This window comes from Chiloscyllium punctatum, chromosome 34 (assembly GCF_047496795.1).
Source record: "Chiloscyllium punctatum isolate Juve2018m chromosome 34, sChiPun1.3, whole genome shotgun sequence".
Classification (NCBI taxonomy): Eukaryota; Metazoa; Chordata; class Chondrichthyes; order Orectolobiformes; family Hemiscylliidae; genus Chiloscyllium; species Chiloscyllium punctatum.
The window spans coordinates 67,663,437-67,801,750 of NC_092772.1; the positions used below are offsets into that span (position 1 = coordinate 67,663,437).

A 138,314-nucleotide genomic window follows, 5' to 3' on the forward strand; every position below is an offset into this window, starting at 1 on the left:
ATCAGTCCTATCATGTGACACCCAGGAATGTATACGATACTCCAATTGAGGTCGAATGTGTTTGATGCAAATTCAACATCACCTCCTTACTCTTGCACTATCAATATTTATTCAGACAGGTACACTGTATGCTTTGCCTAGGTTTAATGTCCTACAAACTTCATTGATCTTTGCACATCCTCTGCTCCTGCATTCCTGCCTATTTTATATTGTCTTTTAATGTTCTTGTTGGAAATTTGCATTGTCTCATATTTCAATCTGCCAAACTTCATCAATCACCTCTCTACTCTTTCTAAGAAGTTGGCGATGTAAGTTTAGAGCTATATAATGTTTGCCTCACAGTTTACAATTTCTTGAAGTGCTGCGTCAACTGTAAACTTTGAATGGGTCCCTGCACATCAGATGTACATAGTTCATACATATCAAAATGAATGAGGTCTCCAAAACTGAATCCTGCAGAATTTCACTGAAAATCTTTCTCCAGCCTGAATTAAAAATCCAGTGACCATTCCTCTCGATTTCCAACCCATCAGTCAATTTTGTTTCCAAATTGTTACAGTCCCTTTTATTCCATGAATGAATGGATGAATGAATGATTTAATGTCACACATATCGAGGGAAAAAACCGTGAAACACGTTTGTTGCCTGTGCCACAAAGATATTTCTCATCAATTTTGAACCTCTCTAGTGACAGAGTTTCCTCCTCTGTCACCATGGCCTGGGTGGGTTCGGCCACTTTGGTAAAGACAGAGATGACGTATTCCTCTCACACTCAGCCATTCCCCTTCTTCTCAGTAAAAATCCTCTTTCAAGTGTTGAATCAGCCTTACTCCAACTTTTTGCATGCTCCCTTAGAGGTGGGACAACTTTATGTTGGCTCTCCGTTTCCTCATAAATCCCTCCGCTCTACCATCTCTACCCTTAACCTTCAGCATTTCTCCTGGTTCACAATTCTGTTCGCTATCTGACAGCTATTCAATTGCTCTCCTTTATCTTAACCTTTTGCTCCATTGTCATCGAGGGAGCATTGGGTATGTTTATCCTGTCTTTCCAATGTGACAAAATATTCCTCGACTGGTTCCAAACCATTGAATGGAGCCCATTCTTCATTTTTTTCTTTTTCTGACCAACTTGGTGTTCTGGCCATACTTTCCCAGATACATTCTTACCCCAGTGAAGGCAGCTCCCAGTCGATTGATTTTTCTTAAACATAGTCAATGCACAGCATTCTCTACCATCATCCTGAGCATTACAATAAAATGATCATCGTGCCTGAAAATGATCCCACCTGATACTGGATCCACTTTCCCCACCACTTTTCCAAGGTTCAACAGTACATGGTCCCTTGGGGTTGGTACATAATCCTGCAGTAAGCTCCCCTCCATGCAATCTGTCACTACCCAGACGTGGTCAGTATCCCAGCCTGTGTTTGGATAATGCAAGCTTCTCAACACTATCACGTTGCCATCTCTGTGTCCTTTTCACTAGTTGGCAGCCCACAGACGGTCTCTCACAGCATAACCTGATAGGTTTTTTTTACTAAAGCTCCAGCCAAATTCATTCTGGACTTGATGGCATCAATTTAATCTCAGACTCATTAACTAACACTATCCTGAACCAATACTTCTACACTTCATCCTTTGCTTTCCTGTATATCATTTTTGAATACGTTATACTTTGGGCTCCATACATCAGGAAGGATACATTGGACCTGGGCAGGTCCAGAGGAAATTGACAAGAAAAATCCAAGGAATGAAAGGCTTAACAGATGAGGAATGTTCGAGGACTCTGGGACTATACATGATGGAGTTTAGAAGGACAAGGGGAGATCTGATTGAAACTTACAGAAACTGAGTGGCTTGGACAGAGTGGACGATGGGAAGATGTTTCCATTGACAGGAGAGATGAGTCACCAAGGGCACAGCCTTCGAGTAAAGGGAAAACCTTTTATATCGGAGATAAGGGGAAACTTCTTCAGCCAGAGAGTGGGGAATCTATGGAAGTTATTGTCACAGAAGGCTGTGGATGCAAGGTCATCGTTTTAAATCTACTCAAAGATAGAAATGTTCTTGATTGCCATGAGATCAAAGGGGGAAAGTAGGAAAACGAGCTTAAAAAACTGATCAGTCAAATGTGAATGGTGGAGCAGACTTAATGAACACAGCGACATTCTTGATACCACGATCTTGGAATTACATTGACAGTCACAGAAACACTGATATCTTATTCAATTTCCTGACTGCTCTGTGACTATTGCCCCTCCTTCCTTCTCCCTCCCGTCCTGTACAGTCTGGCTGCTTGAGGTGCCACAGATATGGCTCTGACTGCATTCCTCCAAGAAGCCCGCATCTTCATCAGTTTCCAAACTGGGAAACTGAATGGGGAGGGAGCCTCCTGTATTCCCTTACCGTATCTCTTGACTGATCACCCATTCCCTTCCTTCTTACATGCCGTTATGACACAGTGTAATCCCCTCCCTTTAAGTGTTATCCACGTAACTCTCAGCGTCATAGATGTCTCACAGAATCTCCAGTCATTAACTGAGCTGCAGGACCCAGTGTTCATCTCGAACACCAGCTGGGGCTACGACTTCCCAATGTAACAGAAAACGTTTCCATTTTGACCAACCTGCACTACCACAATATAAGCTGAAACGTGTTTAGTTTTACTCAATGAATTACGTTGGATAAAGTTAACATCAGAGGCATACATTTCACATGCATTCCCTTATCGGTCTGTAGCTGACTGAGGTTATTTATTATACTGATTCAGACTTTCAATTATTACTGATATTTCAGCCTTCAGCCCTAATTCCATGAAAGAAAATGCCATTTTGCAGCAAGTTACAGCAAGTGACGGTTTATTATCAGCAAATGAACTTTCAATTTCTTCTGTGAAGACCTCACAGGGTCACCATCTCTGTGCCTCCCAGGGACATATAATCCACCAGTTCCCACTCCATTCTGCTCCCTCAGAGTGTCACCGTCTCTGTGACTCCCAGTATGACTAGGCCTCGATCCTCAGTGCTGATTTATTTCCTCACACTTTGGTGCCTCTAACTCCCAGGTGTGAGTGAGCCTCAAGCTCCTGCTCAAAATTTCTCCATCACACGGTCACTCCCTCTGTGACTCGGTGCTGATTTTCAGCCTCCTGCTCTGCTGTTTCTCCAACTCCAAGTCCCAGTCGGCCTCAATCCTCACTGATGATTTATATTCTCCCGCTCTGTGCTGCTCGCTCTCAGGTCCTCTCCCTTTGTGACTCCCAGGTAATTGTACTCCTCAAGCCTGAGCTGAGATTTATAATATCCCATTCCGCACTGCTCCCGCACAGGATTGCCGTTGTGCCTGGAAGACAGTGAAAAAGAGGAGGATTAGAAGGGTCAGAGAATGTTACAGTAATTGAGCGAGCTGTAGGGGATGGAACAGGCTATCTGGAGAAGTAGGCAGATGTGCAGTGCCTAAAGCAGGTTACTGGAAGATACAGGGAGATTTGCAGGAACTGAATAAGGCAAAGGAAATAGAGAATTGGTGGTTCGTTTTTGACGGAGCTTTGTCGAGTCTAAAGGGCTTTTTGTGAACTGCTTAGAGAGATAGAAAGACTTCAACGAATGCAAATTGACATCCAGGAAGCATTGTAAGGTACTGGACACTGCTGGATGTTACAGAGTTAGAAGACTTATAATAACTGGGGGGGATATAGATCATTGGAGCATTGGTGGTATTCAAGGACCCTCAGGATATGAGGAGGTGCAGAGAACGGGAGCATTCCGAAATGGTGGGATTGTAGGGGCTGGACGAGGTGAGGTGGATAAGGAGGGTGAGAAGTGTGAATTAAACACATCCAGCCACGGTAATTCATAGAGATTTAAGGAGGCGAACCTGTGTTGTAATTTGTAACAGTGATATAGAGGGATAAAGATACTGAGAATTTACAAATTTAAAAATAAAGAGTTGAATGGTGATCAGAAGTTTAAACAGGAAAAAAAACAATTTTCAAAGATCAACAGCGCAGACGGGAATGGAGGAGGTGAGATATTGTGAGGAACTATAAGAGCTGAACGTAGAGGAGTATGCCACCTATAAAGGGAGAGCTGCATTGTCTGTACACTTTTACAGTGGCACATGTGGGATATGTTACAGACATGAGGAGTGTTGGAGCGCCTGCTGGAGGGTACACAGATAACAACAGTTCCAACGGCTGGAGCAGTCACTCAAGAAGGCAGCTCATCACCACCTTCTCAGGGACAACTCCAAATCAATAAGAAAATGCTGACTCAGCCAACAATGCACATGTCTATGAATGAAGGAAGGAAGGAAGGAATTTGTAGAAAAATCAACAAGCAGCACTGAGGTCACTCAAGAAGGCTCTTTCAGCAGCCCTTCACAAACCCGGAACCACTATTCCCTGGAAGGACAGGAGCTACATGTGCACGGGAACACCGGAATTTCCAAGGTGCCCTCCAAGTCACGTTCCATCCTCCCAGCAATGTGTCTGTCCCTACACCCAAAGGACTGCAATGGGTCAGGAAGACGGTTGACCACCACCTTCTCGAGGGAATTACAGATGGGAAGGTAATGATGGCCGAGCAAGTGATGACCACGGTACATCATTGAATTTTAAAGAAGGGAAACTCACAGACTATTCATGTTCTCTTTGCTTCCTCCATACAACCCACATTCCCAGCTAATTTTGTGTCACCAACAAATGTGGAAAATTAGATTTTGTCCGACCATCAAATATATCAAATCCATTTGAAATTAGTTGTACGTCAAGCAGTAATCCATTTTCTTCCACTTAGTTTTCTGTCTGTTAAAAATTCCCAATCCATGCCAGCACATTCCCTCCAATCCCACATGTGCCAATTTTGCTTATCCACCGCTTCAGTGGGACCTTGTTAAAAGGTTTCTGAAGATCCCAATAAACAATTCCTAGGTTTTATCTACTCTGCTGTCTACAGCCAGACAGGTAAACAAAGCCAGCAGTGTTTATGGAATGACATCTTGCTTTCAGAACAACATGCTGGCACTGTCAGAGGACAGAGAGCGGATATAAAGGAGTCAGCCAGTGACAAGTGGATTTCCACAGGGGGCAGCGTTGGGACCACACTGAACGTGTTGTACATTAACAGTCTGGAAAAGGATGTGAGGGGGTGCGGGAAACAGATTTCCCAGAAAAATCCCAGGGATGAAATTGTTGTCACATGAGGAGCAGTTGGAGATTCTGCGTCTACATTCGATGAAGTTTAGGCAGCGGTGGCAGAATCTGATTCAAACGTACAGAATACTGAGAGACCTGGATAGTGTGGACGTGGGGAAGATGGTTCCATGATTCGGAGACTCGGGCCCAAAGAGAGAGCTTCAGAGTGAAGGGACGCCCCTTTAGAATGGAGATGTGGAGCAATTTATTCAGCAAGAGGGTGATAATCTGGGGAACTCACTGCCTACGGGGGGCTATGGATCAGAAGGAATTCAGTGTATTAACTCAGAGATAGATAGGTTCTCCTCAGGGGTGTTGTGCTGTAAAAGAACAGCATCGCAGGCAGCATCCGAGGAGCAGGAGAATCGACATTTCTGGCAAATGTCCTTCATCAGGAAAGGACTGATGAAGGGCTTTTGCCCGAAACGTTGATTCTCTTGCTCCTTGGATGCTGCCTAACCTGCTGTCCTTTTCCAGCACCACACTCTGAACTCTAACCTCCAACATCTGCTGCCCTTACTTTCGCTTGATAGATATGTTCTTAATGAGTAAGGGGATGAAGGGTTACAGGGACTAGGTAAGAGAAGCACTTCCACCATCATCGAATAGTGGAATAGACTCGATGGTCCAAGTGGCCTCCTTCTATATCTGATCACAGAAACCCGACAGTGCGGACAATGTTCCATGGCCACCTCTCCTAACCTGCACATCTTTGGACTGTGGGAGGAAACAGGAATACCTGGAGGAAACTCACACAGACACAGGGAGATCTCCATACTGCCAATCGCCTGAGGCTGGAATCGAAGCCTGATTCCTGTTGCTGTGAGGCAGCAGTGCTAACCACTGAGCCACCGCGCTGCCTCCGTCCCATCGGGATGGGCTTAGGGGACGTGCTTATTCATCTGCTTTTGAATTGTGCAGTTATCATTTCTGCCATATCATTTACCATACTTTCCAACACTTTCCTGATTATTACCGTCACCTCTTGGTTTCAGATAGACTGCAGAAAGCTACATCACAAAGTAACTTGGAAATTCTTATGTATAAATCTCAGAGCAGTGGTTTACAGGGTCAGCAGGTCATAGAAAGGGCAAATGGAATGTTGGGGTTGACTCCAAAGGGAATGTAGAATAACAATAGGGAAGGCTTGTAATAACTATAGAGGGTTCCAGTCAGCTCATAATGAAAATACAGTGAACAGGTTTGGTTCCCTATCTGGAGGGAAATGTTCTTGCATTGGAGACAGCCCAGAGAAGGTACAACATACTGTCCCTCAAAATGGAAGGATATTGATGAGAAAAGGTGGCGAAGGTTGAATTTGAACTCATGACAATTTAGAAAATTAGGCAAATCTACTGATACATCGAAGATTCTTTGGTCTTCTGACAGGATCTGTACTGAGACATTGCTTCCCTGAGAAAGGATCTGTAACCGGAGATAAAGGCGAATGTCAGCACTTGGGAAGCTTACAGAGAAAAGCAGGGTTGTAGAGACTGGAGGATGTTACAGAGTTGGGATGGTTTGAGGTCACTGTTGGTGGTTAGAGATCAGACAGGTTGTCAGGATGAAAAATGTCACAGAGAGGTAAAGGGCTATCAGTCCTGAAGGAGTTATGGAGGGTGGTATTTGGAGCCGTAGGGAGGGTTGTAGCACCTCGGCAATACACTGATAAGGATGTTCGTTGGCTGTGCAAGCGTTTACTGAGTTAGAAAGGTTTGAAGGCATTGGATCAGTTCAGAGCCAGGGAAAATTGTAAGGATTGGAGGAGCCACAGATACTAAGGGTTATAAGGCTGCAGGAGTTCAGAGAGCTAGTGAGGGCTGTGAAAACAGGTTTGCAGCATTCCCATCGTTTACACACACATGTGGAATGCTGTTATGGAGGAGGTTACAGAAATCGAGAGGGTTATAGATGTTGGAAGATATTACAAAGACAGTTACAAAGCTGTAGTATTTGAGGAGGTTACAGGGGCAGGATGCATTGAGGGATTGGAAGCGGCTTCAGGTATTAAACATGCTGCAAGGGATCAATAACCTTCCATCGATCAGGGGGATTGGAAGGTCTGGAGAAAAAGAACGAGAATTGCAGGGATTGAAGAATATCACAGAGGTAGGGAGTAACATATGAGCGAGATGAGTTATAACATGAGATGAGCTGTAGGTAATTGAGTCAGGGAAGATACAGGAAGATCTGAAGGGACTATGGGTGATCAAAAGGGCAGTGAGGCTTCTTAGTGTCAGTTTGGGGTAGATTACGCAGGGAGTATTTTATGGAATGGTGCTATTTCCAGAGACCAAGAGATTTGTATAGAATTGAGGCACTAACAGAGGTACGGAAGGCTGCAGTGAATGATATCAGATGCTGAGGTTCTGCAGGTTACATCAGTGGGAAGGCTGGAGAGTGTGGCAGAGCTTACAGACACAGGAACAGCAATAAGGCCTGGAGACACTTACACAGATAGAGAGCATTGCACAAACTGGAGGAGGCTCCTACTGTAGGGAAGATTGTAGGGGAGGGTGATGTTCACACAGACGGGGGAGTAAGAACATGAGAAGGTCATGGAGATGACTGGATGGATGGAGATACTGGAGGAGCGTACATTGACATATATATATCACAAAGAGTTACAGATACAGGGAGATCTTTGGGACAGAAATACGGAACGCAAAGGGAGAGTTGCCAAGTCAGACAAAGAGAGAGTGTTTGAGGTGCTGGAGGAAGAGGAGGAGCAAACAGAGATGTGGATTGTTGCTGTGGCTGAAGAAGTACTCTGAGTACAGAGAGACTTTCAGGGCCTGGAGCAGGTTATTGAGACAATGGTCTCCACAGTCTGTGAAGACTGGAGTAGCCCTGAGAGATGGGGAGTGATATAACTGCTGGAGCAGTTACACACTAGGCCTGACAGATGGGGAGTGATATAGCGGCTGGAACAGGTGACAGATGTAAAGAGGGCTCTGGAGGTTGGTATAGATTGCAGAGACATGGTGGGACTGATGAACGTCAGATGTTCATACCGACAGGGAGGTCTGTAGGTGAATGAGAAGGTAACAGAGACAGTGAAGGTTTCAGTGTTAGAAGTGGATTCAGTATGTGGGATAATGTCACAGAGACAGGCGCCGCCGTAGTGATTGGAGGAATACACAAACGATGGGATGCGATAGGATATGAAGTTACAGAGATCAGGAGCGTTCCAGCGACTAACGGAAGCTACAAAGATAGGTGGGGTTATCGGGCTGCAGGAGGAATCAGACTGGGAGGGGTGGAGAGGCTGGAAGAGGTTGGACAGATAGGGAGTATTCCATGGTCTGAGAAAATTCCCGTGATTGGTGATTGTGTAGTTTACACAGATAGTGGCGATAGTGGGGACTGACAGAGATACAGAGCCAGGGAGTGCTACACAGAAACACAGGAAAGAGGGGCAGTTGTAGGCCATTCTGCCCCACCAGGAGAAAGTGAGCTCTGCAGATGCTGGCAATCAGAATCAAGAGTGTGTTGCTGCCTGACCCACTGTGCTCTTCCAGCAGCCAAAGATCAGAAAGATAGACGTTTTGGGCCAGAGCCCTTCATCAGGAATGAGTAGTAAGGAAAGGATGGTGTACAGAGATAGGGAGGAACTGGAAGAGTTAACTGGACACCAAGATGAAATGTTCCATCAACTACAACCCTCTGTTTTCTTTCAGTAAGCCAATTACTGATCAAAACTGCTATAACTTCCACAATCCCATTCCTCCGCATTTTGTATAATAACCTACTGTGGGGAACCTTATCGAACGCCTTGCAGAAATCCATTCCCACCACCTCAACTGGTTTACTCTCATCTACCTGTTTGGTCACTTTGTCAAAAAAGTCAATAAGATTCGTTAGGTACAACCTGCCCTTCACAAAACCGTGCTGACTGTCCCTGATCAGCTTATTCTTTTCTAGATGGTTACAAATCCTAACTCTTTTAACCTTTTCCAACACTTTACCAACAACTCAACTGAGACTCAATGGTCTGTAATTACCAGGGTTGACTCTACTACCCTTTTTGAACAAGGGGACCACATTTGCTATCCTCCAGTCCTCAGGCACTATTCCTGTAGACAATGACGATTTGAAGATCAGTGCTAAAGCGGGCAATCTCTTCCCTTGCTTCCTAGAGGATCCTAGGATAGATCCCATCGGCCCAGGGGACCTGCCTATTTTCACACTCTGCAGTACTTCTAATACCTCTTCGTTGTGAATCGCAATCTCTTCTGGTCTAGATACAAGTATCTCTGCATCTTCCTCGCCAACATTTTCATTTTCTGCAGTGAACACTGTCGAAAAATATTTATTTAGTGCTTCCCCTATCTCCTCTGACTCCATAAACAACTTCCCACTATTATCCTTGATTGGCTCTAATTTAATTCTCATCATTCTTTTATTCCTGACATATCTATGGAAAGCTGTAGATGTTAACCCTGATCCTATCTGCCAACAACTTCTCATGTCTCCTCCTGGCTCTTCTGAGCTCTCTTTTTAGGTCTTTCCTGACCTCCTTGTAACCCTCAAGTGCCCTAAATGAGTTTTCACATTTTGTCCTAACATAAGCCTTCTTCTTCTTCTTGACCAGGGATTCCACTTCCTTAGTAAACCACAGCTCCCGCACTCTATATCTTCCTCCCTGCCTGACAGGTACATACTTATCTAGGACACACTGGAGCTTTTCCTTGAATAAGATCCACATTTTTAATGTGGCCATCCCCTGCAGTTTCCTTCCCCATTCTACGCTTCCTAAATCTTTCCTAATTGCATCAAAATTTCCCTTCCCCCAGCTGTAACACTTGCTCGGTGGAGAACACCTATCACTTTCCATTACTAATGTAAACCTGTCAGAATTGTGATCGCTATCTCCAAAGTGCTCATTACTTCCAAATCTAACACCTGGCCAGGCTCGTTACCTAAAGTGGCTTGGTCCCTTGTAGGCATGTCTACATACTGTGTCAGGGAGCCCTCCTGCACACACTGGACAAAAACGGACCCATCTATTGTACTCATACTGTAGTGATCCTAGTCAATATTTGGATAGTTGAAGTCCCTCATGACAACTACCCTGCCTCTCTCACTCCTATCAAGAATCATCTTTTCCATCCTACATCTCTAGGACTATTCGGAGGCCTATAGAAAGCTCCCAGCATGATGACATCTCCTTTCCAGTTTCTAACCTCAGCCCATACCACCTCGTTAACGAGTCCCCAAACATCCTTTCTACAACTGTAATATTGTCCCTGATCAACAATGCCACACCTCCCCCTCTTTTACCATCTTCTCTGTTCTTACTGAAACATCTGAATCCCGCAACGTGCAACAGCCATTCCTGTCCCTGTTCTATCCATTTCTCTGTAATGGGCACAGGTACCAACTCACGCTGCCAGTTCACTCGCTTTATTTCAGATGCTCCTCGCGTTGAAGTACACACACTTCAATCCAGGTTCTCGCTTGCGAGTGTCAGATACTTGATTTTGGAACTCCCTATCTCATCCTCTTCTGTACCTGTCCGACAATTTTGGTTCCTATCCCCCTGCTGTATTAGTTTAAAACCACCTGAAAAGCTTTAGCGAATTCCCCACCCAGGATATTGGTACCCCTCTGGTTTAGATGAAGACCATCCTGCTTGTAGAGGTCCCACCTACCCCAGAAAGAGCTCCAATTATCCAAAAACCTGAAACCCTCCCTCCTGCACCATCCCTGTAGCCACATTCTATATCTTTCATGTCCTCCTCACAGTAAACACTGATGTAAAATACTTGTTTAATATCTCCCCCGTCTCCTGCAACTCCACGTGCAGGCTGTCTTGCTGATCTTCAAGGGGCCCTATTCTCTCCCTAGTTACCATTTTGTCCTTTATTTTCTTATAAAAATCCTTTGGATTCTCCTTAACAACATTTGTCCAAACTATCTCGTGCCCCCTTTTCGCCCTCCTAATTTCCCACTTTAGTACACTCCTATTGCCTTTACACTCTTCTCAGCATTCACACTCTCTCCTGAGATATGGTTTCTGCTTTTTCTTCTCTGAAACCTCAATTTCTCTCCATATCCAGTATTCTGTACACCTATCGGCCTTTCCTTTCACTGTACACCATCTCTGGACTGCCGTTTTCATTTTTAAAGGCTTCCCAATTTCCAGTGATAAAGGTTTCATTCTCTCAAAATGGAAACTCCCCAAGTCCTGCATCATGTGAAACTGCCGCTTGAAAATAATGACAAAATAAAGAACTTTCCAAAGGAAGGCATCGATGAGGTGAGCTCTGCTCCGTAACGTAGATCTGGAGGTTACCACATGCACGGAGAGTGCTTTCTACCTGAACAGCACCAGGTCAATGTCAGGCACACAGACAGAACGGGCAAATAGATTCACATCTGAACTCACATCTCCCAGTCTGGGAACCTGAAGCTGTGCACAGCCATTCTGGAGAGTTGTGCAGATATCAGGAGTATTGCCGTGGCAAATAGAGGTTTCAGTAATTTTGAGGGAACATACTAATAAAGGAGGTTACAGAGGTAAGGAGGATTGTCGGGACTTGAAGAAGTTTCCCAGTTTACGAGTGTTGGAGGGATTGGAACAAGTTACCAAGATAGGGAGTGTTTAAGATTGAAGGATTCCGCAGAAAACCCTTACAGGGAGAAAGGCAAGATTCTTGACAGTTTGGAGGAACAGAAGAATCTTGGGGTCCACGTCCATTGATCCCGCAAAGCTAATACTCAAGTTGTTAGCCTTATTCAGAAGGCGTAAGGTGTTTTGGCTTTCATTAGCAGGGGGATTGACTTTAAAAGCTACGACGTTATGCTGCAGCTTTATCGAGCCCTGGTTAGACAACACTTGGTATATTGTGTTTAATTCTTGTTGCCTCATTATCAGAAAGATGTAGAAGCTTTAGAGAGGGTGCAGAGGAGATTTATCAGGATACTGCCTGGACTGGAGGGGAGATCTTATGAAGAAAGTTTGAGGGAGTTAGGGCTTTTCTCATTGGAATAAAAAAGGATGAGAGGCGAACAAGATGATGAAAGGCTTAGATAGAGAGGATAACCAGATACTTTTCCCATTGCAAAAATGGAAATGACAAGGTGGCATAAATTGAAGTTGATCGGAGGAAAATTTATAGGACATGTCAGAGGTGGGTTCTTTACACGTCGTGTAGCGGGTGCGTGGAATGCACTGCCAACAGTGGTAGCAGAGTCCCATACATTAGGGACATTTAAGCAATTCTTAGACAGGCAAATGGATGATAGTAAAATGTAGGGTCTGTAGGATAAAAGGTCATCACAACATTGAGGCCGAAGGGCCTGGGCTGTGCTGTACTGTACTGTTCTACGTTCTAAATAGGGAGCGTTACAATGGCACAAAGAGGTTTCAGAAAGCTGGAGAGGATGGGATCTGAATGAAGAGACACAAATAGGAAAGGTTGCTAGGATTGTCGAGGGTGACAGCAATGATCTGATCTGGAACAGACGACCCAGACTGGGAGGGGTGTGAGGACGGGAGGTAGTTTCACAGGGAGGGAGGACAATAGAGCCACAGGAGGTTACAGAGCTATAGGACCTGCAGGAATTCATGGAGATGAGGAGGTTGGGAGGAATGAAGCAGTTTACAGGTACAAGGATGTTGGCAGGATGGGATGGTTTACACAAACAGGAGTGTTTTAGGTGAATGGAGCATATTGTGGAAATCAAGACGGTTTTATAGATTAGAAGAGCACGCAGATATATGAAGGGCAGTCGTGACTAAAGGTGTTTATAGTTATAGAAATTCTAAGATTCTGCAGGTTATTTAGATAAAGAGGGTGTGGAGTCGGACATTTTTACCAGGAGATAGGGCAGCCATTTTGGTTGGAGACAGTTTCACAGATAAGGGAGCATTAGTAACCTCCTGCAGTTTAGTCAAAGTGGGAAGATTTGTAGGGGAACGTGGCATTTACATAGTTAAGTGTGTAAGAGCTGGAGAAGGTTATGGAGATGAGTAGATTGATGGAGAGACTGGAGGAGCTTGCATTGACAGGGTGGGAGATAGCCACGGGAGGATGTTACACAGATAGTGAGTCTTTATAGAACTGGATCAGGAGAGTAACAGGCATTGGAGTGAGTTCGACAGATCCTGACTGCAGCAAGGGACCTGAGAGGATTGCAGGGTCTCCACAGATTGATCATGTCTTTTGGACTGGAAAAAGATATGGATCGACTAAACCCAATGTTTGCTGTTTTCTTTTTCCTGAACAGAGCCTCAATAACCCTCAGCAGACAGGGAGCCCTAACCCTGCCAGCTTTTCCCTTCACCCTAACAGGGATATACTGACCCTGGATTCTTGAGATCACACTTTTAAAATCCTCCCGTTTGCCAGTCATTCCTTTTCCTTCAAACAGACTCACCCAATCGATGGTAATTATGATGTGGTGGAGCCGGTGTTGGACTGGGGTGGACAATGTTAAAAATCACACAACACCAGCTGACAGTGCAGCAGGTTTAGTTAGAGACACTAGGTTTCAGAGCACTGCTTCATCAGGTGGTTGTGGAGCACAGTCGTACGGCACAGAATTTATAACAACAGGATAGCAGTGTCATGGAATGTAATATCAAACACATTTAGTTTCTGCCTTTCACCTTTTAGGATGATCACCTGCGCTTCGAAAGCTGCTGCTTTGAAATAAACCTATTGGACTATAACCTGGTGTTCTGTGATTTTTAATTCACCCAATCCTGCCTAATGGCCCCAAACCCGGCTCTGCTCCAGGTTCATCTGTGGACCTGTCTGATCATTTTCCTTAACTATGTTAAAACAAAGACAGTTGTGGTCACTGGACCCAAAGTGCTCTCTGACTGACACTTCAGTCACTTTCCACACCTTGTTTTCCGAAGGGAGGTCCAGTGTTGCACCCGCCTGAGTTGAGTTAGGCCTTCTTTGAGTTACATCTTGGTTTAGGAAAATTTCTTGGACACATTTGACAAATTGCACTCTGTACGGGCCTTTTACTCTGTGGGTGGCCTAGGGGAAGTTAACATCTCCAACTAATACTACATTATTATTTCTCTAGGTACCTGCAATCTCTCTACACATCTGCTCCTCTAGTATCCACTGGCTCTTTGGGAATCTAGAACACTGTCCCAACAGAGTCCATCCCCCTTTTGTTACTAACTTCTAACCATATGACCTCATTTGATGATCCTTTAAGAATATCCCTTCGAAGCACTGTTGTCCTGCCCTCCCTTATCAAAAGTGCAACTCTCCCATCTCACGCACTCTGTCAGACCTGTAACTTCTGTATCCTGGAACACTGAGCAGCCAGTCCTGCCCTTCTCTCAGCCATGTTTCTGTTATGGCTATAATATCCCAGTCCCCAGAGCCAATCCATTCTCTGAGATCGTCTACCTTACCAGTCAGGCCTTGTGCGTTGAAATAAATGCACGTTAAACCAGTAGTAGTCTTTTCCCTCCCTTGACTGTGCCCCAGGATATCCAGAATAGGAAACTTGTTCTCGGTGGCTGACATATTTCTGCCCTGACTGGCCGATGGTTCCTCTCTTACTCAGAGTCCCTGCCAACCTAGTTTAAACCCTCCCCAGGTAACACTAACAAATCTCCCTCGCAGTGATCTTGGTGCCCCTCTGGTTTAAGTCAAACCTGTTCCCCCTTGTACAGGTCACCTCTAACCCATAAGAGATCTCAAAGATCCAAATATTACCCCATCCCCCAGCTCCTCAGCCACACATCTATCTGGCCTATCTTTCTATTTCAATCCTCAACGGGGCAGGTGGCACTGGGAATAATCTGTCGATCACTTCCCTTGATGTCATCCTTTTAAACCTCTTACCTAACTCCTAATGCTTATTTCACAGGACCCCATACCTTTGTCTACCTCTGTCATGTGGAGTGATGTGCACAATGACCAATGGCTACTAACCCTCCCCTTCAGAATGTTCAGTAACGATTCAGAGACATCCTTGACCCTGGTATCCGGGAGGCAGCACACCATCCTGGGGTCTCTTCTGCAGCCACACAGTCTCCTGTCTGTCCCCCTCAGAACTGAGTCTCCTATCAGTATCACTATCAATAGAGAGGATCTGGCAAAACATAGACTGGGAGGACTATCTGCAGTTGGGTCCGTATTAGGGAAGTGGGAGTATGTTAATGTGATACAGAGAAAAATCAGGGCCAGTGTGTTCCTGACAAGGGAGTAGTAAAGGCAAAAAGTCCAGCGAATACTGATAAAGCGATATCACGAGATTGATAAAGAAAATACAGTGTAATAAAACCAGGTGAAGACATCCAAAAGTGTAGGGAGTGCAAGGGGGTCCTTAGAGATGAGGGACAAACAATGGCCATAAATATCCATCAAATACTATTAAGGAAAAGTCATAAGGTGCTTTATCAGTATAGTTAGAATAAGAGGATTACTGAGGAAAGAGCAAGGCCTATGAGAAACCAAATAGAGTATCTGTGCATGGAGCCAGAGGAAGTAGATGAGGTTTTCAATGAATACTTCCCATCTGTATTCACACAGGAGAAATACATCGTATCTGGGGATTTCAGTTGGGATGGTGAGGCTCTAGAACATGCTAAGATCAATAAGGAGGAGGTATTAAATGTTTTCACAGGCATAAAGGTGGGGAAATCCGCAGTACCCAATAAAACATATCCTAGGCTGCTATGGGAGGTAAGGGAGGAGATTTCCGGGGCCCTGGTGCATATATTTAATACTTTGCTGGCCACAGGTGAAGTGCCGAATGACTGGAGGATCGCTAATGTGGTTCCTTTGTTCAAGAAGGGCAGCAGGGATAGGCCAGGTAATTACAGAGCAGATAGTCTGACAGCAATGGGAGGGAAATTATTGGAAACAATTCTGTGGATGAATCAACACTTGCAAAGGTAAGGATCAACTCGGGTAGAGGAAGATACTGTCTGAGAAATTCAGTGGAGGTTTTTGAAATGGTGTCTAAAAATATTGATGAGGGCAGTGAAGATGATTTGGTTTATATGGAGTTGGGTAAGGCCTTTGACAAGGTCCCACATGGAAGGCTGGTCCAGAAGGAAAGAGACCATGGGATCTAAGGCAAGTTGGTAAATTGTATCCACAATTGGCGGATGGATTTGTTCGTGTTTGAAATTCTTTCACCAGCAGGTATACCACAGGGATCGGTGCAGGAGCCATTCCTGGTTATTATGTACATTAACAACTCGGATGCGAAAGCAGAAGAAATCATTAGTAGGTTTTGCAGATGACATGAAAGGAAAGGGTATTGTCCATAGTGAGGGGGATGGTCTCCGTCTACAGTCCGATGTCAATCATATGATAATCTGAGCAGAGTTTAGTAGTGATCGAAGTGAGGTGTGGGAGGAATGATAAGCAAAGGACAGACATAATGAACGGTAGGTCCTTGCTGAGTTCTGAGGAGCACAGCGACCTTGGTGAACCTGTCCATGGATCCCTGGAGGTATCAGCACAGGGAGACAGAGTGGGGAATGGACCTGACCTGGGGGCGAGATGGGGACCAACACCCTGGTGGGGCAAATTGCTGTCGCGGTTTGAGAGGATATAAACTAGTCTAGCAGAGTGTTGGACCTTAAACTGTCAGAAAGTTTGAGTTTGGTACACAAGTTAAAGAGAGCAATTTCAACAGAAAAGGCAGGCAAGAACATATCAGGGAATGGGGGAAAACCTAATGATTAAACTGCATTTATTTCAATGCAAGGGGCCTGACAGCTAAGGAAGATGAACTCAGGGCATGGATGGGAACATGGCACTGGGAGATTATCGTTATTACAGAAACACAGCTGAGGGAGGGGCAGGACGAGCTAATCATCGTTTCAAGGTAGAGAGACCACAGGAAGCATCGAAGGGATCGCGAGAAAGGAAGGACGCGTGGTGGTGGGATTTGATTGCATGAAACATCACAGCAATACTTGGAGAGGAAATTCCTGTGGGATCGCCCACTGTGTTAGTGGAACTGTGAAATAAGAATGGGTCATCACTATGATACGAGTGTACTGACCCTGAATAATCAGTGGCAGACTGAGCAACAAATATGTCGGGAGATCTCACATATCAATCATAATAATGGTACGGGGTTTTTAAACTTTCCAAATCTAGATTGGCATTGCCACGATTCAATGTTAGGAGGGGAGAAATTTGGTAATTGCATTCCAGAAAACTCCCAAACAGTACGTAAGTGGCCCAACTAGAGAAAGGTGCAAAGCCTGACCTCCCTTGGGAAACAAGGTAGGGAAAGGGACTGTGATGTTAGTGGAAAGCATTTTGCCAAAGTGACCACAATTCTATTAGTTTGAAAACAGCGATGGAAAAGGACAGGCCTGGTCTACAAGTTCAAGTTATAAAATGGGGCCAGCCAAATCTTGATCGTATCAGCCAGGAACTTTCAAAAGGTGATTGGGGAGTCTATTTGCAGGGAAAGGGAAATCTGGCAAGTGAGAATATTTTAAAAGGGAGATAAATTGATCGATCAGTGCCCAACATGTTCCTGTATGTGTGCAGGTTAATGCTGACAGCATTCAGAAACACTGGCTGTCTATTGAGGGTCTGGTCAAGGAAAAGGGGGCACATGTCAGGTATAGCCAGCTGGATCAAGGGAATCCCTGAGGAGCAGAGGGGCTGTAGGAATACACTTCAGGTGGAACTCAGGAATGCAGAAAGGAGACAAGAAATAGCTTTGGCAGATAAGGATAAGGAGAATCCAGAAGTAATTGTATAATTACATTAAGAGCAAAAGAGTAACTCTGGACAAAATATGGGCCCTTAAAGATCAATGAAGCTATCGATGTGTGGAACTGCAGGATATTGCTAAGACCTTAAACACATTTTGCACTCCAGAACTTATTGTAAACAAAGACTGGGCAACTCAGGGACCAAGAGTAATATCTCAGCCCACATCTGGAGTACACCGCAATTCCAGTCTCCCTGATCTAGGAAAAATGTTGTGAAACTTGAAAGTGCTCAGAAAAGATTCACAAGCTGTTGCCAGGATTGTTGCTGAATAAGCTGGGGTTATTTTTCTTGGAGCTTCAGAGACTGAGAGGTGACCGTACAGAGGTTTATATAAATGTGAGGTGCGTGGATTGGGTAAACATTCAAGGTCTTTTCCCGGGGGTTTGGGAGTCCAAAACTAAAGGACATAGGTTTAAGGTTAGAGGGGAAAGGTTTAAAAGGGACCAAAGGGACAGCTTTTTCATGCACAAGGTGATGCTGGTATGGAACGAGCTGAGGGAGAAAGTAACAGAGACTGATGCTAATGACAACGTTTGAAAGGTATCTGGATGGGTATATGAATAGTCAGAGTTTAGCGGTATATGGGTCAAATGCTGGTAAATGGGATGAATTTGTTTAGATCTTCTGGTCAGCCTAGACGAGTTGGGGTCTGAAGGGTCTGTTTCCATGCTGTACTTCTCTAGGACTTGAAAAGAGTGCACATTATATAAAAGGTGGTGCTGGAGGTTTAAAACACAAAGATATGGAAGGCCCAAGGACCTGATAAAGTGTACCACATGACATTGTGGGATGCTAGGGAAGAAATTGTGGAGCCCGGAGCAAAGTTACCATTGACAGCCATGTGTGATGGGCTGGAAGGCTGGAGGGTGGAATCGTGGACAGTGAAGGAGGTTTGTTAAGATTACAAAGGGATCTTGATGATATGGGTCAATGGGCTGAAAAACTGTAGATGGAATTTCATCTAAATAAATGCGAGGTAGTCCACTTGGTAAACCATACAAGGGTAGAGCTTTTACAATTAATGTTCGGGCCTCGGTTAGTGTTTTAGAGCAGAGGGATCTCCGGGTTCAGGTACATAATTCTTGAAGTTTGCATCACAGGATGGATAAGACAGGGCTTGGCATGCTTGACTATTGCTCAGTCCATTGAGTGGAGGATTTGGGACGTCATGTTGAGATTGTAAGGACATTGAGATTGTGAGGCCTCTTCTGGCATTACTCGGTCCAGTTCTGGTCGCCGCAGTTATAGGGAGGATATTATTAAGCTGCAGGATGTTCAGAATAGATTTACCAGGATATTGCTGGGTATGGAAGGCTTGAGTTTAGAAAAATGGCTGGACAGGCTGAGTCTTTTTTCAATGGAGCCTGGAGAATGAGAGATGAACTTATGGATGTTTATGGAAAAAGATTAGAGATATAAATAGAGTTAATGGCAGTTGCCTTTTCCCCAGGATGGGGGAGTCTCAAGAGGAGGGGACACATTCTTAAGGTTAGAGGAGAGAGATATGTTCAAAACAAAGGGATATAAGTGACGAATTGTTAAACAGAGGGTGGCTCAAGTGTGGAATGAACTTCCTGAGGAAGCGTTGGATGTTGGTACTGTTACAACGTTTAAAAGACATTTGGATAAGTACATGAATAGGAAAGGTTTGGAGGGATATAGGCCAGCAACAGGCAGCTGGGACGAGTTTACTTTGAGATTATGGTTTGTTTCAACTGAAGAGTCAGTTTCCACACTGTACGACTATGAAAGGAATATAGTTTTGTTCCATTATTTAAGAAAGGCTGTGATAGAAAACCATGGAACTAAAGACCAATTAGCCCAATGTCAGTGGTGGGTAAGTTGTGGAAGTGATTCTGCCAGACAGGAGTCACATGCATTTAAAAAGGCAAGGATTTAGGAAAGGTAGTCAAGCACAGCTTTGTGCAGACAAAGGCAGGTCTCACTAACTTGATTGTTTTACTTGAAGTGGTGACCATACATTGCCTATACTTCTGTAAGCAGGGCCTTTTACAGGGTTTAGCATGATATACTGGTTTGTAAGGTTAGATCACGTGACCACAGAGAGCTCACCAACTGGATACAAAGTTGGCTTGACAGTAGGAGACAGAGCGTGGTGGGAGAGGGTTGTTGGTCAGACTGGAGGCCTGTGACCAGCAGTGTGGTATAAGGATTGGAGCTCGGTCCACTGATGTGCATCATCCACATAAACGATTTGGTTGAGATATAGGAGTCATTGTTCCTAAGTTTGTAGATGATCAAATTAATTTTATAGAGGGCAGTGAATACGGTTACCAAAGGGGATCTTGACCAACTGGACAAGTAGACCAAGGAATGAAAGATAGAGTTTAAAATCAGGTTTTGGATCTTGTTAAGACAAACCAGGGAGAATGATCACGGTTAATGGTACAGCCCTGGGCAGTGTTGTCGAACAGAGAGAGTCCAAGGAGTGCAGTTACATTATTCCTTGGAAGTGGTATCACAGGTAGATAGGGTGGGGAATGCGGAATTTGTCACACTTACCTTTATGATCAGAGCATTGAGTACATACGTTGGAGATAAATGTAACATTGTCCTCAATATTTCCCTTGGGCAGAGGAGGCTACGGGTTGATCTTATAAAAGGTTTATGAAACCATGCGCTCCATAAGGAAGGTGAATAGCCAATGGTAGGTGAGTCCAAAACTAGAGGCATAAATGTGAGGTGAGAGAGCAAAGAGGGAGCTGAGGGGCAACATTATCCACAGAGGAAGGTGCATAGATGGAAAGGAATGCCAGGGCCACATGGGAAAAACAAGAACAATTACAACTTGGAAAAGACATTTGGGCAGGAACATGGAGAGGAGAAGGTTTGAAGGGATATGGGCCAGACGCAGGCAAATAAGTCTCTTCAGTTTGGGAAACCTGGTCATCATGGAATAGTCGGACCGATGGTTCTGTTTTCGTGCTGTATGAATCTGTGTCAAGTTACTGGAAGAGGAGACTATCCAGGTAAGGCATGTTGTAGACACTGAAGCAACTTACAGCGATAGGGATGGTAGTCTGGAATGCAGTACATTTCAAATATGGGGAGGGACTATAGGGAAGGGAGGAGGTTACAAGGATAGGAACTAATGTAGGAATTACAAATTATTGAAGAGACTGGTCCATCAGATATGCCATAGATACAGTGTTGGAGAGGGAACACAGAACAGAAAGATCTCAGGTAGCATTCCCACCGTCTTGTGGAAGGCCTGCTTTCCCCTCTGATGTACGGATGCTCACTAAGACAGCACAGGCCTGGATTGATAACTCTGAATTCCCGATGCTGTCTCAGTACAAAGTAAGTTAAAGTAGGGGCGGTGATTGTGCCTGAGATGTGTCTGTACTGTGCTCCCCCTCCAGAACTGTAACTATGTCATGACTTGTTGGCCAATGTTTGGAGCCCTCTCATTGCTCCCTGCTCTGTGCTCTGTGAGTGATCTTACCTCAGTTCAGGATTTATTGAAGGCTCCAGGTCTCCCTACCCTTTGTCACTCTGGCTGACCAACCATCGTCAATGAGACACCCAGCAGCTGGGAACTCTATTGAGTCAGGAACTTCCTGAGTACCTACAGGAGAGAGACAGAATGGAAAATTAGACTGATGCAGTGAGGGTTACATATGGAGAATGGCCTTGAGTCACACAGAGATCTAATAATTCTGAAGGCAGAGTGTCTCAGAAACTGACAAAAGAGCGATCAAAATATTGAAGGTGTTAAAGGGAGAGCAAGGGTTCTCCCGCAAGAGGAGTGTTGGAGGAAGCGGAAACATTGTTGGGCTTTCATGAGATGATAAGGGAGAGTTGAACGTACTGGATGTGCTGACAGATACATGAAGTGTGATAAGGGACTCAACGACAATAAAAAGCCGATATGGATTGTTGTGGCAGGAGGAGTTCACAGAGTGAGGGAGGGCAATATGTGCTGGAGTTGGTTCAAGAGATATGTAGGGTTATGGGACAGGGAAAGAATTACAAATACAGAGCAAGTTGTGGGACTCAAACCAGTTTATAGAGATAGAAAGTGTCAATGGGTTTTGACCAGATATTAACAGGGCAGGAGGGGATACAGGAGGTTCGATATTGACAGAAACTGGAGGAACAGGAGGATATTTGGGCCGAAAAGCAGTTACAGACATAAGAAATACTTTAGGGACTGGAGAAAGATACAGTGATAAGCAAGGGTTCTTCTGCTTGAGCACGAGGTGCCAACGCATACACACAGAACTGAACACTCATACCACCACACACACACACAAACATTCACAATCTGCAGGATAACGATCAACTCCACACTGGCGTCACTTGTCATGTAGGGAGGGAAATATGTCCTTTTATTGATGCATGCATGGGATGTGGATGTCACTGGCTGAACCAGCTTTCATTACCCACTGCTAATTGCAAGAGGGCAGCTCAGAGTCAGCCATGTTGCTGTGGGTTTGGAAACACATCTCAGCCAAACTGTGTTAGAATGTCAGATGTCCTTCCCTTCAAGGTATAAGAGGACCAGATGAGATTTTCCTGATGATCAACAATGCTTTTATGGTCATCATTAAATGCTAATAAATTGTCTCACCAATATCCTGTGCAGCCACAATATAGTCTCCCAACTCCTTCTCCTAAGGTCTGACTAATGAAGGTAAATGGAGCCAAATACATTCTTCCCCACCCTGTCTACCTGTGACACCACTTTCAAGCAACTGTGTTCCTGCATTCATCTATCTCTCTTTGAAAATACTACTCAGAGCTGCACCATTAGCTGTTTATGTCCTACTCTTATTCCCCTTTCTAAAATGCAACTCCTCGCATTTAACTAAACTAAACTCCATCTGCTGATCCTCAGCCCACTGACCGATCTGATCAACATCCCAAGGTAATCAGAGACAACCTTCTTCACTGACCACTGTGGCACCAATTTTAGTGTCACCCATAAATTTACTAACTATGCCTCCTATATTCTTCTCAAAATAGTTTGTATGAATGAAGAAAAACAGTCGATCCAGCGCCGATTGTTGCCACGCACTTCTGGTCACAGGCCTCCATTCAGAACATCAAATCCCTACCACCACCCTCTGTCTCCTACCATAAAGCCAATTTTGTATCCATCAGTGCAGCTGTCCTTGGATCCCACCTTACTAACCAGTCGATCATGCAGAATCTTGTCAAAGACGTTGTTATAGACAACATCTACCACTCTTCCTCCTGCCCACTTCCTCAAAAACTCAGTCAGGTTTGTGGGATTTCATTTCTCACACATAAACCCATTCTGACTATCCTTAATCCACCATTGTTTTTCCATATGCATGAAGATCTTTGAATCTATTCCAACAATTTTCACACCACTGATGTCTGTCTCAATGGTCTGTAGTTTTCTGGCGTTTCGTTGGAGCCGTGAACTGATGGAACCTCATTAGCCATTCTCCAGTCTTCCAGCATTTCACCATGGCTGTCGATGATACAAATATCTCTGCAAAGGGCCCTGCAACCTCTTCCCAGCTTCTCACAGAATCCGAAAAGCCACAAGGCATTTTATGACAATAGTCAGATTAAGAGGATCCCCAACTAAGCAGTGGGGCCTGTTAGAAACCAAACGGACAATCTGTGCATGGAGTCAGAGGAAGTAGGTGAGGTCATCAATGAATATTTCCCATCTGTATTCACTCAGGAGAAAGACATTGTAGCCGGGGATTTCAATTGGGATGCTGAGATGTTAGAACATGTTAAGATCAATAAGGAGGAGGTATTAAATGATTTCACAGGCATAAAGGTGGTGAAATCCCCAGTACCCAATGAAATGTATCCCAGGCTACTATGGGAGGTAAGAGAGGAGATTGCTGGATTCCTGGTGGAAGTACTTAATACTGAAAATGTGTTGTTGGAAAAGCGCAGCAGGTCAGGCAGCATCCAAGGAACAGGAGAATCGACGTTTCGGGCATGACCCCTTCTTCAGGAATCCTGAAATTAGGGTGATGGAAACACATGCAGAATGGTAATAATTGCCATACTGACCTGGAAAATCCCAGTCTACATCCCTGGCCTGTGCTGCTGTGTCTCTCTGGAGTGGGGAATTCTGTTACCTCACGATCTGGAGTAAATGCAAGAGAGTGAGAGACACTGACAGAGGCAGCAATTAGACCCTGACAGTGAGGGATACCACATGGAGAGAGACAGTGTGATATCAGCAGAGTGCAGGAAGGTATCAGATCAAACCATTGTCTGGAAAGAAGGGGTTATGATTCATGGTGCTGCTGGTGTCAGTGCTCAGGGATGGGAAACGTGTGAGAAGGCAAAGTGATGGCCTGGTGGTATTATCGCTGTGCTATTTATCCAGAAACTCTGGCAATGTTCAAAACCCACCATTGTAAATAGGTGAATGCATGAGTACTGTGGGAACTGGAGAAGGTTACAGTGATATCATGTGCTGTTGAGTCTGGAGGGAGGTTCACAGATGGGGAGGTTGGTAAGGACTGATGAATGATAATGACAGGGTGGGCTGTAGGTTCTGGACAAGATGATAGAGATAAGGATTTATGGACTTTTTTGAGCACAGAGATCATAACTGTTAGCTTCAAAGATATTATGGAAAATAGATAAGGATTTTGCAGAAGCTAAGTATCTAAATATGGGGAGGCTATTTATCATTAGATTATCACTATCACTCGACGTTATCATTATCATTAGACTGGTAAGCCTAGACTGCAAGGAACTACACTTGTTGGAGTCTCTATTTGGAACATGGGAGATATAGAATGTGATGCATTGAGAATTCAGAGCCAATGTGTTTTGCGAGGAGTGAACATCTAAGGCAGGACATCTAGCAAATTCGGATCAAGCGATATTGTGAGTTTGATAAAGAAAATACAGTGAAATAAAAAGAGACAAAGAGCTTCAAAAGTATACAGCGTGCAGGAGGGGTGGGCGTGGGGGTGCTTAAAAATGAACAGCCAAACAATGGTCACAAAATATCCTTAGTAGGTAATGCTAAGGAAAACCACAAGATAGTTATTAAGTACAGTTAGAGTAAGAGGATTCCCAACTAAGCAGTGGAGCCAGTTAGAAACCAAAGGGATGATCAGTGCATGGAGCCAGAGGAAGAAGGTGAGATCTCCAATGAATACTTCCCATCTGTATTCACACAGGAGAAAGGCATTGTACCCGGGGATGGTGAGGTTCAGGAACATATTAAGGTCAATAAGGAGGAGGCGTTAAGTGTTTTCACTGGCAAAAAGGTGGAGAAGTTCCCAGTAACAATAAAATATATCCCAGACTGCTATGGGAGGTAAGGGAGGAGATTGCTAGGGCCCTGCTGGATACATTTAATGACCCCACCCCCCATCACCAAACCATCATCTCCCAGACCATACAGAACCTCATCACTTCAGGAGATCTCCCACCCACAGCTTCCAACCTCAGTCCGGGAACCCCGCACTGCCCGGTTCTACCTCCTTCCTAAGATCCACAAGCCTGACCACCCTGGACGACCCATTGTCTCAGCATGCTCCTGCCCCACTGAACTCATCTCTACATACCTCGACACTTTCCTATCCCCTCTCGTCCAGGATCTCGCCACATACATTCGAGACACCACTCACGCTCTCCATCTACTCCAAGACTTCCTTTTCCCCGGTCCCCAACGCCTCATCTTCACCATGGATATCCAATCCCTCTACACCTCCATCTGCCATCACCAGGGCCTCAAAGCCCTCTGTTTCTTCCTCTCCCGACGTCCCCAACAGTACCCTTCCACCGACACTCTCATTCGTTTGGCCGAACTGGTCCTCAACCTTAACAATTTCTCCTTTGAATCCTCCCACTTCCTCCAGACCAAAGGGGTAGCCATGGGCACACGTATGGGCCCCAGCTATGCCTGTCTCATTGTTGGCTATGTAGAACAGTTGATCTTCCGTAATTACACCGGCACCACTCCCCACCTCTTCCTCCGCTACGTTGATGACTGCATTGGCGCCACCTCGTGCTCCCGCGAGGAGGTTGAGCAATTCATCAACTTCACCAACACAACCCTAACCTTAAATTTACCTGGACCATCTCTGATATCTCCCTCCCCTTCCTGGACCTCTCCATCTCCATTAATGACGACCGACTTGCCACCGATATTTTTTTACAAACCTACCGACTCCCACAGCTACCTGGATTACACCTCTTCCCATCCTACCTCCTGCAAAAATGCCATCCCGTATTCCCAATTCCTCCGCCTCCGCCGTTACTGCTCCCAGGAGGACCAGTTCCACCACAGAACACACCAGATGGCCTCCTTCTTTACAGAGAGATCAGAAATTCCCTTCCCACGTGGTTAAAGATGCCCTCCAATGCATCTCGTCCACATCCCCCACCTCCACCCTCAGACCCCACCCCTCCAACCATAACAAGGACAGAACGCCCCTAGTACTCACCTTCCACCCTACCAACCTTCACATAAACCAAATCATCCGCCGACATTTCTGCCACCTCCAAAAAGACCCCACCACCCGGGATATATTTCCCTCCCCACTCTTTTCCGCCTTCCGCAAAGACCGTTCCCTCCTTGACTACCTGGTCAGGTCCACACCCCCCTACGACCCACCCTCCCATCCTGGCACTTTCCCCTGCCACTGCAGGAACTGTAAAACCTGCACCCACACCTCCTCCCTCACCTCTATCCAAGGCCCTAAAGGAGCCTTCCACATCCAAAGTTTTAGCTGCACATCCACCAATATCATTTATTGTATCCGTTGCTCCCAATGCAGTCTCCTCTACATTGGGGAGACTGGAAGCCACCTGGCAGAGCGTTTTAGGGAACATCTCCGGGACACCCGCACCAATCAACCCGACCGCCCCGTGGCCCAACATTTCAACTCTCCCTCCCACTCTGCCGAGGACATGGAGATCCTGGGCCTCCTTCACCGCCGCTCCCTCACCATCAGTTGCCTGGAGGAAGAACGCCTCATCTTCCACCTCGGAACACTTCAACCTCAGGGCATCAATGTGCACTTCAACAGTTTCCTCATTTCCCCTTCCCCCACCTCATCCCAATTCCAAACTTCCAGCTCAGCACTGACTCCATGACTTGTCCTACCTGCCTATCTTCTTTTCCACCTATCCACTCCACCCACCCCTCCGACCTATCACCTTCATCTCCTCCCCCACTCACCTGTTGTACTCTATGCTACTTTCTCCCCACCCCCACCCACCTCTCACTTATCTCCCTACCATTCAGGCTCTCTGCATGTATTCCGGATGAAGGGCTTTTGCCCGAAGTGTCAATTTTCGTACTCCTCGGATTCTACCTGAACTGCTGTGCTTTTCCAGCACTACTCTCGTCTAGAATCTGGTTTCCAGCATCTGCAGTCATTGTTCTTATCTGGATATATTTAATGCTTTGCTGGCCACAGGTGAAGTACTGAATGACTGGAGGACAGGTAATGTGGTTCCTTTGCTCAACAGCAGCAGGAATAGGCCAGGTAATTACAGAGCATATAGTCTGACAGCAGGGGGAGGGAAATTATTGGAAACAATTCTGAGGGACACGATGAATCAACATTCGAAAGGCCAGGAAAACATTAGGGATTGTCTGTATGTAAGTAATCCAATCTTAATTCAAAGTGGAAACAGGCCCTTCGGCCCAACAAGTCTACACCAACCCGCCAAAGCATAACCCACCCAGGCCCATTCCCCTACAGTTACCCCTTCACCTAACACTACGGGCAATTTAGCACAGCCAATTCACCTAACCTGCACATTTTCGGATTGTGGGAGGAAACCGGAGCACCCGGAGAAAACCCACGCAGACATGGGCAGAATGTGCAAACTCCACACAGAGAGTCGCCTGAAGACTGGTAGAGGGCTGTCCTCTGGTATTGATGAGGGCAGTGCAGATTATGTGGTTTACATGGAGTTCGTTAAGGTCTTTTACAAGATCCCACATGGAAGGCAGGTCCAAAAGGAAAGAGAACATGAGATCCAAGGCAAGTTGGTAAATTGGATCCACAATTGGTGGAGGGTTGTTTTTGTGATTGGAAGCCTTTGCCCAGCGGATGTACCACAGGGATCTGTGCAGGAATCATTGCTGGTTATTATGTACATTAATATCTCTGATGTGAAAGCAGAAGGAATCATTAGTAGGTTTGCAGATGACATGAAAGGTGAGGGTGTTGTTCACAGTGAAGGGGATGTTCTCAGGCTACAGTCTGATATCGATCAGATGATAATCTGAGCAGAGTAATGGCAGATGGAATTTACTTCTGATCACTGTGAGGTAATGCACTGTGTGAAGTCTAAGAAGCGAACGATATACATCATGAATGATAGGTCCCCCTGGAGTACTGTGGAACCTTGGTGGACAAGTCCCTGGATGTCTGAAGGTTTCAGCACAGGCAGACAGGGTGGGGAAGGCACCTGAACTGGGAGTGGGAGGGGGACGCACATCCTGGTGGGGAGAGTTGCTGGAGTTGCTCAAGAGGATTAAAACTCGTCTGGCAGGGGTGTGGGACATCAAACAGTCATAAGGCCAGAACGAAATTTGAGGCTGGTGCAGATGTTAAAGAGAGAAATATAAATAGACAAAGCAAGCAAGAATACAGCAGACAATGAGGGAAAATTGATTAATTAAACTGCAGTTATTTCAATGCAATGGGCAGGACAGATAAGGCAGATGAACCCAGAGCATGGATGGGAACATGGGACTGGGATACCATAGATATTACAGAAACACAGCTGATGGAGGGCCAGGACTGGCAGCTCAATGTTCAAGGGGACAGAAGCGACAGAAGGGATAGAACAGGAGGCAAAACAGGAGGAGAGCTGGTGGGTTTGATTGGGGGGAAACATCCCAGCAGTACCTAGAGAGAGGATTCATGTAGGATCGCCCAGTTAAACGATATTAGTGGTACTGAGAAATAAAAATTGGTCATCAGTTTTCTACGATGGTACTACAGCAATAGGCAATGGGAGATGAAGGAGCAAATATGTCAGGAGATCTCAGCTATCTGTTAGATTAATAAGGTTGTAACAGTAGGGGATTTTAACCTTTCCTAACCTGGACTGGGATTGCGACTGTGTTAAGCATTTGGATGGAAGGAATTTGTTAAGTGTGTTCCTGAAACTCCCAGTCATTATGTAAATGGCCCAACTGGAGAATGGGGCTAAACCCGACCTCCCCTTGGGAAACAAGGTCGGGAACGGGACTGGGGTGTTAGTGGGGGAGCACTTTGGAAAGTTACCACAATTGTATTAGTTTGAAAATAGCGATGGAAAAGGACAGGCCTGGTCCACAAGTTAAAGTCATTCAATGGAGCAAGATAGTATTAGACAGGAATTTTTAAAGTAGATCTGGGGAGGCTATTTGCAGATAAAGGGAAGTCTGGCAAGTAGGAATATCTTAAAACCGAGATAAAAGGAGCGTTCAGCGCCAGTGTGTTCCTGTTAGTGTGCAGCTCAATGCTGACTGAATTAGGAAACACTGGCTGAGTTTCAAGGCTGTGGTCAAGAAAAAGGAGTCACATGTCAGATATAACTGGCTGACTCAAGTGAATCCCTTCGGGAGCATCGGGGCTGTAGAAGTACACTTAGGATGGAAATCAGGAATGTAAAAAGGGGACATGAGATAGCTTTGGCAGAGAAAGTCAAGGAGAATCCAAAGAGACTCTACAAGTGTATTAAGAGCAAAAGAAGAGCTCGGGACAAACCCGGTCTCCTTAATGATCAATGAAGGCAACGATGTGTGAAACTACAAGATTCGAAACAAATATTTCACTTTGGAGCTTACTCTTGATAAAGACTGGGATGCTAAACAGTGTTTGGCCTGACCACTATTGGAATACTGTGTGCAATTCTGGTCTCAATGCAACAGGAAGGCTGTTGTGGAACATGAAAGGGTTCAGAAAAAAATGAACAAGGATGTTGCCAGGGTTGGAAGATTTGTGCTGCAGGGAAATGCTGAATAGGCTGGAGCTGTTTTCACTTGAACATGGGAGACTGAGGAGTTACCTGATAAAAGGTGTTTAAAATCATGATGGTCATCGATAGAGTAAATAGACAAGGTCTTTTCCCCAGGCTGGGGGATTCCCAAATGACAGGGCATAGCTTTATAGTGCGAGGGAAACGTTTTAAAGGGACCTAAAAGACAACTGGTTCCTGCAGAGTGTATGGAATAAGCTGCCAGAGGAAATAGTGGAGGGTGATAGAAATACATTTAGAAGGCATGTGGATGGGTGTATGAATAGCAAAGATTTAGAGGGATATTGGCAAAATTGTGGCAAATGTGACTAGATACGTCATGCAGGAGTTGGTCTGAAGGACCTGTTTCTGTGCTGTACATCTCTATGACTCAATGTCTTGAAATGAGTCCACATTATAGAAAAGGAGGTGCTGGAGGTTTTAAAACACAAAGGTAGATAAATCCTCAGGACCTGATCAAATGGATCTCAGGACACCGTGGGAAGCTGGTGAGGAAATTGTAGGGCCCCTAGCAGAGATATTTGTACCATAGAGAGCTGCATGTGATAGGCTGTTAGACTGGAGGGTGGCATTGTGGACAGTGAAGAAGATTTTCTGAGATTACAAAGGGATCCTGATGAAATGTGTGAATGGCTGAAAAACTGTAGATGGAGTTCAACCTGAATAAATGTGAGGTAATGCATTTGGTACAACAAACACGGGCAGGGCTTATACAATTAACGTTATAGGACAGAGGGACCTCAGATTCCAGGTACATAATTCTTTGAACTGTGCAACTTGAAGAGACAGGATGGTTAAAAAAAAAAATGCTTGCCACATTTGCTTTCATTGCTCAGTCCTTTGAATATAGGAGTGGGGAAGTCACATTGAGATTATACAGGCCATTGGTGAGTCCTCTTCTGGAATACGGTGTCCAGTTCTGGTCGCCCAGTTATAGGAAGGATATTATTGAGCTAGAGATGGCTCAGAGGAGATTGACTGGTATGTGGCTGGCTATGGAAGGTTTCAGTTATAAAGATAGGCTGGATAGGTTGGTATGTTTTTATTGAAACTTGAATGTTGACAGGTGACCTTATAGAAGTTTATAAAATAATGAGGGAGATAAATAGAGTTAATGGGAGTTGTCTTTTCCCATGGACAGGGGAGTTTCAAGAAAAGGCGCTACATTTTTAAATTAAGAGGAGAGACATTTAAAAAAAAAGAGACATGAGGGGCACATTGTCACACAGAAGGTGGTTGTGTGTCGAATAAACATCCCAAGGAAGGGGTGAATATGGGGACAATTACAATGTTTAAAAGACATTCGGATTAGTACAGGAATAGGAAAGGTTTGAAGGGACATGATCCAGGAACACGCAGGTGGGATGAGATCCGTTTTAAAGTATGGTTAGCGTTAACCGAACAGTGCGGTATGACTCTGACTATGATTATAATGTTGTGTCATTAATTAAGAAAGGCTGCAAAAGAAATCCAGGAAACTACAGACTGATGAGCCAGACATCAGGGTGGGTCAGTTGTTGAAGGTCATTCTGAGAGGTAGGACTTACATGCATTTGGAAAAATAAGGCCTGATTACGGACAGTCAGCATGGCTTTGTGCGTGGGAAAACATGTCCCACAAACTTGACTGGAGTTTGTTCAAGATGTGACCAAAAAGATAGATGAAGGCAGAGCAACAGACATTGTTTCTGGCTTCTGCAAACCCTTGTTCAGGGTGTACCATGATCCATTGGTTAGTAAGGGTAGATCGCAAGGGATCAGGGGGAGCTCACCAACTGGATACACAATGGGATGGCAGGGGGAGACAGAGGGTGGGGGGAGAGGGTTGTGCTGTAAGGATTGGTGCTGGGACCATTGTTGTGCACCACTTACATAAACAATCTGAGTTAAAATATAGGAGTCCCTGTTAGTATGTTTATGGATACCAAGATTAGTGGAAGAGTGGGCAGGGAATATAGTTATCGAAGGGGATGGTAATCAACTGGGCCAGTGGGCCAAGGAATGAAAGATGGAGTTTAATTCAGGTGTTGGATTTAGTTCAGACAAACCAGGGAGGACGAATACAGTTAATGGTCGGGCCCTGGGCAGCATTGTTGAACAGAGAGAGACCAAGGGGTGCAGTTACATTGTTCCTTGGAATGGCATCACAGGGGGACAGGGTGGGGAAAGCAGCATTTGGCACACTTGTCTTCATTGGTCAGAGCACTGAGTACATGAGTTGGAGATATTTGTAACGTTGTCCTCAATATTTCTCCTGGGCAGCGGAGGCCATGGAGTGACCTTATAAAGGTTTATGAAACCATGTAGGGTCTAAGTAAGGTGAATAGCCAAGGGTAGGTGAGTCTAAACCTAGAGGCATAAACGTGAGGTGAGAGAGCAAGGATTTAAAGAGGGAGCTAAGGGGCAACATTATCCACAGAGGATGGTGCATAGACAGAATGGACTGCCAGAGGAAATGGTGAAAACAAGTACAATTACAACATGGAAAAGACACTCGGGCAGGTACATGGAGAGGAGAAGGTTTGAAGGGATATGGGCCAAACACGACTCATTCCATTTAGGAAACCTCAGCCGAACAGTCGTGCCACACAGAAACAGACCCTATGTCTCCAGGTATTGGAGGAGGAGACTATTGAGACAAGGCATGTTGGAGAGACTGAAGCAAGTTACAGCGATACGGATGGTCATCTGGACTGGAGGTTTCAAATATGTGAAATAATTGGTGAGAGGGGAGGAGATGACAGAGATAGGAACTGTTATAGGAGTTAGAATGATTGAAGACACTGGTCCTCAATACAAGCCATTGATACAGTGTTGGAGAGGGAATAGGGAACAGAAAGATCCCAGGCAGCATTACCACTCTCTCGTGGGAGGCCTGCTTTCCCCTCAGTTGTTCTGATGCTCCCTAAGAAAGCACAGGCCTGGACTGATAACTGGGAACTCCCGATGCTGTCTCATTACAACAAAATGTGCAGCAAGCGTGGTGATTGAGCCTGGGGTGTGTCTGTACTGTGCTCCCCCTCCAGCACTTTCTCTATGTCATGTCTTGTTAGCTGATGTTTGGATCCCCCTTATTACTTTCTGCTCGGTGCACTGGAATGATCTTACCTGGCAGCAGGATTTATTGAAGACTCCCGACCTCCCTGACTTTGTCTTTCTGGCTGACCAACCATTGTCCCAACCAGCAGTTGGCAAGTCTATTGAGTCAGGAACTCCATGAGTACCTGTAGAAGACACAGAAATAGGCAGAATGGGAAATTAGACTAATGCTTTGAGGGTTACACATATAGAATGGCACTGAGCCCACAGAGATCTGGAAAATCCCAGTCTCCATTCCTGACCTGTGCTCCCTCATCTCTCTGGAGTGGAGAATTCTGTTGGCTCATGATCTGGAGTAGCTTCAAGAGTGAGAGACGCTGACAGAGGCAGCAATTAGACCCACACAGTGAGGGATACCACATGGAGAGGTACTGAGTCACATCACCAGAATGCCGGGTCAAACAATTGTGCAGGAAGAAAGGGTTTTGATTCATGTTGCACTGGGATATACAAACTGTAAGCAGGTGAAGTGATGGCCTAGAGGCATTATTGTGTGACAATTTATCCAGAAACTCAGCAAGTGTTCTCTGGACATAGGTTCAAATCCCACCATTGCAAATGATTGAATGTGAAGTAAATGCTTCAAAAACAATGTAATTAAAAACCTGTAAGTGAGTATTAAACAATTGCTGATGTTAAGTAAAATCCATCGGGTGCATTTCTGTCTTTAGTGAAGTAATCTAAGGTGGGACTGGGATATCACAGGTATTACAGAAACAACAGCTGAGGGAGGGACAGGACAGGCAGCTCAATGTTCCAGGGGACAGATGCTGCAGGAAGGACAGAAGGGGAGCTGAGAGAGGAGGAGAGCTGCTGGTTCTGGTTGGGTGAAACATCCCAGCAGGACTGAGAGAGGATATTCCTGCAGGATCGCCCAGTGAAGCTGTGTTCGTGGAATTAATCAATAACAATGGAGCTTCCCTTTCCTCTGATTGTTCTACAGACCCCCAGAGCCCCGCCCTCCTGCACCTTGACCTTCTCAAGATGGCGGCGCGGAGCACCGCGCTCCCTCTTCCCTCAAACAAATGGCGGCCGTGACTCTGGGCCCCTTCCCTGATCAGAGACCGCCACCTCCTTACCCGGGCCTGGAGGGTCTTTTTCGAGTTATTTTTAACCTGTATCCGGGACTTGTGAATTCTCTCCGCTCCGTTCTCCCTCACACCGGCTCTAGGCGCCGCTCTCTGAATCCGATCGCAGCCGCTGCCGGAGAAAGCAGCTCCATGTCTCTCTCTCTGTGACCTGATCAATGTGACACTGCGCATGCTCCACATAGAAACCAAACTGCGCGTGCATCTGAGATTATCGGTGATTATAGAGAATATTCATAACTACATAGGATCATGGGTAAAATATGAGTCATTAACAATTGCTCTGTGGAGTTACAGTCATTGAGCTCATTAGTATGTAAATAGATTGTTTGCTCCAACTTAACCATACTGGCCAGGTATGTAAATTACCAATCGTTCTGGGAGTTTGAAAATAAGTTTCTTACTCGAGTTGTGTAAACCGACCTGTGAATTATTCACGCCGACCTATGAATTATTCTCAGCTCGTCCCCCTACACTAGTGCAAAATCACCCATGTTTATCTAAGGATTGTTTAAATCTCCCTAATGTACGTTATCAGATTTACATCTCAACTATTTCTTAAAAATCTCACATTGATTCATGGGAGAGGCTTAATGCTCAGTGAGAATGATCAATCCTGAAGCGTTCACTCTCCGAGAATGCTTTGGCCCCGCTCCTCACTCTGGTTAGACGACCGGCCGCTACTCGGTCCTCCTGTTCCGCCCCTTCCTCCCAATTGCGGAGTTGATTCAGGCGCGACTCAGCAGGCGAAGAGGGACAAGGGAAGTTAGAGTCGATGCCTTGTGATGTGGTGAAAATATCCCGAATCTTGGATCGAGAGACCTGAGTTCATTTCACAGCTTGTGCAGGTGTGTGTAATAACGACTTTATTAAGAAAAAACAAGGGAAGGCAGGAACAGTGTAAAAACAATAGAACATGCAAACAATGTGGTGGGGCTCTTAATGCTCTGGTGATTATAGCCTTTACCATGTGTTTCAGGGCCCCAGTGCATCCCAGTACAGACTGTGCCACTCCTCTTTGTGCACAGTCAGATACCAAAGTGATGTGGTGGGGTACAGATTCTGGATTAGTGGTGCTCGAAGAGCACAGCAGTTCAGGCACCATCCGAGGAGCAGTAAAATCGACGTTTCAGGCACAAGCCCTTCATCAGGAATAAAGGCAGAGAGTCTGAAGTGTGGAGAGATAAGCTAGAGGATGGTGGGGTTCGGGAGAACGTAGCATAGAGTACAATAGGTGAGTGGAGGAGGGGATGAAGGTGATAGGTCGGGAGCAGTCGGAGGATGGAGCGGATAGGTGGAAAAAAAGATAGGCAGGTAGGACAAGTCAGAACAAGTCACTGGGACAGTGCTGAGCTGGAAGTTTGAAACTGGGATGAGGTGGGGGAAGGGGAAATGAGGAAGCTGTTGAAAGTTGCCCTCGGGTTGAAGTGTTGCGAGGCGGAAGATGAGGCGTTCTTCCTCCAGGCATCTGGTGGTGAGGGAGCAGCAGTGAAGGAGGCCAGGACCTCCATGTCCTCGGCAGAGTGGGAGGGAGAGTTGAAATGTTGGGCCACAGGGCAGTGGGGTTGATTGGTGTAGGTGTCCCGGAGATGTTCCCTAAAGCGCTCTGCTCGGAGATGTCCAGTCTCCTCAATGTAGAGGAGACCGCATTGGGAGCAACGGATACAATAAATGATATTACTGGATGTGCAGGTAAAACTTTGATGGAATTGGAAGGCTCCTTTAGGGCCTTGTATAGAGGTGAGGGAAGTGGTGTGGTCGCAGGTTTTACAATTCCTGTGGTGGCAGGGGAAGGTGCCAGAATGGGAGGGTGGGTTGTGGGGGGGCGTGGACCTGACCAGGTAGTCATGGAGGGAACGGTCTTTGTGGAAGTCAGAAATGGGTGGGGAGGGAAGTATATCCCTGGTGGTGGAGTCTGTTTGGAGGTGGCAGAAATGTCGGCGGATGATTTGGTTTATGCGAAGGTTAGTGGGGTGGAAGGTGAGCACCAGGGGCGTTCTGTCCTTGTTACATTTGGAGGGGTGGGGTCTGAGTGCGGAGGTGCGGGTTGTGGACAAGATGCATTGGAGGGCATCTTTAATCACGTGGGAAAGGAAATTGTGGTGTCTAAAGAAGGAGGCCACCTGGTGTGTTCTGTGGTGGAACTGTTCCTCCTGGGAGCAGATATGGCAGAGGCGGAGGAATTGGGAATACGGGATGGCATTTTTGCAAGAGGTAGGGTGGGAAGAGGTGTAATCCAGGGAGCTGTGGGAGTCGGTGGGTTTGTAAAAAATATCAGTGTCAAGTCGATTATCACTAATGGAGATGGAGAGGTCTAGGAAGGGGAGGGTGGTGTCAGAGATGGTCCAGGTAAATTTAAGGTCAAGGTGGAACGTGTTGGTGAAGTTGATGAATTGCTCAACCTCCTCGTGGGAGCATGAGGTGGCACCAATGCGGTCATCAATGTAGTGGAGGAAGAGGTGGGGAGTGGTGCTGGTGTAATTTACAGAAGAACAACTGTTCTACGTAGCCAACAAAGAGACAGGCATAGCTGGGGACAATACGTGTTCCCATGGCTACCCCTTTGGTCTGGAAGAAGTGGGAGGATTCAAAGGAGAAATTGTTAAGGGTGAGGACCAGTTCGGCCAAAGGAATGAGAGTGTCGGTGGGGACGTCAGGAGAGGAAAAAACAGAGGGCTTGGAGGCCCTGGTCATGGCGGATGGAGGTGTAGAGGGATTGAATATCCATGGTGAAGATGAGGCGTTAGGGGCCGGGAAACTGAAGTCTTGGAGGAGATGGAGGGCGTTGGTGGTGTCTCTAACGTATGTGGGGAGTTCCTGGACTGGGGGGATAGGACAGTGTTGATGTAGGTAGAGATGAGTTCAGTGGGGCAGGAGCATGTTGACACAATGGGTCGGCCAGGGTGGTCAGGCTTGTGGAACTTGGGAAGGAGGTGGAACCCGGCAGTGCAGGGTTCCCGGACTATGAGGTTGGAAGCTGTGGGTGGGAGATCTCCTGAGGTGATAAGGTTCTGTATGGTCTGGGAGATTATGGTTTGGTGATGGGGGCTGGGGTCATGGTCGAGGGGGCAGGAGGAAGAGGTGTCCTCGAGTTGACGTTTGGCTTCAGCGGTGTAGAGGTCAGTGCGCCAGACTACCACTGCGCCCCCTTTATCTGCTGGCGAAATGGTGAGGTTGGGATTGGAGCAGAAGGATTGGAGGGCTGCATGTTGTGAGGGTGAGAGGTTGGAGTGGAGGAGGGAGGTAGACAGGTTGAGGCGGTTAATGTCCCGGCGGCGGTTGGAAATGAAGAGGTCGAGGGCAGGTAATAGGCCAGCACGGGGTGTCCAGGTGGATGCAGTGTGTTGGACGTGGGTGAAGGGGTCCTCGGAAGGTGGGCAAGAGTCCTGATTGTAAAAGTAAGCTCGGAGGCGGAGGCGACGGAAGAATTGTTCGATGTCACGTCGTGTATTAAATGTATTGATGCGTGGATGGACGGGGATGAAGGTGAGGCCTTTGCTGAGGACTGATCATTCGTCCTCAGTGAGTGGGAGGTCTGGAGGGATGGTGAAAACTCAGCAGGGCTGGGAGCTGGGATCTGGTGTGGGGGTGGAGCTGGGAGTGGGGGCGGAGCCTGTAACTGGAGTGGGAGGAATGGAGTCATGAGCAGGGTTCCACCCCCATTCCCCCCACGCTGACGTCATCACCCTAGGAAAAAGACTTCCATTGTCTACCTTTCTAATCCTCTGATCATCTTGTATGTCTCTATCAAATCCCCTCTCACCTTATTCTTGCCAATGAGAAGAGTTTCAAGTCTCTCAGCCTTTCCTCACAAGACCTTCTCTGCAGACCAGGCAATGTTCTGGTAAATCTCCTCTGCACCTTTTCCAATGTTCCCAGATCTTTCCGGAAATATGGGCACCAGGACTGAACACAATATTCCAAGTGTGGCTGCACCAGCGTTTTGTATAGTTGCAGTATGGTATTTCAACTTCGGAACTCAATCCCTCCATGAATGAAACCTAACACACCGTTTGCCTTCTTAACAGCACTATCAACCTGGGTGGCAACTTTCAGGGATTTATGTACATGGACTCAAAGATCCCTCTGCACACCACACTACCAAGAATTTTTCCATTGACCCAGTATTCAGCCTTCCTGTTATTCTTCTCAAAGTGCATCACCTCACATTTAGTTGCATTGAACTCTATTTGCCACCTCTCAGCCCAATTCTGCAGTTTATCCAAGTCCCTTTGCAAGCTGTAACCTTCTTCCACACTGTCCACTACGACACTGACTTTAGTATCGTCTGCAAATTTCCTAATCCATTCACCTATACCTGCAGTGGTCCCAAAACAGATCCTGGTGGCACATGACTGGTAACTGGACTCATCACGTTCGCCTCATACACGAAAGGTCCCCAGTTTGAAACTGGGGAGAAACTGCTTTGCTCTTCAACTGCAGCCTTTTACATGGACAAGAATGGAGCTTTCTTGCTTGCTTTCCCATCTGCAAATCTGCCTTAGAATTTGCTTGAACAAATCTGCTCTCGTAGTGAGGCTTTTTTCTATGCCTCTGCATTTTCTCCAACAGCCTACCATGTGGAACCTTATCAAAGGCTTTACTTTTGTCCATGTGTACCACGTCAAATGCCCTACCCTTATCTACAAGCTTGGTGACCGTCTCAAAAAACTCAGAGGTTTGTGAGACATGACCTGCCCTTGACAAAACCAAGTTGACTATCTGAAATCAAATTGATGTTTGCCAGATGACTTTAAATCTTATCTCTTATAATCCTTTCCTAAACCTTTCCTACAACAGAAGTAAGGCTCACTGGTCTATAATTACCTGGATCATCTCTACCGCCCTTCTTCAACAAGGACACAACATTTGCAATCTTCCAGTGCTCTGGTACCAAATCTGCAGACAATGATAACTCAAATATCCAAGCCAAAGGCTATGCTACCTTCTCCCTAGCTTCCCAGAGAATCCTCTGATAAATCCCATCCAGCCCAGTGGACTTGTCTATTTTCACTCCTTCCAGCATTGATAATACCTGTTCATAACTAACCTTGATAATTTCTAGTCTAATATCTCATACTTCATTCTCCTCCTCCACAATATTCTCCTTTTCCTGAGTGAAAACCGATGAGAAATATTCATTTAGCATCTCTCCGATCTCCACAGGGTCAACACTCATCTTCCCATTCTGTCTGTGATTGGCCCTATTCCTACCCTAATTATCTTTTTATTCCTCACATACCTATAGAAAGCTTTAGGGTTCTCCTTTATTCTATGTGTTAAAGACTGGTCATGTCCTCTCTTTACTCTTTTTAACTCTCTCTTTAAATCCTTCTCAGCTGATCTGTAATTCTCCATCGCCTCATCTGAACCATCTTGCCTCATCAACACCTTAGCCTCCTTCTTCTTCGTAACAAGAGATGCAGTTTTGGCAGTAAACCAAGGTTCCTTTACCTTATCACTTCCTCCTGCCTGACAGGGACATACCTATCAAGGACACGCAATATCTGTTCCTTAAACCAGCTCCACGTTTCCATTGTCTGAATCCCCTGCATTTTGCTACCCCATTCTGCGCATCTAATTCTTGCCTAATAGCATTATAATTGCCCTTGCCCCATCAATAACTCTTGAACTGTGGCATGTACTTATTCCTTTCCCTTGCTAATCTAAACTTAACTGAATTATGGTCACATTCCAAAGTGCTCACCTACGACTCAATCAAACACCTAGACTGGTTCATTACCAAGGACCAGATCCAATGTGGCCTCCCCTCTTGTCGGCCCTTCAACATACTGTGTCAGGAAACCCTCCTATGCGATTCATCCAACGTATTAGAGTTATAGCATTTCCAGTCAATTTTGGGGAAGTTAAAGTCCCCCATAATGACCACCCTGTTACTTTCACTCCTATCCAGAATAATTTTGCTAATCCTCTCTTCCACCTCCCTGGAACTCTGCAGAGGCCTATTTAAAAAAAAAACTCCAAGCAGTGTGACCTCTCCTCTTCTGTTTCTAACCTCAGCCCACACTACCTCAGGAGACTAGCCCTCATCAAAAGTTCTCTCAGCCACCGTTATACTCTTCTTGACTAACATGACATGCATGGGCCCATTGCAGTGCTTCAAACTCCATGAGGCAGCCATACTCTCTGACAGACAGACTCAGTCTGGAACCTCCTCTATCCTTAAGACCTTATGCACTGCCTGTGCCCCTCCATTTCCCCTTTGCACGTTCCCTTTCCAACCCATCCCACCTGCATCACTCCACGAATGGTGCTGTCAAGGGCAGAAGTCTGTGGAATACCCTCCCTAACCTTCTCTATTCTCCTTTAAGATGTATTTTAAAATCATTCTCTTTAATCAATGTTTTGATCATCCATGAAGCACCTTAGGAGATTTGCCATTGTAAAAGATTCCATGCAATACAAGTAGTTGTTGTTATTGCTGTACATTAGGAGAAACAGGAATGATGCATTCAAAATTCTAACAAGAAAGTCACTGACAGGTGTAGTGTGCAGGCCACCAAATAATAACATTACATTGGGATGGGCAATAAACAAAGAAATAACTATTGCCTGTAAAAATGGTAGAGCTATTATCATAGGTGATTTTAATCTACATGTAGATTGATCGAACCAGCTCAGTCAGCGTAGCCTTGCGTTTATTAAGTGTATCCATGATAGTTTTCTTGAACAGTATGAAATGGAACTGACAAGGGAGCAATCTATCCAGCATCTGGCCCTGTGCAATGAGACAGGAATAATTAATGACCTCAGAGTTAGGGATCCTCTTGAAAGAAGTGATCACTGTATGGTTGAATTTAGAATACATGTGGAGAGTGTGAAGATGAAATCTAATACCTGGGTCCTGTGCTTCAACACAGGGAACTACAATAGAATAAGGGAGAACCTGAATAAAGTAGACTGGAAACAAAGATTTTATGGTGGGACAGTTGATGAGCAGTGGAAGATTTTCAAAGGCACTTTACGAACAGTATTTACGAACGCAAGGGACCGTATTGTTGAAGAGGAGAGTGTGAAATGGACTGTTAAGCTAAAAGAGATACCTGTTAGGAAGGAAGATGTGTTGGACATTTTGAACAACTTGAGGATAGACAAGTCCCCCTGGCCTGACGGGATATATCCTAGGATTATGTGGGAAGCAAGAGAGGAAATTGCAGTACCGTTGGCAATGATCTCGTCTTCACTGTCAACGGGGATGGTACCAGGGGACTGGAGAGTAGCAAATGTTGTGCCCCTGTTCAAAAAAAGGGAATAGGGATAACCCCGGGAATTACAGGCTAGTTAGTCTTACTTCTGTGGTAGGCAAAGTCATGGAAAGGGTACTGAGGGATAGGATTTATGAGGATCTGGAAAGACACTGCTTGATTAGGGACAGCCAGCACAGATTTGTGAAGAGTAGGTCTTGCCTTACAAGTCTTATTGAATTCTTCGAGGAGGTAACCAAGCATGTGGATGAGGGTAGAGCAGTGGGTGTAGTGTACATGGATTTTAGTAAGGCATTTGATAAGGTTCCCCATGGTAGGCTTATGCGGAAAGTCAGGAGGCATGGGATAGAGGGAAATTTGGCCAATTGGATAGAAAACTGGCTAACCGGTCGAAGTCAGAGAGTGGTGGTAGATGGTAAATATTCAGCCTGGAGCCCAGTTACAAGTGGAGTTCTGCAGGGATCAGTTCTGGGTCCTCTGATGTTTGTAATTTTTATTAATGACTTGGATGAGGGAGTCGAAGGGTGGGTCAGTAAATTTGCAGATGATACGAAGATACGTGGAGTTGTGGACAGTGAGGAGGGAATTTGTCATTTGCAAAGGGACTTAGATATGATGCAGAGCTGGGCTGAGGAGTGGCAGATGGAGTTCAACCCTGCCAAGTGTGAAGTTGTCCATTTTGGAAGAACAAATAAGAATGCGGAATACAGAGTTAATGGTAGGGTTCTTAGTCAGGTGGAGGAACAGAGGGACCTTGGGGTCTATGTACATAGATCTTTGAAGGTTGCCACTCAGGTGGATAGAGTTTGTAAGAAGGCCTATGGAGTATTATCGTTCATTAGCAGAGGGATTGAATTCAAGAGTCGTGAAGTGATGTTGCAGCTGTACAGGACTTTGTTTAGGCCACATTTGGAGTACTGTCTGCAGTTCTGGTCGCCTCACTTTAGGAAAGATGTGGAAGCTTTGGAGAGGGTGCAGAGAAGATTTACCAGGATGTTGCCTGGAATGGAGAGTAGGTCGTACGAGGATAGGTTGAGAGTTCTCGGCCTTTTCTCGTTGGAACGGCGAAGGATGAGGGGTGACTTGATAGAGGTTTATAAGATGATCAGAGGAATAGATAGAGTAGACAGTCAGAAACTCTTTCCCTGGGTACAACAGAGTGTTACAAGGGGACATAAATTTAAGGTGAAGGGTGGAAGGTATAGGGGAGATGTCAGGGGTGGGTTCTTTACCCAGAGAGTGGTGGGGGCATGGAATGCGCTGCCCGTGGGAGTGGTAGAGTCAGATTCATTGGCTACCTTTAAGCGGCATTTGGATAGGTACATGGATGGGTGCTTAATCTAGGATAGAAGTTCGGCACAACATCGTGGGCCGAAAGGCCTGTTCTGTGCTGTATTATTCTATTGTTCTATTGTTCTATCTATTGTAAGTGCTCAGCAATGGTACATTCCAGTGAAAAGGAAGGACTGTAAGAAAAGGCATACTCTGCGATAGGTATCTAAGGAAAGCGATCAAATTGAAAGAGAAGGCATGCAAAATGGCCAAAAACAGCCTGAAACTAGAACTGGGAAAAATTTAAATATCAACAGAAAGCCACAGAAGAGCTATAAAGAAACGTAAGTTAGAACATGAGAAAAATAAACTAGCACAGACTATAAAGACAGATAGCAAAATTTTATATTGAATGAGAAAAGAGTGGCTAAAGTAAATGTTGGTCCTTTGGAAAATGAGAAGTAACATTTCATTATGGGATATCACAGTGGAGGAAACCAATATCTTGCCAATGATTAGCAAAGAGACAAAGATAGGTGAGGATTTGGAAACCATCATTATTACGGAACAGCTAGTGTTGGAGTTAATTGAGCTAATGATAGAAAAGTCTTCTGACCCTGATGGAATGCATCCCAGGGTACTAAAGGAGATGCCAGGAGAAATAGCAAATACACTGGCAGTAATTTTCCAAAATTCACTGGACTCTGTGGCAGTCCCAGCAGATTGGAAAGCAGCAAAAGTGATGCCGCGTTTTTAAAAAGGAGGTGGGCAAAAGGTGGAGAATTATACACAAGTTAGCTTATTCTCTGTAGTGGGAAAGATGCTTGGGTCTATTATCAAGGAAGAAATAGCAAGGAATCTCAATTGAAATTGTCCCATTGGACAGACAGAGCATGGGTTCATGTAGGGCAGGTCTTGCTTCACAAATCTTTTGGAATTCTATGAAGACATTTCGAGCAAGGTGGACAACGGGGACCCAGTGGATGCGGTGGACAATGGGGACCCAGTGGATGCGGTGTTCCCGGATTTCCAAAAGGCCTTCAACAAAGTGCTGTGCAAGAGGCTGTTGCATAATATAAAGGTGCATGGCGTTAGGAGTAGAGTATTAGCATGGATAGAAGATTGGTTGACGAACAGGAACCAAAGTGTGGGGATAAATGAGTACTCTTCTGGCTGGCAATCAGTGACTAATAGTGTGCCTCAGGGATCAGTGTTGGGACTGCGATTATTTAGAATTGATACAGATGATTTGGAGTTGGGGACCACATGTAGGGTGTCAAAGTTTGCATATTAGACTAAGATGAGTAGCAGAACAAAGTGTGCGGAGGACTGTGAAACTTTGCAGAGGAACATAGAGACATTGAGTGAGTGGGCAATGGTCTGGCATTTGGAATAGAATATTCATAAATGTAAATTCCTACTGTTTGGTTGAAGTAACATTAAAAAAGAGATTATTACTTGAATTTTAAAAAGTTGCATCATTTGCTATGCAGGGGCACCTGAGTATCCTTGTGCATGAAGGTTGGTCACCAGGTACAACAATCAACTCAGAAAGCAAATGGAATTTTGGCCTTCATTGCTGAAGGGATTGTGTTTAAAAGCAGAGGTTATGTTCCAGCTGTATTTGGGTGCTGGTGAGGCCACACCTGGAGTACTGCATGCAGTTTCTGTCTCCTTACTTGCTCAAGGATTTACCGGCACGAGAGGAGGTTAACTAGGTTGATTCCAGAGTTGAGAGGGTTGGCTTAACAGAGACTGAGTAGATTGGGATTATATTCATTGGAAATCAGAAGAATGGGAAACATATAAAATAATGAATGGAATGGATAGTACAGAAGTAGAGAGAATGATTCCACTGGCAGATGAAGCCAGGACAAGAGAGCATCACTGCAAGATTAGAGGCAGCAAATTTAGGACTGAATTGAGAAGGAACTTCTTGACCTCGATGGAATTCATTGCCCAGGGAAGTCGTTGATGCTAGTTCAGTAAACATTTTTAAAGCTAAGGTAACTTATTTTAAAAGAAATAAGTAATTAATTAATGGACACGGTGAGAACGTTGGTAAATGGTTCTGCGTCCACAAAATGATCAGCCATGATCTTAATGAATGGCAGAGCACGCTCAAAGGGCAGGACGGCCTTCTCCTGTTCCTAGATCTTTTGTTGTTATATTTTGCATTCCTCCCACACTCTTGACTTTTAGGTGCTGGTGTTTGATTAGGATGGACAAAATTAAAATTCACAGAACACCAGGTTATAGTCCAACAGGTTTATTTGGAAGCACTCGCTTTGCAGCTTCTTCATCAGGTGGTTGTGTGATTTTTAACTTTGTGTCTCACTCTTGTAACTGATAAACAGCAACAAAAGCCATGAAGCAGTGCGCATTCTCCAGGCAACAATGGGCCCCTGGTAGTTGATGTCAGCTGAAGACCAATGGAAAGGCAGGGGCACAGCTGGAGGACCTGGTGGGGCATTTGGTCCTCCGACCAATCAGAGTAAATGAGGGACGGGACTAGACTATACCACGTGATCATCCTCACAGTGGGCGTGGATGTGTGGGACGTGTGGATGGAGAGCTGTTGGTAAGGAAAGAAATAAACAGCAGGAAGTGGGAGGGAAATGGTGTTGGTATGGGCTGAGAGGTTTTACAAACATTTGGTGCACATCGGAAAATACAAATTTGAAACTTACAGTCCTGTTTTTGCAGTAAACTGGAAAATAACCTCATCGTGTGATCGCTGCCATCTTTATTCGGGGCAAAGATTCACTGGACATGTGCGCGGCCGCCAGCTTTGTCAAGGGCAAAGTTCAGAGGTGTGTATGTGCAGCCCTCCCTGGTAGAGAGTCATAGGGCAGGATTTACACAGTCCACATTCAAACCCAGAGAAATGGATGTTTTTTTTCAGGATTTGTTTCTTCATCCATTTAACTGATTTGGATGTGAATAGAGCCGGTACGGTTTGTAAGTTTGCAGATGACACCAAAATTGGAGGGATTGTGGACAGTGATAAAGGTTGTCTCAGAATACAATGGGATATTGATCAGATGGGCCAATGGGCTGCGGAGTGGCAGAGAGGGTTTAATTTAGATAAATGTGAGGTGCTGCACTTTAGAAAAGCAAATCAGAGCAGGACTCACACTGAATTGTAAGGTCTTGGAGAGTCTTGCTGAACAAAGAGACCTTGGAGTGCATGTTCATAGTTCCTTGAAAGTAGAGTCACAGGTAGATAGGATAGTGAAGAAATTGTTTGGGATTCTTCCCTTCGTTGGTCAGAGCATTGAGTAAAGGAGCTGTACAGGACATTGGTTCGGCCACTTTGGGATATTGTGTGCAATTCTGGTTTCCATCTTATCAGAAAGAGGCACTGAAACATGGAAGGTTTGAGAATTAATTTTTAAGGATGTTGCCAGGGTTGGAGGCTTTGAGTTGCAGGGAGAGGCCTGGGGCCATTTTCCCTGGAGTGTCATAGGCTGAGGTGTGATGTTCAAGAGGTTTATAAAATCGTGAGGGGCATGGATAGCATAAATAGACAAGGGTTGGTGAAGCCCAGAACTAGAGGATTTAGGTTTAGGGTGAGAGGGGAAAATTCAAAAGGAGTAAAGGGCAACCAAAATTGTAACATTTAAAAGGCATTTGAATAGGAAGGGTTCAGAGGGATGCTGGCAAATGGGAATAGTTTAGGTTAGAATATGTGGTTTGCATAGATGTGTTGGACCGAAGTCTGTTTTTGTGCTAGACATCTCTGACTGTGGGATCATAAAAGTGAACACTGCTCTGATTCATCTCTGGGCTCCTTGATGTCCACTTGTTCGTTATCCAGCTTCCTCAGTCTCACATGAGTGTATTTTTGCCATGTTTAGTATTTTACTACTACGTTCACAGACCTTTTTGTAAATGGATTATCCACTGCTGCCCAACTCCTGACCGGATGCTGTTCTATTATCAAATCCTTATTTTTTCCACAATATCTTTGACAGTCAAGAATTCTTTTTTCCAATAAGTGAGTGGATTTTCCTTCCATTTCTGCCAGTCACATTCTGCACCATTTTCATTCCCTATAATTCAAATTGCACTTCCTGAAACATCATGTGTATTTCTCCTTCCACAGATACCAGTGATCATTGGCAAAGCCCTGTTGCTTGTGGAGAGGGTGATGTTTGACTTCCTTGTACAGCTGCAGTTTGAATGGTGAAGATGCTCCCACAACGTGGTTGGGTAAGAGACATTACAGAATATTCACTCAGCGATAGTGAAAAGTAGAAGATATCTGTACAAATCAACATGTTTTAATTTCACAAAAATATTGAGAACTTTTGACATAAGGCCACAGCTGGAGAATATTATGTCCAGTGACCAAAACCATTGCCAAATAAGCAATTTTTCAGGAATGCCTGAAAGGAAGAAAGCAGATCTTAGAGGGTGGGAATTCCAGACCATGTTACCTTGGAATCTATAGAAACAGTCACACAGCTGAACTCAAAAATAAACACATCATTGGGAGTCTAAACTAAAATGAGTTATTGAGATATGAAAGGGTGTGTGGTGCAGGGAGATAGGAATGATTATAACCAGGAATTAAATCAAGGGTGTGAAAGTAAATTGTTGTCGCTTATAAATGGGAGCCTTTTGATGGATCAGCAAGTTCTGGTACAAGTGAGCACTTGGGCGGTAAAGTTTTCAATATTCTGGAGATTATAGGGAGGGAGATTGTGGGATCCTGGCCAGGAGTGAGAATGAAATCTAGAGTTAACAAAATGAATGAATGAGAGTTTCAGGAAATGAGCTGAGACTGTGGTGAGGTCAGGTGATATCACTGAAGTCGAAATAGTGGTCTTGGAGTGGGACTGGGCTGTCACCCTCACCTCACCTCTGGAATTCAGCTGTTTGTCAGTTTGTGAATCAAGTCTGTAACAAGATCAGGAATTGAGTGGCCCTGGCAGAACCCAAACTGGGTGTCACAGAAGGTTATTGCTGAGCAGCTGTGTGACAGCACTGTTGATGACACCTTCCATCACTTCACTGCTGAGCGAGTGTCGACTGATGGAGGGAAATTGGCTGGGTTGGCTCTGTCCTGCGTTTTTGTGTTGAACATCCCTGGGAAATGTTCCACAATGTCAGTAGGTGCCAGTGCTGGACTTGTCTTGGTGGGCAGCAATCTCTGGAGCACAACCATCAGTATTATTGCCACAATGCTGGCAGGGCCGACAGCCTTTACACTACTTCTCCATTTCTTGATCTGATTTGAAATTAGTTTTCAACCAAGTTGATTCACGTCTGTGATGTCAGGGACCAATGTAGAAGGCTCATCCACTTGGCATTGCTGGCTGAAGATTGCTGCAAATGCTGTTGTCTTGTCTGTTGCATGGATGTGTGAGACTCCTCCATCAGTAAGAGTGGGGATATCTGTGATGCTTCCTGCAGTGAGTTGTTTAATTGTCCATCACCATTCCTGACTAGGTGTGGCAGAACTGCAGAGCTCCGATCTGATCCATTGGTTGTTGGATCACATAGTTCTATTTGGTGTTGCTTGCACTGTTTGGCATGCAGGTTGGGTAGCTTCACCAGGTTGGCACCACATGTTTAGGTATGCCTGGTATTGCTCCTGGCATGCCCTGCGGAACTCTCCATTGAACTAGGGTTGATTTCCCTGGCTTGATGTTAATGGTTAAGTGGGGGATATCAGGCCATGAGATTTCAGATTGGGCTGGAGTACAGTTCTGCTGCTGTTGTTGGCCCACAGTGAAACAGAAGTTGCAGGGTCAAGAGGGCTGATTATGTGGTTGTATTTTCCAGTGCATTGGTAGATGTAATGTGGTCCATCCAGTTGCATTCCTTTGTTGAGACTGTGCAGTGATTAATACAATGAGTGATTTGATGGGCCACTGTCAGGAATGCAACTTTTAAAAAAAGGTTTTGCGATTTACATATGAAAGAAATGAAACTATCATGGTTTTCGAACAGATGAAAGACTCAACAGACAATCAAGGTATTTTTTAATGGATAATTTCAGTTACATCACACTAAAGTTTTGCGATAAATTCTGTGCCTTAGAATTGTGCCCTCCACAATCACCTGATGAAGGAGCGGTGCTCCGAAAGCTAGTGTGCTTCCAATTAAACCTGTTGGACTATAACCTGGTGTTGTGTGATTATTAACTGAGAATATGACCGCACTACTAACAGGGCTGCATGTAAACAGGCTCAGTCCAGTTAATCAATACATTCGGAAGGATTTCCTCCAAGTTTGATGACGGGATATTCGTCAAAACCGTCAACTTCAACCTGCAATGTTGTTATTAACAAAAACTTCAGGCTGATACAAAACTCCCCACCCCACTGCAATGTGGTAACTTGGCCTGGCCCAGGAATTGGAACTGGGACATTTGTGGACTGTGATCTCAAAGGAAGCGAGCAAACACAATTCTGACAGATTAGACCTCAAAGATGAGTACCAAGTTTGAGACAAGGCCAGTGGTATGCCGCCTTGCACTTAGCTTAGTTGCATTTCTTATTTACAGTCATGTTTTGCAAGGTATAAAGAACTATATGTTTTTTTTCCATGGTTGGGGAGTTTTATCCTCATTGATCACAGTTGCTGCCTCTCGCCCCCCAAGTCAAATCATAGGATCGATAACAAAACAATAAACTTAAACTGCAGGTGCTGGAGATCTGATCCCCAGAAACAAAGTGCTGGAGAATCTCGGCAGTTCTGAGGGCATCGGTGAAGAGAAAAATAATGTTACATTTCAATTTCAGTGACTCTTCATCTGAACGGACAAATGGTCATGTGACTTGGAGCTGACAATGTTTTATTCCCCTCAGAGATGCTGCTAGACCTGTGGTTCTCCATCACTGTGCTTTCTATAGTGAACTTTATTTACAAAACAGATCAGAAAAATACTAATCTCCAAAAGTGAAAGGTTCATTGCAAACATGAGCATAGTTTCCACACTTGAGTTACACAAGCACGCCTCAATTTTTAAAAAACAAGATTAAACTCAAAATAATATTCCATCTCAAAATTAGCCAAGTTACACCAGTAATAAAGCTCCTCCACCCAATGAGACACTTCAGCACAACATCCTGCAGTGTTGCACACAGCCACCTTTACCAAAGAATGATCACATGTCACAAAATTGAAGGCTAAGAGCATGTCTCTTTAAAGGAGCTGAAGTCAAACTCTCAATTTTTGGAAAGATTTTTATTAAACCTGATTGAACATTTAAATCTCCAGAGCATAATCTTTGCTTTTTTAAACAAGGTGTGTGGGAAACATCCCACATCTTGCTAAAGGTTCAGTTCGGTCTGATACATGGAGCCAAAGGTCAAGCAAACATCACACTTTCCATTCACTTCTACGAAGGTCTGACATCACATTTCTTCAGGATATAAAGTATTTTATAAATTGTTTGTAAAATCATTTGTCACATTAAAGAACTGGACAATAAATGTCATTGTATGCAATCAGAGTGAAGCATGTGACAGCAGATTTATCTTTGGAAGGCAGTGTGTGTGCTTTCTAAATTCTGGGAGCACTTTAGGAGACTGCTCCCAGATGGTGACAGTGAGCATATCTGGAATGCACTGTTTAGATCTGGGAATCCATGGGAGACAATCTGTGGTTTCACTAATACTTGGCTTGTGTTGTTGGTGTACAGTAAGCAATTCATAAAGTTACTTCTGTATTGTTGTTGACTACCCAAATGGTATTGAAATCTGCCAGGTTGCCTTCAATAGTGTAAATGCATATATCCATCTTAAACCCTTTCTACTGATTATCAGTTTATTTTACTTTATCAGCACTTGAAATACCGACTTGTTTTTTCTCTAAACGTTGGTTAAAGAAATCACAAGTTCATTCATCCATGTTAATTTTGTAATCTTTCACAAAGAAACAAGTGAGAACAACATATACCTGAGTGCAAAACAAAATACTGCAGCTGCGTGATATCTGGCAACACTCTAAAGGTGAGGCACTGATACTGCACAGGTTTGTCAGCATGGTTTCAATTACTGACAATAATTTGGTAATGTCTTAGTCTTCACATAGTTAAGGTAAATGTGAGATATCTGAATTTCATGAATTGGTTCCTATTGCACTTTGATCAACAAAAATTATTCTTGGTTTAATCTTCTCAAAGGAGAAAGTGACGACCAAAGAAGCTGGACATCAGAGTCGAAAAGTGTCATGCTGGAAAAGCACAGCAAGTCAGGCAGCATCCGAGAAGCAAGAGAGTTGATGTTTTGGGCATAAGCCCTTCATCAGGAATCACAGGCTTCAGAAAAATAACTGGCATAGACTTATGCCAATACAAATGTAGAAGGGTCAGACCATGTTACTATCAGATTAGAGACTAATTTCAGATTTGGTACCATTCAGTGCAACATTTCTGTGTGATATTTACATATGTACCTAAAAGAGAAGTTGTCTAAAATTACAAGCTCTAGAATGATTATATAATTACACCTGGAAATAAAGCTGGTGAACAAGAATGGCAAAGTGAAGTCCCATCAGTATCACCTTGGGCAGTGTCAAGTAAGAATTTGACAACAGAGTTGCCACTTTGGTGTAACCTGCAGTCTGGCCAAATTGCAGCAAAAATCTGTTCAATTTTATCTGCAAACTATTGATTGCAAAATCCTCCTTGCACAATAATGAGGCAGCATTTTGGGATGTCATTTTTGAAATATATTATTTTCAAATTTACTGACAATTAAGAGTGATCACTTGGTGCTGTCTGCATAACACAGTATGAAAAGGAACTAACAAAAAAAAATTATAACCCAAATTCAGTCACTAATTCATTGATATTGCATGGGTCCGGCATAAGTAGTCAATTTTTAAAAAGAAATACAAATACGTTTAGTAACTATATTGGAGTACAGTCAAGTTTCTTACTGAACAGTGACAGGATTGGACAGAGTCCGCATGGACTTAAGAGGGGAATCATACTTAGCAAATCTACTGTAAGAATCTACAAAGTCGAATATTAAAGTAAGAAATTGCAGGATATTTAGAAAAGCTTATCATTAAACATGGTAGACTGGGTTTTGTGAAAGAGAAACTATATTTGACAAATTTATGATAGTTCATTGAGGAGATAACAAGCAGGGCTGATAAAGGGCAATCCAATGATGTTCTGTATTTGGATATTAAAAATGCAAATGATAAGGTTCTACATACAAGTTAATTGCACAATTTAGGAGCTCATTGTATCGGCGTAATGTGTTAGCATGGATTGAGGATTAGGTAACCACACTGGCTGTTGCTGAGTCCTCACTTGCAGTGCTGTATACAATGATAGCTCCCATATTTAATAAAGGATAAACCAACATTGGAGACCATTCAAAAAAGATTTACTTAGCTGCTTTGACCTATCAAGAATAGATAAGCAGGGGTGATCTTATAGAAACAAGATTCTGAGGAGTTTGGCAGGGTAGATGTTGACGAGATCTTCTAGCACCATTGAAGTCTCAAACCAGGGGACATTATATAAGGGAACATTCATTTTAAAAAACATAAAGAATTTTTTCTCTCAGTGAATGGCTAGAATTTTCTCGCCCAAACAATTGTGAAAGTTAAATGTGGGAGGGGAATGTTTGGGTTACTCTTCGTAGGGTTGTTCTGGCTTGTTGGCTGAAGGGCCTGTTTCTACACAGTAGGGAATCTGTGATTCTATCTCAAATTATTTCAAAAGAGGGCAGATAGATTTTTGAAATATTGAGCAGGTGAGGGCTATGCGGATCAAGCAAAGAGGGGTTGAGGTCTGGGTTGGCCCAGACATGATCTGATAGAATGGGGGAACAAGCTGAAGGGAATGAATGCCCTACTCCTGCTCCGATTCCTTGAGGCTCCACTTCATGCTTTTTTTGTTTCCAAAGAAGAGTGTGATACAATGTGCTAAAGATCTCAGATGTTGTGAAAACGGGGTGTTTATGTACTGGTTCAGATGGCGTTGATTCATCAATCATAGCCATACAGTCATGAGTAGGAAGGCAAATCCCTCCATGAATCAAGGAAATCTACTGCAGAGCTCACACAAAGGGAATTCTTCCCCTCAGTAAACTCTCCCATCACATTACCCAACATATCAGCTAAAGCAGGACACACTGTGCATGCTTTCGTCAACAAAGGCGACCCCGGGTGATTGATGTCAGCACCGGACCAATGAAAGGACGGTGGGCGGAGCTGGATGACCTAGCCGGCGTGTTGGTCCTCCAACCAATCAAAGTGAATGAAGGGCGGAGCTAAACAACCATGTGATCACCCTCGCGCACGGCGCAGAGTTGCTGTTATGAATGCTCGGGAAGTTATGGAGAGAAAGGATCCGGTAAGGAAAGAAATAAACAGGGAAACGGGAGAAAAACTGTGTTGCTATGAGCGGAGAGGTTTTGCAAACAAATTTTGCACGTCGGAAAACACAAATTTGAACGTCCCAGTCCCGTGTTTGCAGTAAATAGAGAGTTGCCTCAGCGCGGCTGAAGGCCTGAGTGAGCGCCGCCATCTTTATTCGGGACAACGATTCACTGGACACGTGCGGAGCCGCCATCTTTGTAGGGGGCAAGGTGCAGTCAGGCGCATGTGCAGCCTTTCTCTGGTATAGAGTCACTGGGATCATAGCAGCCAATACTGCTCTGATTCACCTCTGGGCTCCCTCATAACCACTTTGTCAAGATCCAGCTCCCTCAGTCTCGAAAGTAATTTATAGACAAAGGGTTTTTCACTGCTGCCCAGCCCCTGACCATGTACTGCTCTATTATCAGATTACTTTTTTCTTGAATATTTTTGACAGTCAAGAATTCTTTTTTCCAACAAGCAAGTGTATTTTCCTTCCATTTCTGACGATCAAATTCTGCACCATTTTCATTCCCTGTAATCCATTTTGCACTCCCTGAAACATCAACTGTGTTTCTCCTTCCACAGAAACCAGTGATTAATGCCAAAGCCCTGTTGCCTGTGAAGAGGGTGATGTTTGACTTTCTTGTACAGCTGCAGTTTGTGTGGTGAAGGTGCTCCCACAATGTGGTTGGATAAGAGACATTAAGAGTATTCATTCAGCAACAGTGATGATTTGAAAATAATGTCCAAATCAACAACATTTTTAAAATTTTTATTATCATGCTTATAATTTCACAAAAATACGATTGAGAACTTTAGACCTCAGGCCAGAGAGGGAGATATTAGGTCAGGTGACCAAAAGCATTGCCAAAAAGCAGGTTTTGAGGGATGTCTTAAAGGTGGAAAGCAGACCTGTGAGGTTTTGGCTGCAAATTTCAGACCATGCTGCTTCAGCAACTGTAGAAACAGCCACACAGGTGAAGTAATGAATTTACAAATGGTTGGGAGTCTCGAAGAAAATAGGTTGTCGAGGTCTCAAAGTGTGTGTGGTGCAGGGAGCTCGGGATTATTACAGCCAGAAATTAAATCAAGTGTGAGAATTTTAAATTGAGGGATATTGGCCAGATGCTGGCAGGTGAGACTTGATTGGGTTGGGGTATCTGGTCGGCGTGGACGGGTTGGACCGAAGGGTCTGTTTCCTTGCTGTACATCTCTATGGCTGTATGCTGTTGATTCTAATTAGGAGCCTTTTGATGAATCAACAAGCAGAGATTTCGACTTTCTTGAGATTACAGGGAGGTTGAATGTGGGAAGCTGGCCCTGAGTGTGTTTGGAAAATGAAGTCTGGAGATAACACATGATGGATGAGAGTTTCAGTATATGAGCTGAGATGAGGGTGGAATCAGCTAGAATTAGTGATCTTGGAGTGGGACTGAGTTGTCACACTCACCTCACCTCTGGGATTCAGCTGGTTGTCAGGTTGTGAATCAGGGCGGTAACACAATCGGGAGCTGAGTGGCCCTGGTGGAGACTAAAATGAGTGTCACTCAGCTGGCTGTTGCTGAGCAGCTGCTGCTTGGTAGCCCTGTTGATGACATTTTCCATCACGTTACTGCTGATCGAGTGTGGACTGATAAGAGGGAAATTGGCTGGGTTGGATTGCCCTGTGTTTTTGTGTTGAACATTCCTGGGCAATGTTCCACATTGTCGGTAGATGCCAGTGCTGGAGCGGTACTTGGCTCGGTGGGTGGCAAGTTCTGGAGCACAAGCCATCAGTATTATTGCCAGAATATTGGCAGGGCCCATAGCCTTTGCACTAATTAACCATTTCTTGATGTTATTCAAACTCAATCGAACTGCTTTAAAACTCACATCTGTGATGTTAGAAACCACTGGAGAAGGCTGAGATGGATCATCCCATATTGCACTTCTGGCTGCAGATTGCTGCAAATGCTGTTGTCTTATCTGGTGCATGGGTGTGAGGCTCCTCCATCAGTAAGGGTGGGGATATCTGTGATACTTCCTCCAGTGAGTTGTTTAATTGTCCATCACCGTTCACAACTGGTTGTGGCAGAACTGCAGAGCGCCGATCTGTTCCATTGGATGTTGGATCACTTAACTCTGTTGCTTGCTGCTGATGCTGTTTGAAATGCAGGTAATTCAGTTTGACAGCTTCACCAGGTTGGCACTTTGTTTTTAAGTCTGCCTGGTTGCTGCTCATGGCATGCCCTCCTTTCCTGTCCATTGTGATGGGTGAGAGCAGGATTTACAAACCCATGAGGTTACAGATCGTGCTGGAGTACAGTTCTGCTGCTGTTGATGTCCCACAGTGTCTCATAGATACCCAGTTTGAGAGCTTACATCTCTTCGAAGTCTGTCCCCTTTCGAACGGTGATAGTGCCACTCAACACAGTGGAGGTTTTTCTCAACTTTATGGCAAGACTTTGTCTTCAAAAGGAATGTGTGATGGTTGGTCTTCCTGATACTGTCATGGCTAGATGTATCTGCAGCTGGTCAATTCATAACAATGAGATCAAGTATGTTTTTCCCTCTTGTTGGTTCCCTCACCACCCGCTGCAGACTCAGCTGAGCAGCTATACCCTTTAGGACCTGGCCAGCTCAGTCAGTAATTCTATTGCAGAGCTCGTCTCGATTGTGGACATTGAAATCCTGTACCCAGAGTACATTTGACACCATTTTATTGCCTCAGTGCCTCCTCCAAATGTTATTCAACATGAAGGAGGAGTGATTCATCAGCCAAGAGAGGGCGGGACGTGGTAATCAGCAGGAGCCATGAGACATCCTGGACTCCGGAGCCAATGCTGTGTACTCGCAGGGCAAATCCTCCCTATCTGTACACCACTGTGCCACCACCTCTGCCTGGTCTGTCATGCCGGTGGGACAGGACATATCCAGAGATTTCAGGAGAAAGTGAAGACTGCAGATGCTGGAGATCAGAGTCAAGAGTCTGGTGCTGGAAAAGCACTGCAGGTCAGGCTGATGAAGGGCTTAGGCTTGAAACGTCGATTCTCCTGCTCCTTGGATGCTGCCTGACCTGTTGTGCTTTTCCAGCCCCACAGTCTCGATATCTAGGGATGGTGATGGTGGTGTCTGGTCATTGTTTGTAAGGGATGATTCCGTGAGTATGACTATGTCAGGCTGTTCCTTGACTAGTCTGTGAGACAGCTCTCCACGTTTTGGCACCAAAAACCATATGTTAGTGAGGAGGACGTTGCACCATCGAGAGGGCTGATTCTGTGGTTGTAATTTCTGGTGCCTTGTTAGTTGCCAACTGGTCCATCCAGTTTCATTCATTTGTTGAGACTTTGCAGTGATTAATACAGTGAGTAGCTGGCTGGGCCACTGTCAGGTTGGCAGGATTTTTTTCGCCATTGACAATGGTTTCATGGAGATCAGGAGGTTCCTAATACGTTGTATTTTTCTTGAATTCAGATTCCACCATCTGCCAAGATGGGATTCGAACCAGGACTTCAGTCGTTTGTTTTAATATTCTGGATAAAAGCTAAATACATCAGGTTTGTTCACTCATTTTAAATATCACTAACCCTGGTTTTGTTTCTTTGTAAAACACTGTCCATCATCCTGTCTCCTCCATCCTCCCCTCCAACAATGAGTGAGGAGCACATGGAGTTTCTCTGTCACTAAGACTGAGATAATCCGATCTGCTGTTTCCCTCCCTCCCACTAGCCCACTGAGCCCAACTGCCTCACGTGGTGTTCCTGGTTTTTGTCCTAAACCTACATCTTTCTCCAGTCTCTTGTCAAGCCTTATCAGAGCTCACCTTGACCCTTTACCCTAATCTCGCTAAACTCACATTCCAACTCTCTTTCCTCTGCTGCCGCCTCATCACCCCCCCTCGCCAATTTATAGATATTGTTCCTTGTTCTGTCTGTTGGTCTTTTTTGGTTATGTCCTTCTCTCCCATTCTGTGAAAAACTAATATTTGACCTTACCATTGTTGGAAAATCCTGCTCCATCTCCATTCTCCCTTTCCTTTCTGAGTTCCTTGCATTTGGTGTCCCTCAACGATCTATCTTTGGTCTCTCCTGTATCTCACGTACATAGTGCCGGGAGGTGATATCATCCAAAACCACTGTGTTAGGTTTGACATGTACACTGACGATGCCCAGCTCTCCCTCCCCATCATCCCTCTCCATTTCTCCACTGTTACTCAGTTATCAAATTGCTTACCACATTCCCACTACTCGATTAGCTGCAATTTCCTCCAATGAAACATTGTCATGGTTAAACCCATTGCCTTACCTTTACCTTTCTGCTGAGCCCCTCCCTCCCACTGGGAACTCTCTGAGGCAGAACCACACTCTTCACAATATTGCTCTTATATCTGACCCCAAGGTGACCTTCTGATCAGACATCCACACAATCAGAACAGCAGGAATTCCAATCTCTTAAACGTTGCTTTTCTCCACCTCACCCCAGCTCCATTGCTCCTGAAACCCCTTACCCGTCTGTGTCACCTTAAACTTGAATCCAAAACAGAACCCTTGATTCTGTGACTCAGAATCTGGTTTCAGACTCCCCTCTCAGTATTTACCCTCAGACACATCCTCTCAGTATTTATCCTGTCAAACCCCTAAAGAATCCCATTTGTCTCAATGAGATCACCTCTCTTTCTCCAAAATCCATTGAGTACAGTCCCAACCTTTTCAGCCTTTATTTAACAGATAATCCCTCCAAACCAGGGATCATCTCATTGAATCTTCCCTGAATTGCCTCCAATAAAGTGACACATTTCCTTATCTAAAGGGACCAAAACTGCTCTCATTCCTGCAGATATGGTGGTCTCACCAGCACTTCCACACGTTACTCTCAGGTATATACTCCAAACTCTAAGACTGAAAACTTTTGAAACAAAACATTCGATTCCCCTTCCTGATTCCCTGTTGTAACTGTGTGGTAGCTTTCTGTGTTTCCTGAACAATTACCCCTGGTCCCTTTGTGGTGCAGCTTTCTACATTTTCCACCATTTAAATTGTACTTTGTTCTTTTATTATCTCCTCCAAAATGAGCAACTTCCCATTTTCCCAAGTTAAACCCCATCTAGCAACTTGTTGCCCCCTTCTCCTGTGCATCTCTCTCTTTTCATAATCCTCTTAGACCTTTACAGTTGTGCATTTTCTAGGAGATATCCCCCCTTCCCATTCTTTCAAACATTTACTGGGAGCACTGGGCAGTGGGAAGCAGGCAGAGTTGCTATCTTTTTAGTGATACACTTTGGAGTGATTGAGAGGATCTTCCTACCCATTGGTCAGGATGGAGACAATTTGCCCATCGTTAGGCTTAGCCTTTCACACCCATGTCTTATTGATGAGGCAGAGCGGCAGCATAGAATGAAAGAAAAGAAAGTAATTCTTGTTCCCCATATCTCACTGACGCTTGGATAATTTTCTCCAATGTGTCCAAGAACTGCTGTGTTCAGTCACATGAGATCTCAAGTTGGAATCTCCTAGAAACCCACAGATTTCCCCCTGAGTTGACTGCTGATGTCCTCAAGGGTAATATGTACAGTACTCCTGGGCCACGAAGAGGGGATGGTGTGAGTTTCTAACCTGAACTGATAGTGACAGATTTTATAAACTTGTATTACAGAATATTACAGGTGGATATTCAGATGGTGATCTCAGTAAATATTCTGCTAAACTCTGATTGAATTACTCAGTATATCAGGATCTGGATATTCGCATTGTGTGTGTGAGTATTGTGTTCCAGATCAATCCCATTTGCTGCTTAAAAATTCTCCTTTGAATCATCGCCTTCTCTCAAAAGGATCCCCAAACCTTCAATGTGTCATGTAATCCTTTTATGATGACCTGGTGAATGAAAGGTTTATTATTCGAATGTGTAATTTTTGTATAAGGATGCCTCAGAGAGGGAGCAGAATATTCGTAAAGGGGAGAATAACCATTTTGAGGGAAGGCTGTAGTTTATTGGTATCAATGACATAGGAATAGAAGAGTTCACATTATTGGATCATTGGAATCTCTTGTGGGGTAGAATTGACCTACATCAGAAGGATGGATTGTACTGGCACTGGAAGGGAACAGTTGCTAGTGCTATTCAGGAGGCATTAAACCAGTGAAGGAATGTGGGTAAACCCAGAGAGAGAGTGAGGGAAGAGCTCAGTCTGACGTTGGTACAGTTCAGATGTCAAACAGTCAAGGCAGACAAGGGCAAGGCACAGAATGAGCAGTTACTCTGCATTTATTTCAATACAGGAGGCAGAGGAGCTCAGTGTATGGTTTTGAACATCGCACTGGGATATTATAGCAATTACAGAGGCATAACTTAATGATGGATAGGACCAGCAGCTTAATGTTCCAGTGTATAGATGCTATAGCAAAGATAGAAAGGGGGCAACAGAGCAGGGGGGGAGGTATTTTTGATTAGGGATAGCATTACAACTGAGCTTCAAGAGGGTATTCCTGGGAGTACATCCAGGCAGGTTATACAGGTGGAACTGAGAAATAAGAAAGGGATGATCTCCTTATTGGGATGGTACTATTGACCCCCCCCCCACTTCCCCAATAGTCAGCAGGGAATTGAGAAGCAAATTTACTAAGAGATCACTTATCTGTAAGAATAGTATGGTTGTATACAAGACTTGACCTTCTTTGTTATTCATTCACAGGATGAGGGTGTCACTGGCTGGGCCCAAAGGGCAGTAAAGAGTCAACTACATTGCTGTGGGTCTGGAGTCACATGTAGGCCAGACCAGGTAAGGATGGCAGATTCCTTCCCTGAAGAATATTAGCGAATCTGATGAGTTTTTTTCGCAATAATCAACAATGGATTCATGCTCTTTAATAGATTCTTAATTCCACATTTTTATTGAATTCACATTCCACTGTCTGCCGTAACGGGATCCAAATCCTGGCCCCCAGAATGTTATCTGGGTGTCTGGGTTATCCATCTAGTGATAATCTCACTTGGCCATTTGGCAGGGTGAGTGACTGAGGTATCCGTGGGGCAGCACATCAGCACCAAAGATCCCATGGTCTCTGTGGAAGATAGAAAGGGTTGGGGAGGGAGATATATCCCTGGTGGTGGGGTCTGACTGTAGGTAGCGGACATAGCAGAGGTTAATGGAGATTAGTGGGTGGCAGGTGAGGACCGGGGGATTATATTCTTATTGTGGTTGGAGGGGTGGGGGGAAGGAGGAGGTACAGGAAGTGGAGGATATGCGTTGGAGTGCATTGTTGATCAAGTGGGAGGGAAATGCGGTCCTTGAAAGAGGAAACCTTTCTGGGATGTCCTGAAGTGGAATTGCTTCTCCTGGGAGCAGATATGGCAGAGGCGGAGGAATTGGGAGTACAGTATCACGTTTTTACAGGAATATACTCGAGGGTAATCAGGAGAGCAAAAAGGGGACTTGAAATATCTCTAGGAAATAGTTTAAGGAGAATCCAAAGAGATTCTACAAATACATTAAGGAAAAAATAATAACCAGACAGAGAATAGGACCCCTTAAAGATCAACAAGGCCATCTATGGAACAACAGGAGGTGGGAGAAATACTATGCTCTTCTATTCTAGAGAGTTTGGAGAAATAAATCGCGATAACTTGAAAAGTGTCTATATTACAGAGGAGGAAGTACTGGATGTCTTAAACAGTAGCAAGGTGGATAAATCCCTGGGACCTGATCAGGTGTATCCCAGAAATTTGTGGAAAGCTAGGAAGGTGATGGCAGTGCCCCTCCCTCAGGTATTCATATCATTGTTTGTGACAGGTGAGGTGCTGGATGACATGTGCCATTATTTAAAAAAAAGGTGGTAAGGAAAGGCCAGGGAACAAGAGAACAGTCAACCTAACGTCAGTGGTAGGTAAGTTGTTGGAAGGGATTCTGAGGGACAGGATTTACATGTATTTGGAAAGACGAGGATTGATTAGGGCTAGTCAACATGGCTTTGTGTGTGGGAAATTCTCTCTCTCTAACTTGATTGAGTTTTTTTGAAGATGTGACAAAGATGATTGATGAAGCCAGACTGTGGACGTTGTCTATATGGACCCTGAACGATGTTCCACAAAGCAGACTGGTTAGCAAGGTTAGATAACATGAAATGTTGGGAGAACTAGCCATTTGGATACAAAACTGCCTTGAAGGTAGGAGGCAGAGGGTGGTGATGGAGGGTTGCTTTGCGAACTGGAGGCCTGTGAGCAGCATTGTCCTGCAGGAATGGATATGGATCCTTAAATAAATGACTTGGATGTTCATATATGAGATATGGTCAGTGGGTTTACAGAAGACACCAAAATTGGAGGTTTAGTGGACAATGAAGAAGGTTAGTTCAGAATGCAACAGAATCTTAACCAGATGGGCCATTGGAGCGAGGAATGGCAGACTGGGTTCAATTTAGACAAATGTAAGCTGTTGGATTTTGGAAAGGCAAATCAGAGCAGGACTTGTACACTTAATGGTACATTCCTTGGGAATGTTGCTGAACATAGAGACTATGGAGTGCAGGTTCATTGTTCCTTGAAAGTAGAGTCACAGGTAGGCAGACGAGTGAAGGTGGTGTTTGGTATGCTTATATTTATTGGTCAATGCATTGAGTACAGAAGCTGGGACGTCAAATTGTGGTTGGACAGGACATTGATTAAGCCATTTCAGGAATTATGTTTTAAGTTTGAAATTCCCTGTTCTGGAAAGGACGTTGTGAATCTTGAAAGAGTTCAGACAAGATTTACAAAGACTTTGCTCGGGTTGGAGGATTTGGGCTACAGGGAGAGGCTGAATAGGCCAGGGGTAATTTCCCTGGAGAGTCAAAGACTGAGAGGTGACTTCATGGAGATTTATAAAATCATGAAGGGCATGGATAAGGTGAACAGCCAGGGTCTTTTCCCCCCAGTTATGTGGGTTCAAAACAAGATCACATAGGCTTACGTTGAGAGGGCAAAGATTTAAAATGGATCTAAGGGGCCAAGTTTTCAAGCTGTGTGTGGTGTATGTGTGGAATGAGCTGCCAGATGAAGTAGTGGAGGCTGATACAATTACAACATTTGAAAGGCATCTGATTGGGTACGTGAATAGGAAGAGTTTCCAATGATATGGACCAATAGCTGGCAAATGGGGCTCCATTTGTTGAGGATTCCTCATTGTCATGGACAAATTGGACCAAAGGTCTGTTTCTGTGCTGTACATCTCTATGACACTAATAAATGAAAATAAGATGTGTTCCTCTTTTGTGGAGAGCTAGCAGAAGCACAGATAATTGTCCTTGGAGCTGAGAAGGTTAAGCAGTGATTTTGACCAGGTGTAAATTTGTTTCTAGGATATCTAATCTGCAGAGTGAGGGGAATTGTTAACAATGTCACAATTTTAGTAACTATTTTCAGGTAATTGGCAAATAATGTGAATATGTGAACATTATTTTATTCAGTAAGTTCTGAGTATCTGGAACAGTCTGAATGGCAGCTGGACACAGACTCAGCAGTTATTCATAAACAGATTTGGAATTTTACTTTTTAAGGGAAGATTTGGGGGTCTATGGGCAAATGGGAAGGGAATTGGGACAGATTTGCAGCATCTCCAGAGGGAGAGGGTACATCCCAAATGGGCTGAATAGCCCCCAGGCCCTGTGCTCTGTGATACTGCCCCATTGACTGTGAATGATGAAGCTCATCCCAGGGCAGAGAGCGGGAGGATCCCACCACTCACCTCACAATGGGCCCCGATGATTGATGTCAGCGCAGGCCAATAGGGGGCAGAGGGCAGTACTGGAGGACCAAGTCGTACCAGTTTGTCCTCCAACCAATCTGAGTGAATGAGGGCATCCTCAAGGCTGGAACTAAAGAAAGGCACATATCACAGAGATCTGAGAAACTGGAGGACATGAGATAGGGAGCGTTCTGTGGCTGGAGAGGAATTATATAAATAAGGAAGAGTTGTGAGGCTGGATGAAGTGACAGTGATCGGGAGAGTTGAGGATGGAGGAATTTAGAGTTAGTGAAGATTAGAGTCCTAATGTTATACAGCAAGGAAACAGGCCCTGTGGTCCAACCAGTCCATGCCGACCATAATTCCAAACTGAACTAATTGTACCTGCCTCCGCTTGGTCCACATCCATCCAAATATTTCCTAGTTATGTACTTATCTGAATGTCTTTTAAATATTGTAATTGTATTCACAGCTACCACTTCCTCTGGAAGTTCATTTCACACGTATAAATTTTTTAAAAAACCCTAATGTCTTTTCTCAAATCTTTCTAATTTCTTCTCAAAACGAATGCACCCGAGTTTTGAATCCCCCTCTCCCCCAGCTATTCACCTTATCTACACTCTTTCTGATTTTGTAAACCTCTAATAAGGTCACCCCTCAACTCGTGCACGCCAGTGAAAAAAATTCCCAGCCTATCCAGCCTCTCCTTAGAACACAATCCCTCCATTCATGGCAACATCCTGGTAAATCTCTTCTGAACCTGCTCCAATTTAATAATATCCTTCCTATAACAGCACAACCAGAACTGGACAGAGTATTCCAGAAGAGGCCTCCCCAACGTGCTGTAAATCCTCAACGCAACGTCCCAACTCCTGGACTCAAAGGTCTGAACAATGAAGGTAGGTGTGCTAAGCAAAGCACATTCTTCACCACCCTGTCTACATGTAACACAAACTTCAAAGACGTGAAGCTCTCAGTCTCTTTGTTCCCATATCACTACTCAAGGCCCTACTTTTATGGAGTATAAGTCCTACCCTCGTTTGTTTTGTCAGGATGTTATATTTTGCATTTATTCCAATCCAAAAAATTTTCGAATATAATTAAAAGGGAAATCAGGAGGGAAAAAAGGGCCGTGAGATAGCTTTGGCGCATAGGGTTAAGGATAATCCAAAGGGCTTTTGTAAATACATGAGGAACAAAAGGCTAACTAGGGAGAAAATAGAGACCCTCAAAGATCAGCAAGGCAGCCATTGTGTGGAGCTGCAGGCGATGGGCGAGATAGGAAACAAGTATTTTGCATCAGTGTTTACTGTGAAGAAGTACATGGGAGATATAGAATGTGGGGAAATAAATGGTGACATCTTGAAAAAAGTCCATATTACAGAGGAGGAGGAGGTGCTCAATGAGTGGCTAAGGAGCTGGTGCAGGGGAAAAGGATTCACGTTTTTTGGATCGTTGTGATCTCCTGGAGTAGAGTTGACCTTCATAAGAAGGATGGATTGTACCTGAATTGGAAGGTGTCTAATATCTAGGCAGGGAGACTTGCTGGTGATACTCGGGAGGCATTAAACCAGTGAGGGAGTGGGTGTAAACCCAAGAAGGTAGTGAGGAAAGAGATATGTCTGTGGCTGGTACAGTTCAGAAGTCAAATAGTCAAGGCAGGCAAGGGCAAGGCACAGAATGAAGTCGGACTGAGCAGTTGCACTGCATTTACTTCAATAGAAGAGGCCTGACAGGGAAGGCAGATGAGCTCAGGGTGTGGTTTTGAACATGGCACTGGGATATTATAGCAATTACAGAGGCATCACTCAGGGATGGATAGGACTGGCAGCTTAATGTTCCAGGGTATAGATGCTATAGGAAGAATAGAAAGGGGGAGAAGGAAGGAGGGGGAGTGGCATTTTTGATTCGAGACAGCATTATGTTTTTGCTTAGGGAGGATATTCCTGGGAGTACGCCCAGTGAAGGTATTTAGGTGGAACTGGGAAATAAGAAAGGGATGATCACCTTATTGGGGTTTTCTGCATGGATCTCGTCTGGGTCCTCTGGTTTCCTCCCACAGTCCAAAGATGTGTAGGGTAGGTTGGATTATCCAGGCTGAATTGCCCACAGTGTTGTGGGATGTGCACGTTGGGGGGATTATGCAGGCTGAATTACCCATAATGTTCAGGGATGTGTAGGTTGGGTGGTGCTGGGAAATGCAATGTTATAGGGGGAAGTTTGGAGGCTCTCAGGGTCAGTAGTAATATGATGGGCTGAATGACCTGAAAACACAGTTTGGAATTCTGATATTTCTACTAGTTTTAAAATAGTTACAGAAAATAATACACCAGATCTAAACGTTAAGGTTCTGAATTGGACAAAGGCCAATTTTGATGGCACAAGGCAAGAACTTTCATCTGGCCCCTCAAGCCTGCTCTACCATTCAATAAGATCAGGGCTGATCTTTTCATGGCCTCAGCTCCACATTCCTGCTCTCTCACTATAACCCTTAATTCCTTTCCTGTTCACAAATCTACATTTTCCCTTAAAGGCATTCAAGTTGATAACGTCAAATGCTGCACTCGGTAGGGAATTCCACAGATGCACAACCCTTTAGCTGAAGAAGCTCCTCCTGAACTCAGTCCTAAACCTGCTCCCCCTTATTTTGAGGTTATGCTCTAGTTTGACCCGCCCCCAGAGGAAATAGCCTCCCTGCTCCAAGCTTATCCACTCCCTTCATAATTTTATTTTTTCCTCTCCAACCTCCCATTCTTCTAAATTACAATGACTATCAAACCAGTTTTCTCAATCTCTCCACATATACCAATCCTCTCAACTCCCAACTCAAACTAGTGAACCTCTTCTGTACTCCCTCCAGTGCCAGTACATCCTTGCTAATGTAAGGGGACCAAACCTGTACACAGTACTCCAGGTGTGGCCTCCCCAGCACCCTGTACAGCTACAGCAGAACCATCCCTCTAGCAATGAAGGACAATATTCCCTTCACTGTCTTATTTAACTGCTGTACCTGCAAACCAACTTCCTATGATTCATGTACAAGGACACCCAGCTCCCTCTGCACAGCAGCCTGCTGCATGTTTTCACCATTTCATCATCAGTTAGCTGTTAGTCCGACCAAAATGGATGACCTCACATATCCCAACATTGTCATCCATCTGCCAGACCCTTACCTACTCACTTAACCTATCTGTATCCCTGTGCAGACTGACAGTGGCCTCTGCAGACATTGCTCTACCTCATCTTTGTATCAAATATGAACTCTGACACCGTACACTTGGTCCTCAACTCCAAAACATTTGTGTAAATTGCAAACAGTTGTAGTGCCAACACTAATCCAAACACCCATTTATCCCCATTCTTTATTTTTTGTTGGTTAACCGATCCTGTATCAATGATAATACATTACCCATAATGCTGTGCATCTTTACCTTATACAGCAGCCTTTTGTGTGGCAACTTATCGAATACCTTCTGGAAATCCAGATACACCACATCCACCAAGTCCACTTTGTCCAATGCGCTCATTGTATCCTCAAATAATACCAGTAAATCCTTAAACGTGACCTGCCTTTCATGAATCCATGCTGTTTTTGCAAAATGAGACAATTTCTACCCAGATAAGTCACCACTACTTCCTTGAGAGATTCAAGCATTTTCTCCCCTCAGAAGTTAAGCTAACCGGTCCTTTTTGAAAAATAGTGGCACCACATTTGCAGCTTCCAGTCTTTCAAAACCATCCCAGAATCCAACAAATTTTAATTGAATTATCACAAGTCTATTTGTTATTCACCACCCCCTCCAACCACTACCCCCGCCATCTACTTTAGTCCCTGAGATGCAATCCATTAGAGCCAGGAGACCCATCTACCTTTAGGCTGTTAACTTTCCCAATATTACCTCTTTACTGGGAATGATTGCTTCTCTGTCCTCATCTGCCATTGCTTCCATAGGCCTGCGACAACAAGAGTACAAAGACAGTATGTTCCTGTTAAGGCCAAGGCTGGAAGGTGTAGGGAATGCTGTCTATCGGAAGAAATTGAGGGCCTGGTCAAGAAAATGAAGGAGGCATATGGCAGGTACAGAGAGCTGTTTTTGTGTGAATCCCTAGAGGAGTATAGGGGCAGTAGGAGGAGACTCGAGGTAAACCAGGAGGGCAAAAAGAGGACATGAGATAGCTTTAGGAAATAGGTTTAAGGAGAATCCAAAGTGATTGTACAAAAACATTCAGGACAAATGAGTAAGCAGGCAGAGAATGGGTACCCACAAAAATCATCAAGGCTGTCTGTGGAACCGCAGGAGGTGAGAGCGATTCTGTCTGAGCGGAGAGGTTTTACAAACAAACTGTGCACATCGGAAAACACGTCCCAGTCTCTTGTTTTCAGTAAACGGTGAATTGCCTCAGTGTGGCTGCAGGCATGGGTGCGCGCCGCCATCTTTATTTGGGGCAAAAATTCACTGGACACGTGTGGAGCCGCCAGCTTTGTAGGGGGCAAGGTGCAGCCAGGCGCATGTGCAGCCTTTCTCTGGTACAGAGTCATTGGGCAGGATTTACACAGAGCACATTCAAACTCCGAGAAATGGATGTTTATTTCTGGATTTGTTTCATCATTCATTTAAATGACTTGGTATCGTAAATGAGTTTGCAGGTCATACAAAATTGGAGGTATTGTGGATTATGAAGAAGGTTACCTCAGATTACAATAAGATATTTATCTGATGGGGTTTAATTTAGATAAATGTGAGGTGCTGCATCTTGGAAAAGCAAATCAGGGCAGGACTTATACACTGAATGGCAAGGCCCTGAAGACGTTTGCGCCACAAAGAGACCTTGGACTGCAGGATCATAGTCCTTGCAAGTCAAGTTGCAGGTAGATAGGATGATGAAGAAGGTGTTCAGTATATTTTCTTTCTTTCGTTCGAGCATTGAGTATAGGATGTGGGAGGTCATGTTGCTGTACAGGACATTCGTTAGGCCACTTTTGGAATATTGTGTGCAGTTCTGGCCTGCCTCCTATCAGAAGGGTGCTGTGAAACTTGAAAGGTTTCAAAAAGGACTTACAAGGATGTTGTTAGGGTTGGAGGATTTGAGCTACAGGGTGAGGCGTAAAAGGCTGGAGCTGTTTTCCGCTGAGTGGTGATGTTATGGAGGTTTATACAATCATGAGGGGCATGAATAGAGTAAATGAACAAGGTGTTTTCCCTGGAGTGGTGGTGTCCAGAAGTACAGGGCATTGCTTTAGGGTGAACAGATAAAATTTCAAAGGGCCCTAAAGGACAACTCTTTCATGCAGTGGGTGGAATGAGTTGCAGAGGAAGTGGTAGAGGCTAGTACAATTAAAACATGTTAAAGGCATCTAAATAGACACATGATATGATTAGGAAGCATTTACAGGGATACGGGCCAAGTGCTGGCAAATGGGAATAGACTAGGTTCGGATACCTGTTTGGCAAGGATGAGTAAGACCGAAGGGTCTGTGTCAGTGCTATACATCTCTATGACTGTGGGATCATAACAGCTTATACAGCTCTGCTTCATCTCTGGGCTCCCTCATGACCACTTTGTCAATATCTCGCTTCCTCAATCTCGAACAATGGGTGTATTTTTGGTCTGTTTGGTATTTTACTATTATTTTTACAAACATTTCTGTAAGTTAATTTTTCACTGCCGCCCAGCCCCTGACCATGTGCTGCTTATCAATATTTTCTGGAAAATCTTTAACAGTCAAGAATTCCTTTTTCTAATAAGCGAGTGTATCTTCCTTCCATTTCTGACTATCTCATTCTGCACCATTTTCATTCCCTGTAATCCGTTTTGAACTCCTTGAAACATCAACTGTGTTTCTCCTTCCACAGATCCCAGTGATTAATGCCAAAGCCCTGTTGCCTGTGGAGAGGGTGATGTTTGACTTTCTTGTACAGCTGCAGTTTGTGTGGTGAAGGTGCTCCCACAATGTGGTTGGGTAAGAGACATTACAGAATATTCATTCAGCAACAGTAAAGATCTGAAGATAATGTCCAAATCAACAACAGTTTGTATTTTTATTATCATGCTTATAATTCCACAAAAATATTATTGAGAATTTTAAACATAAGGCCAGAGAAGGATGATATTAGGTCAGGTGACCAAAAGCATTGCCAAATAAGCAGGTTTTGAGAAACGTCTTAAAGGAGGAAAGCAGACCTGTGAGGTTTTAGCTGCAAATTTCAGACCTTGTTGCTTTGGCAACTGTAAAAGCAGCCACGCAGGTGAAGTAATGAATTAACAGATCATTGGGAGTCTCGAACAGAATGGGTTGTCGAGGTCTCAAAGGGTGTGTGACGCAGTGAGCTAGGGATGATCACAACCAGGAATTAAATCAAGGGTGAGAATTTTAAATTGAGGGATGTGGGCCGGATGCTGGCAGGTGAGACTAGATTGGGTTGGAATATCTGGTCGGCATGGACGGGTTGGATTGAAGGGTCTGTTTCCAAGCTATACATCGCTGTAGCTCTATGTTCTTGATTATGAATAGCAGCCTTTTGATGGATCAACAAGTTCTGGTACAAGGGAGTACTTGGGCAATAGAGATTTAGTTTTTCTTGAGATTACAGGGAGGTTGAATGTGGGAAGCTGGCCAGGAGTATGTTTGGATAATGAAGTCTGGAGATATGACAAGATGGATGAGAGTATATGAGCTGAGACAAGGGTGGAATCAGCTTAGTGGCCTTAGAGTGGGACTGGGCTGTCACCCTCACCTCGCCTCTGGGATTCAGCTGGTTGTCAGGTTGTGAATCAGGGCGGTAACACAATCGGGAGCTGAGTGGCCCTGGTGGAGACTAAAATGAGTGTCACTCAGCTGGCTGTTGCTGAGCAGCTGCTGCTTGATAGCCCTGTTGATAACATTTTCCATCACTTTACTGCTGGTCGAGTGTGGACTGATAGATGGAAATTGGCTGGGTTGTATTGCCCTGTGTTTTTGTGTTGAACATCCCTGGGCAATGTTCCACATTGTTGGTCGATGCCAGTGCTGGAGCGGTACTTGGCTTGGTGGGTGGCAAGTTCAGGAGCACAAACCATCAGTGTTATTGCCAGAATATTTGCAGGGCCCATAGCCTTTGCACGACTTAACCATTTCTTGATGTTATTCAAACTCAACCGAACTGGCTTAAACTCACATCTGTGATGTTAGAAACCACTGGAGAAGGCTGAGATGGATCATCCCACTTTGCACTTCTGGATGCAGATTGCTGCAAATGCTGTTGTCTTATCTGGTGCATGGGTGTGTGAGGCCCCTCCATCAGTCAGGGTGGGGATATCTGTGATGCTTCCTTCAGTGAGTTGTTTAATTGTCCATCACCGTTCACAACTGGGTGTGGCAGAACTGCAGAGTTCCGATCAGTTCCACTGGATGTAGGATCACTTAGCTCTGTTGCTTGCTGCTGATGCTGTTTGAAATGCAGATGGTCCTGTTTGGTAGATTCACCAGGTTGGCACTTCATTTTTAAGTCTGCCTGGTGCTGCTCATGGCATGCCCTCCTTTCCTGTCCATTGTGATGGGTGAGAGCGGGATTTGCAAACCCATGAGATTACAGATTGTGCTGGAGTACAGTTCTGCTGCTGTTGATGTCCCACAGTGCCTCAGAGATACCGAGTTTGAGATCCTACATCTCTTCAGAGTCTGTCCCATTTAGAACGGTGATAGTGCCACTCAACGCGATGGAGGTTTTTCTCAACCTTAAGCTAAGACTTGTGTTTCCAAAAGGAATGTGTGATGGTCGCTCGTTCTGATACTGTCATGGACAGATGGATCTGCAGCTGGTCAATTCATAACAATGAGATCACTCTTGTTTTTCCCTCTTGTTGGTTCCCTCACCACCCGCTGTAGACTCAGTTGAGCAGCTATACCCTTTAGGACCTGACCACCTCAGTCAGTAATTCTGTTGCAGAGCTCGTCTCGATAGTGGACATTGAAATCCTGTACCCAGAGTACGTTTGACACCATTTTACTTCCTCAGTGCTTCCTTCAAATGTTGTTCAACATGAAGAAGAACTGATCCATCAGCCAAGGGAGGACAGTACGTGGTAATCAGCAGGAGCCATGAGATTTCCTGGTGTCCGGAGTCCATGCTGAGTACTCCAAGGGCAAATCCTCCCTGTCTTGTGCCATGACCTCTGCCTGGTCTGTCCTGCTGGTGGGGCAGGACATATCCAGAGATTTCAGGAGAAAGTGAAGACTGCAGATGCTGGAGGTCAGAGTCAAGAGTCTGGTGCTGGAAAAGCACAGCAGGTCAGGCTGATAACTGGCTTAGGCTCGAAACATCGATTCTCCTTCTCCTCGGATGCTGCCTGACCTGTTGTGTTTTTCCATCACTACAATCTCAATCTCTTGGGATGGTGATGGTGATGGTGGTGTCTGGTCATTGTCTGGAAGGGTTGATTTCATGAGTATGAGTATGTCGGGCTGTTCCTTGATTGGTCTGTGAGACAGCTCGGCACAATTTGGCACCAAACTCCAGATGTTAGTCTGGAGGACATTGCACCATTGAGAGGGCTGATTCTGTGGTTGTATTTTCTAGTGCCTTCTTAGATGACGAGTGGTCCATCCAGTTTCATTCCTTTGTTAAGACTTTGCAGTGATTAATACAGTGAGTAGCTGGCTGGGCCACTGTCAGGTTGGGAGGGTTTTTTCTGCCATTGACAATGTTTCCATGGAGATCAGGAGATTCCTAATTCCAGTTATTTTTTCTTGAATTCAGATTCCACCATCTGCCAAGATGGGATTCGAACCAGGACTTCAGTCGTTTGTTTTAATATTTTGGATAAAATTTAAATACATTAGGTTTGTTCACTCACTTTAAATATCACTTACCCAGGTTTGGTTTCTTTGTTTTTGTCCAAACCTACATTTTTCTCCAATCTCATCTCCTGTCAAGCCTTATCAGAGCTCCTCTTGACCCTTTACCCTAATCTCACTAAACCATAGACTTTCCAACTCTCTTTTCTCCTCCACCTCATCAGTCCCCTTCACCTATTCACAGACATTGTTCCTTGTTCTGTCTTTTCTGGTTATGGTCCTTCTCTCCCATTCTGTGAAAAACTGATATTTGACCTCACGTTTGTTGGAAAATCCTGCTCCATCTCCACACTCCCTTTCCTTTCTGAATTCCATGCATTTGGTGTCCCTCATGGATCTATCCTTGGCCCCTCCTGTATCTTGCCTACATACTGTCAGGAGGTGATATTGTGCAAAAGCACCATGTTGGGTTTAACATGTACACTGATGTTGCCCAACTCTCCCTCCCCATCATCCCTCTCCATTACTCCACTGTTACTCAGTTATCAAATTACTTACCACATTCCCACTACTTGATTAGGTGCAATTTCCTCCAATGAAACATTGTCACAGTTAAACCCATTGCCTTACAAATTCCTTTTCCTAACTACTGAACCTCTCCCTCTCACTGGGAATTATGCAGCAGAACTAGACTCTTCACAATGTTGCTGTTATATCTGACGCGAAGCTGACCTTCTTATTAGACATCTACACAATCCCAAACACCAGGAATTCCAATCTCTAAACCGTTGCTTATCTCCTCTTCACCCTAGCTCCATTGCTACTAAAAACCCTTACCCATGTCTGTGTTACCTTTAAACTTGACGAATCCAAAGCAGAACCCTTGATTCTGTGACTGGCTCAGAATCTGGTTTCAGACTCCCCTTTCAGTATTTACCCTCAGACACATCAGTATTTATTCTGTCAAACCCCTTAAGAATCTGGTGGTGCGGTCTGATTGTTGCTGGTGGAAATGGCAGAGGATGATGTGTTGTATCTGGGTGGAAGGTAAGGACTTGGGGTGGGGGGGGGGGTGTTCTATCCTTGTTGCAATTGGAGGTGTGGGTTTCAAAGGCAGAGGTGCAGGAAGTGGAGGAGATATAGTGGATGGTATTGACCACATGGGAGGGGAAATTGCACTCCTTGAAATATGGGGCCATTTGGTATGTTCTGGCCTCACTGGAACACTGCAGTAAGCATGAGACAGAGATGTTGGCCAGGGAACAGGCTCGTGTGTTAAAGTGGCAGGCAGCTGGAAGCTCGGGGTCTGTTTTTGCAGCAGAACGTAGATCATCAGTCGCCATTTCCGCCACCTCCACTGAGATGCTGCCAGACACAGGTTCCTGTCCCCTCCATTAACAGCTATGCACCCCCCCCCCAAGCCAGATGGTAATCCACTCCTTTGTCTTTCCAAATGTTCGAGTCTCTCTTTGGGTTATGTCCCTGCCTATTATTTACTCTTTAACCCCTATGATCTGCAGGTTAGTTGAATTGGCCAAGCTAAATTTCCCATAATGCTCAGGGATGTGTAGGTTAGTTGCATTAGTCAGGAGAAATATACAGTAATAGGGTAGGTGAATGGGTCTGGGTGGGATACCCTTCGGAGGGATGCTGTGGACCTTTTGGGCCAAATGGCCTGTTTCCACAGCGTCAGAATTCTAATTTTCCCAGCTCCATCGGTTCTGAGGAAGGGCCACTGGACAGATTTCTGTTCCCAGATGCTGCCAGACCTGCTGAGATTTCCCAGCACCATCTGCTTGTTGTTCCTGATTGACACCATCCATACACCTTCGGGGTTTGATTCAGACAGGGGGAGGATCCCACCACTGACCTCACAATGGGGTCCAGCTGATTGATGGCAGCTTCGGACCAATAGGAAAAGGTGGTGGGACTGGTGGACCAAGTGCAACTAGTTGGTCATCCAAACAATGGGAGTGAATGAGGGGCGTGGCCAGTGGTATGACATGTCACCAGTAACTCTGCTGATGCAGTGCCACGTAACTCGGCCGTCGGTGAATGTGGGAGACACAAACAGGGAAGGGGAGAGTGGCCTTGGAGACGGAGATAATGAGTCACTTTCGACTGGAAAGTTTTAATTACACTCTGTGCGGTTTGAAAGTCTGAACTGGAAACTCTTAATCCCCCGTTTGCAGCAGATGGGAAAGTGGCTGCGGCCCTCAGGCTGTGAAAGGTCCTGGGATATGGCCGCCATTTTTATTGGGGGTAAGGTATAGTGAGGCGCATGTGCATGTCACCTTCCTCGGGTGGTGGGGGGGGGGCGTGCAACTTGAAAAGAGGCATTTACACATCAAGCACATACCAAGAAAAAAGTGTGTCTTTATATTCTTCCTGTACTGACTGAGTTTTGTTTTGTGAATTCATTTCATAGGATATTAAATGAGAATAATTGGGGCTGGGATCTCAAAAGCAAGTTTTTACAGTCAATGGGGTCATCAGGATCTGAATGTTATTGGCATTTAACTGTGGAAGGAGAAAGGTTTCTCTGCTCTGTTTGTGGGAAGATATCTCCAATATTTTTGTTAAGAAGAAAGATGTACAAATTCATGATTGGGTCACCCTTTGGGTATCTGCTGTGTTCTGGGCCCTACAGCTGAGGAAGGAGATATAAGCCTGAGAGGGAGCACAGATTTATCCAAATTACACCTCGTCTCTTTGTAAGAACTCTCAGATTTAGACCCAATCACCCACTTCATGATGTTAACCTGTAAACTTCATATTTTTAATTACCTGTAAACTTCCCATTAAAAATCCTTTTGGACTAAAATTCCATTACCTTTTCAGGTGGAATGTTCCAGCTTCTGACAACTGTCTGTTCATTCCGAAACTGCTGAGGTCCATGTTGACTCTGGGGTTACAAAAGGCTGAATTGAAAGATGAGGTGCTGTCCCTGAGCTCCCATTGAGATGCATTGGAACAGGACAGGAGGCTGAGGGCAGTGTAGGTGTGAGCAGACAATGAAAATGACAGGGCTGCACTATGAGGGCTGCTTGGCTCAATGAGAGTGTTCTGGAGTTGGGTGTAAACAGAGTGGGGTGAGACAGGGAGAAGGTGAAGCTGAAACTCAGTTTTAGTTCAGGCCTTTCAGAAATTCACAGTCCCAATGGGAACAGCCAGTTTTTAAGTGATACCTGCGGAGTATTTTTTTAACAGTTTTTAAAGTATTTTTTTCCTGAGGGCAGTTGAGAGTTAACCACATTGCTGTGGGTCTGGAGTCACATGTAGGCCAGACCAGGTGAGAATGACCGTTTCCTTCCCTACAGGACATTAGTAAACCAGATGGGTTACTAACAATCAACAATAGTTTCATGGTCATCATTCGCCTTTTCATTCTAGATTGTATTGAATTCCGATGCTGCCATCAGCCATGTTGGGATTCTATCCCTAATCCTCGGAACACTGTACATATCACTCATCTGGCAGGAATACCATTAAGCCATTGCCTCCCTTTTTAGCAATGTTTAAAATAAAGTTCCATCATTCTACGTGTACAATGTGAGATAAAATACTGCAACGTCCATGTGTCAGCCTCTCCAAAAGGTCAATCAACAGAAATTTGTTTGAGGGCGAAATATTTCACTTATTTTTCGGGGGGGGGTGGGTTATTAAACAAAAATGAATCCAAATAAAAACCTTAAGCCACGGCCATGTAATTTCTGAAGCCGGAGGGAGATTACAGAGACAGGGAGGGTGGTGAGGCTGGAGGGGGATTACAGAGACAGGGAGGGTTGTGGGGCCAGAGGGGGATTGTTGTCCAAACATCACTGTGGTGTACATGGACTGCAGCATTTCAGGGAGGCGGTTAACCACCACTTTCTCCAAGACAAGTAAAGGTGGCCAATAAATACTGGTCTGGGCAGCAAGGGCAACCCCCAGGGAATAAAACCAAGCAGTGACCTCTCTGAGCTGACTGGCTGTGAAGCTAAAAACCTCTCTGGAAATGGAGTGGGCAGAGAAGAGAAACAGTGACATTTCACAGCTGCCCTCAGAGAGACCTCACCCTTGGAAGTACTCAGAGCCGGGGATCAGCTCAGTGAGTTTCAGTCTCTTCAAATATCAATCTTAGTCGGTTTTATTTTATTAAATCTACAATCGTGAGTCAGGTGACTATTTCTTTTTAATGTCTTAGGGTCTCTTGATTAAATGTTTAAGATATAAAACGTAAGCATTAAGTTATTCTCGGGCAGTATTTTTCGAGCAGTAAGACTGTGCCTTTGTCTTGGTCTGTCGATTGTTAAGGCGGAGAGATGGCCTGTTGTAGAGTGGCGTGCTGTTCCTGTCAGATGAGGGAGATTAGGGAGAGTTTCAATGATCCTGATAATTGTCTGCAGGAAGTGTGATTGCAAATCCTATTGGAACGTATGGATTGGTGGAGGAGTGATTAAAGGCAGTGAAGAATTGACAGGAGCCGGGGGTGGGGTGGGCGGTGTGATAGGTGGCAGTCTCAGGAATGCAGGATACTGCAGATACAGTCAGGTAGATGGGTTACCTCCAGGAAAGCTAGGAGGGGTAGGTTGGTACTGCAGGAGTCTCCTGTGGCTATCCCCATCTCAGACAAGTATACGGTTTTGGAAAATGTAGGTGGTAATACACTTTCAGGGGAATGTAGCACTGACAGCCAAGTTACTGGTACTGAGACTGGCTTCTAACATAATGTGAAGTATATCCAGTTCCACACGATCGATGGTGAGAGGGGACTCTCTAGTCAGGGGCACAGTCTGCCGTTTCTGCAGCTGACAGTGAGACATCAGAATGGGGTGGTGCCGCCCTGGTGCCAGTGTCAAGGATGTCTCTGAGGGAGCAGAATATTCTCAAAAGGGAAAATAACCAGTGGGAGGTCATTGTACATTGGTACCAATGGCGTAGGAAGGTGAAAGCATGGGGTCCTGACGAGCAGGGAGATTTGCTAGTGCCACTCGGGAGGCATTAAACCAGTGAGGGAGTCGGGGTAATCCTAAAGGGATAGTGAGAAAAGAGGTGAGTCTGAGGCTGGTACTGTTCACCAGTCAGACTGTCAAGGCAGGCAAGAGCAAGTCACAGAATGAGGTGCGATGGACCAGTTACACTGCATTTATTTCAGTGCAAGAGACCTGACAGGTCAGGCAGATGGGCTCAGGGTATGGTTTTGAACAAGGCTGTCTATGGAACCACAGGGGGTGCAAAAGATATGCAAATATTTCACGTCATTTTTATTGGTGAAGTATATGAAGCTCGAGAGTTTGGAGAAATAAACACTGGTAACTTGAAAAGTGTCCATGTTACAGAGGTGGTGGTACTGGATGTCTTAAATCGCATCAAGGTGGATAAAGCCCTGGAACCTGATCAGGTGTATCCTGGAACTTTCTGGAAATCTAGGGAAGTGATTGTTGGGCCTCTCCTGAGGTATTTGTATCATTGATAGCGACAGGTGAGGTGCCATTATTTTTAAAAACGTGGTAAGGAGATGCCATGGAACAAGAGAACAGTGAGCCTGAAGTCAGTGGCAGGCAAGTTGTTGGAAGGGATTCTGAGGGACAGGATATCCATGTGTTTGGAAAGGTAAGGAATGATCAGGGAGAGTCAATGTGGCTTTGTACATGCACAATTGGGTCTCACTAACTTGAGTGAGTGTTTTGAAGTGACAAAGAAAATTGATTAAGCCAGGCGGTGAACATTGTTTATATGGACATTCAACAAGGTTCCACAAAGCAGACTGGTTAGCAGGGTTAGATAACATGGAATGCAGGGAGAGCAAGCCATTACAAAACTGCCTTGAAGGTAGGAGACAGAGGATGATGATGGAGGGTTGCTTTGCGGACTGGAGGCCTGTGAGCAGCAATGTGCTGCAAGGATGGATATTGGGCCCTTAAATAAATGGCTTGAATGTGAATATATGAGGTATGGTCAGTAGGTTTACAGAAGACACCAAAATTGGATGTGTAGAATGAAGACGGTTAGTTCAGAATACAACAGGATCTTGATCAGATGAGCCATTGGAGCAAGGAATGGCAGACGGAGTTCAATTTAGATAAATGTGAGCTGTTGTATTTTGGAAAGGCAAATCAGGGCAGGACTTATACACTTAATGGTAAAGTCCTGGGGAACATTGCTGAACAAAGAGATCTTTGAGTGCAGGTTCCTAGTTCCTTGAACGTAGAGTCACAGGTAGGTAAGGGAGTGAATGCAGCATTTGGTATGCTCCCCGTTATTGGTCAATGCATTGAATGCAGCTGTTGTAACGTCATATTGTGGCTGGACAGGGCACTGATTGAGGCCCTTCTGGAATTCTGTTTTCAGTTCCAATCTCTCTGTTCTCGGAATAACGTTGAGAAACTTGATAGGGTTCAGAAAACATTTGCAAGGATTTTGCCAGGGTTGGACGGTTTGAGCTTATTGGGCAAGGCTGAATAGGCTGTCTATTTTCCCTGGAGAGTTGGAGTCTGAGCGGTGATCTTATAAAATCATGAAGGGCATGGATAAGGTGAGCAGTCAGGGACTTTTTCCCAAGTTCGGTGGGTCCAGAACTAGAGGGTACAGGCTTAAGGTGAGAGGGAAAAGATTTAAAAGGGATCTAAGGGGCATCTTATTCATGTTGAGGGCATTGCAAGTATGGAGTGAACTGCCAGAGGAAGGGGTGGAGTCTAGTACAGCAGCATTTAAAAGGCCTTTGATTGGGTACATGAAGAGGAACGATTTAGAGGGATAAGGGTGAACCGCTGGCAAATGGGACTCCATTAACGCTCTCCGTTATTGGTCAATGCATTGAATACAGAAGCTGGGATGTCATATTGTGGCTGGACAGGACATTGGTTAAGCCACTTCTGGAATTCTGTTTTCAGTTTGAATTTTCCTGTTCTGGGAAGGATGTTGTGAAACTTGAAAAGGTTTGGACAAGATTTACAAAAACGTTGCCAAGATTGGAGGATTTGGCCGACAGGGAGAGGCTGAATAGGCTTGGGCTATTTTCTCTGGAGAGTCAAAGACTGAGAGGTGACTTCATGGAGATATATAAAATCACGAGGGGTGTGAATAAGGTGAGCAGCCGGGGTCCTATTTCCTCAGGTTAGGTGGGTCCAAAACTAGAGCACCTGGGTTTAAATTGAGAGGGGAAACATTTAAAAGGGATCTAAAAGGCAACGTTTTCAAGCTGAGTGTGGTGTGTGTATGGGAGGGGTTACCAGATGAAGTCGTGAAGGCTGAAAAATCACAACATTTAAAAGGCTTCCAATTGGGTCCATGAATAGGAAGGGTTTTGATGGATACAGGCCAATAGCTGGTAAATGGGAATCCATTCGTTTAGGATTCCTCGTTGGCATGGACGAATTGGACCGAAGGTCTGTTTCTTTGATCCTAATAAATTAAGATGCATTCCTCTATTTTGTGGCGAGCTAGCTGAAGCAAACATAAATATCCTTGGAGCTGAGAAGGTGAAGCAGTGATTTCGACCTGGTGCAGATTTGGTTCCAAGGTCTTGAATTTGCAGAGAGAGAGAGGAATTGTTAGCACTGTCACAATTTTTAGTAACTACTTTCAAGTAATTGGCAAATAATACAAGGTGAAAATGTGAATACTATTTTCCTCAGTAAGTTCTGAGCATCTGGAACAGTCTGAACGACACAGATTCAGCAGGTATTCTGAAACAGACTTGGAATTTTACTTTTTAAGGTAAGATTTGGGGGGCCGTGGGCACATGGGAGGGGACTTGGGACCGACTTGCAGCATCTCCAGAGGGAGAGAATACAGCCCCAATGGGCTGAATAGCCCCCAGCCCCTGTGCTCTGTGATACAGCCCCATTCACTGTGAATGATGGAGCTCATCCCAGGGCAGAGACAGGGAGGAACCAACCACTCTCAATCGGCGCCAGCTTAATTAACGACAGCTCCAGACCAATAGGAGAGGTTGTGTGGTCCTGCAGCCAATGGGAGTGAATGAGGGGTGTGGCCAGCAAGACAACACCTGTCCATGAGCTGTGCAGGTGCAGTGTCACTGGGTGGGGTTGGGAGAGACAGCAGAGACTGGGACAGAGGCTGTTGGACCTGAATTACAAACTCCCGGGAAATTAAAACCAAAAGAACTGCAGAAGATGTAAATCAGAAACAACAACCAGGAGGTTCTGGAAAAGCTCAGCAGGTCTGGCAGCATCTGTGATGAGAAATCAGAGTTAAAGTTTCAGACCCAGTGTCCCTTCCTCAGGACAGATGTTACTGAGAAAACAAGTCAGTTTTAGTGCAGAAGTTAGTGTGGGGGGAGGATAAAAGGAGTAAACGATAGGTGGGGATAGAGTGAGAAGAACGGTTGGGTAAAGGAGTGGATAACAATCTGTTTGGGGGAGGATGATTAGCTGTTAATGGAGACTGTTAGTGGCTAACTATAGGTAGTGAGTAATGGCAGACTGTGAGAACTGGTGTGTGGGGTAGGGGGCTACGACATGAGGTTGTTAACTTATGGTTAGCATCAATGAAGTAAACACAATGACTGCAGATGCTGGAAAGCAAATAGTGGATTAGTGGTGCTGGAAGAGCACAGCAGTTCAGGCAGCATCCAACGAGCAGCGAAATCGACGTTCGCTGCTCGTTGGATGCTGCCTGTTCTGCTGTGCTCTTCCAGCACCACCATTCCAACTTATGGTTAGCCACTAGCTGTCTCCATTGTGAGCTGTTCCCCACCTATATCACTCCACGATTGAAGCTGCCAAGGACACGAACCTTTGGAATATCCTCCCTAACTCCCTCTCTCCGCCTTAAAGATGTATCTAAAAATCGTTCTCTTTAATCAACGTTTCCATCATTCGTGAAGCATTTGAGGAGATTTGTCAATGTGAAAGGCTCCATACAATGCAGGTAGTTGTTGTTATTGTCTGACCTCAGGAGAAACAGGGATGAGCCCTCTCTCTCTCATACCTGATGAACAGCAGTAAAAGCAGGAAGCACTGAGCATGCTCCAGCCCACAGTGGGCTTCGGATTATTGATGTCAGCGCAGGACCAATAAGAGTGGGGGAACTGTGGCTAGAGGTGCTCGTTGGTCTTTCAACCAATCAGAATGAATGAGGGGCGGGGCAATACTCAACCACGTGATAAACTTCACTGACAGCACAGTGTTGTTGTGACCAAGGCATTGGAAATGTGTGAAGGTGAAGGGCAGGAGAAAGGAAAGACATATTGACCAGGAAGAGGAGGAAATTTTCATGGTATGGGATGAGAGGTTTTACAGAACTTGGTGCACGTAGTAAAACACAAATTAAAAAATCCCAAATTCTGCACCATTTTCCCTCCCGATAATGCATTTTGCACTCCCTGAAATATCAACTGTGTGTTTCTCCGTCCACAGATACCAGTGATCAGTGCTAAAGCCCGATTGCCTGTGGAGAAGGTGATGTTTGACTTCCTTGTACAGCTACAGTTCGTGTGGTGAAGGTGCTCCTACAATGTGTTTGGGTAAGAGCTGTTATAGATTATTCACTCAGCGACAGTGAAGAATTGACAAAATGTGTGCAAATCAACAACAGTTGTTTTTTTTTATCATGTTTATAATTCCACAGAAATACTATTGAGAACTTGTGACATAAGGCCACAGCTGGAGATATTAGGTCAGGTGATCAAAAGAATTGCCAAATAAGCAGGTTTTCAGGAATACCTTAAAGGAGGAAAGCAGGTCTGAGGGGGTTAGGGTGGGAATTCCAGACCGTGTTGCCTTGGCAACAGTAGAAACAGCTAGACAGGTGAAGCATTGATTAAACATATCGTTGGGAGTCTGAAAGAAAATGAGTTGTCGAGGTCTCACAGATTGTGTGGTTCAGGGAGACAGGGATGTTCACAGCCAGGAATTACATCAAGGGTGAGAATTTTAAATTGTTGCTTGTTAATAGGAGCCTTTTGATGAATCAACAAGTTTTGGTACAAGTGAGCGCTTGGGCAGTAGGGTTTTAGATACTCTTGAGATTACATGGAAGTTGAATGTGGGAGGCTGGCCAGGAGTGTGTTTGGATAATGAAGTCTGGAGATAACACAGGGATGGACGAGTATTTCAGTAAATGAGCTGAGACTAGGGTGGAGTTGGGTGATGTCACTGATGTAGAAATAGTGCTTTTGGAGTTGGGCTGCTCCTCCTCCTGATCACTCCCCCTCCCCAATTCACAGATATTGTTCCTTGTTCTACCTGTCTGTCTTTTCTGGTTATGTCCTTCTCTCCCATTCTGCTACAAACTAATATTTGACCCCACCGTTGTTGCAAAAACCTACTCCATCAATATATGTAAATGATATAGAAGATGGTATCAGCAATAACATTAGCAAATTTGCTGATGACACAAAGCTAGGTGGTAGGGTGAAATGTGATGAGGATGTTAGGGGATTACCGGGTGACCTGGACAAGTTAGGTGAGTGGGCAGATGCATGGCAGATGCAGTTTAATGTGGATAAATGTCTGGTTATCCACTTTGGTGGCAAGAACAGGAAGGCAGATTACTACCTCAATGGTATCAAATTAGGTAAAGGGGCTGTTCAGAGAGATCTGGGTGTTCTTGTCCACCAGTCAATGAAGGCAAGCATGCAGGTACAGCAGGTCGTGAAGAAGGCAAATAGCATGCTGGCCTTCATAACAAGAGGGATTGAGTATAGAAGCAAAGAGGTGCTTCTGCAGCTGTACAGGGCCCTGGTGAGACCACACCTGGAGTACTGTGTACAGCTCTGGTCTCCAAATTTGAGGAAAGACATTCTGGCTATTGAGGGAGTGCAGCGTAGGTTCACGAGGTCAATTCCTGGAATGGCAGGATTGCCTTACACGGAAAGACTGAAGCGACTGGGCTTGTATACCCTTGAGTTTAGAAGACTGAGAGGGGATCTGATTGAAACGTATAGGCTTATGAAAGGACTGGACACTCTGGCAGGAGGGAACATATTTCCGTTGATGGGGGAGTGCCGAACCAGAGGACACAACTTAAAAATACGGGGTAGACCATTTAGGACAGAGATGAGGAGAAACTACTTCACCCAGAGAGTGGTGGCTGTGTGGAATGCTCTGCCCCAGAGGGCAGTGGAGGCCAAGTCTCTGGATTCATTTAAGAAAGAATTGGATAGAGCTCTCAAAGATAGTGGAATCAAGGTTTATGGAGATAAGGCTGGAACAGGATACTGATTAGGATGATCAGCCACGATCATACTGAATAGTGGTACAGGCTCGAAGGGCAGAATGGCCTACTCCTGCATCTATTGTCTATTGTCTATTGTCTATTGTCCATCCCGACTCTCCCTTTCCTTTCTGAATTCCCTGTATTTGGTGTCCCTTAAGGATCTCTCCTTGGTCCCTCCTGTGTCTCACCTACACACTGCCAGGAGGTGACATTGTCCAAAAGCACCGTGTTCGGTTTCACATGTATGCTGACAATGCCCAGCTCTCCCTCCCCATCATCCCTCTCCATTACTCAGTTATCAAACTGCTCATCACACTCCCACTACGCGATTGGCTGCAATTTCCTGCAACGGAACATTGCAATGGTTAAACCCATTGCCTTCAGTTGCTATTACAAATCACTTTCCCTTACTGCTGAGCCCCTCCCTCTCCCTGGGAACTGTCTGAGGAAGAACCACACTCTCTACAATATTGCTCTCATATCTGACCCCAAGGTGACCTTCTGATCAGACATCTACACAATCACAAACACCAGGAATTACAATCTCTTAAAATGTTGCTTCTCTCCACCTCACCCCAGCTCCATTGCTTATGAAACCCCTCACCTGTGTCGGTGTTGCCTTAAACTTGACGAATCCAAAACAGAATCCGTGATTCTGTGACTGACCCAGAATCTGGTTCCAGACTCCCTCATGATGAGAAACATCCTCTCAGTATTTACCCTGTCAAACTCCTTAAGAATCCTACACATTACAATGAGATCCCCTCTCATTCTTCCCAAATCCAGTGAGTAAAGTCCCAACGTCTTCAGCCTTTTCTTAAAAAATAATCCCTGCAAACCAGGGTTCATCCCAGTCAATCTTCTGTGAAATGCCTCTGATGAAATGATGTATTTCCTTAAATAAAGGGACCAAACCTTCTGTCATTACTCCAGATGTGGTCTGACTCGCACTTTATAAAGTTCCTCTTAGGTATATACTCCAAACAACTCCCTTTAAACTTGCACAGATGTTGTTGGAAATGCTCAGCTGGTCATGCAGCATCTGTGAAGAAAAATCAGTTAAAGTTTCGGGTCTGGTCACCCTTCCTCCGATACGTTAACTCTAATTTCTTTTCACAGATGCTGCTAGACCTGCTGAGCTTTTCCAGAAACCTCTGTTTCTCTTCCTGGTTTACAGCATCTTCAGTTGGTTCGGTTTTCATATCCTTTAAACTTACCATCTCTCTTCTAGAATTTGTCATTTCTACCTTGGAAAAAAGATTCACATTTGTTTGGACTCCCCTACTCTGGGGGGAAAAAAGAAACGATGGCTAGTCACACTATCATTGCTCCTCATAATTTTATAAAGTTCGATAAAGCCACCTAAAGTGTCCAGTGCTGCAGGGAAGTAGCCTCAGCCTATTCAGCCTCTCCCGATGGTTCAAATGTTCCAATACTGGCAACACCCTGGAAAAAAATTTCTGAACTCTTGCAAGTTTCCCAACATCTTTCGCAGGGACACTGGAATTGAAAGCAGTCTGGGGATTCCAAAAGTGGCCGAGCCAATAAACTGTGCAACCGAAACATGATCTCCCAACGCCTATACTCAATGCACTGCCCAATAACAGCTAACATACCAAACACCACCTTCACCGACCTGTCTACCTTCAACCACACTTTCAAGGAACTATCAACCCACACTGCACGGTCTGTTTGTCTGTCAACACTTCCCAGGAACTTGTCATTAAGAGGTTGAGTCCTATTCTGGTAACATCTTTCTGAAATCAGGGAGAGCACAATTGAATACAGTATTCTAAAACTGGCCTCACCAATGCCCTACTCAGCCACAATGTGCCCTCCTAACCCCTATACTCAGTGACAGAATCCCTACAGTATGGAAACAGGCCTTTCGGCCCATGAGACCATCCCAACCATCGGAACAGCATTCCACCCTAACTCTGTACCCTACCATTACCCAAAGCTCATCCAGCTAACCTGCATGGCTTTGGATTGTGGGAGGAAATTAAGAGCACCCAGAGGAAGCCCACGCAGACGCACAGGGAGAATGTGTAAACACCACACAGACAGTGGAATCGAACTAGAGTCCATTTATTGGTCAGCACATTCCATTAAATGTTAGTGTCCCAAACACCATGTTCAGCACCTGATCTCCCTGAAACTCTACTTTCCAAGATCTATGCAGTTGTTCTGAGCCCTTTAGAAGGAATTAAGGAGAGGAGGAGAAAACTGGAACAGAATTGAGTTTTAGATCTGTAAAATAACTCTCCATCTTCCCCCTCTGTTCCCTCCGTCTCCCCCCACTCTGTCTGTACACCCCCTCTGTTGGCCTGTTTTTCTCCCGCCCCCCCCCCCCCCCCCCCCCGTTGGCCTGCCTCCCTCCCTCTGTCGTCCTGTTGTCCCCCCTCCCTCTCTCAGCCTGTCCCCACTGACCTGTCTCTTCCCCCCACCTCCCAATCAGCCTGTTCCCCCTCCCCCCTCTGTCAGCCTGTTCCCCCTGCACCCCCCCACCCCGGTCTGTTCCCCTCACCCTTTCTGTCAGTCGCAGCCCACCCCCGTTCCCCTCCTCTCTTATCCCACTTTCTGTCCCGACCCGTCTCTGTGCCACCCCTCTCTATCCCCCGCTCTTTCCGCATCCATTTCGGTCCCACCCCTCTTGATCTGCCTACCCTCCTTCCCAGTCCCCTAGTTCTGTACTCCCCCACTGCAGGGCAAATATCTTGTCTATTTACCCTATCCATGCCCAGCCTGATTTTAAAAATCTCTTTCAGGTCACCACTCAGCCTCTGACGCTCCAGGCAAAACAGCCTATCCAACCCTGGCAACATGCTATAATTCTTTTCTGATCTCTTTTAAAGTTTAAGAACATCCATCTGATAGGAAGGAGAACAGAATTCTATGGGATATTGATTCAGCAACTTTTGCAATGTCCTGTACAGCCGCAATATGACCTCCCAACCCCTATACTCAATGCTCTGACCAGTAAAGACAAGCAGACCAACTGCCGCCTTCACTATCCTATCTACTTGCTACTTTACTGTCAAGGAACTATGAACCTACACTTCAAGGTCTCTTTAGCAGCACTCCCCAGGAATTTACTATTAACTGTATAAGTCCTGCTAAAGTTTGCTTTTCCAAAATGCAGCAGCTCGCATTTTTCTAAACTGAACTCCTCAGCCCATTCACCCATCTGATCCAGATCCTCTTGTACTCTGAGGTAATCTTTTTCACTGTCTACTACACCTCCCATTTTGGTGTCATCTGCAAACTTACTTACAATACCTCTTATGTTCACATCTAAATCATGGATATAAATGACAAAAAGTAGTGGATCCAGCACCGATTCTTGTGACACTCCACTGGTCACAGGCCTCCAGCCTGAAAAGCTCCCTCTGCCTTCTACCTTTGGGCCAGTTCTGTACTCCATGCGATCTAACCTTGCTGACCAGTCTCCCATGAGGAACCTTGTCAAACACGTTACTGAAGTCCATGTAGATCATGTCCATGCTCTGACCTCAGCAATCCTCTTTGTTACTTCTTCAAAAAAACTGAGTCAAATTCATGAGATATGATTTCCCATGCACAAAGCTGTTATTAGTATCCAGGATTTAACTCTGCACACTGGGGTCTGCGTTGCCCAGTTATAGGTGTTAATATTCTGGATGAAGTTCAAGTACACCAGCATTTTGTCAGTGACTGTGTATTGAGTCTTGTTAATGTCACCAACACAGGTGAGTTCCTTTTGAAAGGCAGTCTCTGTATCCCTTGCCCACCAGGAAATAGTAGTGGTGTCCTTACCTCTGGACCAGGAGGATCAGGCTCAGAGTTGAGTAACAGCATCTTTGAAGAGGCTGATTAGTAAACCTGCCCAAGCCACCAGTCCATACTGTCTCCCAGCTGTCCCTGCCTGAGTCTCCAAACAGAACCATCCTGTCGTTTCTCTCCTGTCAGACTCTCCCATTGCTCAGTTTGTCCAGGATCCCCTCCTGCTGCTGCACTGATCCTGTCCCTCACTGACCTGTCCATCCCCCAGTGTTCACCACATTGGTTCATTATTTACAATCCCATTGACCCAGTCCTCCAGCCATGTCCCCTCCACTCTATAGAGACGGCTCAGTGGTTAGCACTGCTGCCTCACAGCACCAGGTAACCGGGTTCGATTCCGGCCACGGACGACTGTCTGTGTGGAGTTTGCGCATTCTCCCTGTGTCTGAGCGGGTTTCCTCCCACAATCCAAAGATGTGCAGGGTAGGTGAATTGGCCAGTCTAAATTGCCATAGTATTAGTTACATTAGTTAGGGGGCATGGGTTTGTGTAAGTTAATGTTTGGAGGGTCAGTAAGGACTTGTTTGGCCGAAGGGCCTGTTTCCATACTGTAGGGATCCTGATATATTGGGTAGCAGCTGCTGCCAATCACCCAGACTCCTGTATGATCGGGTTCACGTGCTGTAGGAGGGGAGACAAGTGCACGGGTGCAGTGCTGGCCAATTGTGGGAGTATGCACAGTATAGGTCAGTGCCTGGGAAGGAGGCTGTGGGTGTGAGGGATTAATCTCTCATTAGCAGCTTCATCCCTCTAGGAGCAGGACCCAGGGGAATGGCCCTTCTCTTGCTACCCTGATATGTGATCAGACTATCAGTGGGGCAGCGTTTTTCAGAAAGTTATCAGAACTCTCCTGTGAAGATTCAGGGTTGTTATGGAAAGGGACAAGGATGGGGCTGCAGTTTGAATTCTAATTTGGCTCATTTTAGTTAGATGGGTCTTGGCCAGAGTGTGCAGGAAGCAGTGTATGCAGGATGGTTCTCATCAGGAGCTAGGAAACTGAATTCGAAGAGAGAGTGTGTGTGAGAACTGGGTGTGGAGGAAAGGAGTGGGGGGATTGGTTTGGATTTCAGTTCACAGAAGAGAGAAATTGTGAGACTGAGGTTTAAAGCTTTGGGAGAAACAAGAAAACTACAGTTTAATACTACAATTGTCTTATGAATTTCCATCCTGTATTAACAGTGGTAACTTGTGTGCTCTGTTGTATGGTACTGAAAGGGTGGATTTGCGGATGAGAAATTCAAATTGAACTTCATGTTCAGATCTGATAGTTACTTGATCCGTGCCGATCTGAATATCATTGGCCTTTTCATCTGGAAGGAAAGGTGTGCATTCTGTCCGTGGGTGAATATTTCAAATCTCAGTGTGACTGGAAAAGTACTGAGACACAGCCAAGTCCATGTCAGCGTGGTGAGTGTGGAGAGAGATTTCATTTGTTTTTGAAATTCTGAAAAATCATGGCACATTTCCCAGGAACAATTAAGCCACAACTTTGCTTGGTAGAAGGACAAATCTTTAATTAACCATGCAACCAGAAAGACACAAGGATACCTGCACCATAGTACAAACGATGACAATGGGATTGTTGTAAAGGAGTTCATTCTCGATCATGGATTGTAATCCATTGGCATTGTCACGTCGGTTCCAGTGCCGTGGGGAAATACTGGAAATGTGATTAATGTAATGTAGGTTTCAGTTATTAAACTGTAAAAAGTGCAGAACAATTTACAAGGATGTTGCCAGGGCTCAGGGGTCTGAGTTATAGGGAGAGGTTGGACAAGTGAGGATTTTATGTTTAGAGCAGAGGAAACTGAGGGGGTTCTTTTCTAGAAGTGTATAAGACCATGAGGAACATGGATAAGGTGAATGCACTCAGTCTTTTTTCCCAGGAACTCAAGGATTGGACGGATTGATTGGATCAGTTTAAGGTTAGAGGAGAAAGAATAAAAGGGAAGCTGAGGGGCAACTGTTTTACACAGAGGGTGGTATGTATATGGAATGAGCTGCCAGTGGAAGTGGTTCAGGCAGGAACACTCACAACAGGTAAAAGACATTTGGACAAATACATGGATAGGAAAGGGTCAGAAGGGCCAAGTGCCGGGAAATGGGGTTAGCATGGATGGACATTCTGGTCAGCATGAGCCAGTTTGGGCCAAAGGGCCTGACTGCTGCAGGATGCTGTAACTCTAAGTGCATTTGCTATTTCTCCCACTAACTCTGTTGGTATCCTGGGATGTATTCCATCAGGGCAATGAGACTTGTTTACCTTTAGCTCCATTAACTTGCCCAGCTCTAACTGTTTCACGATAATGGTCATTTCAAAATCCTCACCTTCCTCAGTCTCCTTATCAATTACTGGCATGTTCTTCGTATCCTCCACTGTGAAGACTGACTACTGTGTGCTCATATTCCTGAACTCCACTCGATAGCAATAACTGGGCACAGAACTCTGAGAGGTCTTCTTTGAGTCTTTATTGATGAGACACGGCAGTTACCTGGATAGTGTACATACAAAACACCTCCAGGCAGCATCAGGTAACTCCCCGCCTGTCGGATGTGCCACTCCCATTCTTAAACCTTTGTGGTTTGGGACCTTGAATCGAGACTGTCTCTCAGTATTATCTCCATGGCAACAGCAATTAGAAAGTCAAGTTCAGTTCAGCACTTTGTGGTTAAAACACACACCCTTCCCCACACCCCTGTGGCTCCCTCAAGTATCTGACAGGCGCTTCAGTTTCAGTGGGGTATCTCTCAGGATTCTGATGTGGGGGAGCCGGTGTTGGGGTGGACAAACTTATAAATCACACAACACCAGGTTATAGTCCAACAGGTTTATTTGGAAGTACAAGCTTTTGGAGTGTGCTGTGATTTTTAACTCGATCAGGATTGTCCCGATGGTAACAGTTAAGTGCTTCAACAATTCCAGAGGCCATATGCTCCCTACACAATAGGTTCCCCTCTAGCAGGGTAAACTGCTATTCTGTCCCTGGGGATAGCTACTTATCACTTTTTATCCCCAATCCCATGCTTTCTGTTGATCTTTGAAGTTTTTCTAATCTCCTCGTTTCTCCTTGGTCTTTGCCAATTTGTATGCTTTCTATTTCAGTTTGATAGACTCCCTTATTTCCTTAGACACCCAGGGCAGATTACTCCATTTCCTACAGTCCTTCCTTTTCACTGATATATACTTTTGCTGAGCACTTCGAAAAATTTCTTTGATATTCCTGCACTGTCCGTCAACTTTCCCACCATAAAGTCTTTGCTTCCAGTCTACATTAGCCAACTCCTGCCTCATCCTATTGTAGTCTCCTTTGTTTAAGCACTGGATCTTGGGATTGGATCTAATTTTCCAGCATTCCAGCTGTGTTCTAAATTCAACGAGATTTATCAGAAGTCTTTTATCAGATTACGAGGTGAGACAATGTTAGCTGGGTGTTTTGCGTTTCATTCTCAAAGACCTTGGCTTTGTAGTAAAGTATAGGATAGATATTCACACAGAGTACTCTGGACGGTGTGAATGTACTGCACAGTCTAAAACCATAAATCACTGTCCCCCTCAGTTTAAAATAGCAAAATCATTATCTCCTATATGCTTCCTCACTACCTAAGTTTGGAACGCTAAACCACCTGACTATCCTGCATTTTCCAAAATCTCCTTTGGTGAAGATGGTGAGTTTTGGATTCATCTTTCCAGTTATTACCGTAAGAAGATAAGCACTGGGCACAGGGGAGGCAATGCAACCCTTTGAACCAGCTCCACCATTTAATACGGTGATGATTGAGCTCACCTTGGTCTCAGCTGGATTTTCCCGCCTGCTCTCTCTCTCTCACCCTTCAACTCATTGCAAATTCAACATCTGTATCTCTTCATTAAATTGGCTCATTGTCCTGGCATCCACCGCATTTTGAATAGGGAATTCCACAGATTCACAACACATTGAGACAAGTACATTTTTCTTCATGAGAATATAATAGAGTCCCTATAGTGCAGAAACAGGGTATTCATCCATCGAGTCCACACCAACCTATCCCTGTAACCCTGCATTCCCCATGGCTAATGGCCTTACCGGCACAAACATGGACACTGTGGACAGTTTAGCATCGGCAATCCACCTAACCTACACATCTTTGGACTGTAGGAGGAAGCTCGAGCACCCTGGAAACCCACCCAGACATGCTGAGAACGTATAAACTCCACACAGTCGCCTCTGGCTGAAATAACAGCCGGGTCCCTGACGCTGTGAGGCAGCAGTGCTAACCACTGAGCTACATCTGCTTAAAATCTGCTACCCCTTATTAACCTCCCCAGTCTGCAATTGGCTAAATCCTTACGTCAGAAATCAGGTTGTGGAAGCAGATGTCTCTGTAAAATCCAGTAACAGCCTGTGTTTGAATGGGGATCCTATACCCAAGACCCTCCAGCCCTCACTTTTCATTCACTATCCATAAACATGTCTCCAGTGGCTTCATGGGGGCTACAACTCCCACAATCCCTGAGGGACCACACATGTGCGGGGAAGCCCAGCACTGCACATGTACAGAATATGGGCGGATTTTGGAGCATGTTCTTTGGGGTAATTAGCGGAAAGCATTTGACATTGTGATTGGCTGGAGGTGGAACGTATCAGCTTGTAGTACTGATGGGTTGGGGGGGTCAAAGTGTCACCACACCCACATGGGCCCAAGTTCCATCCCCAACTTGTCATAATGCTGGGAATCGACCAATGGGAAACAAAGAAGGGTCTTACCCATTCTCCCAGACTGAAGGTTCCTCTTCTGTACAGGATCTGCTACCACCCTTTCTGTTTCCTTTTGATTTATTCTCCTGTAACATTATTGACTTGCAGTAACTGAAGGGAAATGGAGTAAACCCAGAAAGGGTGCAGAGTCTAACCAGGACAGGAAGTGGTGGCATGGATCTGTTTACCAGTCACTCCATGAGAATGGGGGCAGGTACATTAGGGACAGCAGAGGCAGAATGGTGGGAGAGTTTAAGTGAGCTGGAGGGTTACAGCTTTGGGGGAAGAAAGGGGAAAAAGATATTCCAGAGAAACTAGAATTGTCTGTTCTGATTCTCTAATATGTACATATTCCTTTTATACAGGGTGCTAGATGGTGAAGATTTGCAGACTGAAATCTCAAAATCATGTGCAGATCATGATAAAGTTAACCAGCATTTGAAGAACCAAAGATGGAGAATCACTCGGCCAAAATCCTGCAACACTCTCCCTCCCAGCATTGTCGGTCTCTCTGCGCCAAATGGACTGTGACTGGTACAAGACAGCAGCTCACTACCATCTTCTCAAGGGTAACGAGAGATGGGGAATAAATGCTGGCTGAGCCAGTGATGCCCATATCCTGGAAATGGTTTCTATCTCTAGTTGCTGAAACCTGGTTGATGTTACTGCAGGATGAAGAGGGACGCTGAGTGTATCCTCCAGGAGGCAGCACCATCACATTACCCCTGCCTACACCCCCACAGTAACACAGCAACATCACTGGAACAAAAGGCAGTGAAACCAAAGGAGGACTGAGATATAGTTCTTCGAGATAAAGTCATAAAAGGGGATTGAAATTCAGCAGGAACAGGAGACTGAGCTGGATGGTCAGCTGTTTCCCATTGACTGGTGGTGCAGGATTGAAAGGCCGAATGCCCTCCTGCTGCTATCTCCCAGGTATGTATATAGTCATGGAGCCTGGGTAGGAAGAAGGGGGCAGGGATTCTCCAGGAGATTGCACTTCCACAACAGTTTTCAGAGAGGGATGGTTTGATGGATTTTATTTAACATTTGTCTTTAACACAAGGTTTGTGAATTTGATTTTAAAATATTGTAGCTATTTATTCCACAATAAATAAAACTAAAAGAAAAGAAATGAAACTATCTGAATATAAAAGTTTTTAAAATTTTAAACACCCTGTAAAACAAAATCCTGTCTACTCCCAGACACCATCACTTTCCAGCTACTCAAACTCCAGGGAAATATTCCCTCCCTCTCTGAACCTTTGTTTGATTTAACTGCTTTTCAGTTCTCATTCTGTGAGCTGTGAAGCGTTCTTTATTCCCCATTTCTCCAACCCAGAAGTGTTATCACACATAGCTGAGCAACCTTCCCACATTAACATCATCATTACACCATTTTGGTTCACATATAATCACCAGCAGTAAACCACCCATGTAACCAATTGAATATTTATAAACAATGCCCCTTGCAGGCAAAGCAAACCATTACAAATGACAGAGTGGGAAGGGACCAAATCAAAGTCGAGTTGGGGGTGAGGAGGCAGCGATGGAGATAAAGCACTGTATCCACTGCGGTGCCTATCTCTATCTAAATGCGTCAGGAGAATTGATACACACTATATGCTCCTTTGCCAAGGGCACCCTGTTGTGTCGCCTTTATCCTCAATCATAGAATAGAATCCCGACAGTTTGGAAGGACAGCATTGGCCCATCAAACCCCACCAACTATCCAAAGAGCACTCCACCCCTGTAACACTGCATTTCCCATGGCTGATCTACTGAGTCTGCACAATCCTGGACACTGGACAATTTAGCATGACTGATCCACCTCACCCACAAATCCTTGAACTGTGGGAGGAAACCAGAGCACCTGGAGTGGAACCACACAATCATAGGGGAATGTGCAAACTCCACACAGGCTGTTGACCAAGGCTGGACTCCAATCTTATACCTGGTGCTGTGAAGCAGCAGTGCTATAGAGCAATTTAAATCAAAATAGATGATCCCTGCTCATTGCTGTTTGTGGAGACTTATTGCCCAGAGAGACATCCTGAGATTCAGAAAGAGACAATATGAATTCAGTCAACTCCTGCTGAGTTAATGTGATTACCAACAACATCAATACTCCAACAGTGTCATCAGACCTCGTACCTACTCTATCATTTACGATTTTTAACCCATGGGAAGTTTGTTACCAGCTTCGATGACAGCCATAATGCTCTGGCCACTTTGACGGAGCCAGTGCAAGTCAGTTCTAATAGTTATCAACAGATTGAATCTAAACAGGATGCCCCACAACAGGAAGTGCTCTGACACTCAATGCCTGGAAGTCAAGGTGATTTTCCTAAAACCACTCACGTCTGGCAATACCATTGAAGATATTTTATGCAGTAACCTTTCAGTCTCAATTTCCAGTTCCAGTCCATGAAGCAGCCAGTAACATGCACTAGTGAATTGAATTCTAACAGCAGCATTTCCCTGGCAGGAGAGATTGAGGAGCTTGAAGCTGTCTTCTCTGGAATATCTAAACATGAAACACTTCAAAGGAACAAAAATCTTCAAGAGCTCAAGAGGATAGATACAGGAAGGATGTGCTCCTAGGCTGGTGTGTCTGGAATGAAATAAACGCTAACTACAGTATCTTTACCCAGCATCCCCTTTAGCTGCGTAACTGTTTAAGATTTACTTGCTGCTCTAATTACACTCCCAGTTTTAACTACTGTCATGTTGATGACTATGCAAATGTATAAAATATAATTTAATCTATCCCAAAACCTCTCTGTATCTGTGTCTCACTTGTGCTCACCAAGACACTCATTCAATCTGATCTCTTTACAAACTCTGCCCTGATTTTTCTTTCGAGGGCTCAGAATGAAATATTCACAGAATTGTTCCTGTGCAAAAGGAGGCTGATTGGCTCATCAGCTCTCCAAAGGATCACCTCACTGAATGCCATTCTTCTCCCTTTACCCCATAAACCTTCCCATTCATCTTCTTCCAAAAACACCAGCGAGTTCACAACTAACCACAGCGATCAGATTTGTTTTGTTTGTTCGTGGCATCATGGCATCACTTGCTGGGGCAGCATTTGTCATCCATTCTAACTGCCCAAGAGATGGTTCAGAGTCAACCCCATTATTCAGTGTCTGGATTCACATGGAGGCTGGACCAGGTCAGAATTAACAGTTTCTCAGACCCAATGACATGAAGAGTTGATTTCTGACCTATTATCTTTTTTCTGAAATGATAATGAATAATTTTTGCAGTTGAATTAAAAGTGAAAGACCAAAATGTGTTTTATTCTGATTGAGCACATCCTCCTATTTTCTCAGTTGTTATTGACAGTCTCATTCCCCTCGCACCAGAACCTGTTCCAGAGAGTGTTACAGAAAAGGCAGAATGGTCAGCTGCAGGTTGTCACCTGACCGGTCACTGGATCCAAAAGTTCACTCTCCACAGATGCTGCCAGATCTGCTGATTATTTTTTCCAGCAATTTCTGTTTTTGTTCCTGATTTTCCAGCATTTGCAGATGTTTCGTTTTTGAATATTGATCTTGTCTGTAGCAGAGGAGTTTATTGATGAGTTTGGAGAGTTTTGAACATTGCAACTTAGGCCACAAATCAGCCATGATCTATTGAATGGCAGAGCAGGATTGAAGGGCTGAATGGCCTCCTCCTGTTCCAATGAAAGTGATCCATCTGCAGCTTGTGGTAACATTTCCCCTCACTGCTCCCTTCCCCTCCATGTCTAACACACTGTTACCGACTGAACAAACCTCCTGTGTTTGAACTAAACCTGCTCATGTTCAGTGACTCCCTCTCCTCCCACCCGGGTTTAACTCTCATCATGGACTGCTGTCTCGTGTTACTGCGGGAATGCCCACAGGGAATAATCCTGGAGTCTGTATCCCCTGGGATCCAAAAATCCTGTTTATTTCCTTCTTCCTATTACATTCTGGCGTTGAACTCTCCATTTCAATCCATTCTCCTGTCATGCTCTTCAATATGTCCATGTAGGTGGACTAGAGGCAGCTGGCACCTGAGATTGTATCTGCCTCCCCCACAATCAGGGATTTGGGAAAACACTCAGACAATGACCTATCCATCTGATTGTTGACTCAGACAGATAGGCAGAAAGAAAGATGCACATTTAGATAGCACCTTTGATGACCTGGGGCAATGAAGCATGCTTCAACCCAATAATTTCAACCTCAAATCTCTGAAAACACAGACACAAAGCTTCCTACTTTTACCAGGTTGTCTCTCAGCCTCCTCTTTTCTTTAGAAAAGAGTTTTAAGCTGTTAAGCCTTTCCTGGTGATTATAACCACTGTGTTTCTGTCAGATTTGTGACTGAACCTTTATTTTCCTGTTGTGAGTGATGCTAGTAGCAGAAACAGTTCCTGACCTGTGAGGGTTTCGGTTGGAGTATTTATATTTACACTTTCATTCTCACCCTCCCATACAGTGTGAAATTGATGTAAAACAGAAGGAAAGGATTGAGTGAGCACCCACAGAAACACAAAAGGCAGCATGTGTACCTGAGTTGAATGAACCTGGACTTAGGAAAATATGACAACAATCACAACTAGTTAGAATTACAGAATCCCTTAGGCGCACAAAGAGACTATTCAGTCCATCGAGTCTGCAATGACTTGCTGTCCCACCCTACCTCCATAACCCCACATTTAGCATGGCTAACCCAACCCACCTAAACTACACACTACAGGCCATGTTAGCACGGCCAATCCATCAAACCTGCACATCTGTGGGAGGGTCACATATTATGTCTAAGTGCTCAGGATTGTAGATGAAGGCTTGTGTTACAAATACTTGACTGACCCAAATCCTCTTTTTTTTTCAAAATAAAATCTGGGGGAAACTGCAGCCAGGAAGATTTCCAATTATCTCATGAGGAAGAGATTTCAAAACTCGTGCCACTGACCCAGGGGGCGCTGTGAAGTCACAGAGATCTGGGAGCCAACAGAAATGTAATGAGTTGTGAGCAAGGTGGGGGTGAGACAAGGACAAAAACAGTCTGTCACACGGGGGAAGGCAGCAGAGATTAAATTGCAGAAATGGTAGTCCCTCAAGGCCATGGGGAATGGAGCTAAGGCTGGGAAAGAAACCAGGAAACAAGGTGAGCAGCTGTCAAAGAAATACATTGACAAAACAGAGTACGCAGTCTGAAATTGTTGCTCTCATTGGTGAGTACAGAACGCTGTAAAGCCTGGATCACTCTATTACAGCCAACCCATGCAGGATAGGCCAAGTGGCCTCGATCTGTGCTGTAACGTTCTGATAAATTTATTCTGACATTTGGAATTCAGGTTGGATGATGTTCATAAATTCTCAAATTGGACTTGAGTTTAATATTCTGGAGAAATGTTAAATCAATCACAATGATCCCATTCTGCAGACTTTAGTCCGCAGCCCTGCATGTTCCAGCATCTCAGTTACATCCATGTCCTTTTATTCTAATGTGATGCTGGTTCCTGCCTCTGCCACCCCATCAATGAGTTCCTGCTCCCCACCATCTCCGAGTGAAATGAATTCTCCCCTCCCATTCTTTCTGGGAATTAGTTTCAATCTAAATCCTCCAGTTTCTGACTTCTCAGTTAATGAATAGCTCCTTCCTATCCACTCGATCTGGATTCCTCAGCATTTTATCACTTCAATTAAATCTCAGCTCATCCTCCTCGGAAATCATTCCCAATCTATCCAACCTTTTCTCAGAGCAGAAATTTTCCAATTGTAGAAATATTCTGATCAATCTCCTGTGTACCCTCTATGGTGTGATCACATTAACCCTGGAATAAGGGGATCAGTAGTGTGTGCAGTACTTTAACTGTGGTCAAACAAATGTTCCTGACATTTCCCATGTCACCTCCGTGTTCTTGTGGTTGTCGCTCTCACAAGAAGTGTCCTGATTTTCCCACATGGAACTGGATGTGCACTCCATGGGACTGGGTTTCCCTACCATATGTTTATTTGTTAACTAATCCTAAATTAACTTCAGATTAAAACAACATTATCAGCTACCCACCAATCAACTTTTTCCATTATACTCAAGTCACCTTACTTTTTAAAATCTCTTTAAAATTATTACTATCTAAACACAACAGGCTTTAAGTTGCTGATCAAGTCTTAAGATGTCTCCACTGTTACAATCACTTGAAGATTATCTTTACCTTCAGCTACATTTGGTGAATTGAACACTGATTGTAAATATATAAATATCAAAAGGACTTGAGTTTTATGATAATTAATCCAGTCTGACATTCTTGTTGGTTAATATCTTGAAGAGAACTGTCCTCAGAATTCCAGCTGTGCTCTGACTTCATTCACAACTGGATTTAGTTGGACTGCAGATCTTAGATCTGTTATTTCCCGGATTGCTTCACTCTGTCTATCACTTGCTGCTTATGCTGTTAGGCTCACAAGTCGTCCTCTTTGGGAACTGCATCAGGTTAACACCTCAATTTTAGGTATTCATGCTGCTGTTACTGACATGCCCTCCTGAATTCTCTCAGTTGAATGAGAATTGATACTCTGGTTTGATGGTAAGAGGTAAGTTGGTGGATATGCTTGGCCGTGATTCTGTAAGTTTTGTTGGAATACAATTCTACTGCTGTTGGTGGAAGGAAAGGGCTAAACTCTTACACTATTGGCCCCACATACTACATGCAGTTTCATGAATACTGATAGGCCAAGACATGAAATACGAGCAGCACTGTACAATGATACAGGATCACAATTGCAGTAAGGGGAGTTTAAGATCCAACTTGACACAGGAGTAGGGAAAGAAACAGTTGATGAGATTGTCTCATTCATAGTCACAAAGAGACTCTATGAGGTTATTGTACTGTTGGGGGAGAAGATGGAGAAGGTTAGGGAGATGGAGAACCCTTCAAAAGAAACTAATCTGCCTGAGAGTAGTGAGATAGAATTGATTGCCATGAATTTAACAGAAAGCTAATTGAAACTGTTTTAATCCCCAAAGGATAACAAGACTAATGATGCTTCCAATCATCATCAGAAACAAACCCCAGAATACATAGTTCGGAGATGGATTTCAATTGCCAATCATTGCCAAACATCCAACTTCTGCAATCATTGAGCAAACGTATGTGTGATTACCCAGTTCTGATGAACCAGAATATCGCTGTTCACTCTGTACAGATGGACAACGATGTGGGGAAGTCTTGGCTGAGTGGTATTGTCTCGAGACAGTTAATCTAAAACCCCAGATAGTGTTCTGGAGACCTGGGTTCAAAGCCTGCTGCAGCAGATGGGGGGAATTTGAATTCAATAAAAAAACTTGTGAATTTAGAGTCTAATGATGACCATTCATCGATTGTCAGAAAAACCCATCTGGTTCAGTAATGCCCTTTCAGGAAGGAAGCTGCCATCCTTCCCTGGTCTGGCCTACATTGTGACCTCAGACTCACAGCAATGAGGCTGACTCTTATTTGCCCTCTGGGAAATTGGGGATGGGCAGTAAATGCTGCCGGGCCAGTGACACCCTCATCCTGTGAATGAATAAAGGAAAATAAAAATCTGTACCCAGTCTGAATCTGTACATGTTCAACAATGTTGTGAACATTACCAAAACTAAGATCTCTATGTGCACAACTTTATGAGCTGCCAAAACCATTGTTCATTACTTGGCGTGAAAAAGAGAAAAATATCCTTCAACTGTGGCTCTCAGTAAATTGACTGGTGTCTCAGCAGGATGGATGCCGAAGTGAATCCCTTCCCCCCCCACCCCCCCCCCCCCCCCCCCACACACACACACACACACACAGAGCAGGTGAACAGCTTCTCCCCAGTCTGACTGGTTTGGCCAGTTTCCAGGTGGGATGGGTAAAGAATTCCCTTCTGTCATTCCCCACATTTCCAGAGTCGGTCCGTTGTCTGGCTGCACTGGTGTTTTTCCATTTCAGATAAATGCTGACAGACTGTTACACACACCGTTAGCCTGCACCCCCCCCCCCCCCCACCTCCGACTACCCCCCAAAGAACCCAGTATAAAACAGTAAACATTATCTCCTGCTGTGGAGGGAGAGGGACAGCCTGTGTTGGTCTGAGTAGCAACACTGAGCAGATTTACCGAAATGACAACTTAATCGGTGACCAGAGCAAGTTAAGCCAGTCCAAATAAAATGCATTATAGCGTAGAAAGAGCCCCATTAAATTCAAGCTGGCTCTCTGTAGCAGAATCCAATATTCTCATTCCCCATACGTACCCCAAACTCTGCAAGTTTATTTCCCTCAGAACTGATCTAATTGTTTATATCAATTATTGATCTTCTCTACTTGCATCACCATAATAGGCAACATGTTCTGCATATTTCCAGCCAATACAGTCAGCAGAAACACTTGCTCATCTCCCACTGTCTCAAAACCTCACATCTGGTCTTAATTCTTGTGCCATCACCTATCAAATACAGATATTTTTTGTCTGCTATATCTAGGTCTGTTATAATCTTGTACAGCTCTATCAAAAATATATTTAACTTGTTTATTTCAAACAAAATAGCAATTTCTTCAAATCAATCTAGTGACTGCATTTTCTTCATCAGTGAACCACTCCAGTAAGTCTGTCCTCCACACCCTGAAGATCACTCATATCCTTCCATGTTGATGTCTATTTTGTTCCACAAATCCAGATGACACAAGTTTTCTGTAAAACAGCAGTAGCTTTATTATCGGACAGCTGGCAAGGATTTCAAAGCATCTCTAAAGTAGCCGAGTGTCTATTTGTACAGACTCATCTTCACAAATCTCTGCCTTACCCACAGAGACAGTATATTTAATAAGAATTAGACAAAGGCATATCAGTCACATGGGCAATTGCAATTACATAGTTTAAAGCTGGTAATTATGAATTTACAAAGCTTGATGAATGCCAATGTCCTGTGATAATGTGTGATGGATTACAGAAACTGATTATCGTATTGTTCATGATTATGTGTTGATGGGAAGAGATTAAGGCAGAAGGGTTCTTCCTTCAGTAAATGCGGGATTCACTTACCTATGCTCATATGGAGGGGAAGTAAGTCAATGGGAGCAGGAGGCAGTTTAACAAGGTTGTGCCCAGGGCTCTCCGTCTTGTCTGGAAAGGGCAAATTGCTCTATCTGAGGTTATGGTAGAATCCACATGTGTGGCTCCAAGAGGTTCTGTTTCAAAGATACGGTCTGCCTCACCCCTACTGAGGTGTTCAGTCTGTATTGGAAGAGTACAGGCCTTGTACTCTTACAATACGTCAGGAAGACCTTTGGCAGGAGAATGTTTAATCCTTGAGTCGCCAATGCATCCTGAAAGAGAAGCAAAATATGGAACAGGCCCCTCTGTGGTATTTTAACTTCCTCATCCTGACCAGGAATCTGTTGACCACAACTGGATGCACTGATTGACTATGACCTAACTAGAACTTTGTCAACCGTCTGCATCTTTTCCATGAGTATGTTATCATTCTCTCTGATAATGAAGCCCAGCATCCTTTACGTTTACTCAAAGCACTTTATGTTCTCTCTCCTTTAAGGATTTGTACACATTGTCCCGCATTCGTGCTGCCCTGCTCTCTATGTCTGTGCCATTCAAATATATATTCCCTTTCTACATTGCTTCTCTCAAAATGCATCAACTTACTGTGTGTTCTAAAGAAGAGACATATTCCACTCAAAATATTATCTCTCACTCCACACATTCTACCCTCTGGAAAACAGAACAGTGCAGCACCGGAATAATCGGCCCACCATGTCTGTGTGGATCATGATTCCACCTGCCTCTACATGATCCATATCCCTGCAAACCCATGCCTGTTTATCTGTCTGTCCAAATGCCTCTTAAACATTGTGATTGTTTCTGCTTTTACCATCTCTCAGGCAAGTAAATTCTAGTCACTGACCATCTCCTGCATAAGAAACTTGTCCGACACAACTCCCTTTAAACTTGCACAGATGTTGGAAATACTCAGCAGGTCATGCAGCATCAGAAAAATCAGTTAATGTTTCGGGTCCGGTCCCCCTTCCTCAGAAATGTTAACAAATTTCTCTTCACAGATGCTGCTAGAACTGCTGAGCTTTTTCCGAAACTTCTGTTTTTCTTTCTGGTTTACAACATCTGCTGTTCTTTCGGTTTTCATTTCCTTTAAACTTGCCCCCTCTCCCCTTAAATCTATGGCCTGTGAATTGGTAATTTCCACTTGGAAAAAGATTCAGATTATTCACTCTGTTTGTCCCTCTCGGATCACTCCACAGCCACTGACTTTCCAAAGACAACAATCCGAGATTTTCCAACCTCTCCCAATCCAGGCAACATCCTGGTAAACCCATTTCCACCCTCTCCAAAGCCTCCACATCCTCCTTATAATGCGGTGCTCAACACAGCACACAATCCACCAAAGGTGGCCTAATGACAGTTTTATATTCACTCCCCTGACAGAAGAGGGCAAGCCTGCCATCCACATCCTTCACCACATTCAGGGAGCTGTGAACTTGCACCTGAAGATCCCTCTGTATATCAATGCTGCTCAGGACACTTCCTTTTAGTGTATACATTGCCCTTACAATGAGCCGCCCAAAACGCATCACGTCACACTTGTCTGAATTAAAATCTATCTGCAATTTCTCCGCGTAACCTTCCAACTGATCTCATCCTTGGTGTTTCCTTTGACAACATTCTTCACGATTCACAACTTCTTCACTTTGTGCCATCTACAAACTTGCTAATTAAATCATTTACATTTTCAGGCTAATCATTTCTATGTATTACAAAGGACAGATGTCCTAGCTCTGACCCTTGTGGAACAGAGGCACTGGTCACAGACCTCCAGCCACCAACATGCCCCTGCACAACTGTTACTGGGAGAAATATCAAAGAGGAGCCTTGAGTTCTGTGCTGAGCAGCATGACCAATGTTTATTCAGAGCTCCTTACTAATGCAGGATGGAAGAGTTCCCTCTCTGGAATTCTGTGGATCCCCCAGCCAAGTCCAGCATTTGGATGTGTTTCTTTCATACATTCCACTAATATTTCCCCCCCTGACCCGATCTCCTGGGTTCGGGATGTCAGCTCGGATGTTTATGAGCTCCCTTTCCCAGTCTCTGATTCTCTGTCCGTCTGCAACTTCCCCTCTCAGCTCATGCAGTTGCTTTGTCAGTTCTTTCATAAATTGTTTCACTCTATCCTTGCCATTGTTCATCTCCTGCCCTCCCACTACCGTACCCTCTGGCAGCTGCATAGTCCAAATTCAAAGGGGGATTGCTCGGTTCCCTTTGCTGGGGTTGATGTCAGTTTCATTAGGATTGTGGGGAGTACACTAACCCATCCCGGCCTGTCTCTGTCAGGGCCTTAGTCAGACTAGCTTTCAGTGTCTGCTTCATTCCTTCGACTGTCCCTGAGCTCTGGGGGTGGGATGTGAGATGGGATTTCTGCTCAGTACCAAACAAGCCACAGAGCTGCTTAACTTTGTTTCCTGGAGCATGTGTCCCTTGGTCAGAATCTGCAGGGGAATGCTTCCACCCACTGAGTAAACCTGTTTATTAAGACCCAGCAGGATTTCCTTCCCTGGGATTGGGATGGGGGTGTAGGTAAAATCCATCTGTAATTGTTCCCGTGGGCCCCTGGGTCCCTGCGACTGGGTCCCTCCATTTTATCCCGATTGTTTTCCCTGGCTCACACTGTGTACAGACTACACCCCTTCGACAAAACCTTCTTGTTCCAGAACACCCCTGTAGTTGATCATCCGATATTGCATTTTATCCTGCTCAATATGGGCCAGCCCATGATATGTTTTTAATAATGTTTGTCTTATACAGTGGCACTGCTGGATCATCCTATGTCCTATTACTGCCCCACCCTTTTCCCATTCCTGTTTCTCCTGCTATGGGACTGTTTCTGGAAATGTCTTTAAACTTTCCTTTCTCGCTTCTGTAGCTCCTGCCACTGCATCCTCCTCAAATGTCTGCACTGTTTCAGTAAGTATGCTCACCCACGCTCACCAACTACCCCGTTGGTGTGGGGTTTCTACTTTCCTGTGAGCTCTAATCTTCATTATTGCTGCTTCACTGGGAAAGTTAGCTGCTTCCACTAACTCTCTGACCTGTTCTTCATGCTCAATGTGGCCCCCAGTCAGGGTGATATACCTTCACCCAGCCCAGTCATGAACTATGCCAAAGGCATGCTGACTGTGTGCATTTTGCCTCCCTCACCCCTGGTTAATGTCCGCACTTCTGGTAGGGCTTGTGATGGTTCTCTATGTGACTGTGCAATGTGTAGACATGAACAGCTTCCTAGGTTCCCTCTCCAACTGCTCTCATTTTAGTAATTGAGGGGGTGAGGGATAAATCCTTATCGGTAACTGACAAAGATGCTCCGGTGTTAGAATCATGCAAGTGTTGGCCCCTTAACAGCACGTCAATGAATATTCATGGGCTATGCATATACCTACATGAACACAAGCCACTCACAATATGAACACCTACCTCCCTCTCTCTGCCTATGTTCCTTGCCTATGTGCCCTTTCCTGCTTCCCTTGTAACATTGTGGGTCTGATTCCCCTCCCTGTACTGCAGCTATTCCCCTGTGTTTCTGTGTTTGCCTCAGCTCTCATGGCCCAATTCAGAATGTGGTTAGAATTATCTCTCACAGAGAGTCCCATATTTATAATTACAGTTAAATAGGGTCCCATGTTGTCTTTTAAATACATCAAACAAATTTCATCACCACAGGTTGGGGTTTGGTAATCCCCTGTGGTCGTTACACACCTCAGGCTTCCTCTCTGTATGATCCTCGATATTACCCTTGGTTCCCTGAGACACCAAGGTTATTTTAGCCCATTCAGCCTGTCCCCTCCCCAGTGTGTCCCTGTAATATCTGTAAATGCCTGGAGCCACTGATCAGCTGTACTCTGGGGGGGAACCGGCTCACACCCCATCCTCTCATTACAGGGACAGTTTCTGCTGTACACTTCAGGGCATCTTGGGCCAAGGGAGGGTCCGTACATCACCTTCGGTGAGACTGTGTACCTCTACTAATTCATCCATATTGTCCCAATAAGGCCCACTATTACCATTTCTCTATCAGGCCGGGTGTTCATTCACCAACATCTGTCGTTCAGTGGGTGAACGGTTCAGGTTTGGTTTCTGTCAGTTCCCTTTGTTGCTCCCTACTGTCTGTCCAAGTTTGAGCTTTGATGCCCAGTGGTGCCATAGACAGGGCCTTCTGGACCTTATAGGGTGGTGGGTCATCCCACCCATCGCCGTCCCTCTGTCCATACGTGGATGCTTTGTCATCTAACCCATTCCAGTCAGTGTCACCATCCTCTCTGCCTTCTGAGGAGAACGGGGCACTAGGTACCTCCCCCACTGTAACTACCACCTGGCCCTTTGGCTTTAAGGCCTCACGTCTGAGAGTCACCACCTTCACTTATTCCTGTTTCCCATAATAATGTAACACATCCTGTCATTCCTGGATTCAAACAGAACAAAATGTAAATTTGGTTTTACTTGAAATATTAATAATTTGACATTCACTTTACATATTTATAGAGGTGAAAATTCTACTGTGATTATTTAAGTGAATTTAACGTGATCATACAATGAAAATAACTGATAATCAATGACAATGAATGAACTGAATGATAAGTGATTATTTGTACAAGTTCTTGCAATGAAAATTCAATTTTATTTAATGCTTGTCACCCATTACACCATGGGCATTGTTATTAGGGAATAAAGTAATGGAAGGATATCAGAGAAAATAAATAGACTTTAATTTTAGCTTCACTGCAATAATGAACCAAAACAATATTTGGAAATATGGTTAAACTACATAACAAAGTTTCTAGTGTCATTATTGACATGAAAACTATTTTAGTTTGCAAGTTGTTTTGTACTAAGAATTGTGATTTGGAATACACCACTTAAAATACATTTTGAAGAGAATAATCAGATACATTTTTGGAGGAAATTAGGAATGGAAATAAATATATATTCATTGATATTAATAGTTTTAAAATGTTGAGAAGTTGACTGGGATTATTTTAATTGAGAGGCTGCATGATTATAAAGACTAATTCACCATTTTCATTGCATTGTTGGTTTCACTAGAATCTGTTGTGGTCTAAGCTCTTGTTGTGTGCAATGGACTGTCACTAATAGCTTAATTAACCTGCGAGTCCCTGATCAGGTTTCCTTTGTCTGTAAGTCAGTCTGTAAGTGAGCAACACACCTGCTTTTGTGGGGGGAAATAAGTGGCAGATCACACTGAGAATGGTTTCTAGCACACACCAACAGCAGGAAAGGGTTTTTTCTAAAGAATTCCAATCTCTATCTACAAATCTGTTTTATCAGTTTGTGGAGGATTCAGCCGCTTTGTTCAGAGCTGTTTTTATACAAGCAGTTGGTTCATTCTGTCTTTGCCAAGAATGTTGTTTACTTTTCCCTTTTACTGTGATTCTGCAGGTTCGCACATTCTGTGAGTCAATAATGTTCAGTGACTGAACATTGATTGATTTTGTCTCTAACAGAGCAGTGATCTTGTTTTCAGCTAACTATTCACTTTCCATTTCCTGGTTGTGTTGAATGTTCCAGAACCAAACTCTGAGCAAGGTTTCCATTCACTTGTGTTGGATTCACTGCCAGCCACATGGTCAGTCAGTTTCAGCAGTTTGAATTCAATAATCATCTAGAATTATGAGTCTATTGATGAAATTATTCTCGATTGTCAGGAAAAACCCATCTCGGTCACTGATGTCCTTTAGGAAATGAAGCTGCCATCCTTACCTGATCTAGTCTACATGTGACCCCTGACCCACAGCAATGTGGTTGACTCTTACCTGCCCTCTGGGTAATAAATGCTGCCCATAACCAGTGGCACCGACATCCAGTGAATGAATTTTCAACAAAGCTCTTAGTCCTGTGTCATGTGAGAAAGAAGCAGGAGGTGACCAATCGGCCACTCAAGTCCACTCCATCATTCAATAAGGCCAGGCCTGATCTGTCAGTGATTTGTGTTCCATCTTCCCCCAACGTCCCTTAATAAGAACCTATCAACCTGTATCTTAAAATACTCAGTGAGCCCACCTTCTGGGGCAGAGAGTTCCAAAGTTGCACAGCCCTCTGAGAGGAAATAAATCTCCTCATCTCTGTCCTGAAAGGGTGAATCTAATTTTAAAGTAGTTCTCTCGAGTTCACGTCTGACCCACAAGAGGAAACATCCTTTCCACATCCTCCTTAACAAACCATTCAGGATCTTAGACACTTCAGTCATGTCACCCCTCACTCTCCCAAACTCCGGCTGAAACAAATCCAGCCTGTCCAACCGATCCACATTTTATTACTGTCACGCCGGGTTGAAATGTTGTGTTGTGTTTATTATGCAGTGAATGTGTTGTTCCACTGTGTGGGGTCTAAGAGTCAACGTGAGCCATACTAGCTTTCCTGTCTCACTGTGTTACATATATCTTACATCACTGTGGTGATCCAATCCCTCCCTACCTCATATAACCAAAAAGAATGGCAGAGAGAGATCAAGAAAAGTTGTTCAAAAATTTGTTGTTGCCGAAAAGGTACTTGGTCTGTTTGTAGAGATTGCATTGTAATTGAAGTAACTAGTTAATGAAAAGTTACTGACAAAATATTTTAAGCGGAGTTGCTGCTGGTGATGGAAATGCTGCTGGTTGGTATAAGAGAGGGCTGGGGGGAATACTGTACTGATGAGAAAGTTGAGCAAGGTAACCTTTTATCTTTGTGAATTAGAAGAGGCAGAGATTGCAGCTAGGACAGTGTTGGAGCTGTTTTGATCTTGCAGACATTATTTTAATATTTATTTGATGTGATTTGCTTGTCACTGACTGGGCCCAGCATTTATTTCCCATCCCTAGTTACCCTTGAGAAATTGGTGCTGAGCTGTCTTCTTGAACTGCTGCAGTCTACCTGCTGTGGGTTGACCCACAATACCATTGGCGTGGGGATTTCCAGGACATTTTCCCACCAACAGTGAAGGAATGGTGATATATTCCCAAGTCAGGGTGGGTTAGTACCTTGGAGGGGAACTTGAAGGTAGTTGCCTTTCCATCTAGCTGCTGCCTTTGTCCTTCGAGATGGAAGTGGCCAGGTGTTCCTTGAGTGTTGTTAGGGCGGCACTAATCCAGGCAAGTGGGGAGTATTCCATCACACTCCTGACTTGTGCCTGGTAGCTGTTGGGCAGGCTTTCAGGAGCCAGGAGTTGAATTACTCTTGTAGCCACTGTGTTTGTGTGGTGAGACCAATTCAGTTTCTGATCAATGATTATCCCCAGGATAATGTTGATAGTGGGTGTTCAGTGATGGTAACAGCATTGAATGTCAAGTGATAGTGGTTAGGTCGTTTCTTATACGTGATAGTCGCAGCCTGCATTTGTGTGGGATCTATGTTACTTGCCCCTTGTCAACCCAAACCTGGATATTGTCCAGATCTTGTTGTTCTTGGGGTTGGACTGCTTCAGTACCTGAGGAATTAATTGGTTCACAATGTTCAATAATTACAAAATTATGCAAATTCCTTTTTCTATCAAATGTCATGGACTGTATCTTGTGGTCACTCTGATATTAACTTTCGTTATCTCCTTATTTTCTTCCTAATTCAAACACAAATGTTTGAACATCGATCAGGATAAAATTAAATAATTTAAAAACATACGTTTCTACATGTAAACTAATTGAATGAAATACATTCCTTCTGTATTGTCTGCATTTTGAGCAAAAGTCATTTCTTTTCAATAATTACTGAATGGCTCATTCATTGTCCTCAATCCATCAATCCAGCTGTTATATTTTAGTCTTCAGTTTACCGATCTTAATGATGTCTAATCAACATCAGAGCAAAGTGCTTTTAAAATGTTGAGTCAACTTATTTGTTCTGATTACAACATTTATTATGAATTCATTATCCTTATAATAATTACAGAATAATTTGTTTGTCTTTCTAACATGTATAGTCAGATCCATATTTTAATTTAATCCATTGTTTCATTTAATCCATTGTAACAATACTATTGTTTTCAGGTCAAGTATCCCACAATGGAATCAATGATTTTGCATCCAACATGCTTCGAAAACTGACTTTTGCTCTTTGAATAATCACAGTAATCTCAGCCTTATAAGTTCAGAGAACTGTAATTACTTTTCACTGCAGTGATTGCTGTTCATGTCTACACATTGCACAGTCACATAGCAACATTAAATATCTCCTTCTTTGAAGTGCACTGATACATTTTCAAAAATCTATGTGTTGCTAATATGTAACTCTTGTTCAGTTCAGTAAGGGGCATAAATGTGCAATAATAGCTCAGTACGTGAACTGATGTGAATATATTGCAGTGTACAAACTCACAATCATTGTGAAAATCAATTTTTATTTTAACCATGGAAACACAGTTGAATTAATTCAATTATATTTCACTTTAGTGCTCGCATTCATTGTATTTCTAATCACAATAAGAGTGAACTATTTCATATGACACAATTATTTAAAATTCATGTCACTTTTTTATGGACACAAAATAGAATTAATACCCGTTTTTGCTTTCCTTTACCTTTCACAGTCAAGTTTGAATTGTAGAAAGTTAGACTGATACAGCACGGAAACAGGCCATTCAGCCCAACTTGGCATTCCGGCCAGGTTTCCGAAACTAAACTAGTCCCATTTTCCTGTGTTTGTCCCATATCCCTCTGGATGTTTTCTATCCATGTAACTGTCCTACAGTCTTTTAGATGTTGTAATTGTACCAGCCGCTGCCTTTCCTCTCACAGCTCATCTCAATATGCCAAACACACGTTGTGAAAAGAGCTGCCCCTCGGATCCCTTTTAAAACTTTCCCCCTCACCTTAATAACATTTATACTTTAATCAATGACCTGAAACAAATAAATTCAAGATATTGTGACCATTATAATCAACAACAGATACAAGTTGAGAAAATGTTGGATTGAAAAATAATTCAATTGACACTTCGATATTTTCTAATCAACTCTAAGGTGCTTTGACACATCTCTGTTTAAGGTAGGAATTGAACACCTGCCTCCTGGTCTATTAGTACAGACATTATCAGAGCCCTCCATAATGTGCCCATGCAGGAAGGGCAGTACTATAATCACATACTTATTGTGGTTACTCTCAGGGAAATCTGCTCAGATATTTATCGTGATAATTGGACTAGGATTGTATTAGACAGCTCCAGTGTGTAAAGGATAAAAAGAATTACTAATTTCTAATAATGATGGAACGAAGCGACAATGATCTTAAATAAATATAAGTCTCATGATAATCAAATAATTCAATATGTTTGAAGCAGTTATTCATATACATAAATTAACATTGACCTGCTTTGTAACGCACTTGAATTGGAAATAAAGCATTCGCCATTCAACGTGACTACTCAGCGAAAGACAACTTTCCTCAGTTTCACAAAATTGTGATTTCTAAGAATTCAAGATTTATTGTAAAAGAATAGATCAAACATTTGTTAATTCAGGTTTGTGTACACAAGAAACACATGGAATTAAAATAATGTTTAATGTGAAAAATAGCTCTTTTGTAATAATCAGAAATATAGAAATGTTAGCATTGAAGTGAAATACAATCAGTACAAAAACGCAAAAAACTGTGGATACTGGAACTCAGAAACAAAATCAGTAATTGCTTGAAACCAACTCAGCAGGTCTGGCAGCATCTGTGGGAAGCATTCAGTGTTAATACTTTGGGTCCAGTGACCCTTCCACAGAATGTATTTTTGCTCAAAGCCAATTCAATCCAACTGAGCTTCCACACTGAAAATTATTTTGCTAAGATTATGAGATTGTAGAGTTCAATATTGTTTGTCAGTTGATGTATTGAGCCATTGTTCCACATCGACAGCTGGATATATTGCATTCAAACAATGATTACCAGTTAGACATTAGCAATAATTAGTTTTAAAATTGCTGAAACCAAATTTAAGGTTGATAAGAAAATCCTTATTGCAATGTAATTGTGCAGTATATCGGAAAAAACTGAAATATTGAAGTGAAAAATAATTAGCCATCTCTTAATTGATAAGGCTGATTAATAATCTTTCCATTAATATTAGAATTCAGATGAAAGAGAATGAGATAGTTACTATGAGTGTTGGGTGATAAAACTTTGGTTGATTGCAGGTGTGTTGACCTGAAAAGAATGTTAATATTTCATTGTGATACTGGCACTAAAAATAATGGATTCAACTAAAATGTGAATCTCATGATGGTGTGAGAATTGAAATGACAATTAAATAATAAGTAATGTTAGAACTCAACACTTAAAATGATTCAATATATTAAAAGCAGTTTGTACTGGATATTCATTAAGATCAGTAAATTGAGAATTAAAATATTGGATTAATTATCACAAATTCAGAGATTATTCATCAGAATTGTTTTGACATTTAAAAAAACCTCATTTATTCAATAATTCTGCATTTCCCTCATTTTCTGTCTTTTTTCCACAGGGATCTGTACTGGAACCCTTCTGGTTATGATACAAATATATAGAAGAGACATGAATTAAAATCTAATTGGGTGAGTTAATAAGCTTGCAGATGATGCAAAGTTCAGTGCAGTTGTGAATAATGTAGAAGGTTGTCAAACAATGCAGCAGGAAAAAGATAAACTTCAGATATGGGAAGAGAAATTAAAGGTAAAGTTTAATCCATACAAGTGTGAGGTGTCTCACTTTGGGACCTCAAATATTAAGAAAAAGTAGATAGTTAAGGGCAGGACCCTGAACAGCTTTGTTGTTCAAAGGGATGTCGGCATTCAAGACCATGGCTCCCTGAAAGTGTCCATGCAAGTAGATAGGGTGGTAAGGAAGGCAAATGGCATGCTTGCCTTTATTGGTCAGGGAACTGATTACAAGAGTCAGGATATCATTTTGCAACTTTGTAAGATTTTGGTTAAGGCATACTTAAAGTATTGTATTCACTTCTGTTTGCCACATTACAGGAAGGGTATAGAGGCTTTGGAGATGGCACAGAGGGTGTTTACCAGGATGCTGCCTGGATTTGGAGAGGCTGCTTTTTTGTGGAGTAGCGGTGGCTTGGGCAAGAATTGATTGAAGTCTATACAATCATGAGATACATAGGTAGGGTTGTCAGTCAGGAAGTTTCTTCCCAGAGTTGAAACGTCAAAACTATGAGGCATGCATTTAAGGCCGGGGGGTGGGGGAGTTCAAGGGGCATGTGAGGGGCAATTATTTTTTACACAGGGAGTGGTAGGTTTCTGGAATGAACTTCAAGCGTTGGTGGTGGAGGCAGATACATTGAGGCTATTTAATGTTCATTTGGATAATTTGGATGGATATGGACCAAGGATAGGCAGAAGGGATGAGTTCTTTTGCATTATATTCAGCACAACATTATGGGCCAAAGGACCATTCCTATGCTGCACAGATCTTTCAGAGAAAACTAATATCTCACTCATATGACATTTAATCTAATCAATATTTAGCCACCGGTATCAGAAATAGGAAGAAAATAAGTAGAGAATGAACATGACTATAATCTAAAGATAGAGTCAATGACATTTACAGAGGTATTTTTTTGATTTTTTTTAAATTATAAGATTAATAACTTTGGAGATGTGTTGAAAATGTTTGCAGTAACTGATGTGCTGAGCCAAAATTACCCTTCTTAATCTGAAGATTGGACTAGAAATCTGTTAGAAAACTTGAAAATATTCAGTAAGGTGTGATGCACATCATAATTTAATCCATTGATTATTACTGCCAATACTACAATAAAAAATTTAGCTCTACACCAAAAAGCATCGATTTTCCATCCCATGCTTATTGGAAATATTGGAATACTACTAATTTCAACAATCAAAGTAATCACAGCCTCATCGATTAAGAGATATCTAAAGATATTTCACCAATAATTACTGTTTATTTCGACACATGCTCGTTCAAACTGCAATGTGAAGTTTCTCATTAATATTCAGTTCACTGACAGCATATTAATAATTTAGTTATTGCTAATATCTAACCATTGATCAATCCAGTCAGGGAAAGAAAAGTGGAAATATGGCTCAGTACATCAACTGATGGAAAGATATTACAGTGTTCACTCTTTCAATTATTGTGAATATCGATGTATATTTTGATTTGATTTGATTATATTTTTCTTCAAAGCAAAGATTTATTGTATTTCTGATCACAGTAAGATTTCAATATTTTAAAGATAAAATATTATTTAAATTTGTGACAATTTTGTAAAAAAAATAGAATTTACAGGTGTTTGCTCTTTCCTTTATCAATCAGAATACATTTGGAATTGTTGCAAGTTATATATTTGTGGAAGGAAGAGAAGATGTCTGCAGCTGAATAGTCACAGTGAATGACCTTTTCTTCCGATTCCGTCCGACTGCTAAACATTCTCATTATCTTTTTCTTTATAAGAAAAACTGCTTTAAACGTATTCAGCAGTTGTATTTTTTATGAATTTACAATAAGCTCATGATATGTCGATTTATCTTTCTTCCAATTATTCTGATATTAATTTGTAAGTAAGAACCTATGTGCTTAATACCATTATTATTGTGAATTACTATTTCATTCTCAGTCCATTACACAGAAACAGTATAATTAATTCCCAGCCCAATTATCGGAATGAACACTGGTTAGTTTTCATTTGAGTAATCCCAATTGATTATAATCCCACCCTTCCTTGTTGGGACGATAATGAAAGGCTCTTGTGTATCTCTAGTAGTGTCTCTCCTAAAAGACCAGATCACCTGATGCAGAGCCATAGCCTTGAAAGCTAGTGCTTCCAAATAAACCTGTTGGACTATAACCTGGTGTCATGTGATTTTTAACTTTGTCCATCCTAGTCCAATACTGAGATCTGCAAATTATTGTTGCACAAAGGAATTCTCATAATTTGTAATAGAAAATATGACTTTAATTAAGATCTTTAACACACGATTATTAATCCCTTCCTATATTCATAAAATATAATTGTAAATTGAAAAGAAATGCTCACTGAACACGGCACACACAGCTGCACAAATGTCTTCCTGGTCATCTAATTACTGTTCCAGAGAAAAACCTGAGTAAGTATCTTATTGTTTCTGAGAACAGGAACCACAATAAACATTTGGTGAGTAGTTCCATCCAATAAATGCACTTGATTTCTTACATATCACTTCAGTAATTGCACATGAAATATTTCGCTAAAACCAATAACAATGCTTTATTACAAATGACCAAGGACACTAACGTCAACATACATAGCAGATTTCCAATCCAGTTGAAGTATTGCAAAATAAAATAATGTATTTTGGTTTAGTACAACCTGTAGGTGAAAACATTTTGAGCTTGCATCTTAAAAATCTTTATCTGCTTATTCAGAGAAAATAATGAAAGATGGCACTGTAAATTTATTTTGACTTTCACTCACGAAAATACTCATGTGAATTGCTTCTCATTTTCTTCCTAGTTCTGATACAAATGTCGAAATATTTACGATAATAAAACTTTAGGAATAATAAGAGTGTTCTTTACAAGAACGACATGAAGATGTTCAAAGTCCTCGAATTACTGTTGAGTAGAATACCCTTCATAAGGGTATTATTGTCTCGTGCAGATGATTTTTGTGACTGATGACTGATGCGTTTTCAAATCATGTGCACTGCAGAAGGAATTTTTTAATTTTCAATTTGTTATGATCAAAAAAAACTGCTTTGAACATGTTGATTTACTTTTTTTTAGTCCAAAGTTATTTATCAATGTACAATCATCACAAAATTATGGAAGGTCCCTGTATCTTACATTCACTGTCATACGCACTTTCACTATCTACTTATTAATTTCCTACTTCTGTCAGGAATGTCTAAACATTGGTCATGAACAAAAGTATATAAATTAAAAGTACGTCTCAAGAAGCAAACCAATGGATGGTAACATGTCATTCTTGTCATTCTGCATGTTTGACCCAAAAACAATTCTGCTGAATGATAACTGAATGGCTCATTTTTGTGAATCCATAAAGCTAGCTATTATATTTTATTCCTCAGTTTATCGATCTTAATGAATATCCAATAATCATCACTTTTAGAATATTAAATCAATTTATTTTTTCAGATTATAATGTTATTTTTCCAGTCACTGCCATTACAATAATTGCACAATTATTGGAGTTAATCTTTCTAACAAATATAGTGAGAATCGCATTTTAATTGCATCAATTGTTTCTGAGTACGAACACGACAATATAAAAATCAATTTACTGTTCAGCTGAACGATCCCATAATGGAACCAATGACTTCCCATTCAATGCCTCATTGTAAATATTTGATGATTGCTCATTTGAATGATCACGGTAATCTCAGCCTGAAGCGTTCAGAAAACTGTAATTACTTTTCATTAGAATAATTCCTGGTCGTTTCTCCACATTGTTCAGTGAAATAATCAACTATGATTTCTCAGTATTCTTAAATTAACTGATAGAATTTTGACAATCCAATTGCTGCTATTATCTAATCATTGTTCAATATAGTTCAGGGTATATCTGTGGAATTATGGCTCATGCATGAAATAATGTAAAGATTTGCAGTGTGTGTTGTAAATATCAATTTTTATTTTAACCCTAGCAAAAGTTGAATTGATTTAATTATGTTTCGCTTACATGATAACATTTACTGTATTTATAAACACAATACAAGTTAATCATTTTTCATGGAACAAAATCATTTAAAATTCTTGTGACGTTTTGAAGTACAACAAAAGATATTTGCATCTCTATTGTCTCATGAAATAGTCACAGTACATTTTGAACTTTGGGAATTTGAACATTTCTGGAAAGAAGAGAAGTTGTCTTCAGATGAATAGTCGCATTGTGTGACTAATTCATTTATTTTCCTATTCATTTATGTTGCAAAAGCATTTTAATTTTCTTTTTATTCTGTGAAAACTTGCTTTGAACATATGGAACTATTTTATTGATTTTTGTTCATCAGTGTACAATGATCAAATGATTAGGCATTTTTTCCTATTATGGATCTTCATGAGATTCATATTTAATTAAAGTCATTACTGCTTTGTTACATCATTACTGTAAATACTAATTCATTTTGTCAGTTCATTACACACAGGAAATATGTAATTAATTCCCATACAAATTATTACCATAAACATCTGATTCGTTTTCATTTGTGTTGCCACAGTAAGCGTGTGACTATGGTCCTACCCTTCCGGGGTGGGAACCTTATGAAAGGTCCTTGTGGAGCTCTGACAGTGTCTCTACGACAAGATCAGGAGGAATGATTTCAATTCCCACCATCAGCAGAGATGTGTCAGAGCAGCTTCAAATATTCATGAGAAAATACGTGAGCATAAATTGAACTACTTTTCAAAACAACATGAAATATACTTCAATCTGCTGTGCATTTCAATCATCACTATATCTATTACTTATTTTCTTCAGGTCACTGATAAAACGATGCATCTAATTCTGCTGGTTCGACATTCCTTGAAAAAGTAATTGAGAATGTTGAAATCTTAAAGTTGGAAGAGTCTAAGAAATGATACTCACTGACTTTTTTTTCTGTTTGAAAGAACCTAGTTCAGACATTTCAAGCACATAAATCCTTATTCTCCAGTGTTATAAAGATGAAAAAATAAACAGTCGAAATTACTCTTAAGCAAAATAACCAAATGCAACTTCATATTATTCATTGGTCAGTTGATCACCTACAATTGTAACTAAATATTGCAATTCATCTAAATATTGTTATGTGCTTTGAACAAATTAAATTTCTTATTACTATTCACTCATGAATTGTCAGGAATTTGTTTTTATTTTCCATCCATGTATTCATAATTCATAAGATTGATATGCTTTCAAAATATCGATGTGCTCATTTGAACATTTAATTTGTCTCTCTCTCACTTATCTCACTTCGTGCATGATAGCTTCAATGCATTTTGCTAATTAACTCTACGAAACTTAAAAATGTTGTTGACTTTGCTTCTTTTGTACCCAAGAAAACCATTATCCGTACACTAGCTCAAATAACACTAAATTTTAATTTATTGAAAAGACTACACTGGTGGAAGAAGAACAATTCTTCATCTCAAATATCACATTAAATGACACTTTTTCAAATCATGTGACCTCTAAAATGATTTGTATTTTAATTTCATTTTAAGAAAAAAAACCTGCTTTGGAAATGTTAGAATCTGTTTCTTTTACTTCCAGCATGAGTTGTCAATGAACAATAATCACGTAATTATCAGTCATTTTGTGCAAAATAATTTTCTATACCAAATGTCATTTACTCGACCTTTTGTTCACAATTGTACTCACTTTCCCGGTTTAATTATTTTCTTCTTTATTCTGACATAGATATCTAAACATTTATTATGATAATTTTTTTTTTAAAAATCACTCAACAAAAAAAAACCCAATGTTGAACAGTCTCAGTTGTTGCTGAGCTATTTTTTAGAATTATTAAAGCGACTTTTTACATATTAATTTTCTGTTTATCAATCTTGATTATTACACAATCGACATCAGAGCAAAGTGCTTTCAAAATATTAAATTAATTTATCTATCAATATTCTAGAAACAATTAACAATTACAATAATTACACAGCACTTTGTGCTTGTTATGAAGTCTAAGTTAATGTGTTTTTAATATTTTCCATATTTCTTATTGTGAATGCTACAATATAAAAACCTGTTTGGTTCGGCCAATACACCCAGAAAAGACCAATAACTGCCCTTGCAACATCCTTTGTAAATATCTGACTTTTGCTCATTTGAAAGATCACAGTCATCTCAGGCATTGATATTCAGAGAACACCAGTTACTTTACACTGCAATATTACTCTTCATTTCTGCACATTACTCAGTGGAATATAAGATGAGATACCGCATTATTCTTAAATTCATTAATAGTAGTTTTAAAATCAATTTGTTGCTAATATCGAATAATTGTTCAATTTGGCAAAGGATGTAAATGTGGAATTATGGTTCCATATATTAACTATTGCAAGGACTTAGCAATGTACAATCTCTCAATCATTGTGAATATTGCTTTTCATTTTAAACTTGGAAACACTTTTGAAATGATTTGATTGTAATTCACTTCAATGTTAACATTTATTGTGCTTCTAATCACAATAATAGTTGAATACTTTTTTGTGCAAAATTATTTAAATTCGGATGAATTTTTTTGAAGTATACAAAAAAAGGACTGACATCTTTCTTGCTTCATTAAACACTCACGGGAAATGGTGGCTTCTTAGAAATCAGACATTTTCAGAAAGAATGAAGGTTGTCTTCAGCCGAATAGTCCCATTGACTGACCAATTCATCATTTTGTTCCAATTTACGTGCAGAACAAAAAAGAATATTGCATTTCATAAAATGAGAAACTATTATGAACATGTAGAATTATTATCCTTCATAATGAACGTTGTGCAGCTCTGATAGTGTCTCTGTTACCAGACCAGGAGGTACAGTTTCAATTCCCACCTTGTACAGAGTTGTTCCAAAGCAACTCTGAATATTGATTAGAAAATATCCAAGAATCAATTGAATTGCCTTTCAATTCAATATTAGATATGCTTCCATCTGTTGTTCATTCAATAATCACAGTATTTTGCTATTTATTTTCTTCAGGTCACTAATAACAGAATGTATCTAATTCCACTCAATCAATATTCGTTGAAAAATATTTGAAAATGTTGCAGTCAGACAGATGAAATATACAAAGTAATGGTATTAATTTATTTTCTTTTGTTCTGAAGAGCTGAGTTCAAACAGTACATAGAACTTGATGCTCCAGTGCTATAAAAATGAGGAGAAAAAGTACATTTCTTGTTCAGTCAAATAAACAAATGCCAATTCCTTTTATTTATCAATTTTTAATTATTGATGTTTATGAATTGTGTGAAATTTGTTTTTTGTTGTCCACTCACCTATTTATATTGAATGTGAGATTGAACTGCTGTGAAAATATCCAAGTGCATTCATTTGAAATTTGATTTTACATATTTATCACTGTGGGATATATGTAAAGCAGTGTTACTTCTGCAATCATAATTGTTTATTCAAGGTAAATGAACTCGCACCAATGTATAATTGTTTCAGCCAAGAGCTGAGTTAACAAGAATGAAAACTATGTGAAGGAAATATATTATTGCTTTTGTATTAGCTAAAATGTGCATACATGAATGAAATATGTCTGCAAATAACGGTAGATGTTATAGAAAAATAGTTAAGGTGCTGTGAGGGGAGGGGGTGTAGGTTAAGCTAGATATGCCTGTACAAACAGTGACAAGCATCTGTTTCCCGCTTCAGCAGGAACAAAATAACACCATCAAAAGGTCATAAGGCTCGGTGTAAATAAAGAATAAAAGGAAATTATGCTTTGGTTAGCACGGAAACACATGGCAGTGAAGAAGGATAAATAAAAACAAGACCACAGAGGGAGGTGGTCAAACGGCCTTGTGAGGCCAGAGATAAATATTTTGTCAGGGACGAGGCTGGATGAGTTCAGAGATAAACAGCCGGTTTAGCTTAGAAATAGTTGTAAACAGTGAAGGAGCAATGGGAGGAGGGAAGAGAAACGAATTACATAAATATTGTGTACTCATTAAATTCAGTGTGTGTGTGTGCCTTGTGAACAGTGGACACCACACCCCTCTTGCAACAGCATAATAAATGTTACTACTGATTCAGGTCTTGTTCCGGACTGAAGTTATTGAAGTGACTGAACTTCGTTTCTCACAATCACTTATCTCATTTATTGCATGATGTCTGAAGTGTGTCTTGCTCAGCAATTCTATCAACTATTTAAAAAGTCTAATCTTAAATAAGATCCTTAACACCCAATTACCAATCTATTCCTAATTCATGTAAATATCTCAATTTTCTTGAAGTCAATGTTCACACAAAACAGTGCACATAAAGTGACACAAAGATATTCATCATCAGCTGATTACTGTTCAGTGGAATAACCTGAGTATCTTATTGTTCCTGAGACTAATGACAACAGTAAGCATTTGTTTACTAGTCCATGCAGTAAGTACATTTGATATCTTATATTTCAGTTCAGTCGTTAATGACAATTTATGTTGTTTAAACCAATAATTCCATTTTTTCATGGATATTGACTGTAATACAATAACACTGGAAACATTTTTTAAAAACATTCTAACAGTCTTTAAGCTCCTCTTCTGTTGTGTGTGTGCAAAAGATAATTTGCATATAACCATTTTTGTTGCAAATTCAACAAACGCTACATTTTGAATTTATGAGCTTCTTACAGTTTTACAAAAAAGTTAGTCTTCACTGTATTTCATATTAAAAGACTGCTTTTTCCAAACATGCATTCTACAAAATGATTATTGCTTTCATTGCATTGTAAGAAAATAAGTGTTGAATTTTTTGTTGTTTCAATTCCAACATTATTCATCATTGTACAATAATGACACAATTATTACAATCGCTTCATATACCACCCAGCAGTGACTTCATTGTTTGTTTATTTTCATGCTCATTTTCATGATCTATTAATTCTCTTCCTAATTCTGACACTTTGATTATTGTGCCTTATTGTGCTCAGGATGAATAATCATAGCAAACATCACAGTCTCACCAGATCCAAACATATGTAGGAGACACCTTATTATAATTTACACACTACATCTTTCCCAGACCCATGGTGACCAGTTATGACTGAGGATACTACGTGTAACATGTATCAAGATGAAGCAAGTCCTGAATATACGATTTTTTTTCTGATAGATTTCCAATTTAAAAATTATGATAAAAATTATATTGTGGTTCATTACATTGCCAACAGATCCCCATTAAACATACTTATCCGTTTATTCAGAGACAATATTGAAACAAATACGTTGATAAATGCTGTTGATTGTATGCTTCTGTGAAAATAAATCTTCCTTATTGACTTATTTTCATTATAATTCTGACTCAAATGTCTAACTATTGATGATATGAAAAATTGCATGAATTAAATATAATGCAGAACTTGTTCTTGTTATATATTATATTTCTCCAGAAAAAAAGTAGAGAAATCATCTTGAAGATCTGAGAATTTTGAATGACAAACCATTTCTGATCAAAATTCACTGAATGTCTAATGTCTTTCCATGTCATCATGCCAGAATTTGCATTCTCAGCTGACAGATTAAGAAATATCTAGTCAACATCAGAGCAAATCCATTTGGAAATATTGAATCATTTACTTTGCCAAAGTTCTAAAATTAATTATCAATTCATTGTCATTCCAAAAATCAAACAGTAATTCAGTTTAGGTTTTGCAACAAACATTGTCAAATTCACATTCTAATTTAATCCATTATTTCTTAGTGTCAATATTAAAAGAAGAATAATAGTTCTCTTATTCCAGGATAACACAAACACAAACTAATTAATGATTCCCTATCCAACACTCACAGATAATATCTGTTCCCTTCTCATTTGAACGTTCACAGAAATCATTGGATTAATATTTGGCCTTACATGTTAAGAGACGTCTGATTATTTTACACTCCAATAAATGCTGTTCATTTTTACACATGACAGGCAGCTATATGAGATTTCTAATCATTTTTAAGTTTTGCTATGAAATGTTTTTAAGATGAATTTTTGCTAATACCTAATATTTAAGAATTGATCAAATCCAGTATATCTAGCTTTAAGTGTGAAATTAAGGCTCAGTAATGCAAACGTATTGCATTGTACAGAAACCAATGTTAGCGAATAGTGATTTTTATTTCAATATTTGAATCTTAGTTGATTTGCTGTTCTGGGCATGGCCTGCCCCCACCTGGAATAGAATGGTCCATACAAAATGCCTGACAATCAAAAAACAGGCAGCCTACCTTCGAACTAAAATACAAGGTGGTCAGTGGGTGATAAACTAGACGAACATTCAGTTCCAGCCTTAAAAGAAATCACACTACCAATGGACTTACTCCAATGCCAGGACTACAGCATTCCAGACATTTCTTGATAAGAGCATGCCGACATACAGACAAATGACCAATCCTGATCTTCATAAATGAAAGGATAATTGTCCCAGTAAATGAATAAACAGCAGCTGCAGGGTGCAGCCCAGTTAACTCACTACACAGCTATCATGATAACAGAAGAGTTCATTTGTCAGATATAGTTATTATTTTACAGTTACTTAGAATATTAAACAAAGGTTCTAATTACAGATTCTTGAGTATAATAGGGGAAATTTGCAACACAAGTTTGATATATGTAACCAATGCCTACTAAAAACATTATAGAAAAGCATTTAGACAGAGATTTGAAGTTAGCTAGTTTTAGGAATTAACTTCACGGTATGATGTTGACTGCTCATTAATTATAAAGTCCTGACAGAAAGAGTAGCTGTATAATTTTACACAATATAACGAACTTTATAACACAAGTCATATTACTAATCTTATAGCAAGTAAGCTAAAATTAACTGTCTTTTCTATTTCTTTGTACATATATAATTAAGACAGTGGATGATATGAGGAGTAATTGGCTTTGATAAAATAAAATATAATGAATAGCAGAGCGCAAAATGTCCCAGCTGATAAGGTATCCTGAGAGGCCCGAGGGAGTTCAGGAATAACTTTGGAATCTAAGTCAATAAGGTGCATGGAAAGATCCCAATAGGAATCTGGGGATGTCCATTAGAATGCCCATCTGCGATTATGTGTTTCAATTGGGTGGCTGGATGAGGAGGGAAGGGCTGTAATCACATTGCATGTGGCCATTGTGATGCAGAAAGTCCATAAAAATGCTGCTTTTTACTGTACATGTTACAGTGTGTTATGGATCTCCCTTCCGAGATTGGCCTCGGGGGACGATCCCTTCATTAACTGATTGCTGCATGGGTAAACATCTTCCACATGGCTGAGCTCAGATTCCTGAGTCCTCATTTCCTGCCAGTGAAAACAATTCTACAGCTATGATGACATTTCAATTCAACACATACATTTATTGTGTGTGAAATGATTACACTCAGAGCGATATAATTTTCATGATTAAATTGTTTTACATTTACTTTATTTGGTGCACAAGAAAACACTTCGATTATATCCATTTGTTCTTTCATTCAACCAACACTAAGTTTTAAATTATTGTAAAGACAACAATGGGGGAAACGGGGACGAGTCTTCAGCTCAAATGTCATATGAAATGACTGTTTCCTTTTTTCAAACAAATTGCCCTACAAAATTATTTTTATTTTCATTTCATTATAAGAAAAAAAATGCTTGGAAATGTTGACAATTCTCTTTTTCCTCGCATATTAGATGTCAGTGAACAATAATCACACAATTATGAGAATTCCTTTCCGTATCAAATGTCAGTGACCCTGTGTTTTGTTCACAATAATAGTCACTTTCATGGCCTAATTCTTTTCCTCCTAATTCTGAAATAAATATCGGAACATTTATTGTGGTAAAAATTACATCAACAAAATTGACATGACTCTTCAAGAAAACTATTGGAACCATATAAATCTTGCATTGCCTGCATTTTTAAACAAAATCATTTTTTTACAATTGCTGCTGAATGAATTTGTCACACGATCCAGCTAAGTTTTATGCTTTAATGTTCAGTTTCTTAATCTTAATGAATATCCAATCAACATCAGAGCAAAGTGTTTTCAAAATATTAAGTCAATTGTTGTCGATATGAATACTGAGGCACGAATAAGTAGAATGGATGGCTTTGAGATATGTAGAGAAGAGGTGTTGGAAATTCTGGCAAGGGTGAAAATAGATAAGTCCCCTGGGCCTGATTGCATTTATCCTAGGATTCTCTGGGAAGCAAGGGAGGAGATTGCAGAGCCATTGGCCTTGATTTTTGTGTCCTCTTTGTCTACAGGAGTAGTGCCAGAGGACTGGAGGCTAGCAAACGTGGTTCCCTTGTTCAAGAAGGGGAGTAGGGATAATCCTAGTAACTATAGGCCAGTGAGTCTCACTTCTGTTGTGGGCAAAGTCTTAGAGAGAATTATAAGGGATAGGATTTATGCACATCTGGATAAGAATGATGTGATCAAGGATAGTCAGCATGGTTTTGTGAAGGGCAGGTCGTGCCTCACAAACCTTATTGAATTCTTTGAGAAGGTGACGAAGGAGGTAGATGAGGGGAAAGCGGTAGATGTAGTATATATGGATTTTAGTAAGGCGTTTGATAAGGTCCCCCATGGTAGGCTACTGCAGAAAATACAGAGATATGGCATTGAGGGTGAGTTGGAGGTTTGGATTAGGAATTGGCTCTCTGGAAGAAGACAGAGGGTAGTAGTTGATGGCAAAGATTCATCTTGGAGTGCCGTCACTAGTGGTGTTCCGCAAGGATCTGTTTTGGGACCATTGCTGTTTGTCATTTTTATAAATGACCTGGAGGAAGGGTTAGAAGGTTGGGTGAGCAAGTTTGCAGATGATACGAAAGTCGGAGGAGTTGTAGACAGTGAGGAAGGATATGGCAGGTTACAGCGGGATATAGAGAAGCTGCAGAGCTGGGCAGAAAGGTGGCAAATGGAGTTCAATGTAGCTAAGTGTGAAGTGATTCACTTTGGTAAGAGCAATAAAAAGATGGATTACTGGGCTAATGGTAGACTACTTGGTAGTGTGGAAGAGCAAAGGGATCTTGGTGTCCATGTACACAGATCTCTGAAAGTTGCCACCCAGGTAAATAGTGCAGTGAAGAAGGCATATGGCGTACTGGCTTTTATTGGTAGAGGAATTGAGTTCCGGAGTCCTGAGGTCATGCTGCAGTTGTATAAGACTCTGGTGTGGCCGCTTCTGGAATATTGTGTGCAGTTTTGGTCGCCATACTATAGGAAGGATGTGGAGGCACTGGAACGGGTGCAGAGGAGGTTTACCAGGATGTTGCCTGGTATGGTAGGAAGATCCTATGAGGAAAGGCTGAGGCACTTGGGGTTGTTTTCTTTGGAGAAAAGAAGGTTTAGGGGTGATTTGATAGAGGTGTACAAGATGATTAGGGGGTTAGATAGGGTTGACAGTGAGAACCTTTTTCCGCGTATGGAGTCAGCTATTACAAGGGGGCATAGCTTTAAATTAAGGGGGGGTAGATATAGGACTGATGTTAGGGGTAGGTTCTTCACTCAGCGAGTCGTAAGATCATGGAATGCCCTGCCAGTAGCAGTCGTGGACTCTCCCTCTATATGGGTATTTAAGCAGGCATTGGATAGGTATATGGAGGATAGTGGGTTAGTGTAGGTTAGGTGGGCTTTGATCGGCGCAACATCGAGGGCCGAAGGGCCTGTACTGCGCTGTATTGTTCTATGTTCTATGTTCTATGTTCTATATTAAGCAATTATCAATTACAATAATTGCACAGCAATTTAACATAGACTTTGTAAAAATGTAGTGTTTTTTTGAAAATGCCATTCATTATTTCTTGTTGTCAATGCTACTATATTAATACCTATTTGTTCAGGCCCATACACATACCAAACGACCAATAATATCCCTTGCAAAATTCTTTGTAAATGTCTGATTTTTGCTCAGGTGAAATATAACAATTATCACAGCCTTTGAAATTCAGAGAGCTCCAATTACTTTTCCCTGCGATATTACTCTTCATTTCTACATATTACTCAGTCTAATATCAAGATGAGATGTCTCATTATTCTCAAATTCACGAATATATATTTTTAAAATCCGTTTGTTGCTAATATATCTTATATCTAATAATTGTGCAATCTAGTAAGGGCTACAAATGTGGAATTATGCTTCTATAAAATAAATACTGCAAGGACATTACAATGTACAATCTCTCAATCATTGTGAATATTGTATTTATTTTAAACTTGGAAACATTTTTGAATTGATTTGATTATAATTTACTTTGATTCTGACACTTACTGTATATCCAATCACAATATCAGTAGATTATTTGGAGGTATCATCATCCATTCGAATATTCACAGTATCTGCTATATACTTTCTTCTAGTCACTCATAGCAAAATATATCTAATTCCACTCAATCAATAGTCCTCAGAAAATATTTGAGAATGTTGCAGTCATAAAGCTGAAATGTGCAAAGTCATGATCGTCATTAATTTTCTCTTGTTCTGTAGATCTTAGTTAAAACAACACAGAATTTTATGCTCCAGTGCTATAAATATGAGAAAAGATCAATTACTTCTCAGTAAAATAAACAAATGTCACTTGCTATTATTTATCAATTTTTGGTTATTGGTCAGTTTATGAATTGCGTGAGATGTGTTTTTAGCTTTCCAGTCATCTATTTATATTGAATGTGACGTTGAAATGGTGTGAAAATATCAGGGTGTGTTCATTTGAAAGTTCAATTTGCATATCTCTCACTTATCCCATTGATTGCATGATGGTTTTAAGAATGTTTCACGAAGCAATCCTCGTAAATATCAAAAACTGTGTGATTTTAAATCAGATCATTCGCACCCAATTATCACTCCATTCCTAATTCATGCAAATATCTCAATTTTAGCGAACCCAATGTTCATACTAAATAATACACATAAAGCAACACAAAGACTTCCATCACCATCTGATTATTGTTCAGTAGAATAACCTGAGTAAGTACCTTATTGCTCCTGAAACCAATGACAACAGTAAACATTTGTTTACTATTCCATGCAACAAGTGGAACTGATATCTTCTATTTCAGTTCAGTAGTTAAAGATGATTTATGTTGCTTAAAACAATGCTTCTACTTTATCACGGATATTGACTGTAATACAATCATGCAAACAACAAATGTTTTGTGATTCTAAAAATCTTTAAGAATACTTATTTTATATTTGTGTGCAAGATATATTTCAAATTACAACTGTTTTTGTTGTATAATTCAGCAAACCTAAGTTTTGAATTTGGGAAAGTCTCCATTTTTGCAAAATGGAAGTAGTTTTCAGTTTATATAACACAGTAAATGACTGTTTTTTTTTTCCAAATCACGTGCTTTGCAAAATGATTATTGGTTTCATTTAATTGTAAGAAAAGAACTGTTTTGAACATGTTAATTCTTCTTGTCTTTGCTATTCCAACATTATTCATCACTGTACAATAATGAACAATTATTATAATTCCTTTATGTACCAAATGTATCATTTGTTCACTTTCATGCTCACTTTCATTATCTATTAACTTTCTTCCAATTTCTGACACAAATGTCTGAACTCTGACCATAATATTAATCATCTAAATTAAAATAACATTTCTCTTTGATGAAACCATTTGATAGAAATTCATATTTCTTGTGTTACCTTCATTCTTTAGTAAAGAAAGAAAAAAAAATCTATAATCGCTGAATGGCTCATTTTTTCTTCAATTCATAAAGGGAGTTACTATATTTTATTCCACAATTTACCAATTTTAATAACTATCCAATCAACATAACAGCAAAGTATTTTTGAAATATTGAATCATTTTAATTGCTCATATAGCAACATTATCAAGTCATTCTCATGATAATAATTGTGCAATTATTTAAGAAAGTCTTTTGAACAAGTAAAGTGAGATTCACATTTTAATTTAACCAATTCTTTCTAAGTACCAACACTGCAATATGAAACTTTAGTTTCAGGTCAAGTTTCCCACAATGGATACAAAGACTTCCCATCCAACATTAATTGTGAATGTCTAATGTTTGCTTATTTGAATGATCTCCGTAATCACAGAATTTAAATTCATAGACCTGCAATTACCTTTCACTGCAATAATTCCTGTTTGTTTGCACATATTCCTCAGTCACATAGCAAAATGAGATTTCTCATTATTTCTAAATTCATTGATCGAATTTTATAATTCAGTTGTTGCTCATACCTAATAATTATTCAATCCAGTACGTGCTGTGAATGTGGAATTACAGCTCTTTACATGAATAACTAATATAGTGTGCAATCTCTCAATCATTGTTAATATTAATTCTTATTTTACCCGCGGAAACATAATTGAATTCATTTAAATATATTTCACTTTTATGCGAACATTTACTGTATTTCTAATCATCATAAGATTTAAGTATTTTTCATGATACAAAATCATGTAAAATTCCTGCGTTTTGTTAAATCAAATGAAAAAGAATTAACATTTCTCTATTGTTTCATTAAACAATGACAATGCATTTTGAATTTTTCGAAGTTGAGCATTTTTGCAAAGAAGGGATGTTGTCTTCAGCTGAATAATCACATTGAGTGACTAATTCACAGAATCTGCTGTTTATTCTCTTTGAGTTCCCAAGAAACCAAATTAACTAATTCTGCTGGTTCTAAATTCCTGGAAAGTATTTGATATTGTTGCAGTCTTAAAGATGAAGAAGTCAATGTGATTTTACTGATTTTTTTTATTGGAAAGAGATTAATTCAAACATTTCAGGCACATAAATCGTTATTCTGCAGTGTTACAAAGATGAAAAGCAAGTCAATTTTTTCATCAGTGAAGTAAACAAATGTCACTTCCTGTTATTCATTAGTTAGCTAATTCCCAAATTTGTAATTAAACAATGCAATTCACATGAATATTGTTGTGCCCTTTGGTCATATTAATTTTCTAATTATTGTTCATTCATGATTTGTCAGGTATTTCTATTTTTTGTTTTCGATTCACCTATTCATATTGAATGTAAGATTGATATGCTTTGGCAACATCAGAGAGTGTTCATTTGAAATTTGACTTTGCACGTCTCTCACTTATCTCACTTCTTGCATGGGGTTGGGCATTGAGAACAGAGGATCAGTGGTTAGCACTCGTGTCTTACAGTGTTATGCACTTGGGTTTGATTCCATCCTCGGCCACATGTTTGCGTGGAGTTTGCATGTTCTGGTTTTCTCCCACAATCCAAAGATATGCAGGTGAGGTAAATTGGCCATGCTAAGCTGCACGTTCTGTTCAGGGATGTGTAGGTTATGTGCATTAGTCAGGGGTAAATGTCCAGTAATCTGAGAGCAGAATGGTGCTGAGTGGATTATTCTTTGGAACGTCAGTGTAGACTTGTTGGGCCAAATGGTCTGTTTCCACACAGTAGGGATTCCATAAATTAGAATTGTGTTTTGCTAAATAAAACTGACAATTTTTTTGAATGTTGCATTTAAAACATATCTTTAACTGTCAATTGTCAATCTTGTAAAATATCTCAATGTTACTGAAATCAATGTTCACACAAAACACTGCACATAAAGCCACACAAAGATCTTCATGACCATCTAAGTACTGTTCAGTGGAATAATCACAGTAAAATTTTATTGTTTCTGAGATCAATCACCATTATCACATAAAGGATCTGGTTATCATTCCCTCCAATAAATGCAATCGTTGTCCCTCTGGTATTTCAGTTCAGTAGTTATACACCATACTGGTTGTTCAAAGCATGGGGTTTTTTTGTTATGAATGGCCAAGGGTTCTAACGGCAAGAGATGTTATTTGATGAGATTTGTTGCATGTTCTCAAACAGGGTTTTCACTATAAATATTGCAAAAAAAAGTGTTAATTTGGTCTTGTTCAATTGCTGATGTGAACATTTTCAGTTCGTGTTCATTTAACATAGTTGGAGAAAGTGAGGAAAGCTGTAGCATTGGAAAAGGGCAGGCACATCCAAAGAGCAGGAGTATCAACCTGTCAGGCATTAGACCATCATCAGAAAAGATTCCTGACGAAGGGCTCATTCCCAAAACGTCGATTCTGCTTCTCCTCGAATGCTGCCTGACCTGCTGTGCTTTTCCGGCACCACGCTCTTTTGACATTAGAAATATTTGACTGAATATTCAGAGATAATACAAAAAGTTGCCTCTGTCAATTTAATTTACTGTGCTTTCTATTCACTGAAGTTTTCATTTAATTATTCCTCTTTTTCTTCTTAAATCTGATGCAAATTTCAAAATACGAACACATTAGAACTCACATGAATTATAAATTTGTATTCTCGACAAGAAAACCAATGGAAGGCGATATAGAATTCTTGAAAAGCCTACACATTTGAATGAAAAAGCAATTCCTTCCAAAAAATGTTTGCACGTCTGTATCTTTCTTTCAATTCAATAATCCCGCAAATAGTTTATAATTGTCAGTTGATCTCTCTGAATGATTACCTAATCAATGTCAATGTAACAGCTGAAACATTAACAACAGATTGATAACTGGGTGTTAAAGACCTTATTTGAAGTGAACAAATGTTTGGAATTTACTTGAACTACACCAGAAAACATTCTTGAATCATAATACAAGAAATGAGATATGTGAGAGATGTGCAAACCTTATTTTTAAATGAACGAACTCCAATATTTTCAAAGCTTTTCAATCTTACGGTCAAAATGAACAGGTGAATGGAAAAATAAAAACAAGTATCTGACAATTCATAAACTGAACAATTACAAATTCACTTTGATCAAAGGACAGAGTAATATTTAGATGAATCACAACATTTAGTTACAAAGTAGTCATGGGCGACTTCAACTTCCCAAATATTGATTGGAAGCTCTTTCGATCAAGTAGATTGGATGGGGCGGTGTTTGTGCAGTGTGTCCAGGAAGCTTTTCTAACGCAGTATGTAGATTGTCCAACCAGAGGGGAGGCCATATTGGATTTGGTACTCGGTAACGAACCGGGACAAGTGGTGGGCTTGTTGGTGGGTGAACATTTTGGTGATGGCGACCACAATTCTGTGACTTTCACCTTGGTTATGGAGAGAGATAGGTGCGCACAACAAGGTAGATTTTACAATTGGGGGAAGGGAAATTACGATGCTGTAAGACAGGATTTGAGGAGCATACGTTGGGAGCATAGGCTGTTAGGGAAGGATGTGGTGGAAATGTGGGACTTTTTCAAGGAGCAGATACGACGTGTCCTTGATATGTATGTACCGATCAGGCAGGAAAGAAATGGTCGTGTGAGGGAGCCTTGGTTGACGAGGGAGGTTGAATGTCTAGTAAAGAGGAAGAAGGAGGCTTACATAAGGTTGAGGAAACAAGGTTCAGACAGAGCAGTGGAGGGATACAGGATAGCCAGAAGGGACCTGAAGAAAGGGATTAGGAGAGCTAAGAGAGGGCATGAAAAATCCCTGGCGGATAGGATCAAGGATAACCCCAAGGCATTCTATGCATATGTGAGAAACCTGAGAATGACGAGAACGAGGGTAGGTCCGATCAAGGACAGTGGTGGGAGACTGTGTATTGAGTCGGAAGAGATAGGAGAGGTCTTGAACAAGTACTTCTCTTCAGTATTTACGAACGAGAGGGACCGTATTGTTGAAGAGGAGAGTGTGAAACGGACTGATAAGCTAGAAGAGATACCTGTTAGGAAGGAAGATGTGTTGGACATTTTGAACAACTTGAGGATAGACAAGTCCCCCGGGCCTGACGGGATATATCCTAGGATTATGTGGGAAGCAAGAGAGGAAATTGCAGTCCCGTTGGCAATGATCTTCTCGTCTTCACTGGCAACTGGGGTGGTACCAGGGGACTGGAGAGTAGCGAATGTTGTGCCCCTGTTCAAAAAAGGGAATAGGGATAACCCCGGGAATTACAGGCCAGTTAGTCTTACTTCTGTGGCAGGCAAAGTAATGGAAAGGGTACTGAGGGATAGGATTTACGAGTATCTGGAAAGACACTGCTTGATTAGGGACAGCCAGCACGGATTTGTGAAGGGTAGGTCTTGCCTTACAAGTCTTATTGAATTCTTCGAGGAGGTGACCAAGCATGTGGATGAGGGTAGAGCAGTGGATGTAGTGTACATGGATTTTAGTAAGGCATTTGATAAGGTTCCCCATGGTAGGCTTATGCGGAAAGTCAGGAGGCATGGGATAGAGGGAAATTTGGCCAATTGGATAGAAAACTGGCTAACCGGTAGAAGTCAGAGAGTGGTGGTAGATGGTAAATATTCAGCATGGAGTCCAGTTACAAGTGGAGTTCCGCAGGGATCAGTTCTGGGTCCTCTGCTGTTTGTAATTTTTATTAATGACTTAGAGGAGGGAGTCGAAGGGTGGGTCAGTAAATTTGCAGATGATACAAAGATAGGTGGAGTTGTGGACAGTGAGGAGGGCTGTTGTCGGCTGCAGAGGGACTTAGATAGGATGCAGAGCTGGGCTGAGGAGTGGCAGATGGAGTTCAACCCTGCCAAGTGTGAGGTTGTCCATTTTGGAAGAACAAATAAGAATGCGGAATACAGGGTTAATGGTAGGGTTCTTGGTCAGGTGGAGGAACAGAGGGATCTTGGGGTCTATGTACATAGATCTTTGAAGGTTGCCACTCAGGTGGATAGAGTTTGTAAGAAGGCCTATGGAGTATTATCGTTCATTAGCAGAGGGATTGAATTCAAGAGTCGTGAGGTGATGTTGCAGCTGTACAGGACTTTGGTTAGGCCACATTTGGAGTACTGTGTGCAGTTCTGGTCGCCTCACTTTAGGAAAGATGTGGAAGCGTTGGAGAGGGTGCAGAGAAGATTTACCAGGATGTTGCCTGGAATGGAGAGTAGGTCGTACGAGGATAGGTTGAGAGTTCTCGGCCTTTTCTCGTTGGAACGGCGAAGGATGAGGGGTGACTTGATAGAGGTTTATAAGATGATCAGCGGAATAGATAGAGTAGACAGTCAGAAACTTTTTCCCCGGGTACAACAGAGTGTTACAAGGGGACATAAATTTAAGGTGAAGGGTGGAAGGTATAGGGGAGATGTCAGGGGTGGGTTCTTTACCCAGAGAGTGGTGGGGGCATGGAATGCGCTGCCCGAGGGAGTGGTAGAGTCAGATTCATTGGCGACCTTTAAGCGGCATTTGGATAGGTACATGGATGGGTGCTTAATCTAGGATAGAAGTTCGGCACAACATCGTGGGCCGAAGGGCCTGTTCTGTGCTGTATTGTTCTATGTTCTAAAGTAGGCAATCAGCTGACTGACAAGTAATAGGTGGTAGAGTTTGTTAGTTTACTGAAAAAGGTATCAATTTTGTTCTCTTGTGCTATAAATTTGAAATAATGTTTAATGAGTTTCAATTGTTTGGACTTGCCCTTTTGCAACAAAAAAAAATCAATCTAATTACTTAGACATCGTAATCTTGAATTCTGCAACATTTTCAAATATTCTCCAGGAACTTATAAGCGACAGAATTAGATACAGGTCTCCCCACTATCCGAAAGTAAAGCGTTATTATGAAACCTTACATAATCTGAAAAGGCCTTAGTCGAAGAAGCATTAATTTATATGGGAAACATGTCCCCTTTTTTCGTAAAAGTGAAAATCCTCTTCATATTTCTTTCACTTAGAGAAAACAGGGACAGATGAAAGTGTTTTGTAAAAGCAAAGTGGCTAAAGCGAATTTTCCAACACATATTTCTTGGTAACCTGGTAATCTGATAAGCATCAGATTTTGTGATTATTGATATAATAGATAAAAGCAGATCTAATGTTGTATTGAAAAGCAGTTCAATCTGTGCTTAGGTACTCTCTAATCAACATTCAGAGCAGCTCTTGATATATTTCTGTTGAAGGTGTGATTTGAAACCTTCCCTCGGGTCTAGTAATAGAGACACTGCCACAGCTCCACAAGCTCCTTTCATAATGTTCCCACTCAGGACGGCAGGACTACAATATTGTGTTTCGTGTAGTTTCTCAAATGAAAACTAATCAGCCGTTTATTGTTGTAATTTGAATGGGAATTAATTAGGTAGTTTCTGAGTGTAATGGACTGGAAATTGAACAATATTTTACAATAACAATAGAATAAATGAATGATACTCTTAAATAAACAGGAATCTCATGACAATTCTTTGAAATACAAATTGACAAAACTGTGTGCTCATTGTACTTTGATTTAAAAATGCATCAGTCATTCAATGTGAATATTCAGCTGAATATTCCCTTCCTTTCAACAACGTACAACTTCCACAAATTCAAAATGAACAGTCATTGAAAAAGGAAGGAACAAGCAGATGGTAATTCTATTTTCTGTACATAAACGTGTGATGAATTTTAAGTTTTATATATGTAAAAATAAAACTCTTATTGTGGTTCGAAATACAACAAACATTAGCATGATGTGAAATATAATCAAATCAATTCAAGTGTGTTTTCTCAGTTAAAATACAGTTCAATATTCAAAGTAATCGAGTGATTGTACACTGCAATATCTTTACATTAATTCAGTGCTGAGGCGTAATTCCACATTAATACCCCTTATAGTGAAGCAAACTTGTGCCAGGAGTCTGAGAGGGTAGGGGAGGTCCTTAATGAGTACTTTGCTTCAGTATTCACGAGTGAGTGGGACGTTGTTCTTTGTGAGGACAGCATGAAACAGGCTGATATGGTCGAACAGGTCGATGTTAAGTCTGATAATGTGCTGAAAATATTGAAAAGTCATGGGGATAGATAAGTCCCCTGGTCCAGAAAGGATATAACTTAGGTTGTTATGGGAAGGGAGGCAAGAGATTACTGTGTTTTGGCAATGATCTTTGCATCCTCACTGTCCACTGGAGTCATACCAGATGATTGGAGGGTGGCAAACGTTATTCGCTTATTCAAGAAAGGCAATTGAGATAATCCTGGGAATCATCGATGAGTCAGTCTTACATCAGTTGTGGGCAATTATTGGAGAGGATTCTGAGAGACAGGATTTATGATTATTTGGAAAAGTATAGATTGATTAGAGATGGGCAGCATGGCTTTGTGAGTGGCAGGTTATGCCTCACAAGCCTTATTGAATTATATGAGGATGTGACAAGCACATTGGTGGGGACAGAGTAGTGGATGTGGTGTATATGGATTTTAGCAAGGAGTTTGCTAAGGTTCCCCATGGTAGAAAGTAATGAGGCATGGGATACAGGGAAACCTGCCTGGTTAGATAATAAATTTGCTGGGCCATAGAAGACAGGGTGAGATTACATAGATAGTTTTCAGCTTGGAGCATGGTGACCAATGGTGTTCTGAAGGGATTATTCTGGGACCTCTGCTCTTTGTGATTTTTACAAATGACTTGGATGATGAAGTGGAAGGGTGAGTTAGGAGGTTTGCCAATAACACGAGGGTTGGTGGAGTTGTGGGTAGTGTGGAGGGCTTTTGTAGGTTGCTAGAGGACATTGACAGGATGCAGAGCTGGGCTGAGAAGTGGCAGATGAAGTTCAACCAGGGAAAATGTGAAGTTATTCATTTTTGAATTTCAAATTTGAATGCATATTTTCAGATTAAATGCAGGATTCTTGACAATGTGGAGGAAGAGTGGGATCGTGGGGTCCACGTCCATAGATCCCTCATACCTGACATCCAAGATGATAGGGTTATTAAAACGGTGCATGGTGTGTTGGCTTTCATTAGCAGGGAGATTGAGTTTAAGAGCCACAAAGTTATATTGCAACTCTATGGATCCCTGGTGAGACTACACTTGGAATATTGTGTTCCGTTCTGATCACCACATTACACATTGGATGCGGATGCTTTAGAGAAGGTGTAGATGAGATTTATCGAGATTTTCCCTGGACTGGAAGGGCATGTCTTATGAAGAAAGGTTGAGGGAGCTGGGGCTTTGGTCATTGCAGTGAAAGAGGATGAGAGTTTACTTGATAGCTTTGTGTAAGATGAGAGGCATAGATAGAGTGGATAATGAAAGACTTTTCCGCACAAAGTGGCATAATTTTAAGGTGAATGGGGCAAGTTGTGGGGAGATGTCAGAGACAGTTTCTTTATAGATAGTGGTGGGTGCGTGGAATGCACTGCCAGTGGTGGGAGTAGATTCAGATCCATCAGAGACATCTAAGCAATTCTTGGATAGGTACATGAATGATAGTAAATGAAGGGCATGTTGGTTAGTTTGATCTTAGAGTCGGATAAAAGGTCGGAACAATATCACGGCCAAAGGGCCTGTACTGTGCTGTACTGTTCTATATTCTATGGATGGAAATGAACATTTATATATTAGCAACATATAGATATTCAAAATTCTATTGGCATACTTATGAATAATGATAAATTTTATCTTGCTATTTGACTGTGCTGTGCAAAAATCAACAGGAATTGTTGCAGGGAAAAGTAATTAGGTTTTTCTAAATTTATAAGGCTGGGATTACACAGATCATTCAAATGAGCAAAAGTCATATTTTTAACAGTGCGTGTTGCATCAGAAATAATGGATTCTTTTGTAGGTGTATTGATTGGAAATAAAATGGATTTTTATATTACTGTATAGGTACCAGGGAAGATTGGATTAAATTCAGATATAAACTTCACTGTAGTTGTTAGCAAGACTAAACTAAACCATTATTGTCATGCAAATTCTTTAATAATTACTGTTAGAATCATGAAAAAAAGGATATACTGTACCATTTTTCAAACAGTCAATAAATTAAATAGTGAACCTCAGTATACTTGTTCCCCAGACCAATTATTATGCAATTATTATAATGGTAATGACTTAATAACTAATGCTAAAACCTATGCAGATAAATTGATTCAATACTTTGTCAGCATGTTGTTCTGAAATTGATGGGATATTTATTAAGATCAGTAAACTGAGAGAACAAATAAAACAGCTCGCTTGATAGAATTGAAGGAAAAAATGAGAGTGTTTATTGAACAGGATTGTTTTTGTTTAAAAATGCAGTTGATGTAATAATAATGTATTTTCCTCCATTGGTTTTCTTGTAGAGACATGTTCTTTTGAAAAAAATTGTCATGATTCAATGTTGAGACACTTGTGTCAGAGTCTGCAAAGTGGAGAGTAAGAGAGAAAGGAATTATTTAAAAGGAGAAATGAAAGGAACTGGCGAGAAGAGGAGCTCCAACTGTAGTGTCTCACCCTGCTAACATCTTACTGGGTGAGCTGGAACACAGACTAGTCAAGCAACAAGCTGACACAATCATACGCACAGAATCATAGCTTACAATGACTTAGACACCATCGTCACCATCCCTGTACGTCCTGTCCCACCGGCAGGACATGGATGTAACTGAAATGCTGGAACATGCAGGATAATGGACTAAGATCTGCAGAATGGGATCAATGTGATTTATTTGATACTCCTCCAGAATATTAAACTCCAGTCCAATTTGAAAAGTTACTAGCGTCATCAGACTTTAACCCAAATGTCAGAAAAAAAATTATCAGAAAGTTACAGCACAGTTCGAGGCCACTTGGCCAATCCTGAGTATGTGTAGGCTGTAAACTCCCCAGGCTTTACAGCTTTTTGTACTCACCATTGAGAGCAACAATTTCAGACTGTACTCTGCCCTCTATGCTTTTATAATCTGTTTTTAACATATTTCTTTGACAGCTGCACACCTTGTTTCCTTGTTTCTTTCCCAGTCCTAATTCTATCCCCCGTGGCCTTGCGGGACGACCATTTCTGCTGTTTAATCTCTCCTGCCTTCCCCAGTGTGACTGACTGTCTTTCTGTCCTTGTCTCATCTCCACCTTGCTCACAACCTGTTACATTTCTGATGGTTCCCAGAACTCTGTAACTATCACTGCGCCCCCTGGGTCAATGGCACGAGTTTTAAATTCTCTTCCTCCTGAGATAATCAGAAATATTTCCGGTTGCAGTTTCCCCCTGATTTTATTTTGAAAAGCAGAGCATTTGTGTCAGAGTCAAGTCCACAATTCCGAGCATTTGGATGTAATTTGTGACCCTCCCACAAGATGTGTAACGTTACTGGATTGGCCATGCTCACATGGCTGCAATGTACAAACTATGTGGGTTGGGCTAGCCATGGTTAATGTGGGGTTATGGGGGTAGGGTGGGTGAGCAGGTCATTGCAGACACGATGGGCCGAATAGACTCTTTCTGCACCCACTAGATTCTGTGATTCTAACTAGTTGCCAGTGTTGTCCCATTTTCCTCATGCCAGGTTCATTCAACTCACACATATGATTCTGTGGGTGCTCAGTCAATCCTTCCCTTCAGTTTTACATCAATTTCACACTGTATGTGAGGGTGGGAATGGATTTGTAAATATAAATACTCCAACCAAACCCCTCACAGGTCAGGAACTGTTTCTGCTCCTTTCATCACTCACAAGGAACAGGAAAGTAAAGGTTCAGTCACAAATCTTCCAGGAACATAGCGGTTATAATCACCAGGAAAGGCTGAACAGCTCAAAACGCTTTTCTCAAGAAAAGAGGAGGCTCAGAGACAGCCTGATACATGTAGAAAGCTTTGTGTCTGTGTTTTCAGAGATTTGTGGTTGAAATCATTGGGTTGGAAGCAGGTTTCATTGCCCCAGGTCATCAAAGGTGCTATCTAAATGTGCATCTTTCTTTCTATCTATCTGAGTTAACAATCAGTTGGACAGGTCAATGTCTGAGTGTCTTACCAAATCCCTGATTGAATGCTTTCCCCCACAAACTCAGGTTTCTCGCCACTCACTGGGTCACGGAGAAACGCTGCCGTTACAATGAGAACTGTCTTTGCTGTCACCACTCCTCGTGCTTCCGCCTTATCCCCACTTCCCTTCATTAAATCCCAGCTGCCTCTTACCCACCCACATGGGCACATTGAAGAGCATGACAGGAGAATGGATTGAAACCGAGATTTCAATAGCCAGAATGTAATAGGAAGAAGGAAATAAACAGGATTTTTGGATCCCAGGGGATACAGACTCCAGGATTATTCCCTGTGGGCATTCCCGCAGTAACACGAGACAGCAGTCCATGATGAGTGTTAAACCCGGGTGGGAGGAGAGGGAGTCACTGAACATGAGCAGGTTTAGTTCAAACACAGGAGGTTTGTTCAGTCAGTAACAGTGTGTTAGACAGGGAGGGGAAGGGAGCAGTGAGGGGAAATGTTACCACAAGCTGCAGATGGATAACTTTCATTGGAACAGGAGGAGGCCATTCAGCCCCTCAACTCTGCTCTGCCATTCATGATGATCATAGCTGATGTGTGACCGAACGTACAACTTTCAAAACCGTCTAATTTCATCAATAAACTCCTCTGCAACAGACAAGATGAGTATTGGAAAACTAAACATCTGCAAATGCTGGGACATCAGAAACAAAATCAGAAATTGCTGGAAAAATTCAGTAGGTCTGGCTGCATCTGTGGAGAGTGAACCGTTCGTGTCCAGTGATCAGTCAGGTGACCAGCTGTAGCTGACCATTCTGTTGTTTCCGTAACACTGGAACAGGTTCTGGTGCGAGGGGAATGAGATTGTCAATAATAACTGAGAAAAC

The 138,314-nt window shown here is 42.6% G+C and overlaps 2 long non-coding RNA genes across 8 annotated transcripts; one reads left to right on the forward strand and one right to left on the reverse strand.

The window, feature by feature from the left end:
* Nucleotides 1–2,843: 2,843 nt before the first annotated feature.
* Nucleotides 2,844–33,115, reverse strand: LOC140459036 (uncharacterized). The gene is made up of 4 exons (XR_011953831.1): nt 33,008–33,115; nt 23,958–24,033; nt 21,397–21,519; nt 2,844–3,344 (listed from the first exon to the last, which is right to left on the reverse strand). It is a non-coding gene; the product is annotated as an uncharacterized lncRNA (long non-coding RNA).
* A 19,714-nt stretch (nt 33,116–52,829) lies between these two features.
* On the forward strand, nt 52,830–94,326 carry LOC140458923 (uncharacterized). 7 transcript variants are annotated; one of them, XR_011953754.1, is made up of 9 exons: nt 52,830–52,914; nt 56,376–56,458; nt 59,593–59,679; nt 63,414–63,518; nt 66,572–66,697; nt 68,475–68,581; nt 71,358–71,440; nt 80,761–80,867; nt 91,485–94,326. It is a non-coding gene; the product is annotated as an uncharacterized lncRNA (long non-coding RNA). The 7 variants fall into 7 exon arrangements; XR_011953753.1 differs by lacking the exon at nt 66,572–66,697 and adding an exon at nt 58,554–58,655 and having other exon boundaries at nt 91,485–94,325; XR_011953752.1 differs by lacking the exon at nt 66,572–66,697 and having other exon boundaries at nt 91,485–94,324.
* Nucleotides 94,327–138,314: the final 43,988 nt, after the last annotated feature.